Below are 144,179 nucleotides of genomic sequence, written 5' to 3'. Positions count from 1 at the left end.
TCCAAATACCATACCACCCTCTGGTTCGAGCGCTTCGGTGACCTCCTGAATCGTTGGGTATATGCCTTCTTTAAACATGTCGTCCATTTTCTTTCTCTACAATGGTCGGCGGCGCCATGATGATTATGTCTACCGTGTCTTCGTTCGTCTGATCGCATTCACTTCTGACGACATCAGTCTCAATGCCAGCCACAGGTCCACTTACAGCGGAGCTGCTACTGCTCTGTTGTTTGTCACACGCAGCAGCGTCGTTTCTGCATGGCACGGTCAAATCCATAAATGAGTCTGCCTCTCCAATGTTGCATTGTGCAATGTTGCTCCCTGTTTCTCCGGCACTCGTGCAACCAAGGGACTGTGCTGCTTCTACCATGCAATCCGTGCTGGCGCTGTACGCTACTTGCTGCTGTGAACGTTGCGTTTCCTTCGAAATGGATGGAGAACTATGATATTTCTTTCCCTCATCTGTTATCCCCTCCGCCAAATCCTGAACACATGGCAAGAAACAAAATTAGATGTCCAGAGCAGCATATGCATTTTTTTATTTCTAAACAAAAGATTTATATGACTCATCAGGGCTCATCAGGTATACCAAAACCAGACCCGTGCCTCTTCACCGAGTATAAGCGGTACACCAGGCACTGTTCACATTACACCCAGCAGCACGAATGTGACCATGCTACACACACATCTGCACAAAGAGGCACAGATGTGCTTCTGTTTACACCATGCAACCGGAGAGGCACAACAACATCCTATATAAAAGAACAACTGCACATACAGCCATACAAGACGGACAGCCGTCCTCCTGTTTTGCACTTTACCCTGTTCTCCCATAAAACTGTTTGTGTGTTGAATTGAAAAAGCATAGTTCCGACGTCACCTTTGTTTTCCCATGCCTCTCTTGTCCAGCAAATCTTGGCGACAACCTCCGTGCATTGGTGATTTCGCTGACGATTTTAAATGCCATCGGAGATCCTTTGGAAGGACCCCTCATGTTGAACGCCACAGGTGATCCTTTCAAAGGACCTTGCCTTATGTTTCATCAATCCGTGGACTACCGCGATACTTGGTTCCTTCCTTGTACACCTGCGTGTGGAAGATACTGCAATTTAAATATACCAGGCGAAAACAAAGAAAAAATTGCTCACAAAAAAATATACATTTGCTTTAAATGTTGTTGCACGTTCGTATATGTTGTCACCTGTATTGCTTTCTGGTGCTGCTGTATGGTAGAGTTTATTGCTCCTATGTTTGATTTTGTCATTGGGCTCTTCTTGCTTGTGCAAACCGTACCGAATCCTTGAACACCAATGCTTTTGTTGCCAATGATCCTTTTGCTTGCATCAAAGGAAATTATGTTACCCTGTACCTCTTCATTATGACCGCCTACAAACGCTGGGCCATCACAACGACCGCTCTGCGCCTTTCTGGGCATCTGTGTCTTCAAACCAAAAAATAATTAGAGGCACGTGCGACTAAAACTTCCACGTACGTTAAAACCAGCGTTTGAAGTTTTCGTCGTTACCTGCACAATCTGCTTAGTGGTGTCTCTGCTGCTTAGAATGCTCCTCTTGGCAGGTGTCTGTTGCACACCATGCTCCTGGTTGGGACGTTTGCCAAGAACATGTATCTCACTCTTGACTCCAATTATTCCAGCCCGCATGGCATGTGCGTGTTTGACAGCATCTGCATCCTTGATCTTCTTCTCGTTTTGTAGTAATTTTTTTCTTCCACCTCTCGATACTCAACTTCAGAGTAGATGCACAGGATAAACAGATATTACAGCATTCATCCAGGATAAATAAATCATTTTTGTTGTTGTTAATGATCTACTATTTGGTGTTCTCAGTGGTGACACCTTGACAGCAAACGTCCCAAAAATAAAAGACCAAACACTAATGTTCAACTGCCTTACTATTACCTGCCTCCCATAATCCTTGCTGATGTCGTTCAAAGACCGACCGTCCCTGTTGTCCTGACCAGATGACGCACTCCTGAACATCTGCCCGAAAAAGAGACGTAATAAATATAAAGGTTATAAACCTGCAGTATCAGTGTTGAAACTTTTCGAAGTCGATATCAACAGAGATATATTTTTAGTTCTATATAATTGACATATATATACATATATTAATTTTTAATTAAACTACAACCTCAACCAAAGTGAGATCCTCTGATGCTAATTTGCTTGTGCAACACTTAACACAAAGATAACCATGAAACCTAACAAAAGTAACAACCTCGTATTACAAGGACGAGAGGATACAAAACAAAAAACAAACTCAAATCAGAGCTATAGTGTAAAACTAAACAGTTTTATTCTATGAATCCCGACCACAACAAATTCATCAACGAATTGAATCTCGTGTATCAGGAATCGCCACGCAAAAGGTGCGTTGATAAAAATTTTACTAACCTTTGATTGCCGAATCTTATGCGCTGATTGTTCGGAAGTCACACCTTTCTAAATTGTGGGGGGATCTGCTTCCCTGCAGTTTGTCAGCGATCCCCTTCAATGATTTTGAATCTCGGAGAGAGAGAAAAGAGAAAGAGAGAGGGAGAGAGAGAGAAAAGAGAAAGAGAGAGGGAGAGAGAGAGAAAGAAAGAGAGAGGCTACTTCGTTTTTTTGCGTGCAGGAGAAGAATAACCTGATAGGTGGGGTGACTTTTGCGATGCATGAGAGATGGGCATGTTTCTTGGGCGTGACGAGATGTGGTAGGTCGGCTTCACTTGACCGTCAACGACACTGACAAGTGGGCTCTCAGTTACTAATTCCTCTAAGTCTCTCACTAACTTGTGGGGTCGGCCTTATATGAGTCCTACGAGGAGTACCTCCATCTGAGGTGAGAAAATGTGGTAGGTGGACTTCAAACTCATACTGACATGTGGGCTCTCAAATAGTTCCTCCAAGTATTTGACTAACTTGTGGGGTCATCCGCAGATGAGTTCCAGATCTCTCTCCATCTAGCATCGGTGGCGACAGGCGAGCTCTCCAAAGGAAAGCCAATCCTGATCCCTCCGCAGAGTTCGCTCGCACTGAAAAATTATCGGTCTCCTTCATCTCACTCGCCGTGGATCTCCTGTTCAGGTAATCCATTGCATCCTCACCATGATTATGCCACCGATTCAACGTTTGAACAAAAAAATTACCGGTGCTAGCAATTCCGCGGGCTGCGTACACACCGCATGTGCGCAACATAGTAGGTGGGGCGCGATTTGAATATCGGTTCTGGATCCAATTATCTTCAGCTGGTCCGTGCTCAAACTGTTGCGCCGTCTTAACAGCAGAGGGATTATGGATTTAAAATTAGGACTCAACTAACCTCACTTTAATCATGCCAACTGCATGCTTGCGCCGTGGTTTTGCTAACTTGAGTTATATCTCCAGCCATGCAAAACTTAAGCACTCGTCTTAGCTAACCAACTAGAGACAGGTCAAATTATTTGTATAGATCCGCAATCTATAGCAGAGATCCAAAGGACTTACGTCCGTTTTTGCAAAGCAGTTACTAACTCAGAGTTAGAACCCGTCTTAGCTAACCAACCTGTTGATGATGGTCTCACATGGACTGCTAACAACTGTCTTACATAGCTGACCTGGTAACGATGACGTCTCATGACCTCTTATGTAGAGTCGATGAGATGGACTCCACCCCACAGCTGTCGGAGACTCATTCTCAGTCTGTCAATGGCACGGAGATTGTCACCCAAGATTTCATGGTTCATGACCAACTAGAGACAAAGAGACTAAGGATCGAGTTAAAACGTGCAGCGCACAAAAAGCTTGTTGAGGAGTACAGGACAAAGAAGCAGCTTGCTGCCTCGAAGTAGGTGTTTTTTTATCATGCATCTCGCGTGTGTCGTTGAAATTTCTTTGGAAATCAATGCCTCTCATTCTAGCTGCATTTTTAATCATGGCTTAAATATTTGTCTCTGTTTTGCTGACTCGGCGTTTATATGTAAGCTTCTGCCAGAAAAGCATGTGGTTCAACAATACATTTGCTAAAGGTCATTTCTTATCTTTGTCCACAGAGCTGCTGCAATGGGTGAATACGAAGAAGAGTTCAGCACAAAACTTAGCTTCCAGAAATTCATTACTGTCTGTGAAAAGCTAACAGAACCACAAAAGCAGCTTGTCAGAGATATTGGTTTTGGATACCTTCTAGATCTGTGCTGTCGCGAGCTTCCAAGGTGTTTCGTTCGCTGGCTTGTCCGCTATTTTGATTGCCCTTCGAGGTATTTCATACTCCCTAGTGGATACAGATTCCTTATCAACTCGTACACTGTGCACCGGATCTTAGGAATTCCACTGGGCGGGCAGATTATCCCTAGAAAATGCTCAAAAGCTTTTAGATGTCAGGTTAAGTCTGAAACTCGGTGTGCTGGGCACGCTCCAAACATCAGAGAGTTAACTGATCTCATAACCCCAGAGCTGACAGGAGAAGTGTTTCAACGGGTTTTCGTGATGTTTGCAACAGCGGTATTTCTATGCCCAACGACATATGATTGCGTTAGCCTAGACTACTTAGCCGCTCTAGAAGGACCAGCAAGTAACATATCATCATATGATTGGTCCAATGTTGTCACACAGAAACTGGTGGCATCACTCCAGACCTTCAAGGACAAAGGATTCGCAGGCGCCCTGTGTGGCTGCCTCCTGATTCCAGTGGTTCGTTCACTAACTTGTACATTTCTTTATACCCAGAAGCAGCTACAAGAACATGATTAATTTTTACCTCTTCCCCACTTGCAGATAACGTATTTTGAGTACCTGGATACGAAGATTATGGACCTGGAACCTGACACTCCTGCAAGACTTGTCATGTGGGACACAGAGGCCATTAAGAATTATGCTAACATAGACAGCCTGTCAACAGAGGACGGAATTTTTGGGAAACACACGGTGAGTCAACTTTTCATCATTTTCCTTTGGCGAAGTTTTTGACTCAACATAATGACTTAGCTTCCATGTATTAATTTGAATTGACTGTAATTGTTTCCTTCCACATGGTAGCTGAAAGACATTAGGCGCACGCCTTTCCAACCACCACCTGGCTTTCAGGCGCCATTTTTCCAAATGAGTCCCAGACTAGAAGCCTACATAGAAGAATTTGTGCCTCAAGAAAAACTTTGTTCCGTAAGTGATTTCCAGCTTCTGCACCTGATTTTATGTTTGAAATGATGTTCCCTAAGTTTTTACGAAACAGATACATGACCTATTGTGTTCATCCAAACAGTTTCCTATAGTAAGTTAGCTGTGCTTTTGTGCTAAAACTAGAAGTGCTTCATATAGGACGTTAGTTGTCCTTTTGTGGTCATCCAGACAGTTTCCTATAGTACGTTAGTTGTGCTTTTGTGTTAAAACTAGAAGTACTTCCTATAGGAGGTTAGCTGTGTTTTTGTGTTAAAACCAAAAGTGCTTCCTACAGGACGTTAGCCGTGCTTTTGTGTTAAATATAGAAGTGCTTCCTATAGTACGTTAGTTGTGCTTTTGTGTTAAATATAAAAGTGCTTCCTATAGTACCTTAGCCATGCCTTTGTGTTAAATACACAAGTGCTTCCCGTGGGACGTTATCTGTGCTTTTGTGTTAAAACCAGAACTGCTTCCTATAATACGTTAGCCGTGCTTTTGTGTTAAATATAAAAGTGCTTCCTATAGTACGTTAACTGTGCATTTGTGTTAGATATACAAGTGCCTCCTATAGTACGTTAGCTGTGCTTTTGTGTTAAAACTAGAAGTGCTTCCTATAATACGTTAGCCGTGCCTTTGCGTTAAAACTAACAGTGCTTCCTATAGTACGTTAGCTGTGCTTTTGTGTTAAAACTAGAAGTGCTTTCCTATAATACGTTACACGTGCCTTTGCGTTAAAACTAACAGTGCTTCCTATAGTACGTTAGCTGTGCTTTTGTGTTAAAACTAGAAGTGCTTCCTATAATACGTTGGCTGTGCCTTTGCGTTAAATATAGAAGTGCTCCCTATAGTACGTTACTTGTGCTTTTGTGTTAAAACTACAGGTGCTTCCTATAGTACGTTAGATGTGCCTTTGTGTTAAATATAGAAGTGCTCCCTATAGTACGTCATCTGTGCTTTTTGTGTTAAAACTACAAGTGCTTCCTATAGTACGTTAACTGTGCCTTTGTGTTAAATATAGAAGTGCTTCCTATAGTACGTTAGTTGTGCCTTTGTGTTAAATATAGCACTGCTTCCCTGTGACGGTAGATCAACCATGCTTCGTAAGGTACGTCGGGTGTGCTCTTTCAAGGAATGTGTTCACCATGATTCATGGACTTTGTTAGCCGCGCTTCCCGCAGCACACCATGTGTCCTTCTGCGCACATTATTCCATGCCCTTTCTGCAATTATTGACACAACGTACAGTAGTTCACAAGATATTTTTCATTTTCGGTATTAATAACTTCTTTTCATTCTCGGTGTTAATAATATCTTATGGTTTTTCTTTCAATTCCAGGCCAAGATGAAAATTGCCAAAGTTATCAATGAAATGTACACAGAACTTTTCTCGCGGTTTCAACCAGTTCTCGAGCAGAAATTGGAGAAGATCCTTTCACTTGGTAGGGATCTTAGTGCAAAAGAAACCAAGACCAGAGACCAGAGCGTTTATTGTAACTTGCAACAGGACAACTCAAATGAAAAAGAAACTTTTTCATCACTCCCTTCCAACATATTCTACGCTTCCAAGTTCTAGCACGACAAGCAGTCAAAGTTCTTCCAGCAGTGGCTCGACCAGTGTCCTTCACGCCACATCATACTCCCTGGAAAATTTAAAGGTTTGCTGCGATACCCCTGACCTAGAATCCCAGAATCCGTACGACAAAGAGCAGTCCCAAATTTGTCTATCTTCACGCCTAAAATCATCAACCCAGATTAAGTTGCTACTGGAAGTGAACAGGATCGACCACAACAAAGAGGACATTGATGAACAAGCCAAGATTCATCTGGACAAAGTGCATAACCATCTGCACAACTGCCTTGATGGCTTGCCGGTCCATGAGCCCTTCGTGTCAACATTTGAGATGCTGGAGAGCGGGGCAATTATAATGACAGGTGAAAATTCATTTGAGTGTTCTGTACCGATTGAAACCCAAAATTCTGTTGGAGGATCTGCAGACCACAACTCTCTGACAAGCCCACTGGAAAAACTCTTGGAGGAAACAGCAAAACCTACTGCAACAAAAACATCAGCCTCGCACTCTGTGGTTGACAAACAATTACTGACTGATCCAATCTCAACAGATACACTTGGAGCACCTGTTTATCACATTGGGAAAACGTCACCAACTACTGCACGGTCCAGCGGTTCTGACAGCGCTCACAACAACTCTTCAACCAACACAAAGAGCCTCATTGTATCCCAGCCTGCACAAAAATCAAACAATGTCACTGGACAACGTTCTTCTTCGCTGCCGGAAGATAAGGTCCATCTTGTTTCAACTTTGAGTGACGAGAAGAACATTGCTGAAACAGAACGCAAAAGAGCTACTTCCTCCCTTGCTCCTACAGTAGAAGTCCCCAGTGATTCTGCCAACGGTTCTGGCTCAGTACTGGACACGAGAAAAGCAATTCCATCCACTAGTGATGCTCCACTGGTTGCTGCAGCATCTGTCAATGCAGAAGACAATAACATTGCAGAAGAACATGAATAGTGTACAAAGCAACCACCTATTGATCCCACAGACAGCGTCCCTATTACCACAAGCGCACATCCGCCAGAACCGGAACCACAAATGGCAGGTCACAAGAGGTCCTTACAGCAGTCAGAAGATCCAGGTAACAAGAGTACAGTGCCTCCTATGAAAAGAGTTAGGATACTGGAGCCTCCACATAATTCAACAGAAACTGCAAACAACCAGTCTCTACAAGCTGACAACCACAGAGGCCTCCTTATTGTGGATTCATTGATGATGATCAAATATGGTTTGACCCATCTATCTATGAACAACTTGACAGAGTCATTGAACAAAAAAAGAAACAACCCTTCATAACCAAGTAGCATCACAACAATGCCAACCTGATACTATCTCACACTTGGCCAAGAATTCAAGCTCGTCAGCTAGATCTTCCCTTTCTAACTATCCAGAGCCACCTATACCCAGCAGATCAGGATCAATGTCAGGCGGTAGCCACCTCACACAGGCCTTTGATACGTCATACTCTACAGGTTTAACTCAAACTATCTTGTCCCAAAGTTTACCAGCAACTCCCTTGTCCCAACACTACAACCAACCAGCTCCTAGTATCAAAACCCACTTCTACCGACATCCTGGTGCTCAGAATAACGGCGGTTCAAACAACAGCCAGCGCTCACCATATGCGATGAACAACCAAAGTCACAAGCAGTACCAGCAACAAACCACTATCCGTGATGCCCACTACCCCCAACACAATGATGCTCAGAATAACAGCACTACACGGTGCCAACAACGCCAACCTCAAGAGCAGAACAATCAGCAACCACACAGAGGCAGGTCTAATGGGCAAAGTTACAGTGCCTTGCAACAACAGTTCAACAGCATGCAGTATTCCGGCCATCCTCTCCAGCATTTTCCAACAGATATTCCTTCAAGCTCAACCGGTGATCCAACTGTCAGAACATTAGAACTGCGCATGCAGCACCAACCACAACGCCTAATGTTCCAAAGAAACAACAATTATAATGAGGGTTGTCTGCAACTTAGTAGTGGTCAATTGAACTCCGGTGGTCATGTCTTCCAGCCTCATCAACATCATTCTGAGCTAGAACAGACTCGATTCACTGACCAAGGGAATGACCATCAAGATCACTGCCAACTTTTGGAAATAAGAGATTCCACAAACGAGGAGAAAGAAGTGTATGAAACAATCGTCGACAATACGCCAGGTGTCAAGCAAAATGATAGGTAATGAATTCGTTGTTCCTGTTACAGTAAAGTTTTGGTCCCTTCGTTTACTAATGCAATATATTCTGCCTGAAGCTATCATATTCAAGTGTTTCGGCTCGATTCTTCTACTATTGAAATTGAATACTAATCATTTCCTCTTATGTTAAAAAAGAAAATCTTACGATTTAAAATTCATTTGTTTTTTTTACAGCAAGAGGATATTCTTCGTCGATCGACGTTGGGCCGATCATCAAACTTTAGGTTTGTCAATGAAGGTATACGGATATATCAACTCATTCGTGGTCGATGCTTACTCAGCGTTGCTGATGAAAGAACAATTCTACGCAATGCCAGCATTTGTGCACAAGCATATAATGTACATTGACGCTTCTGTAAGTTCTTGCTTCTCATAAATAATAATAACAAACCACATTTACTACTACTACCACACTGAGTGACACAGCTTCAATTTTCTGCAGGATAAATTTAAAGTTCTAGGAGCAAGCACAGAACTACTCAAGGAACACATTGTGGAAAAAACTATTGGGTACAGGCTGCCCAACAAATGTAACATCATGAGTTCACCCTACTCACTCTATCAGCCCAGTGTTCGTCTTTGATTCTACAAGTTTTTCTTGTTACAATGATATTATTCCCTGTTAATTGTTTTAGGTCTTAATACCTGTGAGAAAGGATCCACATTTTATCTACCTCATCATCGTGAATCTTGCAATGTGCCACTTCGAAATTCTGTGTCCTTATATCAATTGCGACGGTATAAAGGAACACTCGGACATTGTCATCGAAAACTTCAAGAGAGCTTACCATTCTGCTTACAACAACTATCCTCACACCATGGCCTCCTTTCATGTCAAACCTGTGCAGAGTGTATGTAACTCAGACAGATAGTAAGTTTCTTTTAACTGTAGCTCTACCTCATTTAGACCATGCATCTTTTTGTTCCACTACACATCCCATATCTATTGTTCACCTTCTAATCACAGACATTAATGCTCTCAATTTTCAGGGATGACAGTGCTATTTACACCATGCATTTGATGTCGCTCATTAATTTGAATAATAATTCATTTTTTATAAATAATGTAAGTTCACTCTCATTGACAACACATCAACATACGTTCATCCAAGCCAGCTGAACATTAAGTTTTACAATATTACTTTGCACGGTTATGTGTTTGCAGATCCATGTGAAACCGATGAGAGAACAACTAACTTACAAAATGATAACATCCAACTACAACACAGGCCATGTATTTGAGGCACTGAGCATCGCCCTCGACAAGCACAATATCCGGCGCGAAAGAAGAAGAGTTGGAAGAAGATGACTACTGCTTAAATGTGCCTTAATTTAGCTGGAGCCATCCGAACATTGTTTCAGCCATATCGACTCATATGTAATCACAACAATGTTTCAGCTATTTTTGTGTCCGTCCAAGATATCTGCTATGGATCCCGTTAAACACAGCTGTGCGTTCAAATGGTCAAGTCTTAAATTCCTGAACAGCAAACATTTACAAATAAGAATCACATTTTTTCCAAAAGTTCTAAACATGATATTCAAGACATCACTTCCTTGCACTAGAACACCACTCACTTCGAGTAGACATAATAAAAGAAACAATTGGAACACAGAGGAAAAACACTATCTATTCGTAAGCATCTGACGAAGGAGCTAAATGACTCACCTCCAGTAATCCGGGTCACAGAGGCACTGTCGTGCCTCTTATCCACGTAGAATGTGCCTCTCTTACCACGGACAACTAAGCTGACACACACAAGTGCGCCACCAGTTAACACAGGACCGTCCCCTCTCGACAGCTTAACACTGGTCCCTCTCCAAGCCAAATGAGTCATGGAAGCACGACCGTGGCTCAAGTTAACGAAAGAAGAACCATCCTCTGTGATAGACGACTAAACTGAAAAAATACCAAAATAGAAGAACGACCGTGACTTCAACTATAAAAGGTCCGTGACCTCACAAGTTTCAACGACGAGTCTCTCTTAGCAAATAAGTGAAAGCAAACGTTTCGAAAGAAAGGCACGACCGTGACTTTGAGTAACATCGTAGACGTGCCTCTCCGAGCGAACCTGTAAGAGAAAGCATTTGCGAACAACAGACAGAACTCTGACTCAACATAACATAGCACATGCCTCCACTAACTAGACAGACATGACTTCACTAGCAGACTAACTAGATGATGAGGACATGACTACCTTGGATACGACCAAAAATATTGCATACATGCATATTTGTCAGGTGATTTCTAGTGCAAATTATTCAATAATCTATTTATGTTATCCAGAACAAAAATACTTCACGTTTAGTTAAAAGTTAGCCAACGCATCTTCGTGTACTTCATTTGTGTCCAACGACCAGACCAGGACCGCTTTCGGATCCCCACCATTATCAATACTTCATCCATATTCGCAATATTCAGATTGCTTTATCATATTCTTGCATGTTCTTCGATTGCTTGCAGGAATAGACCTTCATGGTCAGGTTGATCATGCTTCCAGCATCGTTAGTAACCTCGGGAGATTGGTTTAGCGATTGCTAAGCGCAACGTCGTGCATGTTTGTAGTCGGATCGTCAAAGTTGTCTCCACCAAATCGATAGTTATCATCTCATCGAAAGATTGGGACCCCCGCCTCTATCAAGTGGTATCAGATTTCCAGGTTGCTCGGTGAGATTTTACAGTTTTTCGTAGTTTAGATCGAGTCTGTTCTTCATACCTATAGTCCACGACAAAGCCAAAAAAAATTAGGGTTAGTTCATCCTATCCGAACCAGTCTGAGCCTTTGCATAGTCTTTTCAACATTTTGCTTTGTTGAATTTACGGTTGCATCGTCGTGTCAAGTTGCCGGTCTTAGCATCTAGTCTTTTAGAGTTTTGAGTTCTGGTCATAAGTTGTCACGCCGCCGCTGCACCATCATCATCGCCCCTGCCACCTACCACCACCGCTCCGAATCCGTATGCATATACCACCACCGATCCATATCCATATCCTACCACCACCGCTGCCATATACTACCACCGCTGCCATATACCACCACCATATATCCACCACCAATCCGAGTTCCTTTCATATTAGGTTTGTTTTCGAGATCCATCTAAATTCCGATTCGTGTTTCCTTGCCTAAGTAGGTTTCGGGAAAAAAAGAGCGCAAAAAAAACAGAGCGGAAAAATTCCAGAGTGTGCTTTTCCCTTGTTTACGTGTAGCGCCGTGATTTTGTTAGTGTTCTAGGCTCGCGTCTCTAACACGGTCTAGCCTAGGACCAGCACAGTACCGTCATTGATCATTTATTCAACTTTGCATCTCTGAATTGATTATTGCCACCTTGTCTCTTTTGTTAGCCACATTTCAGATTAAGCAACGCCGAGGACGGCTTTATTTTCAAGAAGGGGAGGATGATGAGGACATGACTACCTTGGATATGACCAAAAATATTGCATACATGCATATTTGTCAAGTGATTTCTAGTGTAAACTATTCAATAATCTATTTATGTTATCCAGAACAATGGGCCATAATCTTCATGATAGAGAGTCTCTTGTTTTGTCACTTTCATATACTAGTGGGAATTTTTCATTATAGAACTTGGCTTGTATATTCCAACAATGGGCCTCCTCAAGTGCCCTAGGTCTTCGTGAGCAAGCAAGTTGGATGCACACTCACTTAGTTTCTTTTGTTGAGCTTTCATATATTTATAGCTCTAGTGCATCCGTTGCATGGCAATCCCTACTCCTTGCATTAACATCAATCGATGGGCATCTCCATAGCTCATTGATTAGCCTTGTTGATGTGAGACTTTCTCCTTTTTGTCTTCTCCACATAACCCCCATCATCATATTCTATTCCACCCATAGTGCTATATCCATGGCTCACACTCATGTATTGCGTGAAGGTTGAAAAAGTTTGAGATTACTAAAGTATGAAACAATTGCTTGGCTTGTCATCGGGGTTGTGCATGATGAGAGCATTCTTGTGTGACGAAAATGGAGCATGACTAAACTATATGATTTTGTAGGGATGAATTTTCTTTGGCCATGTTATTTTGAGAGGACATAATTGCTTAGTTAGTATGCTTGAAGTATTATTATTTCTATGTCAATATTGAACGTTTATCTTGAATCTTTCGGATCTGAATATTCATACCACAATTATGAAGAATTACATTGAAATTATGCCAAGTAGCATTCCACATTAAAAATTCTGTTTTTTATCATTTACATACTCAAGGACGAGCATGAAGTAAGCTTGGGGATGCTTGATACGTCTCCAACGTATCTATAATTTTTTATTGCTCCATGCTATATTATCTTCTGTTTTGGACATTATTGGGCTTTATTATACACTTTTATATTATTTCTTTGGGACTAACCTATTAACCGGAGGCCCAGCCCAGAATTGCTGTTTTTTGCCTATTTCAGAGTTTCGCACAAAAAGAATATCAAACGGAGTCCAAACGGAATGAAACCTTCGGGAACATGATTTTCGGAACGAACATGATCCAGAGGACTTGGACCCTACGTCAAGAAAGCTACCAGGAAGCCACGAGGTAGGGGGCGCGCCTACCCCCCTGAGTGCGGCCTCCACCCTCGTGGGCCCCATGTTGCTCCACCGACGTACTCCTTCCTCCAATATATACCTACGTACCCCAAACTACCAGATACGGAGCCAAAAACCTAATTCCACCGCCGCAACCTTCTGTACCCGTGAGATCCCATCTTGGGGCCTGTTCTGGAGCTCCACCGGAGGGGGCATCGATCACGGAGGGCTTCTACATCAACACCATAGCCTCTCCGATGATGTGTGAGTAGTTTACCTCAGACCTTCGGGTCCATAGTTATTAGCTAGATGGCTTCCTCTCTCTTTTTGGATCTCAATACAATGTTCTCCCCCTCTCTCGTGGAGATCTATTCGATGTAATCTTCTTTTGCAGTGTGTTTGTTGAGACCGATGAATTGTGGGTTTATGATCAAGTTTATCTATGAACAATATTTGAATCTTCTCTGAATTCTTTTATGTATGATTGTTTATCTTTGCAAGTCTCTTCGAATTATCAGTTTGGTTTGGCCTACTAGATTGATCTTTCTTGCAATGGGAGAAGTGCTTAGCTTTGGGTTCAATCTTGCGGTGTCCTTTCCCAGTGACAGTAGGGGCAGCAAGGCATGTATTGTATTGTTGCCATCGAGGATAACAAGATGGGGTTTATATCATATTGCATGAATTTATCCCTCTACATCATGTCAACTTGCTTAAAGCGTTACTCTGTTCTTATGAACTTAATACTCTAGATGCATGCTGGATAGCGGTCGATGTGTGGAGTAATAGTAGTAGATGCAGGCAGGAGTCGGTCTACTTGTCTCGGACGTGATGCCTATATACATGATCATACCTAGATATTATCATAACTATGCTCAATTCTGTCAATAGCTCAACAGTAATTTGTTCACCCACCGTAAATACTTATGCTCTTGAGAGAAGCCACTAGTGAAACCTATGGCCCCCGGGTCTATTTTCCATCATATTAATCTCCCGACAACAAGCTATTTCTGGCGCCGTTTTTATTTTGTTTACTTTACTTTGCATCTTTATCATAAAAATACCAAAAATATTATCTTATCATATCTATCAGATCTCACTCTCGTAAGTGACCGTGTAGGGATTGACAACCCCTTATCGCGTTGGTTGCGAGGATTTATTTGTTTGTGTAGGTGCGAGGGACTCGTGCGTGGCCTCCTACTGGATTGATACCTTGGTTCTCAAAAACTGAGGGAAATACTTACGCTACTTTGCTGCATCACCCTTTCCTCTTGAAGGGAAAACCAACGCAGTGCTCAAGAGGTAGCAACTCCCACAGCAAGTATCACACTGGATTACCGTCCCTAAAACAGACAACATATATTGAAACAGACAACATATATTGAAACAGACAGCACAGTGAGAAAATCTGAAGAATCTTAAATACACTCAAGCTCTGCATAAAAACATTTCAAACACACAACCACAACCGTATATTCAATATAAAAACAACCGTGCCAAACACAGTACAAACACAAAGCAAAAGTAAAGCCCCTACCTGTCAGTGTAACGATATTGAGAGAAGAACTGAAGCAGCTAGCAAACTAATAAGACCAGAGCGTGCCTTGCCTAAAACAAAAACAATGCCTCCCGGAACAGACGACTGTGCACTGCCTAGAATCACGAAAGTGCACATCTGAGTGCTCCCCTTAATACATCTCATCTTATACCAACTCGTAGCAAAAAATCAAAGAGAAAAATATTCTTGAAGGCACCCAATCAAGAAAAACATAATGGAACGAAAATAAACTTAAATTTCCAAACTAGTCAACTCCATCCGGTTCAAAATAAAACAACCACAATTACAAATTCATCAGTCTATGTAATATTACCCCATACAATAACTATCAAATAACCAATTCATCACACAATCCATCGTGCCAGCACTTCCACCTGGACTACTCCTCGGAAACGTCCTCGCCATCTGAGATCAGGAAGACAACGACGATGCAGGATGTCCCTCATTGACAGAAACCGGTGGTATAGCTCATAGCTCACATACCCTTCCTAAAGGAAAAGCAAATGAAAACATGAATATACAAAAAAAACAAGTATTGTTGTAGCAACAAAGGCAGAAACTAACGAAAATGAAATCTTCACTTACAGTAGCTCCATATTTCAGGTGATCAAAAGTAAGTGGCTTCCAATCCCGGTAGTGACGAAGAAGTTCTGGAAAAGATGACTCCAGCTTCGAATAAGATTCGTCAATGATGGCTCCTGCTAAGTCCTCCATGGAGTCCCTTTCTTCGCCGCCTTTGATCATAAATTTCTTTTGGACGTCGATGTGGTACCCTTCTGGAATTCTGATGAAATCTTGAAAAAGAGCATCTCTAATATTCCTGACGCCCACACTAGAGAAAGTTATACCTCTATTCTCAAGGAAATCCTTCAGGGCAGGGCACTCCGTCCTGGCCCTGCAGAAGTGATAGAGCAAAACATGATTCCGCATAGCCAGTTGCATGACGGCGACTTTTCTACGCCCGTAACAATCCTTTCGCGTGAACTTCATGCCGAGACCAACAAACTTGTGCTTCTCCTCGCGCAACCAGTCCTCGTACAAGCCAATGATCTCCTCCACCTTGCCAGGCTCGTTGGTGTACCACACGTCGAGCTTCGTGTTACCATCGGCAACTATAGGATGGTACTCGGTGGTGTTCAAAAATTCATCCATGGCAGCGAGCAGCAAGGTGCCAATGGAGATTCCTGAGACCCTGCGACAAGGTTGGGGAGTGGCGAGGAGGGTGGGAACTGACTGATGTTCTGTGGCTACAATACGACGTGAAGACCTCACAAACACGGCCAGTATTTAACCTTGGCGAGGGACGTTTGAGTTACAATGCGCATTAGCGTGTGAACTAGGAACAGCGAATAGACGTATGTGCTTCCGAAGCTCATAAAACCATGCACTTCGTAAAGTCACGGTTGTGCACAAATATTTGATGCCGTGGAGAAATCGAGGAGCCTCTAACTTTATTTTACGGTAACCGACACACTGAATAGTCACATCGAACAGCCGGCACATTGGTCATCAATTCCTCCTTTGAACAAAGACCACCGACGGAAGAATCCAATGAAGCAAACAAACAAACAGCTGTACACCTTAGATCCGAAGGCCAAAACTCATTTGTGCCTCATCTAGCTAGATTCGCAACATCTGTCCCTCGATAGTCAAGGCTGGTTTCACGTGAGGCCCGGGTATGCAGGCACAAGACACACATACGTGTCTATCAGGCATGGGTATGCAGGCACACGACACACATACGTGTCTATTCCACAGGCACGTAGAGATACAGGCAGCAACTCACCGGAAACACGTGAATGCAGGCAACGAAGGCACGGAAACATAGCCTCTACAGGCACGTGCTTCGGCTTGGCAAGGCACGAATACGGCCTTGAAATTGACGTTCTCGAGCCACGGCTACACACCCTCTGCGTACAGACATGGAATTGCAGCTTCTCCGACGCACAAGCACAGTTTTCGAATTGGCATTCTCAAGGCACAGATACAAATCCTCTGGATACAAATCCTCTGGATGCAAAAAAGAGAGGTGGCAGAGGCATCGGTAAGAAGACTCTGTTCAAGAGGCACGGTTGCAAACTCTCAAGAGGGACAGCCATGTGACACCGCAGACACATAGACTCGTGACGTGTATCACGTGAGGATACATCAAATACAAGCAGCGAATCAACGGGAGAAGTGAAAGAGCCACAGTTTTACAGTGTCCAGAGGCACGGGCGTGTAGAAGCACAGGCACGACGAGTCACAGCCACCGCATCCCCTCACGGACGGGCGTCTGGCACCACAGGCACGTAGAGTCACAGCCAGCGTGTCTCCTAAGACAAGCGAATGCAGGTACAGGACGCACGGAACTAAAGCGTATACAGGCACGGAATTGCGGCTTTTGGCGCACAGGTACGGCTTTGGAATTGGCGTTCTCGAGGCACGGGTACAAACCACCTGGACGCACAAAAGAGTGGTGGCAGAGGCATGGTTGTGTAGTCTGAAGAGAAACTGCCGTGTGACACCACCACATAGAGACATCGCGTGTGTCACGTGAGGTACATGAATAGCGGAAAAGAAGCCACGGAAGTGAAGCCTCCACAGACACGGATGCCGGGCTTCTAGAGGCACAGTCCCGAAGAACACAAAGACAAGAAACTGAAAATGTTGCCTCGTACGTTACCAGACGTGCCTCTCTTGTGCAAATGTGTAAAACGCAACAATACAAACACAAACAAACAGCGGTGAATATAAGCCAAACAAAAAACACGCTTCTCCCAAACAATACATACGCGTCCCCTCACGGACGGGCGTCTGGCACCAGAGGCACGTAGAGTCACAGCCAGCATGACGCCTGAGACACGCAAATGCACGTACAGGAGACACGGAATTACAGCGTATACAGGCACGGAATTGTGGCTTCTCATAGTTGTCGAGGCACGGGTACAAACCACCTGGATGCACAAAAGAGTGGTGGCACAGGCACGGTTGTGTAGTGTCAAGAGGATCTGCCGTGTGAAACTAGCACGTTACAGACATGGCGTGTGTCACGGATGTACATACATAGACGGAAAGAAGCCACGGAAGTGAATCTTGAACAGACACGGATGTCCGGATTCTCGAGGCACGGTCCTAAAGCACACAAAGACACGAAACTAAAATGTTGCCTCATACGTTAGCAGACGTGACTCTCTTGTGCGAACGTGTAAAAGACAACAATACAAACACAAACAAACGACACTGAATATAAGCCAAACACAAAGCACGCTTCTCCCAAACAATACATATGCGCCACTTCAACAAGTTCTCTAAATATACATGAACTCGCGCAAACGTCAACAATGAACTTGTAACATAAAAAAAATAAGAAATTATATTCACATAACATGAGACGGTACTCCATAGGTTTGAACTAAAAGTACTCATTAATTATACAAAAAAAGAAATGAAAGTATTCCATGAGTCCATTCTGCTCAGACCACCGGGACCATTCTACTCAGTTGGAGTTCTGCTCAAAAGCATCAACGGCGTCCGGGGTCGGGAAGACAACGACGATGCATCATGTCCTTCATAGACAGAACTCGGCGGTAGAGGTCGTAGCTGACATACCCATCCTAAAATAAAAAGCGGATGAGAATGAAGATATACGTAAAGGGGAAAAAGTACTATTGTTGCAATAAAACAAAAATATAAAGACAAAAAATCATAAAAAACGAAATTTTCACTTACGATTGCCGCATATTTCAGGTGTTCAAGGGAAAGCGGCTTCCATTCCCAGTAGTCATGCAGACCTTGTGGAAAAGATGACTTCATACTAAAGTAAGATTTGTTTATGACGGCTCCTGCCAAATCTGCCATGGAATCCCTTAGATTGCCTCCTTTGATCATGAGCTCCTCTTGAAGGTCGATGTGACACTCTCTTGGGATTTTGAGGTAACTGTTTGCGATAACATCCCTATCGTTCCTGATGTCGACACTAGCGAAAATTATACCTTTGTTTCGAAGGAAATCCTTCAGAGCAGCGCACTCCGTCCTGGCCTTGCACAAGTGATAGACAAGAACATGCTTGCGCATCGCCAGTTGCATAACGGCGACTTTTCTACTACGATCAAAATAATCCTCTTGTGTGTACTCCAGATCAAGACCAACAAACTTGTACCTGTCCTCACGCAGCCATTCCTCATAGAGAGTAAGAATCTCCTCCACCTTGTAGGGCTCGTTGGTGTACAACACCTCGAGCTTGGTATTACCATCAGCATCTATAAAGAGACGCTCAGTAGTGTTTGTGAAGTCGTCCATGGAACCGAGGCTAAGACGACAATGGAGTTTGACTGCTTTTCGTACGAGGCGAGGATGACGGGAGCTACCTGCACTTCTCTGGAGGGAATAAGACGCGATAACCTCCAGGAATAGACCACTACTTAACCTTGGGGAGAGACGACTCAGTTACCATGCGCCCATTTAATTGCACCGGAAACGGTGAATGGACGATTGTGCTTCTGCAGCTCGTGAAACCATGCACTTCAAAAGTCACGACTGACACGCTGTAATCGAGGAGCCTCTAGGTTAACTCTAGCACGGTATCTCGCACAATAAATACTAACAATAAATAGCCATCCCATCGGTCACCAGCACATCTTTTGACCGAGAGAACAATGCGAAGAGGCAAACGAGATGACCCTGTCGTGCAAATACTACTACCTCCGTTTTGGTAAATACATATTTTTTGTCACATATGTATTATATGTGACAAAAAATATGTATTTAGAAACTACATCATTGTAGAAATCTAGTGATATACTTTTCATGACATATAACACAAATTTAATTCCTCAAATAGATGACCTAGAACTACGTGAATGACTTATTCACCTAGACGGAGGTAGTACACTGGGAGTGAACAAAAATAGAAGCACGGTTTGCCAGAACAAAAGCCACACGCGTGCCTCCACTTTGGTTAAAGACAAACCTCAGTAACATCAACGCACCATGTCTGCGTACCACCAGAAACATTGACAAAACAAAAGCACGTCCATGCTTCTGACATACATATAACCGTGGGCTATCATACATATTCCCGCCTGAAGCCAGCGTACATAAAAACAGTGACTCCCTTGGGTCAACGACTGCCTGAAAAAAAATTGCAATACCAAAGTCACGAACCGTGACGCGATTTCAGATGCAAACGTGCCTCTCATTAGGAACCATCATGCCTCCCGTCAATTTGCATCCCCCGACAAATCGACCATGCCTCTCCTGTTACAACGACCGTGCATCTCATAACATCATCACCGATCATCTCCTCAAGAAACACCCAATCATATCTGATTAAACATGTGATTAAAAAAACACAGAACCACGAGCATGCTTTTCAGCATGTATAACCGTGCCTCACAAAAAGTATGTGAGGCAGGATAGGCACGTAGAAGACTCCGCTGGGAAGCAGCACAGCTGTACAACTACAGTGAGAGGCAGCTGGACGAGTCAAACGTCTCGCGTCCCCATAAAACCTCGGAATACACGCACACCATCCACAAACCAGCATTCGTTCCAATTCGCAGGATAAAAAATAAAACACGAAGCACTCATTACTACTCTTGCTCTCTCAAGACTGCTTTATATTTAAATAAGCTCCGACTCCCTCAGCCACATCACAACTCACTTGCCTTCTCCGTCCCCTGCTTCTAGCCTAGGGTTCGTGCTTCTTCCCCGCACACAATCTGATTTCAAACAAGTTATTGTAGAGTTTTTATTGGATCTCTCGATTAATTTCTAAGTCGTGCTTCTCTCGTAGATTGCTGGCCGTGGGTGCTTGCCATAAGCTTCCCATCACAACCCATCTGGCTTATCCATCCGCCTACTTCTAGGGTTCGTGCTTCTTCCTCGCACACAGTCTCATTTGAAACAAATTATTGTAGAGTTTTTATTGGGTCTCTCGATTAACTTCTAAGCCGTGCTTCTCTCGTAGATTTGCTGGCCGTGGGTACTTGCCCTAAGCTTCCCATACCCCAATCTCCGTTCGTCGACGCCCGTTCTTCTTCTCTCGCAGGTAAAAAGCATATGTGTAAGCAGCATGCTCCGATCCGTATCTACGTTTTGAAAAAGATATTTAAATTATTACTATTTTATGTTTAGGTTTTTCATTTGCTAGTTATTGAAGCATCAGATCCGGTACAACGACTTCATTCTCTAAAGCAATAAAAAACCATTTGAAAATTTAAACAAGTGATCTAAACTCTGTCATACTGCTTTTCTAGAAGGACTAGATTAGAAGTTTTATGGTAAATTTGTAGTTGTTCTCTGCCTTCGTACGGATATTTTTAATACGGCTAACGTAGCTGAAGCTAGTCGTTGTCTACCTTCAACGTTGAAGCTTGTTTTAAATTGTTATGATATTCTTGTTTTCTTAACATAGTTGTTCTGAATTATTTAGGTATGATTTGCCCTACCTGCCGCCAACCAGGCGGCCCCTGCGAACCACACCCTGAAGTTCTCCAGCAGTTTCAGGTTATTCTTGATGAAAATTGCTAGAGCCGCATGGTTAGTAAGCATTACTAACGTATTAGTTGCTTACAACACAGTAGAAATCGTCGCTGTTACTCATACCCCCTTGCACCTACACTAGGTTCCCCTGCTGTCACTTCTTCGCACCTGTCTTGTGTTTTCATTTTCCATTAGTTTGCCTGCCCATACCTTGATTACTATAGTGCATCTTCAGTTCTAATTAAAATTAGTCAACATATGCCAAAAATCTGTAATTCTTATCAAAAATTCATATCCAATTTAAGAAAACTTTTAACATTAATAATACGCGAGTTCAAATTTATACTTACAGGTTGTTATTTGTACTATTTTTTCCAGTATGTACCTTGTAATGTCAGAGCCTTTCTCGCTGAAGACATCGACGAGAGGAAGAAAGAAGCAAGAAAATTGCGTAAAGAGCAGATAGAGCCAGCCCTTCTTACACATGAAGGAAAGTCTTACAATGCTTTGTTTAAGCATAGGGCAAACTACACAAAGTTCTACGGTGGTGAGTGGAACACCTTTGCGGATGATTATGAACTTCGTGCTGGAGACCGCATAGAATTTGAACTACCAGACGAGGGTCTCAATCTCGAAATACAAACATATCGGGATGACAAAAGGCTGCTTCCATTACCCCACGTTGGTAGGTATTTAATATTACAAACTTATCTTCTTTCGCTATATTTTTATATTACAAACTTATCTGCTTTCGCTGTAATTTTATATGCATGAATCGAACTGAATAATATTAACCCCGTGTTGGATATAACTTTATCTAACTTTAAAATCTTTTTCTTTTTCTAGCTATCAACGATCTTTCTTCTGACGATTTCAACCATGTTCACTGCTGTGTCTACTCTAAGGATATTGAGCTTACCTACGACCAGACACGATTCTTTCTACAACGCCTTTTCGGAGATACTTTCATCCGTTGTCGTCCATTTGTCCATGTCTTGACTCCCACTAACACCAAAGACTACGTCATGGTTGGTTACAACTGTCCTTGTTAGAATACCAAACGTATTTTGCTCATATGTAATATAAACAATACTGACGTAATCTTGCTTATATGGAAAATTATAAAGAACCTATTTACTCAAACCTAAAACAACAAAACTTCCATTGTTCTCTTAATATGTTGTTTTATCTGTTTACACACAAACCTGACCATGCCAGGAATTATATTACTTCCAATATGGAATTTCTTAATGTTTGTGCACTCACCATATTCAGACATTCTTTTATTTATTGTCCAAGTGACAAATCAACGGTTCTAATTTCTATTTAATTTCGATTTTCTTCTAGAAAATTCCGAGGAGCGTTGTCTCAACACTGAAGAGATGGGTGGACATGCCAACCAATGGCAGGGTAACCCTTGAAGCTCCTGATGAACCTACACATGTCATCACTCCTTCATCGTACTACATCTCCAAAAATGACGGCAGGATGGTAATAGAAAAGTCTTCTTTCAGAGACTTCATATCAGCTGCATCCTTCATTGAAAAGAACGTTGTTCTAATCACTTTCAAAGAGCGCCATGACCGTTCTGTGTCCACCATCATTCAGCGCATTATGTAGATTCCGTCGGAACCAGCACCTAAAATGGAAGCAAACAGTGTATCTCCTAGAATGTTCAACGCTCGTTTCATGATGATGCCTTCAGGAGCAAAACACTGATTACTATAAGTTTGCTAGTTAGGATGGTAGAGTAATGTAATTATTATGGACCATGTGCTTGCTTGAACTATCGGAATGATCTTTTGCAACTTATGTAGCTCTTACGGACACTCAACTTGCTGTTTCAACCATCGGAATGATCCTTTGAAACAAATGTTGTTTGAACTATCGAAATGATTCATTCAAAAAAATGTAGTTCTTATCCTTCGAAAAGTTCACAATTCAAAAAACCAAAAAACAAAAAGATTCATTTTCAAAAATCAAACGAAACAAGAAACAATTTGTGATTCAAAACCTCTAGCAATGCCATGTTATCAAACTTATTCAAACCATCTAGTGAAACATATCTCAATTAAAAACCAAACAGGACTCCGTTTTCAAGTCCAAACTATATTTACTTCAACTTTTCCTAAACACACACTTGTGCACCGAATAACATAAAAACCGTGCCTCCCTAACCAAGGAATATTATTAATTGAAAAAAATATTTTCACAACAAAGGCACGACCATGCATCTGTTGAGTGTTCTACCGTTTACACGACTACTTTCACAGCCAAAGATGGATCACGTAGGCAGCACGCAACGAATAAAAAAAATTCAATGAACAAGAGAAGTGAAAATCTTTAAAAAAACAGATAAAACAAACCCCTGTTTCCGAAATTCTACGCCTGGAATCGCCGCGTGACTAGCAACTGCTCTTTGGCGGTTTCCTTTTTTGCACGACAAAAGAACCCTTTCACTTTTCCGACTCCATTTCATCCTCTTCCTCGAAAGTTTCTCGCCGGCCGCAGTTCACCACCGCACACCTCCAGCCATGGACGACGGGAAACTAACAACACTCACTGAACACATCACTACCCACGGTACAACCGTGCTCGACACCAACGACCCAAGGACCGTGGAGCGGATCATCAAAAAGTACGAAGAATGGCTAAAGGAGGAGAAGAACAAGTTCGTCAGCCTCGACCTCGAGTACACACGTAAGAGCAGTTACATACGACAAGGGATCGTCGTCGTCCAACTTGCCATGCGTGAGCATGTCCTTGTATACCACTACTGCAGATCCGAGCGCTCCCAGGCGTTAGTTGACTTCCTGCAACGGAAAGCAGTAACTTTCACTAGCGTCGACACCATGAACGACAAGACCATGCTTGCCCGTGCATGGATCAAAATTCCAGACGAGCACCACGTCGACATCCAGAGGCTATTCTGCATCAAGGGTGGTGGAGAAAGGGACTCCATGGGTGACCTTGTAGCGGCCATCATCGACCCCTCATACAAGAACATGAAGAAATCATTCCCAAAGGAGAAGCACCAGTTCTGGGAGTGGAAGCCACTTTCCCCGATACACCTTGAGTACGCGGCAAAGGACGGGTATGTTAATCATAGAATCCTAATCATCAAGAACAGGCTACGTCACCTCCACCAACAACCAATGAAAGAAAGACTCCGCCCACGTAAGAGCAATGACGAGGGATCTTCCAGCGGCTGGAAGCGCCGGAAGGGAAACAGTGGTTGGTAAATTGCAAGAAAATGGATGTCTACATTAAACTAGTAGGAACTACTATTATCATAATTTAGATTGTATGAACCTATGTTGTAAATATGTTTGTTGTTGCTCAAAGATGTTGTGTGGATTGTATTACTATTTTACGTTTGAACTTTGAACACAGTGGTGTGCTCATGTACAAATGCATACTACATTTTGCATGTCTAAATGCAATTAGTAAGTTATGTCCCAGTACTGAGCAAGCATATATTGTATCCATGATTATAGAACGAGAGATATCTCGCACGATATTGTATTATAATTTTCATACTCAACCTTTACAAGATGCATCGTGCATTTACAAGAATATGTGATGATATCGTTGTAAACTTTCAGTACAATGCTTATTAAACATTGGCGTGAACAATTCAGAAATATTGCAGAAGAACATTCGGTACAAAGACACAAGCGACAAGAACTTTGTTACTTTAACCACATTGAAAAAAAATCACACAACACAACCATTTCACATCAAACACCGCTCCGTCCATTCAGAACATCCTTGCTATTGCACACAGGTTCCTCTCCGTACACCAGTTCTGCACGATGCCACAAAACTACACTACCGTGTGCAACTGACCTATGTACAAGTGTGGCTCTCTAAGTGTCTACTCAATCCATGCCTGTGGTGCCACGTAACCGTGACCCTAGAGACTTCACACCTGTGCATCCACAACCGAGCCCCTCTAACCAAATATTCGGACCGATGCCTCTACTGCCGTACATCCGTGCCTCTAGAAACTTGACAGCAGCAAGAGGGTTCAAAACCATGCCTCCACACAACCGTGCTTGTACTGACTTCACTTCCATGCCTCTCTTTGCTTGATCAACGTGCCTCACATGAAACCCATAGTAACTCTACGTGTTACGCACGCGTGATCGCCAGTGCAACTTTGGTGCTGCACAGACGCGTCTCTCAGTATACCCGTGCCTCCACACAACCGTGCCTGTACTGACTATAATTCCATGCCTCCGTTTTGTTCAATTGACATGCCTCACATAAAACCAACAGTAACTCTACGTGCTACACACACGTGCCTCTCGCATGAAACCCATAGTATCTCTACGTGTTTGGCACAACTGATCGCCCGTAGAACTTTGGCGCTGCACACACGTACCTCTCAGTATACCCGTGCCTCCTCACAACCGTGCCTGAACTCACTTCAATTTCGTGCCTTCATTTGCTTAATCCACGTGCCTCACATAAAAGAGATGCACAGCCGTGCCTCAGAGTAAACAACACACGTGCCTCTACTGTATTGATAACTATGACCCCAATTAAATAACATCCGTCCAAAAAAACATCTTTAAAAGAGATGCACAGCCATACCTCTTCTACAAACATACAACAGCAATGAACACTTTGGTTCATATCGTTTCATTTATCTAGATAACACTAAACCGTAGCATAGATTTTTAAACAAAATCCATTTATGTTCAGAGGCTATAACTAACATCAATGCGGCAGAAGATTGAAGATAACAACAAGCCTCCCATCACGCTCTTTGAAAGTTATCAGCACCAAGCTGTTTACTTCAATAGACGATGCCTGGAGAAAATCACTGAAACCTTCCTGTTTGAACACCATTCTACTACCCAAGCCAATGAAGTAGGAGCAAGGAGTGCTCACATATATATCATCATCACCAGATTCCAAAGTAACTTCAAGGGTTAAAACGCCAGTCCTAGGAAAAGTCACAAACTCCTTCAAACTCCTCACAACAATACCAGGAATAACCTGACAAAAAACATCAAGCTATCAGAAATAGAACAAAAATTAAAAACTATAAATAGAAGAGATAATAAAATAAATAAATAAACAGAAACAAAGAAAAAACGGTGGAAAAAATCTGACCATATGATGACCATTAACATTCATGGAATCAATCCTGTGAACAAAAGGACAATAGGGGATGTAGTCATCATCAAAGAGTTGACACCTCATGAAATACATCTGCTGATAATTAAGAAAAACACCACGGGTGTAATAACAACTCCCAACAAATTCCATCTCGGAGTCGCTCAAACCATCAAGAGCTACAAAATATAATTACACAGGCTCAAGGCAACAGAAAAATCATCATGTGCAATAAAACAAGCTTAAAACTTCCTTAAAAATAAACCTTACCAACAGACGGTAAAGGAGACAACGCATCTCCACGACCAACACGATAAAAATCAATACCAATCCACGTTCCATAATGTTCAAGCCTAATGGTCATTATATCACGAGGACGAACACCATAATCACTGACCAATCGTTCCCAGGAAGGACCATGGAATTTGCTCCTCATCCGACCATGACTAAACAGAACACCATGCAAATAACCCTCATTGCACTGAAGAGCAAGATCAGTATCTTCGTCACCCCTCCTTATGGCTAAAGCCCTACACTCCTCGATGTAACGAGCAAGATGAGCTCTAACACTGCACGAAACATACTGCACAACAAATCAAAAAAAGGATCATAATTAAAACCTAAACAGCATGAGCAGCACCAAAAGAAATAAGCGTGTGTGCCAAAAATTGAACAATTATAAAATGATATTCTTACAACATGCCTCCAACAACACCGATCCAGGACCACACTGAACCCATCTACAGAAGAATCAACAGAAGAACACGGGCCACCAGGCATACGGCAAAAAGGACAAGCCATAATTGCAAGGAACACAATGATTATCAAGAACTAATCCCACAAAACCCAGTTGAAACTTGACATCTGATAGTGTTGGTAGTCCCCACCCGTAACTACCTCATAAATCTCCATATCCCGGAAATATAATGGGAACAAAAAGAGAAACGAGAAAGGGAAACAGGGAACCCACAAAGGCAACCGGTAGGGAACGGCGATATCGCGAATGGGGAAGCGCGGTCGACGCAAAAGAAGGACCGCCATAAGAGCAGGCAACAAGCGCGGCGGCCGGGACAGGGGCCGCCCTAACCACGCGACAAGAGCGGCGGCCGCGACGGGCGGAGATGACGGCAAAGAAAGAACAGTGCTCCACAACGGTTCGCCCACACCAGAGAGAAACAGATCTCAAAATAGATCAAAAGATTTTACAAAACATTAAAAGTATAAGGACTAAAGTGAAAAAAGGAAAAACCAGAAAGGGAAACCGGAAACCGGAAAACACGGGAGATGCCGTGCGCGCGACAACTGTCGCGCGTGGAGCACCTCGAAAAAGTCTCACGACCGCTCCGCGCGTGACACTTGGCGCGCGGGAAGCGCTCCCCGACTAATCGTTGCGAGGAGCGCTCCTCAATTAGTGATTTCGAGTAAAACCACTTTAAGCGTTACCAACAGCGGAGGAGCTATGTTGTGGGCTGCAGGGGCCATGCCCCCCCCCCAGCCTGGGTAAATTATGTGAAGGAAAAAAATTGGAGAGGAAGATTGGAAGAAATATAGACTTTTGCCCCCCCCCAAACATCCATATTTTCTGTTTGCCCCCCCCCCCCCAAACGATTTTACCTAGCTCCGCCAGTGGTTACCAAAGAATGAAAAGTACCCGTTTTAATTAGTTGAGTGACCAAATTTTGACGATTTTGAAGTTGAGGGCACGTTTGGTTCCTGGGAAAGCGGTCACCTTGCCTCGCGAAGCAAAAAGCAGACAACCTGTTTGGCAAACGAAGGGAAGGGGAATAGGAGTTTAACTCTAATTCCCTTTCCCCATCTCAATTACCAGCCCTCCCCCAGGTAATAGATAAGTGGGACTTTTAGGCCAACTCCATCGCACGACCCCAAACGGGCGTCCGGTTTTGACCGGATTTTGTCCCTTTGGGATGGCAATGGGTTCGCCCATGTCCACTTCTGTCCGTTGGGTCGTGGGTGCACCCAACGCGTGGCCGCACCCCAAATCATGTCCGTGTTGGACGTGATTAAAAAAACAGAAAAAAGTAAAATAAAATGCCTAAAAAAGTAAATAAACACAAATAAAAACATAATTAACATAAGTTAGGGTTCACGGCCACAAAACGGCCCAGTTTCACGGTTCGCATTGCCATAATTAACATAAAAACAAAATAAAAACGGTCGCTGCCCGCGCGCTCCTGCCATGCCCATCGAAGCCGTCGCTGTCACCGTCTTCAGTGGCCGCCGGTGTCGTCGTCATCGCTGACGAGGTCGACGTAGTCCGGCGGCGTCCAGAGGTGGACCGGCGATGCGTGGTAGACGAGTGCGGGCTGGAAGGCGGCAGGTGCCTGCACCACCTCCTCCCGTGGCGACGCCTCCCGCTCCGGTGACCGCGGCGGCGTGGGGCACCAGTTCACGCCCCCCACGGCGTCCACCATCTCCGGAGCCGTACACAACCAGCTCCACTGCTGGCCCACCAAGACCGGGTGGAACGCAGCCACCAGCACCTCCTCCATCACCTCATCCTTCGCCACCATCTCCAGCTCGGGGATGGAGACGTCGCCGGCCGCAGAGAGGGCCATCATCTCCTCGAGGCCCTCCCATTGGCGCTCATCGTGCGTGCGCATGGAGTCCTCCATGACACGCGCCATGAGATGAGCCTCCTCCCCGCTGTCATGCGAGGAGGTGGTGGTGGCGACGGAGATGGCGAAGGTGACGGCGTGGGCGTGAGGCCGCGCACCCGCGTACGCCCGCGCACCTGGGGAGCACGCTCTGGACGTGGCCGCCGCGGCCCCGTCGACGTCCCGGCGAAGAAGGATGCCCGCCGTGTGTCGTGCTCGTCCCGGAACCACGTGTCCCACAAGGGCGAGTCAAGGGCGTGATACGTCTCCAACGTATCTATAATTTATGAAGTATTCATGCTATTATATTATCTGTTTTGGATGTTTATGGGATTTATTAAACACTTTTATATTATTTTTGGGACTAACCTATTAACCCAGAGCCCAGTGCCAGTTTCTGTTTTTTCCCTTGTTTCAGTGTTTCGCAGAAAAGGAATATCAAACGTAGTCCAAACGGAATGAAACCTTCGGGAGAGTTATTTTTGAAACGGAAGCAATCCAGGAGACTTGGAGTGTACGTAAGGGAAGCAACAAGGAAGGCACGAGGCAGGGGGCGCACCCTCCACCCTCGTGGGCCCCTCGTGGCTTCCCTGACCGACTTCTTTCGCCTATATGTCCATATACCCTAAAAACATCGGGGAACAGAATAGATCAGGAGTTCCATCGCTGCAAGCCTCTGTAGCCACCAAAAACCAATCGGGACCCTGTTCCGGCACCCTGCCGGAGGGGGGAACCCTCACCGGTGGCCATCTTCATCATCCCAGCGCTCTCCATGACGAGGAGGGAGTAGTTCACCCTCGGGGCTGAGGGTATGTACCAGTAGCTATGTGTTTGATCTCTCTCCCTCGTGTTCTTGAGGTGATACGATCTTGATGTATCGCGAGCTTTGCTATCATAGTTGGATCTTATGATGTTTCTCCCCCTCTACTCTCTTGTAATGGATTGAGTTTTCCCTTTGAAGTTATCTTATCGGATTGAGTCTTTAAGGATTTGAGAACACTTGATGTATGTCTTGCATGTGCTTATCTGTGGTGACAATGGGATATCACGTGATCTACTTGATGTATGTTTTGGTGATCAACTTGCGGGTTCCGCCCATGAACCTATGCATAGGGGTTGGCACACGTTTTCGTCTTGACTTTCCGCTAGAAACTTTGGGGCACTCTTTGAAGTTCTTTGTGTTGGTTGAATAGATGAATCTGAGATTGTGTGATGCATATCGTATAATCATACCCACGGATACTTGAGGTGACATTGGAGTATCTAGGTGACATTAGGGTTTTGGTTGATTTGTGTCTTAAGGTGTTATTCTAGTACGAACTCTATGTTAGATCGAACGGAAAGAATAGCTTCATGTTATTTTACTACGGACTCTTGAATAGATCGATCAGAAAGGATAACTTTGAGGTGGTTTCGTACCCTACCATAATCTCTTCGTTTGATTCTCCACTATTAGTGACTTTGGAGTGACTCTTTGTTGCATGTTGAGGGATAGTTATATGATCCAATTATGTTATTATTGTTGAGAGAACTTGCACTAGTGAAAATATGAACCCTAGGCCTTGTTTCCTAGCATTGCAATACCGTTTGTGCTCACTTTTATCATTAGTTACCTTGCTGTTTTTATATTTTCAGATTACAAAAACCTATATCTACCATCCATATTGCACTTGTATCACCATCTCTTCGCCGAACTAGTGCACCTATACAATTTACCATTGTATTGGGTGTGTTGGGGACACAAGAGAATCTTTGTTATTTGGTTGCAGGGTTGCTTGAGAGAGACCATCTTCATCCTATGCCTCCCGCGGATTGATAAACCTTAGGTCATCCACTTGAGGGAAATTTGCTACTGTCCTACAAACCTCTGCACTTGGAGGCCCAACAACGTCTACAAGAAGAAGGTTGAGTAGTAGACATCAAGCTCTTTTCTGGCGCCGTTGCCGGGGAGGTGAGTGCTTGAAGGTATATCTTTAGATCTTGCAATCGAATCTTTTTGTTTCTTGTTTTATCACTAGTTTAGTCTATAAAATAAAACTACAAAAAAATGGAATTGAGTTTGTCTCATACGTTTCATCTTTTTAATATCTTTCGTGAGTATGATGGAAAGGAAAATTGTGCCAAAGTGTTAGAAGAAGAATGCATTATAATGTTTGGCACTAAATCTTTGAATGATGAGCATGATTGCAATGGTGTTAGTATGAACTCCTTGAATATCTATGGTACTAATGATGATTGCACTAGTCATGATGAAAATATCTCTTATAAGCATGTCGATTTTTGTGGAGTGCATAGAGTTTGCAAATACATACCAAAAAGGGAAGATAGATTTTGCAAGAGGCATAAGCATTTAGAAACTAAATTGTTGCGAGAAAGGCTAGAGGTTTCTGCTGAAAATTAAAATTTTCTTAGCCATACTTGTGAACTTTGCAATGAACGGGGTCATTTAACTCTCCGATGCAAATTGTTTCATGATCTAATCATGTCCAAAATTTGTGATGACTTGATTTCCCTTGCACGTTATAATGAACTTAGGTTGCTTATGGGTTACAAAGAAATGAAACGTATAACTAAGCATCTTCCAGAATTTGCCCGTTATAAACTTCTTGATTTTGATCTAGAGAAAATTTATATGTATTGTGCGGTGAATTGCATTGAAAATCCTTATATTGCCAATTACATAAAGACAAGAAAACAAATAGAAGATGAAGAGAATACTAATGAAAGGGAAGAGACTTCCCAATATCCTCCTATTCTTATGATGAATCAGGTAACGAGGAGGAGCCTTCTATTCAACCAATCTCATTAATAAGGAGCTTCAAAAAGAGTATTGAACCCACACATGATGTGGTGAAGAAGAAGAAAAGAAAAAGGAAGAGAGGTAAAAAGATATCTCTCCCAAATAATGTTGCTCCTATTATTGTTTTTTTAACCACTGAAGCAGTAGGAGAGGCTCCTACTGCTAATTAAATAAAAGAATCAGCAACTGTACATGAGTGTTATGTTACAAATCCATCCCACTTTGTGGGTGGAAGGGAGGGGGGTGGAGCTACACTTAGATCTTTATTACAAGGTTTGCAAAAAGGAAAGTAAGAAGGGTTTATTCTTATCTCCCACCCTATAGGTAAGGAGAGCTAGGTCTTCTTTCAATCTGGAGAGCCAGGAGCTTGTGGATGGGGTTATGCCTCGAAAGTGTTTATTGTTCCTTTCTTTCCAAATGCTCCAAGCAGATTGAAGGAGAATCTCCACAAATAAGGGTCTGTTCCAAGAAGTTTTAGCAGATTCCACCCAGTCCAACCTATTGCCCTGAGTGGTCCCTTGCATTCCAATTTTGGCCCAACAATGCAAGCTAAAGGGACATTCAAAGAATAGGTGCTCCACTGTTTCATCAGTGCATGTAGGGCAAAGCAGGCAGCCGAAAGTGTTACCAATGTTATAATGTCTGTGTTTTAACATGTTTCTGGTGTTCAGCCTGTCTGAAAGTAGGAGCCACCCAAAAACTTTGAGTTTCATCGTGGTTTTTGACTTCCATAGCCACGAAAATGCAGGGTGAGCTTGGATGTCTCTGAAGTAGAAATCATAAAATTTGTTGGCCGTGTAGAAGTTGGAACCCCAGGTGTAGATCCATTCATCATGTATTAGTTGATCTTCGAGCTGAACGTCTGAGGTCAAGTGATGTAAGTCTCTGGTTTCGGTGTGTGCCTGCTCAGACAGAGGCAGGTGAAACGTTTCTTGCAAACTGGTGGTTCCCAGAAACGCAGGAACAGAGATGTCTTCATCCTTTGCAAAAGAGAAGGCGCGTGGGTGGGTTTCAGCCAGGATTTACCCATCCACATATCTTTCCAGAAGAGCGTGGTTGCACCATTATTCACATTCACCTGGGTGATTCCTCTATACATAGGCATTAACTTTGAAACGTTCCGCCACCAGAAGGAACCACAAAGATCAGTTGCATGGGGTATCCGGGAGGTGCAATAAGAGTTCCAAATCAGCTCCACCCAGGGTAGATCGCAATGATTGTAAAACTTATGAAGGAACTTGAGTAGAAGGGCCTCATTCTAGATTTTAAGATTTAGAACCCCAAGTCCACCACACTTCTTGGCTTGCAAACCATATCCCATGCAGCTAGGGAAGTGCATTTGTCACCTTGATCCGTTTTCTTTGTCCACAGACATTTTCTTCTTATCTTGTCCAAAAGTTCAGCAATTCCAGCTGGAAGCTTGAGTGTGCACATAGCGAAAATGAGCAGGGAGGTAATAACTGAGTTGAGCAGGGATAGCTTGCCAATGTAGGATATCATATTCAGTGTGGCAGATAACCTCCTTTCCAGCCGACAAACCAGAGGCATGAGATCGTGCAGGGAAGGTTTAGTAGTCCCCATGGGGAGGCCGAGGTACGTAAATGGCATCTTTCCCACCACACATCCAAAAATATGCGCCAGGTTGTTGTAAAGCGTTTCATCACAGTTGATCGGGACAAGTGTGGATTTGTGGAAGTTTATTTTTAAGCCAATAGAAGTGGCATAGTCGGTCAGAATGCCTTTGATGATTGTAGCCTGAGAGGGACAAGCCGGCATTGCAAGGATCGTGTCGTCCGCATATTGAATAATAGGGTATTCAGTTTGGGTAGTGCATGGGAAGGGTAACTTCATGAGGACTCAAGCAAATGCATCATTAATTGCAGCTTGTAGCAGATCCGCGACTAGGACAAAAATGAGGGGGGACAAAGGGTCACCTTGGCGAACACCACATTTGCAATGAAATTGTCTCCCGGGTACGCCATTAAGTAAGACAGCTGACTTTCCCGAGGCAAAGATGCACTTAATCCATCCAAGCCACTTTTCATTAAATCCCATGTGGCACATGATCTCAATCATGGCATCATGATCAATGGTGTCGAAGGCCTTAGCAAAATCCAGTTGAAGTAGTATGATCTCTTTCTTGGAGGCTTGGCACTGATAGATGTATTTGAAGGCCCAGGCTAGACAGTCTTGGATCGTGCGCCCCTTGAGGAAACCATATTGATTGCGGTGCACAATTTTTAGGACGATTCATTGCAGTCGGTTAGCCAGCAGTTTAGTTATTACCTTAAGACAGCAATTAAGTAGTGATCGGTCTGTATTCATTAATTGTTGAAGGCGCATTAACTTTTGGAATGAGGGTGATTAGGCCTTCATTGATGCTCTCTAGGTTCAGATTACCCTCAAAGAACTGGTTGCAAAGCTTGTAAAAGTCCTCCTTGATCACCTCCCAGCAAGTTTTAAGGAATACACTTGTAAATCCATCAGGTCCCGGAGCCCGATCGGCCGACATCGTTTTGATCACATGGTCTATCTCTGCCACTTTGAAAGGTACAGTGAGTTCATCAAGGCCATCAATTTTTTTGATGAGTCTGGGCAAGTCAAACTTCATGTCATGCTTGGTTTTAGTGCCAAGTCGATCCTTGAAGGTCTGAAAGATGATGGCATCTTTGCTTGCGTGGTCCTCCGCACAAAAACCAGAATCAGTGGTGAGGGAGGGTATGTTGTTTCTGCGATATCTCTCTGAAGCCATTGCTTGAATATTTTTTTGAATTTTCATCACCAAACTGGACCCACCGAATTGTGCAACGCTTCTTCCAGTATTGCCGTTGATATGAGAGAAGCCTGTGCCCTGAAATTGGCTTCTGGTGTTGTGAGATGTCTCTTGTTTTCCAAGCCATCAATTTCAAGCAGAGCCTTATTAGTGTTCTCAATAGCGATGGATAACTTAGAGATGTTCTTGCTCCAGCTTTTGAGGTCGTGTCTTAGGTGTTTAAGCTTTTTGCACAGATTTGACGCCATATTTGTAGAGTGCACAGGTTTGGCCCGGGCCCTCTTGACAATATCTAGAAACCCCGGGTGATGGATGCAATAAGATTCAAATCTGAACAACTTGGAGCGTGGGATCTTCGTTTCAATAGCGATGACACAAGGAATATGATCAGAGACCGGCCTACTGAGGGGTTTAACAATAGTGTTGGGATATGAGGTGGTCCAATGATTACTAGTGAAGAACCAATCAATTTGCTCGAGGAGGGGTTCAGTTTGCATGTTGCTCCAAGTGTAGGCTCTGCCTTTGATTGGCAATTCAATTAAAGCCTGTGATCTGATGAAATCATTGAAAGTTATCATGTCGCCAAAATGACCACCTGGTTTGTTACGATTCTCGGGCCCTCTAATGAAATTGAAATCTCCACACAGGAGCCAGTCTTCATGAGCAGGTATATCGAGTGAAAATAGCCATGCAATGAAGTTATTTCTTGGCTCCTATTATTGTTGTGCCTCATGAAAATGAATCAAAAATAATTGTGGAAGATGATGCACTTAATGATGATCTCGTTATGCCTATTGCTTGTTGTGATGATTATGATTGGGAAGATAATGATACTTCTTATGATCTTGAAAATCTTTTTGGCACTTGCTTGGAAGAATATGATAATAATGTTTGCTATATTATTGGTGCTATCCATACTATTAATGATGAGAGTGATTATGCTTATGATATGAAAAGGCCCAAGCTTGGGGATGCTATGTTTGATGAGAATGACATGTTTGAGAATGTATTTGCTGAAATTAATGTTTGTCCCAAGCTTGGGGATGCTACGTTTAATGAAGATGATATTTTTAGCCTCCCAAGTTTTGATGAGCAAATCTATTATGAGGATAGCATGCCTCCTACTTATGATGATTATATTGATGAAAGTAGGTTTGGAAGAGTGTCAACTTTAGGAAGTAATGATCCCACTATTTTGGAGGATGTTTAATCTTATTGTGATGAATATGAAAGTGGATTTGGAGAGGTCATGACTTTATTTAGTGATGATTCCACTATCTTGGAAGAGGTTTCACTCGATTATGATGAGAACAAAGTTGCTACTTATGATGATTATTGTGATGAAACTTATGCTATAAAAAGTAGTGATGACTATATTTATAAAACTTTTCATGATTATGATTCCCCTTTTTCTGAACATTACTCTTTTAATGTGGAAACAATTTATAGTATTCAAGTCTCTTATGATACTCCCACTATCCCGAATGAGAAGAATTTTGCTTATGTGGAGAGTAGTAAATTTTCTATGCTTGTTGATCATGAAAAGAATGCTTTAGGTGCTGGTTATATTGTTGAATTTATTCATGATGCTACTGAAAATTATTATGAGGGAGGAATATATGCTTGTAGGAATTGCAATAATATCAAGTTTCCTCTCTATGTGCTTAAAGTTTTGAAGTTATGCTTGTTTTGCCTTCCTATGCTAGTTGATTATTGTTCCCATTAGTTGTTTGCTCCCAAAATCCCTATGCATAGGAAGTGGGTTAGACTTAAATGTGCTTGCCATGTGTTTCATGATGCTCTCTTTATGTTTCAATTCTTATCTCTTATGTGAGCATCATTCAAATCATCATGCCTAGCTAGGGGCGTTAAACGTTAGCGCTTGTTGGGAGGCAACCCAATTTTATTTTAGTATCTTGCTTTTTGGTTCTGTTTAGTAATAAATAACCCATCTAGCTTCTGTTAAGATGTGGTTTTATGTTTTAATTAGTGTTTGTGACAAGTAAGACCTATAGGATCTTCTTGGATGATAGTTATTTGATCTTGCTGAAAATTCCAGAAACTTTCTGTTCACGAAAACAATTGTTTAAAATCACCAGGAAGTGATAAAATACTGATTCCAATTTCAGAAGATCAATAATCAAATTATCTAGGTCGTCCTATTTTGGTAGAATTTTTTGAGTTCCAGAAGTTTGCGTTAGTTACAGATTACTACAGACTGTTCTGTTTTTGATAGATTCTGTTTTTCGTGTGTTGTTTGCTTATTTTGATGAATCTATGGCTAGTAAAATAGTTTATAAACCATAGAGAAGTTGTAATACAGTAGATTTAACACCAATACAAATAAATAATGAGTTCATTACAGTATCTTTAAGTGGTGTTTTGTTTTCTTTCGCTAACGGAGCTTACGAGTTTTCTGTTGAGTTTTGTGTTGTGAAGTTTTCAAGTTTTGGGTGAAGATTCGATGGACTATGGAATAAGGAGTGGCAAGAGCCTAAGATTGGGGATGCCCAAGGCACCCCAAGGTAATATTCAAGGATAACCAAGAGCCTAAGCTTGGGGATGCCCCGGAAGGCATCCCCTCTTTCGTCTTCGTTCATCGGTAACTTTACTTGGAGCTATATTTTTATTCACCACATGATATGTGTTTTGCTTGGAGCGTCAATTTATTTTATTTTGTTTTGCTTGCTGTTTGAACAAAATATCAAGATCTGAAATTTTTTAAATGTTAGAGAATCTTCACACAGTTACATAACTATTTAACTACTCATTGATCTTCACTTATATCTTTTTGGAGTAGTTTGTCATTTACTCGTGTGCTTCACTTATATCCTATGAGTAAATGGTTGAATGATTTGAATGTCATAAATCTGAAATTATATATGTTTCATATGCTTATCCTATGGGGAGTAATGACTCTACATATAAGAAGTAGAGGTGGTAAATTTCTTGAAGGTTAGCAAACATTGTATTGGTCACTTGAACAATTCATGAAAGAATATTGAAAGAAGAGAGATTTCACATATAAATATACTATCTTGGACATCTTTTGTAATTGTGAGCACTCATTAAAATATGACATGCTAAAAGGTTGATGTTGGACAAGGAAGACAACGTAATGGGTTATGTTTTCTTATATCCGAAATAAAGTATATTGTCATGGATCGCCCAACACGTTGAGCTTGCCTTTCCCCCTCATGCTAGCCAAATTCTTTGCACCAAGTAGAGATACTACTTGTGCTTCCAAACATCCCTTAAACCAGTATTGCCATGAGAGTCCACCATACCTACCTATGGATTGAGTAAGATCCTTCAAGTAAGTTTTCATCGGTGCATGCAATAAAAATTGCTCTCTAAATATGTATTCCGGAACTTCCCTCTAAATGGGAAGGCCCTTACGTTATCGAGGAGGTCTACCCTTGGGGGCACTTGGGCAGGAAAACTTGTCTCTAAATGGGAAGGCCCTTACGTTATCAAGGAGGTCTATCGTTCCGGTGCCATAAAAATCAACAACTTCGAAGGCACAAATCCGAAGGTGGTGAACGGTCAAAGAATTAAACATTATATCTCAGGTAATCCTATAAATGTTGAAACCAATGTTATTGAAACCATAACCAGGGAGGAATACATAAGGGACACTTTCCGGAACGTTTCAGACTCTGAAAAGGAATAGGTATGTGGTACGGTAAGTAAACCGACTCCAAAACAATTTTTATGGCAATATTTCTCCGTTTTGGAATTTTTAGAAAAATAGAAAAATAAGAAGCAGTCTGGGAAGGACACGAGGTCTCCACGAGGGTGGAGGGCGCGCCCTACCCTACTGGGCGCGCCCCCCCTACCTCGTGGGCACCTCGTGTGCTCTCCGGACTCCGTTTTCTTGCACGATACGTATTTTGGTCGGTAAAAATTCATTATATAATCCCCCGAAGGTTTTGACCCCTGTATCACGCAAATATCCTCTGTTCTTGTTTCGAGCTGTTTTTCTGACAGATCTAGATTATCATGAAGTCTCCAAGTGCCCCCAAGGACAAGTTCTTCGAGAAGGTCATCAACCCTTACCTCGCGGAGGTGCTGCGACACCCTCAAACCATTGAGATGCGTGATGGGTTGCTGCACATCCGCGATGTTGAGGGACCGAAGGGGACCGGAAGCATGGAGACGAGGCTCGAAGCAATGGAGCAACAAGTTTTCAAGTGCCAAGGGATGGTGGAACGTGGTCTCAACTCCAACCACATGATGATCGCGGAGTTCACCAACAACCACAAGCTGGATGCCAACAACATCGGGGAGACCATCTTCAAGCTTCACGAGAAGATCGAGCACCTTCAAGCCCAAATCTATGACCTACAAAACCAAAACTGTGAGTATGAATATAGATTCAAAAGGATGAGTTTGGCTGCAGATTTGAGGATCCCGGAGACTCGATCATCCTTCTATGATGGTGAGCCTATGCCTTGGAAGATGGACGACAAGCCCGCATCATCACCTTCCTCGCCAACAAAGGAGACATAATCACATGGGTATGGGCACTCCCCTTGGCAACTGCCAAGCTTGGGGGAGATTCCCCGGTATCGTATCACCATCACACTCCTATCTTTACCGTTTTTATTAGTCAGATCCTATTAGTAGTATCTTGATCTAGTAGAATAAAGTTTATGGCATGATCTAGTTTTGAGTTTTGCTTTATGATCTCTCTATGTAATCGAGTCTGTGAGCTATATAATAAAGATTAGTGTTGAGTCAAGGGCTTGATTATTTTGCCATGGTCTTGAGTGAATAAAAGAAACGAGAAAAAGAATAAAATGAAATAAAGAGATCATATTGATCTTATTGAGAGTAATGACTTCACATAGAAAGAGTATGATGATTAAAAGTTGTTGGGAGTTGGCAAACATTAGCTTTGGTCATTGTTGCAATTAATAGGAAGTAATAAAGAAAGAGAGGTTTCACATATAAATATACTATCTTGGACATCTTTTATGATTGGGAGCACTCATTAAAATATGACATGCTAAAGAGTTGATGTTGGACAAGGAAGACAATGTAATGGGTTATGTTTTCTTATATCTGAGATAAAGTATATTTTCATGGATCATCCAACATGTTGAGCTTGCCATTCCCCCTCATGCTAGCCAAATTCTTTGCACCAAGTAGAGATACTACTTGTGCTTCCAAAAACCCTTAAACCAGTTTTGTCATGAGAGTCCACCATATCTACCTATGGATTGAGTAAGATCCTTCAAGTTGTCATCGGTGCAAGCAATAAAAATTTATCTCTAAATATGTATGATTGATTGGTGTGGAGGTAATAAGCTTTATACGATCTTGTGATGTGGAAGAAATAAAAGCGACGGACTGCATAATAAAGGTTCATATCACAAGTGGCAATATAAAGTGACGTTCTTTCGCATTAAGATTTTGTGCATCCAACCTTGAAAGCGCATGGCAACCTCTGCTTCCCTCTGCGAAGGGACTATCTTTTATTACCTTCTACCTTATGCAAGAGTCATGGTGATCTTCACCTTTCCTTTTTATATTTTATCCTTTGGCAAGCACAGGGTGTTGGAAAGATCCTGATAGATATATCTAATTGGATGTAAGTCAGCATGAATTATTATTGTTGACATTACCCTTGAGGTAAAAGGTTCGGAGGTGAAACTATAAGCCCCTATCTTTCTCTGTGTCTGATTAAAACTCCATAACCACAAGTATTGCGTGAGTGTTAGCAATTATGAAAGACTAAATGATAGTTGAGTATGTGGACTTGCTAGAAAGCTCTGACATAGACTCTTTCTGATGTTATGATAAATTGCAATTGCTTCAATGACTGAGATTATAGTTTGTTAGTTCTCAATAAAGTTTCTGATTCGTACTTTTGCATTGTGAGTAGATTATTACTTGAGCATAAGAAATCATATGACAATATCCATATATGTTGCTGCTATGAGAATAATCATGATGCCCTCATGTCCGTATTTTATTTTATCGACACCTCTACCTCTAAACATGTGGACATATTTATCGTTATCGGCTTCCGCTTGAGGACAAGCGAGGTCTAAGCTTGGTGGAGTTGATACGTCCATTTTGTATCATGCTTTTATATCGATATTTATCGCATTATGGGTTGTTATTACACGTTATGTCACAATAATTATGCCTATTCTCTCTTATTTTACAAGGTTTACATAAGGAGGGAGAATGCCGGCAGCTGGAATTCTGAGCTGGAAAAGGAGCAAATATTAGAGACCTATTCTGCACAACTCCAAAAGTCCTGAAACTCCATGAAAGTTATTTTTGGAAATAATAAAAAATACTGAGCGGAAGAAATACGTCAGGGGGGCCACCACCTGTCCACGAGGGTGGGGGCGCCCCTACCCCCCAGGGCGCGCCCCCCTGCCTCGTGGGCCCCCTGTTGGCTCTCCGGTGGCCATCTTCTGCTATATGAAGTCTTTCGTCCGAAGAAAAATCATAAGCAACCTTTCGGGACGAGACTCCGCCGCCATGAGGCGGAACCTTGGCGGAACCCATCTAGGGCTCCGGCAGAGCTGTTCTGCCGGGGACACTTCCCTCCAGGAGGGGGAAATCATCGCCATCGTCATCACCAACGCTCCTCTCATCGGGAGAGGGCAATCTCCATCAACATCTTCACCAGCACCATCTCCTCTCAAAACCCTAGTTCATCTCTTGTATCCAATTCTTGTCTCCAAGTCCGGGATTGGTACTAGTAGTGTTGATTACTTCTTGTAGTTGATGCTAGTTGGTTTATTTGGTGGAAGATCATATGTTCAGATCCTATATGCATATTAATACCCCTCTGATTATGAACATGAATATGCTTTGTGAGTAGTTACGTTTGTTCCTGAGGACATGGGAGAAGTCTTGCTATTAGTAGTCATGTGAATTTGGTATTCGTTCGATATTTTGATGAGATGTATGTTGTCTATCCTCTAGTGGTGTTATGTGAACGTCGACTACATGACACTTCACCATTATTTGGGCCTAGAGGAAGGCATTGGGAAGTAATAAGTAGATGATGGGTTGCTAGAGTGACAGAAGCTTAACCCCTAGTTTATGCGTTGCTTCGTAAGGGGCTGATTTCGATCCATATGTTTCATGCTATGGTTAGGTTTACCTTAATACTTTTGTTGTAGTTGCGGATGCTTGCAATAGAGGTTAATCATAAGTGGGATGCTTGTTCAAGTAAGAACAGCACCCAAGCACCGGTCCACCCACATATCAAATTATCAAAGTACCGAACGCGAATCATATGAACGTGATGAAAACTAGCTTGACGATAATTCCCATGTGTCCTCGGGAGCGCTTTTCTCTATATAAGAGTTTGTCCAGGCTTGTCCTTTGCTACAAAAAGGATTGGGCCACCTTGCTGCACTTTATTTACTTTTGTTACTTGTTGCTCGTTACAAATTATCCTATCACAAAACTATCTGTTACCACTTATTTCAGTACTTGCAAAGAATACCTTGCTAAAAACCGCTTATCATTTCCTTCTGCTCCTCGTTGGGTTCGACACTCTTACTTATCGAAAGGACTACGATAGATCCCCTATACTTGTGGGTCATCAGGGGGAACCCTCACCGGTGGCCATCTTCATCATCCCGGCGCTCTCCATGATGAGGAGGGAGTAGTTCACCCTCGGGGCTGAGGGTATGTACCAATAGCTATGTGTTTGATCTCTCTCTCTCTCTCGTGTTCTTGAGGTGATACGATCTTGATGTATCGCGAGCTTTGCTATCATAGTTGGATCTTATGATGTTTCTCCCCCTCTACTCTCTTGTAATGGATTGAGTTTTCCCTTTGAAGTTATCTTATCGGATTGAGTCTTTAAGGATTTGAGAACACTTGATGTATGTCTTGTCGTGCTTATCTGTGGTGACAATGGGATATCACGTGTGTTGGGGATCGTTGCAGAATTTTAAAATTTTCTACGCATCACCAAGATCCATCTATGGAGTTTACTAGCAACGAGAGGGAAGGAGTGCATCTACATACCCTTGTAGATCGCGAGCGGAAGCGTTCAAGTGAACGGGGTTGATGGAGTCGTACTCATCGTGATCCAAATCACCGATGACCGAGTGCCGAACGGACGGCACCTCCGCGTTCAACACACGTATGGAGCAGCGACGTCTCCTCCTTCTTGATCCAGCAAGGGGGAAGGAGAGGTTGATGGAGATCCAGCAGCACGACGGCGTGGTGGTGGAAGTAGCGGGGATCCCGGCAGGGCTTCGCCAAGCGCAAGCGGGAGGGAGAGGTATCACGGGAGGGAGAGGGAGGCGCCAGGGGCTAGGGTACAGCAGCCCTCCCTCCCCCCCACTATTTATAGGGGCCCTGGGGGGCGCCGACCCCCTGGAGATCCCATCTGAGGGGGGGCGGCGGCCAAGGGGGGTGGCTTGCCCCCCAAGCCAAGTGGGGCGCCCCCCCACCCCAGGGTTTCCAACCCTAGGCGCAGGGGAGGCCCATGGGGGGCGCACCAGCCCACCAGTGGCTGGTTTCCCTCCCCACTTCAGCCCATGGGGCCCTCCGGGATAGGTGGCCCCACCCGGTGGACCCCCGGGACCCTTCCGGTGGTCCCGGTACAATACCGATAACCCCCGAAACTTTCCCGGTGGCCGAAACTGGACTTCCTATATATAATTCTTCACCTCCGGACCATTCCGGAACTCCTTGTGACGTTCGGGATCTCATCCGGGACTCCGAACAACTTTCGGGATTCCGCATACTAATATCTCTACAACCCTAGCGTCACCGAACCTTAAGTGTGTAGACCCTACGGGTTCGGGAGACATGCAGACATGACCGAGACGCCTCTCCGGTCAATAACCAACAGCGGGATCTGGATACCCATGTTGGCTCCGACATGTTCCACGATGATCTCATCGGATGAACCATGATGTCGAGGATTCAATCAATCCCGTATACAATTCCCTTTGTCAATCGGTACGTTACTTGCCCGAGATTCGATCGTCGGTATCCCAATACCTTGTTCAATCTCGTTACCGGCAAGTCACTTTACTCGTACCGTAATGCATGATCCCGTGGCTAACTCCTTAGTCACATTGAGCTCATTATGATGATGCATTACCGAGCGGGCCCAGAGATACCTCTCCGTCACACGGAGTGACAAATCCCAGTCTCGATCCGTGCCAACCCAACAGACACTTTCGGAGATACCCGTAGTGCACCTTCATAGTCACCCAGTTACGTTGTGACGTTTGGCACACCCAAAGCACTCCTACGGCATCCGGGAGTTGCACGATCTCATGGTCTAAGGAAATGACACTTGACATTAGAAAAGCTCTAGCAAACGAACTACACGATCTTTGTGCTATGCTTAGGATTGGGTCTTGTCCATCACATCATTCTCCTAATGATGTGATCCCGTTATCAATGACATCCAATGTCCATAGTCAGGAAACCATGACTATCTGTTGATCAACGAGCTAGTCAACTAGAGGCTTACTAGGGACACGTTGTGGTCTATGTATTCACACATGTATTACGATTTCCGGATAACACAATTACAGCATGAACAATAGACAATTATCATGAACAAGGAAATATAATAATAACCATTTATTATTGCCTCTAGGGCATATTTCCAACAGTCTCCCACTTGCACTAGAGTCAATAATCTAGTTACATTGTGATGAATCGAACACCCATAGAGTTCTGGTGTTGATCATGTTTTGCTCTAGGGAGAGGTTTAGTCAACGGATCTGCTACATTCAGGTCCGTATGTACTTTACAAATATCTATGTCTCCATTTTGAACACTTTCACGAATGGAGTTGAAGCGACGCTTGATATGCCTGGTCTTCCTGTGAAACCTGGGCTCCTTGGCAAGGGCAATAGCTCTAGTGTTGTCACAGAAGAGAGTCATCGGACCCGACGCATTGGGAATCACCCCTAGGTCGGTAATGAACTCCTTCATCCAGATTGCTTCTTGCGCTGCCTCTGAGGCTGCCATGTACTCCGCTTCACATGTAGATCCCGCCACGACGCTTTGCTTGCAACTGCACCAGCTTACTGCCCCTCCATTCAAAATATACGCGTATCCGGTTTGTGACTTTGAGTCATCCAGATCTGTGTCGAAGCTAGCATTGACGTAACCCTTTACGACGAGCTCTTCGTCACCTCCATATACGAGAAACATATCCTTAGTCCATTTCAGGTACTTCAGGATATTCTTGACCGTTGTCCAGTGTTCCATGCCGGGTTTACTTTGGTACCTTCCTACCAAACTTACGGCAAGGTTTACATCAGGTCTGGTACACAGCATGGCATACATAATAGACCCTATGGCCGAGGCATAGGGGATGACACTCATCTTTTCTCTATCTTCTGCCGTGGTCGGGCATTGAGCCGTGCTCAATTGCACACCTTGCAATACAGGCAAGAACCCCTTCTTGGACTGATCCATATTGAACTTCTTCAATATCTTGTCAAGGTACGTACTCTGTGAAAGACCAATAAGGCGTCTTGATCTATCTCTATAGATCTTGATGCCTAATATATAAGCAGCTTCTCCAAGGTCCTTCATTGAAAAACACTTATTCAAGTAGGCCTTTATACTCTCCAAGAATTCTATATCATTTCCCATCAATAGTATGTCATCCACATATAATATGAGAAATGCTACAGAGCTCCCACTCACTTTCTTGTAAACACAGGCTTCTCCATAAGTCTGTGTAAACCCAAACGCTTTGATCATCTCATCAAATCGAATGTTCCAACTCCGAGATGCTTGCACCAGCCCATAGATGGAGCGCTGGAGCTTGCATACCTTGTTAGCATTCTTAGGATCGACAAAACCTTCCGGCTGCATCATATACAATTCTTCCTTAAGAAAGCCGTTATGGAATGCCGTTTTGACGTCCATTTGCCATATCTCATAATCATAGAATGCGGCAATTGCTAACATGATTTGGACGGACTTCAGCTTCGCTACGGGTGAGAAAGTCTCATCGTAGTCAACCCCTTGAACTTGTCGATAACCCTTAGCGACAAGTCGAGCCTTATAGATGGTCACATTACCATCCGCGTCTATCTTCTTCTTAAAGATCCATTTATTTTCTATGGCTCGCCGATCATCGGGCAAGTCAGTCAAAGTCCATACTTCATTTTCATACATGGATCCTATCTCGGATTTCATGGCTTCTAGCCATTCGTCAGAATCCGGGCCCGCCATCGCTTCTTCATAGTTCGAAGGTTCACCGTCGTCTAACAACATGATTTCCAGGACAGGGGTGCCGTACCACTCTGGTGCGGAACGTGTCCTTGTGGACCTTCGAAGTTCAGCAGTAACTTGATCCGAAGCTTCATGATCATCATCATTAACTTCCTCCCCAGTCGGTGTAGGCACCACAGGAACATCTTCCCGCGCTACGCTACTTTCCGGTTCGGAAGGGGTGACTATCACCTCATCAAGTTCCACTTTCCTCCCACTCAATTCTTTCGAGAGAAACTCTTTCTCCAGAAAGGACCCATTCTTGGCAACAAAGATTTTGCCTTCGGATCTGAGGTAGAAGGTATACCCAATGGTTTCCTTCCTATGAAGACGCATTTTTCCGACTTGGGTTCGAGCTTTTCAGGTTGAAGTTTCTTGACATAAGCATCGCATCCCCAAACTTTTAGAAACGACAGCTTAGGTTTCTTCCCAAACCATAATTCATACGGTGTCGTCTCAACGGATTTCGACGGAGCCCTATTTAAAGCGAATGCGGCTGTCTCTAAAGCATAGCCCCAAAATGAGAGCGGTAGATCGGTAAGAGACATCATAGATTGCACCATATCCAATAGGGTGCGATTACGACGTTCGGACACACAATTTCGCTGAGGTGTTCCAGGCGACGTGAGTTGTGAAACGATTCCACATTTCCTTAAGTGTGTGCCAAATTCGTGACTTAAATATTCCCCTCCACGATCTGATCGCAAGAACTTTATTTTCCTGTCACGTTGATTCTCAACCTCACTCTGAAATTCCTTGAACTTTTCAAAGGTTTCAGACTTGTGTTTCATTAGGTAGACATACCCATATCTACTTAAATCATCAGTGAGAGTGAGAACATAACAATAGCCGCCGCGAGCCTCAACACTCATTGGACCGCACACATCAGTATGTATGATTTCCAATAAGTTGGTTGCTCGCTCCATTGTTCCGGAGAACGGAGTCTTGGTCATCTTACCCATGAGGCATGGTTCGCACGTGTCAAATGATTCGTAATCAAGAGACTCCAAAAGTCCATCTGCATGGAGCTTCTTCATGCGTTTGACACCAATGTGACCAAGGCGGCAGTGCCACAAGTATGTGGGACTTTCGTTATCAACTTTACATCTTTTGGTATTCACACTATGAATATGTGTAACATCACGTTCGAGATTCATCAAGAATAAACCATTGACCAGCGGGGCATGACCATAAAACATATCTCTCATATAAATAGAACAACCATTATTCTCGGATTTAAATGAGTAGCCATCTCGAATTAAACGAGATCAAGATACAATGTTCATGCTCAAAGCTGGCACTAAATAACAATTATTGAGGTTTAAGACTAATCCCGTAGGTAAATGTAGAGGTAGCGTGCCGACGGCGATCACATCGACCTTGGAACCATTCCCGATGCGCATCGTCACCTCGTCCTTCGCCAGTCTCCGCTTATTCCGCAGCTCCTGTTTTGAGTTACAAATATGAGCAACCGCACCGGTATCAAATACCCAGGAGCTGCTACGAGTACTGGTAAGGTACACATCAATTACATTTATATCACATATACCTTTGGTGTTGCCGGCCTTCTTGTCCGCTAAGTATTTGGGGAAGTTCCGCTTTCAGTGACCACTTCCCTTGCAATAAAAGCACTCAGTCTCAGGCTTGGGTCCATTCTTTGACTTCTCCCCGGCAACTGGCTTACCGGGCGCGGCAACTCCCTTGCCGTCCTTCTTGAAGTTCTTCTTACCCTTGCCTTTCTTGAACTTAGTGGTTTTATTCACCATCAACACTTGATGTTCCTTTTTGATCTCCACCTCCGCTGATTTCAGCATTGAATATACCTCAGGAATGGTCTTTTCCATCCCCTGCATATTGAAGTTCATCACAAAGCTCTTGTAGCTTGGTGGAAGCGACTGAAGGATTCTGTCAATGACCGCGTCATCCGGGAGATTCACTCCCAGCTGAGACAAGCGGTTGTGTAACCCAGACATTCTGAGTATGTGTTCACTGACAGAACTATTTTCCTCCATTTTACAACTGAAGAACTTGTCAGAGACTTCATATCTCTCGGCCCGGGCATGAGCTTGGAAAACCATTTTCAGCTCTTCGAACATCTCATATGCTCGATGTTTCTCAAAATGCTTTTGGAGCCCCAGTTCTAAGCTGTAAAGCATGCCGCACTGAACGAGGGAGTAATCATCAGCACGTGATTGCCAAGCGTTCATAACGTCTTGGTTCTCTGGGATGGGTGCTTCACCTAGCGGTGCTTCTAAGACATAATCTTTCTTGGCAGCTGTGAGGATGATCCTCAGGTTCCGGACCCAGTCCGTATAGTTGTTGCCATCATCTTTCAGCTTGGTTTTCTCTAGGAACGCGTTGAAGTTGAGGACAACGTGGGCCATTTGATCTACAAGACATATTGTAAAGATTTTAGACTAAGTTCATGATAATTAAGTTCATCTAATCAAATTATTCAATGAACTCCCACTCAGATAGACATCCCTCTAGTCATCTAAGTGAAACATGATCCGAGTTAACTAGCCCGTGTCCGATCATCATGTGAGACGGACTAGTCAAGATCGGTGAACATCTCCATGTTGATCGTATCTTCTATACGACTCATGCTCGACCTTTCGGTCTTCCGTGTTCCGAGGCCATGTCTGTACATGCCAGGCTCGTCAAGTCAACCTAAGTGTATTGCGTGTGTTCCGAGGCCATGTCTGTACATGCTAGGCTCGTCAACACCCGTTGTATGCGAACATTAGAATCTATCACACCCGATCATCACGTGGTGCTTCGAAACAATGAACCTTCGCAACGGTGCACAGTTAGGGGGAACACTTTCTTGAAATTATTATAAGGGATCATCTTACTTACTACCGTCGTTCTAAGCAAATAAGATGCAAAACATGATAAACATCACATGTAATCAAATAGTGACATGATATGGCCAATATCATTTTGATCCTTTGATCTCCATCTTCGGGGCGCCATGATCATCTTCGTCACCGGCATGACACCATGATCTCCATCATCGTGTCTTCATGAAGTTGTCACGCCAACAATTACTTCTACTTCTATGGCTAACGCGTTTAGCAATAAAGTAAAGTAATTTACATGGAGTTATTCAATGACACGCAGGTCATACAAAAATTAAAGACAACTCCTATGGCTCCTGCCGGTTGTCATACTCATCGACATGCAAGTCGTGATTCCTATTACAAGAATATGATCAATCTCATACATCACGTATATCTCATTCATCACATCCTTTTGGCCATATCTCGTCACAAGGCACATGCTGCAAAAACAAGTTAGACGTCCTCTAATTGTTGTTGCAAGTTTTTACGTGGCTTCTATAGGTTTCTAGCAAGAACGTTTCTTACCTACGTAAAACCACAACGTGATATGCCAATTTCTATTTACCCTTCATAAGGACCCTTTTCATCGAATCCGTTCCGACTAAAGTGGGAGAGACAGACACCCGCTAGCCACCTTATGCAACTAGTGCATGTCAGTCGGTGGAACCTGTCTCACGTAAGCGTACGTGTAAGGTCAGTCCGGGCCGCTTCATCCCACAATACCGCCGAAACAAGATAAGACTAGTAGTGGCAAGAAAAATTGGCAACATCTACGCCCACAACTGCTTTGTGTTCTACTCGTGCATAGTAACTACGCATAGGCCTGGCTCATGATGCCACTGTTGGGGATCGTTGCAGAATTTTAAAATTTTCTACGCATCACCAAGATCCATCTATGGAGTTTACTAGCAACGAGAGGGAAGGAGTGCATCTACATACCCTTGTAGATCGCGAGCGGAAGCATTCAAGTGAACGGGGTTGATGGAGTCGTACTCGTCGTGATCCAAATCACCGATGACCGAGTGCCGAACGGACGGCACCTCCGCGTTCAACACACGTACGGAGCAGCGACGTCTCCTCCTTCTTGATCTAGCAAGGGGGGAGGAGAGGTTGATGGAGATCCAGCAGCACGACGGCGTGGTGGTGGAAGTAGCGGGGATCCCGGCAGGGCTTCGCCAAGCGCAAGCGGGAGGGAGAGGTGTCACGGGAGGGAGAGGGAGGCGCCAGGGGCTAGGGTACAGCAGCCCTCCCTTCCCCCCACTATTTATAGGGTCCCTGGGGGGCGCCGGCCCCCTGGAGATCCCATCTGAGGGGGGGCGGCGGCCAAGGGGGGTGGCTTGCCCCCCAAGCCAAGTGGGGCGCCCCCCCACCCCAGGGTTTCCAACCCTAGGCGCAGGGGAGGCCCATGGGGGGCGCACCAGCCCACCAGTGGCTGGTTTCCCTCCCCACTTCAGCCCATGGGGCCCTCCGGGATAGGTGGCCCCACCCGGTGGACCCCCGGGACCCTTCCGGTGGTCCCGGTACAATACCGATAACCCCCGAAACTTTCCCGGTGGCCGAAACTGGACTTCCTATATATAATTCTTCACCTCCGGACCATTCCGGAACTCCTCGTGACGTCCGGGATCTCATCCGGGACTCCGAACAACTTTAGGGTTTCCGCATACTAATATGTCTACAACCCTAGCGTCACCGAACCTTAAGTGTGTAGACCCTACGGGTTCGGGAGACATGCAGACATGACCGAGACGCCTCTCCGGTCAATAACCAACAGCGGGATCTGGATACCCATGTTGGCTCCCACATGTTCCACGATGATCTCATCGGATGAACCACGATGTCGAGGATTCAATCAATCCCGTATACAATTCCCTTTGTCAATCGGTACGTTACTTGCCCGAGATTCGATCGTCGGTATCCCAGTACCTTGTTCAATCTCGTTACCGGCAAGTCACTTTACTCGTACCGTAATGCATGATCCCGTGGCTAACTCCTTAGTCACATTGAGCTCATTATGATGATGCATTACCGAGCGGGCCCAGAGATACCTCTCCGTCACACGGAGTGACAAATCCCAGTCTCGATCCGTGCCAACCCAACAGACACTTTCTGAGATACCCGTAGTGCACCTTTATAGTCACCCAGTTACGTTGTGACGTTTGGCACACCCAAAGCACTCCTACGGCATCCGGGAGTTGCACGATCTCATGGTCTAAGGAAATGATACTTGACATTAGAAAAGCTCTAGCAAACAAACTACACGATCTTTGTGCTATGCTTAGGATTGGGTCTTGTCCATCACATCATTCTCCTAATGATGTGATCCCGTTATCAATGACATCCAATGTCCATAGTCAGGAAACCATGACTATCTGTTGATCAACGAGCTAGTCAACTAGAGGCTTACTAGGGACACGTTGTGGTCTATGTATTCACACATGTATTACGATTTCCGGATAACACAATTATAGCATGAATAATAGACAATTATCATGAACAAGGAAATATAATAATAACCATTTATTATTGCCTCTAGGGCATATTTCCAACAACGTGATCTGCTTGATGTATGTTTTGGTGATCAACCTGCGGGTTCCGCCCATGAACCTATGCATAGGGGTTGGCACACGTTTTCGTCTTGACTTTCCGGTAGAAACTTTGGGGCACTCTTTGAAATTCTTTGTGTTGGTCGAATAGATGAATCTGAGATTGTGTGATGCATATCGTATAATCATACCCACGGATACTTGAGGTGACATTGGAGTATCTAGGTGACATTAGGGTTTTGGTTGATTTGTGTCTTAAGGTGTTATCCTAGTACGAACTCTATGATAGATCGAACGGAAAGAATAGCTTCATGTTATTTTACTACGGACTCTTGAATAGATCGATCAGAAAGGATAACTTTGAGGTGGTTTCGTACCCTACCATAATCTCTTCGTTTGATTCTCCGCTATTAGTGACTTTGGAGTGACTCTTTGTTGCATGTTGATGGATATTTATATGATCCAATTATGTTATTATTGTTGAGAGAACTTGCACTAGTGAAAGTATGAACCCTAGGCCTTGTTTCCTAGCATTGCAATACCGTTTGTGCTCACTTTTATCATTAGTTACCTCGCTGTTTTTATATTTTCAGATTACAAAAACCTATATCTACCATCCATATTGCACTTGTATCACCATCTCTTCGCCGAACTAGTGCACCTATACAATTTACCATTGTATTGGGTGTGTTGGGGACACAAGAGACTCTTTGTTATTTGGTTGCGGGGTTGCTTGAGAGAGACCATCTTCATCCTACGCCTCCCACGGATTGATAAACCTTAGGTCATCCACTTGAGGGAAATTTGCTACTGTCCTACAAACCTCTGCACTTGGAGGCCCAACAACGTCTACAAGAAGAAGGTTGAGTAGTAGACATCAGGGCGTACCTGGCGTCGTAGTAGAGGTCGTCCGGGAGGAGGCGGCGGCGGAGCTCACAGCCGCTCACCGGGACCGGCGGGATCGGCACGTGGCCGGCGGACAAGTGCCAGTTGTTGGGGAGGTGGACATCGCTCCAGGGGAGCGGCGTCCTCGTCTCCCAATAGCGGCGGCATACGGCGGCCTCGATGTAGTGCCGGTCGCGCTCGCCGGGGCCCGTGGGGGCGATGGAGAACGCGGGCGGCGCGGGGGCCCGACGCGGTGGTGATGCGGGCTCCTCCTTCTTCACGGAGCCGCGGCGGCGTCCCGACGAGGAGCCAGCCTCCCGGTCGTGCTTCCCCTTGCGGCCGTAGTTCCATAGCCCCATGGCTGCGAGGCTGCCGGCCGGCGAGTTCGAGGCTAGGGTTTTGGGGTTTGGGGTTGTCGGGTTTCGAGGAGGCCGCGGGGTGGAGTGGGCGAGTGTGGACGACGACCGGTCCACGGCTTCCCCATTTAAGAAGGACCGTGACCGTTCGCTTGGGGGATGACAGGCGGGCCCGGCCGCGCGTGCGCGTTGATGTTGGCGGGTGGGAGGTAGGTGGCCGCCTGCCACGCGGCCCCGACGCGGACGAGTGACGCGTCCGTTTGGTGTCCGCCGCGACCCAAACCCGGCACATGTTTGCGCTCGAAATGGGTCGGCCCGGACACAAAACGGACCAGATGGGTCCGGGTCGTCACACGCTGGGCCGCCTCGTTTGTTCCTTTTACCCCAAACGGACGGGGCCGGACGGGATGGGGTCGCGCGGTGGAGTTGGCCTTACACGTGAATATTCCCCTTCCACTTCCCTGTTGAATTCCCCTTCCACCTAAACAAACAAAGGAATAAAACTCTCTAAGCCTTAAACTCCCATTCCGTCTCCTCAATTCCACCGAACCAAACACGCTGAGAAGGTTTGGTTCCACGGCCATCTTGTCTCGTTGCCTGCAGTTTCCAGCTTTTTCCTCGTTTACTTGAGCGAGCCGATTAGGTTGGCCTCCGTTGGCAAGGCTAGCCTTGCCTAGCTAGGTGCATGGGCATGGGATCCAAACACGCCCATATTTATTCCTCAGCTAGGCCAGGCTCCATCAGATGACTCGTAGAGAACACAAAAATGCTGCGAGTAACCAAAGAGGGATGAGCGTAGGAACTTTTGCCCGTCACTAGTGAAGTCTGTTTTAAACCTTGTGGATGTAGAGCGTGACGTAAATGAACCCCGACGTTTAAATCCTTGAAGTCCATACCCTAACCTCTCTAATCCTGGTTGTAATCGCCCCTACGCCAGGATTAGGACTGGATGTGCTGACGTGGCATCGGTAAAGGATGGGATTGCAAATTAAAAATGTCACACGAACGCCGCCGCCGCCGCCGCTCCAGCTGCCATCGAGCTCCTTTGCTAGCTCTGCCCCTGCGCCAACCCGCGCAACACCGCTACCGGCATCACCAGTTCGTCTTGGCGTCTGTGGCGTTTTGAGGTGGTGGCTTGCAATTGAAACCAAAACGCTAGTCCATTAGATCAAATTCAGAGATTCTGATTTCTGAAGGCACGTCATCTGAATCTCAGTTCCAGTGGCTGCGTTGGAACGCGTGCCACACCATCCATGATTTTTCTCAGGGTTTTTTTGACCACTCAATCATGACATTTTTCATGCAAATAATTGTAACTCGTATGCCTTTCTTTTGACATCCTGTAACTTGTATGCCTGACTGTTTGCTAACACTCATTCTGGTTTCACCAATCAAATCGCAAACAGTGGTCAATATTTTCCCCTTAAATAAAATAGACTGTACACAAATCATTATGATACAGACAGAAGAACAGAGGTAAGAAGGGGGCTGAGCAGCTGAGCTCCGACCATGATCACACGGCGGCGGCATGTATGAATCCAACGGCGATGTGGGCCATGCGGCCGTACTCACAGTCGTGGGCGGCCACGGGGACAGCGTTTGCCGGGGTTGAGGGCGTCCTCGCTGCTCCGCTTGGACGCCACCAGCGCCACCATGAGCTGCCCACAGGTCCGGCCGTACACGTTGACCTGCAGGTTGTCAAGCGCGTGGCGGAGCAGGTCGGCGGTGCCGCCGTAATGCTCATGCAGTGGTCGAACCGCGCGCTGTGCGACCAGTCGGTGTCGGCGGCGTCATCAGCCTCGAGCTCCACCAGGCACCAGATCGCCGATCTTGGGCTCCGTGCTGGCGGCATGTCGACGGCGATCCTTTGGCGAGCATCGCAGGCCTTGGATCACCGACGCGGCGGAGGCCTCGGCGTTGCGCGGGTCCACGTCAAGGGAGCGCACCCAGAGGTCGTAGTCCACGTCGTGGTCGTAGTCCGTAGAGCAAGCCAGGCAACCATGGGACCCACGCAGGTAGTCAACTCACCTCAATCCCGTCATTTCCCGAGCCATGTAGGAATCCCGTGTTTGGATAGGACCTGAAGGTCAAAAACGACTGTGATAAACAAGGTCAGGGTATGGACTTCAGGGATTTGGACTTCATTTGCGTCGCCCTCTACATTCTGAGGGTTTAAAACAGACTTCACTCCATCACGGACAGGCCAGGTGTGCGATGGCGCGATCGGTCTCGCCTCGCGCACGCATGGCGCACCTGCACGCACGGCTGCACCCCGTCCCCGTGTCAATGCCCGACTGATTCGCCCATGCAGATGCACAGGACTAGGTACCCAGCCGCCAAACGCTCCCCAGCACCCGCGCTCGTCTCTTCAACTCGATCACTCCTCCCTGCCTGACACTAACTGACCACAGATCTCCCTCTGCACTGCCGCACCGACGTACGTCCGATGCACGTGTTGGCGGCGGTCATGGGCGCCGCCGCCGCGGCCATCTGTTGCGTGGCGATGGCGGCATACCTGTACGTCCACGAGAGGAACAAGAAGAAGAGGAAGGGGGAACTCAACAACGGCGAGTGGCTGCCGGAGTACCGCTCTCCCGCCACCGGCGGCGGCGGCGGCAGGTCGTTCTCGTTCGCCGAGATCAAGGCGGCGACCCGGAACTTCAGCGAGGCGCAGGTGGTCGGCGTGGGCCGGCGGGGGAAGGTGTTCCGCGGCGTCGTGGACGGCGGCACCGCGGTGGCCATCAAGCTGGCGGCCGACCCGTCGCCGGGCCGGAGCGCGCGCGAGTTCCGGGCGGAGATCGAGGCGCTGCCCGACCTGCGGCACCGGCACCTCGTCCCCATCCTCGGCTTCTGCTCGGACAGGGACGAGACGATCCTCGTGTACCGGTACATGCCGCGCGGCACGCTGCGGGAGCACCTGCGAGGCAAGAACGGCAAGCCGGCGATGCCCTGGTGGCGCCGCCTCGACGCGTGCATGGGCGCCGCGCGGGGCCTGCACTGCCTGCACGCCGGCGGCGTCGTCCACGGCGACGTCAAGGCCACCACCGTCCTCCTCGACGAGAACTGGGTCGCCAAGCTCTCGGACTTCGGCCTCTCCAACTCGAAGCACGTCACGATGAAGTCCGACGTCTACTCCTTCGGCGTCGTGCTCTTCGAGGCGCTCATGGCGCGGCGACCGGCGCTGCTGACTGGGGACCAGGCCGTCAGCCTCGCCGAGCACGCGCTCGCATGCCACCGGAACGGCACCCTGCCGGACGCCGTCGACGCGGCGATCAAGGACCAGGTCGCGCCGGAATGCCTTGAGAAGTTCGCTGAGACCGCCGTGGAGTGCCTCGCGCACCAAGTCACGGAGCGGCCGGCCATGGGCGACGTGCTATGGAACCTAGAGTTGTCGATGCAGCTGCAGCTGATTAATCCCAAGAGGACGTAACAACGAGCCATCGTGTACAGCAAAATCAAATGTTCGCCGTGGGGTGGTTTTGGTGCTAAATTATTTTCCCAGTTTTGCTGGACGTAAGTCGCTGAATTTAGAATTTGGATCAGTTAATTCGGTAGAGAAGGAGGCAGCAGCTGCAGAGCACACTGGAGGCAGGTTTGATCTCATCACACATTTCTAGGCAAAACTGATGATGTGGCTAGTAATTAATGAGGAAAGAGAGGCATGCGGTAACATAACTAGTTACTGTAACATCACACATAGTAAGACAAGATGAATCAACAACCTAATAAATGAAGTGTTGCATGACACCACACATATGTTACTCCCCACTATAGACTAGTAACATATTTTTTCGAAACGGAGGCAAAAGCTTTGCCTCATCTCATTAATAAAGAAGAAGGTTTAACAGAGTCTTTAAGTGAGGGCCATCACCCCTCCACAGATGGAAAAAAGAAGCCTACTCTCGCGGCATGATATAACTCAAATGCTTTGCCCCAGCCGAGATCCAATCCTTGGCCTCACATTTGATGCGATCAATGATGAGCGATGGCAAGGTGGACTTGTTTCTGAAGACCCTCGCGTTTCTCTCATTCCAGATCTCCCAAATGACCAACATCAGTAGAGTGGTCATCGCACGTCTTCTGTGGCCATCCCTGAGAGTCGTGGCCTCCCACCAGGCGCGGACCGAGGGAAACGCCTACCACGCAACAGTGTCAATCTCCGGCGCCCCTATCCAAGATTTGACCGCGTTCCAAATGCGAGTGGAGAACCTACATTTGAACAACATGTGCGCCACTGACTCCGGCTCATGTTTGCATAGCTGACATAAGCCACAGTTTGGCCAACCTTGCTTCTCTAGACGATCTGCCATCCAGATTTTGTTTTTGAGGACAAGCCAAGCGAAAAATTTGCATTTGGGGGAGCCCAGTTGCCCCACACTGCAGGCACCATGACCGAGTCAACCGTCCCAAGAAACTGAGCTTTGTAGGCGGACGCCGCAAAGTATTTTTCGTTGGCGGTGAACTTCCAAACAATGTCGTCGGTGATGCCATCTTGAAGCTGCACTTGCTCTAGGCTAGACCACAGAGCACAAAATTGCACAATGTGGTTGACCGAGAGCCCGCTAGCCATGTTAATGTTCCTGAGCCAAAGGAGGTCGTGCATCGCGTCCCTCACAGTGAGGTTCTTGCCCTTGGAGATTTCGAAGATCAGAGGAGCGATGTCCCTAGGCTTCGCCCCAAGCAGCCATGGGGAGTGCCAAAATTTGGCGGTTTTGTCGTCGCCCACAGTGATGGTTGTAGCAGCATAAAATAGGTCCATGTCCACCTTATTACATGGTTTCCCCAATCCAACCCAGGCCCTGTCAGGTTCTTTCCATTCGTACCACAGCCACCGCAGCCGGAGCGCGCGGGCGTACTTTCGGAGGTCCAAAATCCCCAATCCGCCGTATTTTTTTGGCCTGCAGACAATCCAGTTAACCTTGCATTTTCCACCAGAGACCTTGTCGGAGCCCGCCCAGAGGAAAGCGCGCTCAATCTTCTCAACTGCATCAAGGGTCCCTTCCGAGAGGATGAGGGGCGTGATATGATAGGTAGCCTGCGCCGTAAGGACCGCCTTGACGAGTGCGGCCCTACCGACGGCCGTGATGTGCCCACCTTGCCAGGGGACAAGCTTCCCAGCCACCTTGTCGACCAGGGGTTGAAGATCAATCCTTCGGAGCCGGTGCACAGAGAGGGGCAGCCCGAGGTACTTCATGGGGAAAGTGGCCCGCTTAACCGGGAAGCTGTCAAGCACCGCGTCGAGATCGATGCCAGCACAACGAATGGGAGCCACAAGAGTCTTCTCCAAATTGGTAACGAGGCCCGTAACCTCCCCAAATCCGTGCAGTATGGCGGTCAAGCGCATGATGTCCTCACGAATAGGAGCCACAAAAATGGCCGCGTCGTCGGCGTAAAGTGAGGTGCGGAGGCAAGCTGCCCGGTCGCCCACGGGGTGCAGCTGGTTCTTGCGTGTGGCTATGTCCAGAAGGTTCTGCAGAGGGTCTATGGCAAGCACAAACAACAGCGGGGAGAGGGGGTCTCCCTGACGGAGGCCAATATGGTGCTGGATGGGATCCCCTGGAACCCCGTTGAGGGAAACTCTAGAGGTCGACGTTCTCAACAAGGCAGCAATCATGTCTCTGAACCTCACCGGAAAACCACGACGGCAAAGGAGGTCAAGCAGATAATCCCAGCGGGCAGAGTCAAAAGCTTTCTTGATGTCTAGCTTGAAGAGAAGGGAGGGCTTTTTCAAACGGTGCAGCCTGCGCGCCAAATTCCGAACGTAAAGGAAGTTGTCATGGATGCTCCGCGTCTTGATGAAGGCGCTCTGGGACCTAGAGACAAGCAGGTGCATAAAGGGCGCGAGCCGCGAGGCCATCATCTTGGCCACAATTTTGGCAATCGCGTGGATGAGGCTAATAGGCCGAAAATCTGAGATCCACTCGGCGCCCTCTTTCTTGGGAAGAAGCACAATGTTGGCTGAATTGACCCAGTGGAAGTGCTCCGCGCGCAGGTTCGAAAAATTATTAATCACAACCATGACATCTCCCCTGATGGTGTCCTAGCAAGCTTTGAAAAAGGCCATAGAGAAGCCATCAGGGCCGGGCGCCTTGTCCTTACTAGTCTAAGTTACTACCCATTGTGACTAGTCTTAGGGGTGCATCAGGGTGCAGGTTCACCGAAGAAATTAGGTCCTTGAGTTATTAAGAAAAATACTTTTGAGAAAGAACGCACCATCACTTACTTTTAAAAAAAGTTGGTCTCGTTTTAAGAGTAAACATCCCCTTGGCCGCCGCCTCGGAAACAAGCATACTAACCTCACATCCATGTCGAGTTTCGACGTTTTGAGAGGGAAGTCTCACCTCTCGACCAGGGGAGGAGATCTACCAATACCTATACTCATTCCGTAGCTCTGGTGCTCAATTTGAAATTGAAATCAACATCCACGCTTTGTGGATTCCCTCGATCTCAATTCACCCTCTCCCTCCTCCCCCCGCTCTCTCTCCCTCTTCCTCCCTCCCTCCCCCCCCCCCCTTCCCTCTCTCTCTCTCTCTCGGGTGTGTCTCAGGGGAGGAACTCACTTACTAGTGCCAACATCTCAGGAAAGTTTGCAGGGAAGTGGGGCATAGGGTGTTTATCTGTGCCAAGAAAAAGCCATTGAGGCAGATACAGACCCCGAGAGAAAAAAAAAGAAAAAGAGTGAAAAGTTCTATTATGATCCCGAGCTCAAATGCACCCTGGTGACAGTAAAATCAAAAAAAATAGTAAAGAAATTCAAAAAAATCTGATTTTTTTGTGGTAAACTTTGACAAATGTTTTATATGCTTAATAATTTTAGTACGAAATAACATTCGTGGAAGTCTATACAAGATATAGTTGGGGTAGCACCAATTGAAGAGAAGCTTGTCCAACATCGTTTGAAGATGGTTTGGGCATATTCAGCGCAGGCCTCCAGAAGCTCCAGTGCATAGCGGGCGGCTAAAGCGTGCGGAGAATGTCAAGAGAGGCCGGGGTAGACCAAATTTGATATGGGAGGAGTCCGTTAAGAAAGACCTGAAGGATTGGAGTATCACCAGAGAACTACCTATGGACAGGGGTGCGTGGAAGCTTGCTATTCATGTGCCAGAACCATGAATTGGTCGCGAGATCTTATGGGTTTCACCTCTAGCCTATCCCAACTTGTTTGAGACTAAAGGCTTAGTTGTTGGAGAGAGGCGTTTTGGAGGCCGAGCTACATGGGTCTCTTTATCTTGTCCAGACGTTGTCTTGTTGCGATCTATGCAGCCTGTCTTTCTTGGGTATAATACGCAGACTAGTTTGTGGAAGTACATCGGTGCCATGCGTTGGTGTAGATGGGCGATGGATATGTCCGGTCATGCTTACGGCTGGCTGCTCTATGTGTCAGAGCAGATGTTTGTGTTGCTGCGACCGCAGAGAGACCATGCATGCAGCTGCTGAACTATGCGTGTCAGAGCAGATTTATGCTATAGACTAAACAAAAAATGGGTTTACTGTGACAAATACCAGAACATACAAAAAAACGTTGCTAACTTGTTGGAAAAATATGATAACAAAATGTGAAGTAAACAAGGGAATCCAACGACAAACTAGTTGTGCTGGGAAAACTAAAAAATGTTTGACACAACTGGTGAATTGTTTTTCTATCTTGGAAATGTGGTACTCCTTCCGATCCAAATTAATTGCGCAGGTTCTGCAACCTCTATAGTACAATCTTGTATAGACGTTACGTCAATTAATTAACATCGAAGGGAGCAGCAAACTTGGTACGAGGTAATCTCTGTGCAAAAACGAGATAGTACATTAAATTCTCTTCTTCTTCTTTTTTGCGGGGAAGTACATTAAATTCTCTGGCTATGGCATGATCGGGAGGAGAAAAACCGACAATCGGTCAGCATTGTCTCCTAGCACAATAGAAGTGTGTGTGTGTGTGCGCGCGCGCGTGCGTGTGTGTGCGCGCGCGCGTGCGTGTGTGTGCGCGCGCGCGTGCGCGTGTGTGTCTCAGAAAATTAAAATACATCAATTAAGAAGAATATTTTATGTGTAAAATATTGGTCCGGTGAAAATTTTGTTCCGGATGAGGTAGAGATAAACTAGTTTTGTAATGGTACTGTGTGTGCATTGCCGCTATACGGTTGCCGTGATTTATGTACAAAAATGTTATCACTTTGTGTTTGACAATTTAGAAAGCGGTGACGGGTGCGCTTTTTGGCAGCGTGCGTTGATATTGTCAGCGACACAGTTTTTTCATTGATTGCAAATTTTTTGAGAGATGCGGGACGTGCTTTATAAGGCTTGATTTTTTTTAATAAAACGATAAACAAAAAATATGAGATACGATATGCCCAGTCACACAAAAAATGAGAAAAATCACTTTCGCATGCATTCGGACCGAAAGATGGTTTTGGAGTTTGAGATTTTCATATTGTATTTATTATTGATTGATCATCAAGTTCATATGGTTGCTTATATCGGCCACAGAAAATTTGTGACTCGGCTCGAATTTGATACATGACGCTTTTCGGACAATTTTTTCATGGTCATTATACCAGCATCAACCCCTCTCTTTTTTTGTTGTTGTGAAAGCACCATCCCCTCTCGTCTAGTATACTCAAACTAGTAGTGGGAAGTGACAAAATGCTCCGGTTTTCACAGATCAGATTCAAATGAATAATTATGGGGGTGTAATAATGGTGCATGTCTGTCGCCTGGCGATAGCTCATTCATGATGGTTGTATGGCACGTGTGGCGCCCGTAAGACCTGACATGGGAAAGCACTGTTGATAAAGGGAGAATACAGTTGCCTGTAAATGCTGAAGGATTAAATACGTGAGACTAATAATGGCCTGTGCCTGATCTCCATAAAGACTAACGCACTAAGATACCGAGCACCATGTAGCTCGGCCACCAAACGGCATTTCCGTAGTTGTTGTTGTTATAACATTCGTGGAAGTCGTGGCAAAGAAAAACAAAAATCAGCACTCCAAAATATTTTCAAAACTATTCCCTCAGTCCCATAATAGTAGCATTTTTGGAGCATTGATTTTTTTTTTTTGCCACAACTTCCACAAATGTCATTCTGTGTTGAAATTTGCAAGCATACAAAACATTTCTCAAAGTTTATCACAAAAAAATTCATAATTTTTTGAATGCTTTTACTTTTTTTTTTACTATTTATGAGGGAGCATTTGAGCTCGGGAGCAGATACTCCCCGTTCAAAAGAGTGCCCTTTTATTCGCCCAAAAAAGGCGATCAACTTGAGAAGGGAGAAACTCACTTACTGTTGAGGGGATTAGTTCTTCCATACTTCTCATGCGAAAGCAGAGGCCCTTTTCGGTTTCTGTATCATCAGCGTGTCATGAGAGGATAGCATGCACTTAAGTTTTATAAGGTTCACAATGTTAATATGCACTGCATCCAAGATTTCTCTTTTATAGCTTTCGTGTGTGTGACTCGCAACCCCATGTTCATATGTGACTGGCAATGCATTTTACATGAAAATAGCACAGGAGCTTGGTGATCAACTCGCTGATAACAGGAACACAGAAAACCAACTAGCAGAGTGGAAAAGTGGGCCGTGGCCGTGAGCTGAATCATCATTGGATTTAGTTCATCTACACCACGTCCCTTGGCCCCTGCACCTCAACAAGCCTGCCTCAAAGGAGCCCCTTTTGCTTTCATCAAATCGTCTAATCTAAGTTTTACATCATATACACCAAGGAAAACAAAACGGTGTCATGGCAAATGAAAGAATCGGTATATGAAGGTTTGTCAGTGCAAATCTCCCAGTCTCTGAACGAGCTGCTCACGCGCTGGTGACACCCGACATCCAGGGCACAACAACAGGGGCTCTCGGATGAGAATCTCTGTAGGACTCGGAATACTTGTCTTTGAAGTTCAGTTTAGGCTGGTCAGCCTGCAAAGCATCACAAGATAATTAGGCTGTGCGAAGAAGAACAATCAACAGCTCATGTCATCTTAAAAGAAAATAGAAGTTAACAATGTGGAGTACATCAGTTTAAATTAAATGAATGATTTGACTATATAACAAAGCCTCGTGCGTAGGTAAACATTGACAAAGAAAAACAGCGGTAGTGCATATCACAAAAGTATTTGCCCGGCAATGTAGCAAGTGCAGCAAGACTGAACCATACTCCAAACAATCATATGGTCACAAACCAGACTTGTGCAAGATAACAGCAAGAAATTACAACCAGTATAACATGAGGAGACAAATGGCTGTTACCAGAACTGAAGTTTCAACAGTTGTACAATGACAGTGGGTAAACACAAAGCAATCAGTATCAGCAACATGTAAAACAGGCAACGGTGCAACCATACACTAGCACCATTTATGGCATGGCATGTTTTGCTGTAGATAGATTTATATTCTTTATATATTTAGCCCATTAACAATGTACCACAAACTTGTCCAATGCATCATCCTAAATCATTACTGAGACTAGTTAAAAAGTTCAACACAACAAAGGGAGCTTGGCTAAAAATAAAATAAAACGCACTTGAAAGTGTACAGGCTTCAGTCAGCTGCAGGAGCACAGTTGACTACAATTTCAAGAATTATAGCGGATAACTAATGTTGCTGTTTAAACTATTAGGACAGGATTGTTGCATCACATGTAGAATAGTAACCCATGTATAAGCATGATCCATATTTTGTTTTTGTTATTCCAAATCACTAACTATAATTCATAAACATTGGTTTCTCTCCCCATTCCCGTACAGTAAGGACACATGTACACACATGACCTATGTTTTGTTTCCCCTATTAAAATGACTGACTACCATTCATAAACACCATTTTCTCCCTAATTCTATAATAAAGTGCTCCTAACTAAACAGCAAACTACCATTTCACATACAACATTCATTAAAATATCAGATGCAGGTCCATGAAGCAGGAAGAATCACATAATTCTAACACCGCTCCAAACAAGATATGGTTAATAATGCAAACATATAGGGTAATCGATTCAATGGTTAGACACAGACTCGCAAAAAGGCAGGCGTACCTGTTTCAACCAGCACTCCTGATGTTTATGCTCATATTTATCTGGTGAATAGCAACCAAACTCTGATGGGCAATATACCCATATATTGCACTTCAATTCACCTGGCTTGGCATTCCTAGCCTGGTCTAGACATGCTTGACAGCAATCAGCAGCAGATTCTTTGTGGTGCGTTAATCCCCATCTCACAGCAGCACCACCATAATCGGCATGTAGCTCAGTGTTGCATTGTGGATGCAAAGGTGGACCAGCTATTATTTCTTCTTCTGCAACAATTTATTTGAGACTCAATCTCTCTGAGAAATACGAAAGCTATTCTGTAACTATAATTCTAACACAATGGGTCAGACTTTGGCACCACAATGTGGAGCTTCATGAAACATAATTAACATAGGCAATGGTAGAGAAGCAACCTTCTGGTTCATTCTCAGGTTTGTCATCATGCTCGGTGTGTGGGACTTCTGGTGAAATCCAAAGACCAATATCCTCCAATAGCGCATGCCAGTTGAACTCCAGGGCTCGCTTTAACAATCCTGTAGATAAGGGTGAAACCAAACTATTACCGTTGAGAATTGTGAAACAAAAGAAAAAGAAAACGCTTAGAAGCACCCAATATGTACCAAATTATTATGAAGGAATTGGAATACATAGAAGTGAGTATATATTGTTTAACACTAAAGTTCACATGTACCAAATTATTATGAAGGAATCTGGACACATAGAAGTGAGTATATATTGTTTAACAGTAAAGCTCACATACGTGCTTCCTCACTGGAGAGGCCCAAATTTGATGAATTCCGAGTAGATGCACTTTTTGCATCTTTTAGCGTCTCAACACGCCATGATTCCAGAGCTTCTGTCAAATGTTTGGAATAGAAACATAAGCACTTCAATTTATCACTAATCAAGACAACAAATAATCCATGAACTCTATTTCTAACAGATGTAAAATAAATCCAGATTTTATATGCAGCAAAAGCAAGTAACAAACAGTAAAAACATGTATTCAGTTTTAGCGTTAATTTATAACGTCACACAGAACATAAATGGAACAAAATAATGGCAACTCCAGACAGCTGATACCATCAAGGAGACACAGACACACACAAATGGAATATACCCTTTTTTCTACTAAACAGGTCAATCAATATGCAGCACTTGCTCATCAAATTATCGCAGCTGGCATCACTGCTAGGTTGATACACCAATTGGCCAGTCACACACACAAAGGCAAAATATATGACAAGTCGACTAAAAAGAGGGAATCATCTCATGTGGTTGTCATATGTTCAGTTGTTTCAGTCAGGAGGGTTGCTTGTCCTGATCACAGATAGAATGTCATAAACTTGTAGTATTCAAATCCCGCAACTCCATGCCTATGTAAGACTATAACAGTGAAAAAAATCAACTACAACAGAAGTTCACACTTGCAAGAAAGCACTTAGCAATGCAAGAGATATCTGACAAACTAGTCGAAATAAATAGTACTAGTAGATATCCTCCAGACAAGCTATTCAGCCCTCACTGAACTCGTCAAACGGCATGCTGACAGAAATAGCCAGCGTGTGTCAAAGCTGTCGACTAACAACCGGACAAGATAAACATACAAGTCCAAGTTATGCACACATATTATGGAATATTACAGTCAGATTCAAATTACTGGAGGAAAATCAGGAGCTCACTTGATTCTACACAAAACAGTACTACACTACTATTGCTAATTCAAAACCAGTATGCAAATATACCTCGTTGCTGGATGGCAGTGCCGTTATCCCCTAGGCCGTTCAGCCGCCCCACGAGCTCATACGATACCCTCAGCTTCAGCTCGAGAGGCAGCTCCTTCCGCCTTTTCTCCTCCCGTGCGAAAACCTTCCGCAGCTTCTTCACCTTCAGCACCCAAAAATCCCCAGGGATTAGATCACAAAGCCATAATAACAAGTTTCACTAATCAACTATAAACACCATCGAATTCTGCAATAGGCTTTCAAGAGCGGTACCGCCTGGACGAGCTCGACGGGCTCGGCCTCGCGGCGAATCCGGATCGACTCCTCCACCCTCCTAATCTGCTCCTCCGTGTACTGCACCACCTCAACACCTGAAAAACAAATCGAAAAAATAACAGAGTCAGATCGCGGATACTGCCAGAGTCGTCGTGGGCACGACGATGGGCCGCGAGAGCGGGCGCCTCACGTTTGGGCGCGGGGGCGAAGGAGGTGAGGGAGCGGAGCACGAGCAGCGCGGCGACGAGGTTGGCGATGCAGACGGCCACGGTGATGCGCCGGTACGAGAACCACCCCGCCGCAGCCGCGCGGCCGCCGAACGACGCCGCCCGCGCTATGCCCCTCGCCATGTCGCCGCCGTCTCCTCCGCCGCCATCCCTACCGCCGACGGCGCGGCATTGCGCTCCGCCGCGGCCGCCCCCGATTCGCGAGCTCCCCGCCTCCTCGATCTCGCCGGCGGCCGCAGGAGCACGCGCCGCGCGGGCCGGCACGCCGCGCTACAGCCCCGCCCCCGGCGCTCGGGGTGCTATGGTGCTGGAAGCTTCTGGAATCCCGGCCGGGCAGGGCAGGAGCCTCTCTCCGCGTTCGCTTGGGCCTTCCCGTTTCCGCAAATGGAAGTTGGGGAGGGACTCGAGGGGGGTGGAGAGATAGCATGGAGGGTGGAGGCGTGAAGGTGGTAGTGCGGGATTTTCCTCCTCTCTGGCGCGTGGGCCCCGGCACGTGGCAGCGCCGTTGGGCCCAGTTGGCAGTGAAGGAACTGCCGACAACGCGTAGGTTAGGGTAAAAAGGTCGAACGGTTGTGGCAGATTTGTTGTGGTCGGTGAGATTACAGCGGATCGATGGAGCTGCGTGGAGGATTTCCATTGGGCGCCGTAATTCTTCCAATTTTTAGCAGAACACGCATAGTGTGGCAAAAATGCCAGAATGGTTTGCTCTGATTGCAAGCAACTCTGATTCTAATCACAGACAGAATAGAGTAATTACAGACAGAACAGAGCAGAACAAATAGTAAAACAGTTCCTATGAATACATATTTGTCTTTCTTTTACGCCATGTGTGTATAATGTTATGAAATTTGTACATACATACTCCCTCCGTCCCATAATATAAGAGTGTTTTTTATACTAGTGTAGTGTCAAAAATGTTCTTATATTATGGGACGGAGGGAATAGTATACATGTGTATGTATGTTTGTGAAAAAATCAAAAAAAAAATCAGTGTGTAGAAAATGATATTTCGAAACCGAGCTCCATGGAGCTCAGCCTCCCGCAAAAAAAAATTGTCTGGACCTTCATAGAAATACATAGCACGCATTGGAGAGCGACAGCAGAAAAGTTTTGATTGATGAAGCAGCATCAGGCTGATAATCAATCGGGGAGAAGTATCAATAAAGCAAAGCAGATCTTCATTTCTTTCTGCCAACAAATGCGGCAAGACATGGCTTTCATCAACCGCAGAACCAACCAACTCAATCAGAATCCAGGCAGTCAGTCAGAATTCAGGCCTACCCGCAACAACCAAGGGGGCTGATCTGATCTGCAAGCTCACCCTATAATCCCAACAACGATGCAAAACTTTGTATATAATCTATGCATCAACCTACTGATGTATCAAGAAAAAAAAGTGTAGTTTTGCACTTGGAGTTTGATTGGACCATGTGTAGTCCCAGAAAAAAAATGCAGGTTCTGCCGTCCCTGCCATCCAGCCTTTCACTCATTGACCTCTTTGTTCTCCGGCCGGGCTTAACACTGCGTCAGTATTTCCACGCCGTCTTCAGTGATCAGTAGCGTGTGCTCAAACTGCGCTGACAGGCTCCCGTCCTCCGTCACCGCAGTCCAGTCGTCGGACCATATGGTCGAGTTTGTGCTCCCTATGGTTAGCATCGGCTCTGAATCGACACACAAACAGGCAGGCGAATCTGTTAGTGTTCATATACTTCTTATGAAGGCTAGTGAGCCTTATAAATTAATATAAGGACACTTGACTGAAGCTATGTCTACAAGGAACACAGTTCCGATTTATGAAGTAATCAAAGCTAATGTGCACAAGCATGCAGATTCTTTAATCCCTAGCTGATTATTGATACAAGGACACACCATGTGCACAGACTGTAGCGACAGTGGAGAAATGTACCTATGGTAAATGTTTGGTTCAAAATCATGCGGCCCTTTTCATTATTGCCTGTAAATTCAAGAGACGTTAGTCCATGGCAGCACATATATATATCTACACTGAAGTAGAGCAAATGCAATGGTTTTCATGTCAAACTCACGGAAATGAAGCACTGCAGGCTCAGCATGAAACACTTTGCCTACCCCATGGCCCACAAATTGTTGAACTACACCATACTTGAATTTGTCTGCATGATCCCTTCAAAGTTTGAAATCTTCAGTAAGATGGTGCGTTTGAAGAAATGACGACGATATCCAGTAAGCACAATATATAATAATTACAGGTCTACAGAAGGAATAAGCTTTCGATTTAATTATGTCCAACAAACTCAACCAGTACTCAGTCTACCTCTATCAGTGTGTCACTGTATCGGATACTGCCACAAAATATCCAAATTCTAACAAGCCAAGTTCAGTGCAACACAAGCTAACATGGCAAGGAAAGTATGTTTAGGCCCAGTTCTTCTGGCTGCAGCTTGTGCAGAAACAGCTTCTCCAGAGCTGCCCAGAGAAACTGCGGTGGGAATATAAGCTCTAGAGAAACCAAAATAGTTTGTTTCAAGGACACAATTAGTTATTGCTTTTCAAAAAAAAAAGAATCCATTCTTATGTCCACTGTAATCAAAGTCCAAGAAAATGGGTACTATCAATATGTGCTAGATGCAAAAGAACCAAACAGCACCGATTTCTGACTTTTGCCGCAGAAAGTTTCTGAAATATAGAATCCCCTGGTCACAGAATCAACATATTGCGAAACAGTGATGAGAAAAATACAAGTGTGCAAGCCTCCCATTTACTTACTGTATGGTTCTACCAATGCGGTTGATCTCCACCCCAGGAGCACAGATTGATATAGCCTTGTCAAGAGATTCTTTTGTTACCTGGTTGGGAAAAAGAACATTCATAAAACTTTGAAACAAAATAATGCATAAAGAACCTTTAGCTTCTCTAAGAAAAACTTATGTGATCTTATTGCTATCTGACTGAAAATAATTACATCTCTAACATGCAAACAAATTATGTCCAGATTGCATTGGTACTTATTCCCCATTGTATAGCTATATACAACTGCTTAAAGATGGAAGAGAGGACAGACATATACCTGTGAAAGTACAAGAGCCAAAAAACAAGAAAAAAAATGGAAGAGAGTACAGGCATATCGCTAATGCCAGCAAACAGCTGGAGTTCCTGCCTTCATAGACTAATGCATATCTAGAGACAGAGTATTAGACCGAATATTCTTATGAGAGAATTGAGATAACCTGAACTAACTTCTTAGCTTCATCATCAACATCACCACAGAGAAATGTAGCAGATGTATCACCATGGTAACCCTGGAATCAAATATGCATAGACCACAAAAAGGGAATGGGTCAATTTAGATACCAACTATAGCTTCAGAGTTTATATTTAAAAAACTACAATACTCCATATATATATAAAAACAGATGGAATTAAAGTAATATATCAACTGAATCTGCGCCCAACGTAGATTTTGCATTCTCTCATATAGAAAAAGGAATGTTGGATGTTTGTTCACAACAAGCAAGAAACCACTAGAACGAAATATCCTCTAGAAAATCATCACAAAGGATATCTACCACAAATAAGCACTTCAGTTTCTTTCTTTACTTGTACTTTGTCTGTGAGGGAAGCACAGCGACTTAACAATAGTCAGTTCAGGAGATGTATAGACTATCTTTGGCTTACATTGAGATAGACAGTAACATCGATGTTGATGATATCGCCATCCTGTCCAAAGAAAGATTAAATGTAAGTTGATTGGTATGTATTCAAAGTAATTATCTCCAGATGCTGGATAGCTTACCTCAAGTGGACGAGAATCCGGTATCCCATGACAGATGCATTCATTCACTGAAGTGCAAACACTCTTCGGGAATCCACAATAACCAAGAGGTGACGGGTATGCACCGTTATCTATTATCATTTGGTGCACCGCTTTATCTATCTCATCAGTTGTGATGCCTGGCTGTAAATAAGAACCGATCAATTTTTGACACTCGAGTCTTAGACCACCCGAGTCTATGGGCTAATTTTCAGAAATGCAGTACTTTATGAGGAGGGACTTCTACTTCACAAACTACTTAAAAGGTGTCTAAAATGTGTATCAGATGTGTCCTGCCTTAACCTTTACCAGAGGATCCATTTGCCCGCTGTGCTCTTTTCTCTTAACAAAGTATTGGATGAATGGAATGAGATTTCCGTTGTGAATGTAACGTTCCACAACTAAAAAGAATATTCAGGTACCGGTGCCAATAACAACATTACATTTACAAGTGTTCCAGCAAACTTCAAAACTTGCGCGGCAAGCTTTCCAGAAGCTCTCATGCATTCGATCCCTTTTTCATCATGTATTTCAGGTCCATCATTCATCTGAGGTCTTTGACGAGAATTGACATAAGGAGGCCGCTGTATATGACTGGGAACAGTTAGACGAGGAGACACTTTCCCAGGTCGTAGGCGCCTAGGGTTACTTTCCAGTGAGTCATCCCGACTTCTGTAGAAGTCCAAAAAAAGCGTAACTGTGAATCTACATGTATGCTCCATACAACAGTAAATGTACCAGAGATCTACAAACAATGGACACAATTTAAAGGCAGAGACCAATTCAACCGTACTCTCCACACACTATAAGTAATATATGTAACAGGCACAGCATAAAGTATGCCTTGATTTTCACCATACAAACATATACGAGCAACACAGAGTATACAGTACAGACAGGCACAATCCATATTTCACAAGATCAGTAAACTCAGGGAACTTTGTACCCGTTTATCTAACGATACTTCGAATATTGTTTATCTAACTCTGACACAAGCATTATCTCACTTCTTAGCACATCTCCTTGAAATTAAAGCACCACAGTAATGTTTTCAGAAAGAAAATATTCAGTCAGATCATATCACCAGAACAAGAATTTATTACTACTGTTGACAACAGAAGTAGTTCCCTGTCGGGCCTTGTGTTCCAAAATGGCAGCATGAACAATTTAGTTCACCCTCTCGAGTTTTTGTTGCAAGGGGACATTATGTGCAACTTTCTAAGATGATCAAAATGCATGATGCATCTTAAAACATCTTCGTGAGTATGAAGATATGACCAATTTCCATGGATTGGCACAAGCCGCACGACATCCCTGATGGGTACTCACACATACAAAACAGTACATGTAAGGAGAGGCACCTATGTGGCTATGCGCCAGGTGCCTGAAAAAGGAGGCACCTATGCACCAGGTGCCTGAAAAAACTTTTGCTTTCGGTCGATTTTTTAGGCCCCTCCAGCCCCAACCCAAACCAGTCAAGGTTCTTCCTCTGCTCTGGCCACGACGCCTCGGCGAGCCCCATCGTCCCCACCTCCAGCGAGGTCCTGGTAAAGCCCTCGCCAGCGACCCCGGCTCAATCTCGGGCGCTTCTAATCTTTCTCGGGGGAGGGGGGGGGGGGGGTCAAACCCCTGCCTCCGGTCGGCTCTAACTCGTTGCTGCACTGCTCTCTTTCATCGAAAACCGACTGATTCGATATTTCTTTTAAGTTGGCCAATGAATAGCAACTGCATATATGTAAATGTTGTATTGAACCACTACCATCCAAACCTTAACGAAGCTACCAATGCAGGGTATAATCCCCTGAAATCAACAAGCAATAAACGTATCTCCCTATGTGGTCAAGGTCAATGCACCAAGTTGTGGATTCGGGCTGCTATGTACTGGATAAAGGCAATCAATAAACTGGCATTTCAGCTTCAGCTTCAGTTTAGAGCGGTTGGTATAAAAGATGGGAAATACATGTGTTCCTCCAAGATAGGCAAAATCAGGCCATTATGAATCACTACAAAGGTGTGTTTATCGTAACCCTACGCATACCAGGTTGCAGATGACCACTCTATCCGCCCAAAAAATAACAGCTCGCAGGTAATCTAGTGTTGTCGTCACTATCCGACAGGCAGGGCAGGGAATGGCGACCGGGGAGCTCACCTCCTGTTGAAGAGGGCGTCCACCAGGCTGGAGAGCGTTCTCGTGGCCTGGCACGTCACCCGCCTGTGCCCTGCAAGAGGAGACCCGAGCCGTCTTCTCAGCGAATGTTTCCCCCGGAGGAGCTGACGCGACAAGCGTTTGAGCCGAAGCGCGAATGGGGGAGGGGCGCATACCTCTGCCTGGGGCGGCGGTGCGGAGGAGCGGCCTGGCGGAGAGGGCGGCGAGGCGGTCGCCGAGGAGGGCGCAGAGCAGGCGCGGCGACGGCGGGCTCGCCATGGGCACTGCGCCGCACGCGCGAGCGGGATATGGGAGCGGACGAAAGCGAGAGCTGTGGTCGAGACGGATCCGGTCCAGACTTGGATCATAGATCCGGTAAACCGCCGTCTCGCAAATTTTGTTTACCGTAACGAACCGGCTGAATAAATCTCGTAAACATTGCCGGAGTTCTTACTTAATTTGAAACTACTAGTTCACGTCATGTTAAACATCATCAGAGTTGCGCAAACATAGTTCATACAAGCAAATTAAATATAGTTCCCTACATACCACGTCACTTGCTAGATATATATAGTACAAACTTAAGAGCATCTTTAATAGATAGTCCATATGTAAAAATAGCTAACTTTTGAAGATTCGAGAGCAGAAAGTGCAGCTCCAACAGACGGTTCATATGTAAAAAAATTGGACCACTGCCTCTCGGTGATGTAGAATTCAACACCCCGCGGTGCAAATTTACATCACGAGATACAATTGAGTAAAACCGCGGCCGCCCGCGAAACGACCAACCGCCAGTTCCTTAGCCTTCCCGCCCGCGACCCGCCCGTCTGCCGCCGCCATGGTCGAAGCCGGCGACCCCGCCGCCTTCACCGCCGCCCCGCAGCCGGTGGGCTGACCCACGTCGCCGCCTCCGCCGCCGCGTCCATGCCACCGCCCTTCGCCCGCCGCCTCGGCCAAGCACCATCGCGCCGGCGGTTCCTACGAAGGCGACGAAGACACGAGGCGGAGGCAAACGGCCGGCGAATCGCGCCCGGAACTCGGCCGAAAGTGCGGCTCGGCCAGCCAAAATCTCGAAGGCAGCCGTGGCGGCTCGGGCCACCGACTCGCAGCCACGGCCGGCGGCGTCCTCCAGCAGCCAAGGAGTCGTTCCTCCACCTTCGTCGCCACCACCGCCGACCGTACAGTGGCTGAACAGCAGCCGCGCGGCCGGTTTACATCTTCGTTTTGGACCATCTGTTGGAGTTGCTCTCTTTTTTACATCTTCGTTTTGGACCATCTGTTGGAGTTGAGCCTTTTTCGGAGATGTAAAAAACACTTTTTGGTGCTCCAAATTTGGACCATCACCGGTTTGGACCGCCAAAGTATACATCATCTATTGGAGATGCTCTAAACTTAAACTAGACTAGATCTAAAACTTAAACATAAACTATACTAGATGGATCACCGGAGTTCTACTCGTCTTCATCCTCGCCATCATCGGAGCCAGAGTCGGACTTGTCGTGCCGAGGTGGTGCTCCACGAGGGAGTTGCAGAGCACGTACGCGAGGTCGTACTCCTCCCGAAGCGTCGGCACCCGCGCCGCTGCGACTTCGTCCCCGGCGGCGGCCACCTCCTTCGCCTCGAACCAGGCGTGCTCGGCCGCTCGGCGGCATTGCTGCGCCGGATCAAAGATGTGGTGAAGACGGTCGAAGTTTGTCCATGCCCGTGCACAGGCGCTGCAGGACCGTGCGCCGTGGCAGCACGCCTGCTCCTTGCGCCATTCCTCCACCGAAGGGCAGAGGGAGGAGTGCTACCTCTTAAGCACTGCGTTGGTTTTCCCTTGAAGAGAAAAGGGTGATGCAGTAAAGTAGCGTAAGTATTTCCCTCAGTTTTTGAGAACCAATGTATCAATCCAGTAGGAGACCACGCTCAAGTCCCACGCACCTACACAAACAAATAAGAACCTTGCAACCAACGCGATAAAGGGTTGTCAATCCCTTCACGGCCACTTGCAAAAGTGAGATCTGATAGAGATGATAAGATAATATTTTTGGTATTTTTATGGTAAAGACTAAAAGTAAAGAAAGCAAAATAAACGGTAATAGAAATAACTTGTTGACAGGAGATTAATATGATGGAAAATAGACCCGGGGGCCATAGGTTTCACTAGTGGCTTCTCTCAAGATAGCATAAGTATTACGGTGGGTAATCAAATTACTGTCAAGCAATTGATAGAATTGAGCATAGTTATGAGAATATCTAGGTATGATCATGTATATAGGCATCACGTCCGTGACAAGTAGACCGACTCCTGCCTGCATCTACTACTATTACTCCACACATCGACCGCTATCCAGCATGCATCTAGAGTATTAAGTTCATAAGAACGGAGTAACGCTTTAAGCAAGATGACATGATGTAGAGGGATAAACTCATGCAATATGATATAAACCCCATCTTTTTATCCTCGATGGCAACAATACAATACGTGTCGTTTCCCCTTCTGTCACTGGGATCCAGCACCGCAAGATTGAACCCAAAGCTAAGCACTTCTCCCATTGCAAGAAAGATCAATCTAGTAGGCCAAACCAAACTGATAATTCGAAGAGACTTGCAAAGATAACCAATCATACATAAAAGAATTCAGAGGAGATTCAAATATTGTTCATAGATAATCTTGATCATAAACCCACAATTCATCGGATCTCGACAAACACACCGCAAAAGAAGATTACATCGAATAGATCTCCAAGAGAATCGAGGAGAACTTTGTATTGAGATCCAAAGAGAGAGAAGAAGCCATCTAGCTAATAACTATGGACCCGAAGGTCTGAGGTAAACTACTCACACATCATCGGAGAGGCTATGGTGTTGATGTAGAAGCCCTCCGTGATCGATGCCCCCTCCGGCGGAGCGCCAGAAAAGGCCCCAAGATGGGATCTCATGGGTACAAAAGGTTGCGGCGGTGGAAATAGGGTTTTTGCTCCGTATCTGATGTTTTCGGGGTACGTAGGTATATATAGGAGGAAGAAGTAGGTCGGTGGAGCTACGAGGGGCCCACGAGGGTGGAGGCGCGCCCCCTGCCTCGTGGCCTCCTTGTTGATTGCTTGATGTCCACTCCAAGTCCTCTGGATCACGTTTGTTCCGAAAATCACGTAAGATTTCATTCCGTTTGGACTCCGTTTGGTATTCATTTCCTTCGAAACACTGAAATAGGTAAAAAAAAACAGCAATTTGGGTTGGGCCTCCGGTTAATAGGCTAGTGCCAAAAATAATATAAAAGTGTATAATAAAGCCCATTAAATGTTCAAAACAGAATATATAATAGCATGGAACAATAAAAAATTATAGATATGTTGGAGACGTATCAAGGAGCTCCAGGCCTCCTTCTCGTGGCCGCGCTTGCGAGGAGGCCCGCCGCCTTGGCCATCAAGTCCCCCTCGGCCACCCCGACCCGCACCCGCCGCCGACATCTCTGCTCGCTTTCTGTGAAAAAACTCGCCGCAAAACGCTGCCGGATCTTGGTCGATTTATCACTGGAGTAGAAAAAAAGCGGCAGAGAGGGATGGAGAAAAAGGCGGACGGATACACTAAAGAGCCCCGGCACAGGCATATATAGCAGATTGGAGGGCGGTTTACGGGTTGGGCCGTTTTAGCGAACCTGTTTGGGCCATCATTTTCGCCCGTCCCGTAAAACCGCCTGAAAAACGACACCCCCCCCCCCCCCCCCCCCCGCCGCTTTTACGAGATCTGGTAGAAATGCTCTTATTGGATGAGGCCCAATGGACCATCATTTTTTCTTCTAGGGGAGCGGGGCGAGGTAACCCATGTAAGGACGGCCCGCGTATTTACGACTGCGACATGGCCGGCATGGGGTGCCTCTGGTGACAGTCAGGGCCTGTTTTGTTCATGTCCTCAGCTTCGTGCCTGGTAAAATCTGATGCCTGGTGTTGGACCGAGAAAAAGAAGATTTTTTGCCTAGCCAGACATGTGTGCACACATGATATTTGGTTGAGGACCTGGCCTGAGACAAATAATTAAACAACAAAAAAATAGATTTGAAGGCTGATTTGACAGAAAGTGAAGCACGCAAGTAATACTAATGAGCCTAAAATTGCATTTGTCTGGAACCCAGGCGTCCGCTACCGTCGGCCCGGACCAGGCTAAGCAATCTGCCTGGGAGCTAGCCAGGCTAATCTAGCTGCAACGAGCTTCAGGCCAGGCACGTGTCCGTGAATCCAGGTAGCCAACCAAACAATGTCAACGCACATCTTAGGGATGTCTCAGGCCAGGCAAATTTGTCCCTGGATTGCGAGCGTGTTTGGTTTGTGTCCACAGTGCAACATGCCTAGCCTGGACCTTCCCTGAAATGTGCCTGGTACTTGTTTGGACTGATAACCTGAGAGACAAAGCGGGTGCCTGGCCTGGCCATGCCAGAGGGGTGGTTAGCCTGGCTGAGTTGAAGAAAAAGTAATATTTTAATCCAGGCATCATAGTTAGCCGGACCCAGACGTCCCTTTCCTTGCGCCTGGGCATGCCACAGTGGTTGCCTGGCAGTAATCAGAGGCTCTAGTTGTACTGTCTAATGTTAAAATATTCTTTAAATACATGTGTGACATCAGCATGCCATGGACATGAACCAAACAACATGCGCCAGGCAAGCCTGGCCAGGCATAAAACTTCCGTCGTCTCAGGCTCCCCCTAGGCTCCTCGTTTTCCCAGGCACAACATCCAGGCCTTTAAGAGCATCTCCAGCCGCGCCCCCAACAGGCCCTTCCCAAGCGGTTTTTGCCGCGTCGGCGTCGAAAAAACGGCCCAGTCGCCCCTTCAGAAGCCCGTTTTCGCCGGCTCGGGACGAATCTGGTGCCGGCGGACCCAGGCAGAACCCGGCGCCCTGGGGGGCGCCTGGGGCGCCGGCACAAGCGAAAAGGCGCGCGTGGGTCCGCCCTGTCGGCGAGTCGAGCGCCTCTTCCCGCCGTTTCTCCCCGCTTTTCCCCCAGTTCCCTTCCATTTTCTCCTTTTCTCCCGCCATTCTCTCTCCCGCTCGCCTCCCAGCCGGCCGCCATGGCACCGAAGAAGTACGTCATCCCCCGCGCCGCGGCAACCGCGACCGCCTCCGTCGCCCAGCCGAAGCAGAGGAAGCCGAGGGCGCCGCCGTCCAAGCCGCTGGGCATGACAAACGCCGATTGGAGGGTAGAAGTACAGCGACGGGAGGCCGTCACCGCCGACCGGCGGAACAGGGCCCTCGCCAAGAAGGCCCGTGACAACGCGGCACGCGCGGCTGTGGGTGCCGCTGCCGCTTCCGCGGACCAGGCCGAGGCGGCACGCGCGGTGATGATGAATCCCCCCGGCAACCACACGCCGTACGCGCCCTGGGGCCAGCAAGGTGTCGGGTCTCCGACGCCGCAGCCATGGGGATCGCCGGGCTACACCGACGGGGACGTGCACGGTGGGTTCAACCCAAATGTCACGTTCCCCCATGGACACCCGGCCCAGCGCATGCCCTCGCCCGCCTTCACCGGCGTGTAGTACCCTCCATACAACTACTCGCCGCCCGCGTACGCGTCCTCCCCGACGCCCCTTCTCCGCCGTTGCGCACTGCCCTTCTCGCACCTCGGCGACGCCGACGAGACCGAGACCGACATGGACGACATCATCAAGTGGGCGTCCAAGGAGGAGGAATGCCTCGCCGAGGCATGGAAAGTCGTCTGCCTCGACCCGACCACCGGCGCGAACCAGAGCATCGACACGTACTGGGCGCGCATCAAGGCCGAGTTCGATGAGCGCAAGCTCGTCGACCCCTACTTCAAAGGCGTCTACATGCAGCGCGGGTCGAAGGCGATGGCGAACCATTGGGGGTGCATACAGGGGGCGTGCAACAAATGACATGGTGTCGTCGAGGAGGTGGCCGCTCGCCCGGAGAGCGGCGCCAGCATTGAGGATCAGGTATGCCACGCCGGTCTCTTGTCTCTCTTCGCCGTGTGCGCCCGCCAACTGTTTGTTCGTCCCCGCGCAGTTGCTGCGCATGTTCGGCCTGTATAGGCAGAGCAACAACGACGCCGAGTTCAAGTACCTCCACGTTTACAAGCGCATTGACAAGTGCGACAGGTGGGCGGAAGTCCGGCGCACCCTCAAGAAGGCCAAGGAGACATACAAGCCGGACGCGCCGGCTCCGGGCGCGTCAGAAGGGCGGCCGGACGACAACAAAGGTGCCAAGAAGGGGAAACACGCCGACGCGGCCATCGCTCGCGTGCAGGAATCCATCCAGCACTACCTCGCCGACGCACAGGCCCGGGCCGTCCTTCGTGAAGAGAAGACCGAGGCGCGGTGGTCGGCGTTGATGTCGACAAGCGCCGTCAAGCTCGACCTACTCCGGACCAACGTCGCCGCGAAGAAGAGGAACACCGACCTGGCTTTCCTGCTGGGCGGGGCGGATATGCTCTAGAGCACCGACGAGGCGGTCAAGGCGTGGTACAGGGCGCATGTCGGCCTCATCCTGGACCAGCTTCCCTCGACGATGCCGCCCACGCCCACGCCCACGACGACGCCGCCCACGCCCACGCGCACGCCGACGCCGCCAACAAGCCCGACCGATGATGCCGCCGAGACTGCCCGCAACGCAGAAGCCACGCCGCCAAGCACAGAGACCCCGTCAAGCCCGCGCACGCCGACTCCGCCGACGCCGGAGGCCGACCTCGCCGTCTGATGCGCGTTTCTGTTCTGATTTTTGTACGCCGAACTTTTCATCGATCGCCGATCACCGCTTGATCGCCGGATTGTGGCGTTTATTTTTGGGCGCGGGAATGAACTATGTTTGAATTTGCCAAGGCTGGGGCGCCTGGGGCCGTGGCTGGGAGCTAGGCCGCCCCCAGGGGCCGAACTAGCGCCGGCTCGCCCCCAGGGCGCAGTTTTTCGGCGCCCTGGGGGGCCGAACGGCTGGAGATGCTCTAACCAAACAGGCCATGCAACCAAACTGACCCCAATGTCGGAGGTGACTTGACCCGCGCGAGGACGGCATACTTGTTCATGGTCGTGCTGTGCACAACAGTGTTGCCAGCAGAGCGGCACTGTCGGCCCTCGCGTCGGTGTCGCTGCATGCCGGGGGTGAGTCGGAGCTGTCCCGGACGACGGCGCGAGGACGTCGTGGCATGCATTGGTGCATAGCGGCATGTCCGGTACAACAAGCGCCACCACGGTCCTGCGTCGATGCCGATGGATGCCGGGAGTGAGTCGGAGCTGACCCGGACGACGGCGCGAGGACGTCGTGGCATGCATTGGTGCATAGCGGCATGTCCGGTACAACAAGCGCCACCACCGTCCTGCGTCGATGCCGCTGGATGCCGGGAGTGAGTCAGAGCTGACCCGGACGACGGCGCGAGGACGTCGTGGCATGCATTGGTGCATAGCGGCATGTCCGGTACAACAAGCGCCACCACGGTCTTGCGTCGATGCTAGAGGTGAGAGCCTCTATAGCCACATATGATAAATATGGTCCCTCAAACGCCCGTACAAAGACATGCGGGCACGCCTCAAATTTCACTTGTTGCATTCGGACATCTCATACTCGACTCTTATCTCCATACAAAGACATGCAAAAGGGAGTAGAACATACGTACTACGTCGATCCTAGCTACTCCTCGTCGGAGATCACGACGATCTCCGTGCCCGGCTCCGGCAGCATGGGCGACAACTGCAGCTCCGGCTCCTCCGGCTGCTCCGCTCCGGCCTCCTCCGCTTCTATCTCCGCGTCGAATTCGGCGAAGAGCGCGTTGGACTCCGCCTGCTCCTGCCGGAGAAACGCCCAGTTGGTCTCCACATAGGCCTCATCCTGGATGGACTCCAGGACCGCCTGATGGTCGGCCATCTCGTCGGACTGGGCGACGGCAAACTTCGCCTCCGCCTGCTCCATGTTGAAGGCCGACACCTGCTGGTCTGACTCCTCCACCTCCATCGGAGCCATCTCCTCCTCCTCCTCTTCCCCCGACTGCGCCTCCTCCTTCTCCGGCTCCGGCGAGTCCGAAGGCAGCCCGACAGCGATGCGGGCGGCGCGCGCGGCTTGCCTCGCGCCGGATCTCCTTCTGGATCTCGTAGGGGCGCTCCGGCGTCAGCATGGCGTAGTAGGTGATCTTGCTCCGGACCATGGCGGAGTGCCGGAGCGTGGGCGGAGCGTCCGACCGTGGGCAGAGCGCCGTAGCGGGATAGGGAGGACTTGGATGGGCTCGGATTGGCGGCGCAGAGAGGGGGGGAGGTGGATGGGTTATGGTTGTGGGACACCGGCCGGCTTAAATAGGCGGATTTGGTCTTGGGCGGCGAGCCAGAGCGGCGCCACGCGGCGTTCACACCATGGCGACGGACGCGGCGTCTGTCGACCGTCGGGTTTCCGGGCGTTTTCGCGTGGGACCCCGTCGTCAGACCGACGTGGCGGGCGTGCCCATATCCGTCCCATATTTAGGCTGGATACGAGGGTGCCGGTCAGTCCGGACGTTTGAGGCTCGTTTAAGGAGCTCGTTTGAGTAAAAAAATGACCGGACAATGAACAAACGACCTGTTTAAGCGTATGAGACGGGTTTAAGAGGTCTGATTGTAGATGCTCTGAGTTCGGCCGACCAGAAAGGAGGACGCTGCTGCATGCATGGCGGCCGTGGTTCGGCGGCGAAAGGAGATGCCCGGAGCTGAGAGCCGACGGTGCGCAGCTCACTGGCCAGCAGTAGCACTGCCTGCCTCGAGCGGCCACTGAAGTGGACAGAAGAAAATACACACAAACCCATCCAATACAAAGATTGAAAAAAGTACGGGCACTTGGTATTTTCTTTGCTGGAAAAAAGACGCGGGGGAGAAGATTTAATCTGATCGTTGGATGGAGAATGGACGCAGGGGAGCACGGGGGGAGCATTAGGCAAGCCCCGTCCAGACTTGCCTGCCAAGTCGAACCACGCCAGTATAAAACCGAACCGAAGCCAGCGAGCCGGAGAGCGCGATGGAGAGGCGGATCCAGGCGAGCTGCTGCAAAGTGGTGGAGGTTGGTGGTGCGCGGGCGCTGATGGTGGCGGCGGCTCGAGCTCAGCCATGGAGGCGGCGGCGCCGAGGAGGCCCAACCAGGAAGGAGATCCTGCGGGCAGCGGGCGGCCGGCTGCCTCCTCGTGAGGGGCTTGCGGTGGTGCTCTCGGAGGCGCGAGCGCTGGATTGTGGATGGAGGTGCGGGCCGGATCTGAATCGTCTCAGATTCGATCTGGGTCTTTGGTGCTGTCTCCATCGCCTGGCAGTCCCTGGTGCGGGTGAAGGCCGACGTGGTGGAGTAGGCCCTTGCACGGCGTGGTAGAATGCGGCGGCTCCTCGTCGGGATTGTTGGTGGCGTGTTCTCTCGGCAGTGCTGGTGTTGGAGGATCACGACTGTGCAGCTTCGTCGGCAATTTGCTGCAGTGACGGCGGTGCGAGGATTCATGGACAGTGCCTCCCCAAACCTTAAGGCGTGGAGATGAGTGACATTACGGATGAAAATCCTGTCCGGTTCTGGTCGGGCCGGCGGCGATGGCACCTGCGGGTGTTGTTCCCCTCCCTGGAGGCGTCGCTGAGTGTGTCGCCATTTTCCTTGTCTTCTTGGTGTTGGCCGTTGTCTCCGGGCGAAAGCCTTGATTTGGTGTGGAATCGGCACGATGGCGACGTCTTCGATGTCGTCTCTCTGTTGGGAGCATTGTGCCAGGAGACATGGTTTGGAGGTCCTATGTTGCGCTCCACCGGTGTTCGCCGCTGCCCTAGTTCGTTCTTCTCCGGCGCAATGTACGGTCGTTGGTGGTGAATCCAAGACGGTGCCTTTCTCATATCGGATCGAGTCCTGCCATCCTCTTGCCACCTCCTTTAGGCATCAAGGGGGGATGGCGCGTTGACGAGGGAAGCTTGGCGAGAGTTGCTGTTCTTCGGAGGTGATTGACGTCGGTCGAGACGCGGCGAGGTTTTCAAATTAGGGTAGGGCCTTCTGCGTTGTAGTTGTGTTGTCGTTGCTAGCTGTCCTTAGACTAGCCGGTTGTGGAGTGGGTGCTACGCTCGTTGTTCGCAGCGAGTGGTAGTCGTTTTGTACTTGCAATTCTCTTCTTTTATAAAGCTATGGTACGCAATTTGCGTATTAAAAAAACCGAATCGAAGCTGGCGAGACCAGAGCAGACCCGACCCGACCAAACCCAAACCCCAAACCCCCGTGTTCGCCACCTCTATTCCCGGAACCCCATCGCCGTCGGCCATGGCGGCGACGCAGCCGTCGGCGGACGTGGAGGGCGCGCTCCTCGCCCACCTCAACGCCAACGGCGAGATCCCCGACTCGCGCGCCCTCGCCTCCTATCAAGAGACTCCGCGCCTTCCACATCATCGAGAGCACGGTACGGCATGGCGTCGTCCCTGCCTTCCCCGAGTTGTTCCGCCGAGACCTGACGAGCCGTGCTTGCTTTCCTGCCCGCAGGACATCACCAGGGAGGCGTGGGTGCTCACCGACGAGGCCAAGGGCTACGCCGCCGGGGGCTCCCGCGAGGTGCATCTCGTCGCGGCCATCCCGCCCGAGGGTGCCTCCAGGGCCGCGCTCAAGGTGAATTCCCTCTCTGTGCCCTTTAGGAGGTGCTCGATTCGAGCCGATAGTTTCGGTTCCGGGGTTCTCTGACGCTCAGAGTGCTGCATTGTAGGAGGAATTCGGGGACGTCGTCTTCGATATTGCACGGAAGGCTGCAGCCAAGAACAAGTGGATTAGATTTGAGAGAGGGATCGTGCTGAGAACGGTATAGAGCTGAGCTCGTTTCGTCTCTTCTCTTTGTTGTCGTCGGAGAGATATAGAGCTCAGTTCAGTGTGTATTTGTATTGAAAACTTGCCTGGCATGTTCTCAACTCGCCAATGTCTGGGTTGTAGATGCAGAAAACAATTGCCTCATCATCATAGTTCAACTATTTCAATGTGCAATAGTTACATCCATGTTCACTGAAGGTCTCTGGGCGTGCGTGCGTGCCTTTATCTGTCTTGAGCTTTGGCATGACATTGTGTAATTTCTTCTCGTTTTATTCAGGTCGAGGATACCACGGATGAGATGCAAGAGCTGCTTAAAAGAGTGGAGAATGGGGAGGTTTGTGTTGCTTATTGCTTGTTGTTCCTCCTATATTTTGCATTACCATTTGGAGCCATTTACTGGATTGTGTGATGGCATGGCACAATTACAGGATGAGGTGCAAGAGCAGCTTAAAAGACTGGAGAAAGGGAAGGTTGGTGTTGCTTATTGCTTGTTGTTCCTCCTATATTTTGCATTTCCACTTGGAACCATTTACTGGATTGTGTGGCATGGCACAATTATTTATTAGGTACAATATCAAATAGTTCTTTACCCCTTCTTAAGAAAAAAGGTCTTTCATGTAGGTTGTTCCTGATCTAATAAAGGAGTTGAAGAGAAGAAAGCTTGTAACAAAAGAGTAAGTATCTGTTTTGAAGATATCTCTTTTACAGTTTCAATAAATGCTAGCCAAGTACAGTATCAAATAGTCGATTATCCCCAACTTTTACACCTGCTTCGCTGTTTTTCAGAAAAGTTATTTGGTATTCACTGAAGAAGGGACCTGAATTTGTTGTAAAGAGAAAAACGTTGGCTACCGATGTGACACGAGAACATCTCAAGAGGTAATTTGATGTCACTTCTCAAGCTAATTTCCAAAATTGAGCAGTAAACTATAATGTACCATGAGCAATTGAAAACTACATAGAAGACTCCTCATTGCTTTTTCTCTTGTACATAGTCCAGCTGTACTTATCCTATCTGTCAAAGGCTACATTAAACTTATTGTCATGTTAAAATCGGCTTTTAAGATCAATTTTGTATGTACCTATTAATGGATAACAGTAACAGACTTCTGATATATTTTCCTTTTAAATGGTTTTTCTTTCCTAAAGTGGCGACTGGAAGGATCTGGAATTTAAAGATTATAACTATGAAGCTCAAGGGCAACCTATTGCGATAGGATACAGTCAACCCTTGTTGGAGGTACTTCAAATCTTTATGGTGTTCCGTTTTTTCATACAGCTTTATCTGATAAACCAGATAAATCATAACTGTTATTTCGTGGATTTTCTTCAGGTCCGTGAAGCAATCCAGAACATTTTTCTTGAGATGGGGTAAATAAAAATATTTTGTTCATGATATTTGCAGTTCAAGGCAATATTCAGAAAATGGATTAATTCATTTTATCACTTGATGTAACAGGTTCAGTGAGATGCCTACAAACATGTTTGTAGAGAGCAGGTAAAATACAATATAAGACAAGATATTGTTTTTTTTCTGTTCTCATACCTGTTTGTTGTCAATTTCTTGTACTGGTAGATCTTCTCTACAAACTTGGAAGTTATTTTAGGTTTTAGGATTGATAGATTGGTGACAACACCGTGTTATGAGTATATGACAAGGCAATGTAGTGTATAGCATATCATAGTTTCCTAGATAAAGATCCATATATTGTAAAAAAGAAGAAGATAAAGATCCATATGTATGGCTGTCTTTCCTTTGGTAGCTTCTGGAATTTCGATGCACTGTTCCAGCCACAACAGCATCCTGCTCGTGATTCGCACGATACATTTTTCCTCAAAGGTAAAGGTTTGTAACTTATGTTCAGCCAACAGTTGGATTTAAACATATTTAATCAATCAACTTTTTTGCAGCCCCTGCTACAACAACACAATTACCTGATGACTATCTTGAGAAAGTGAAGCAAGTCCATCAATCTGGTGGTTATGGCTCCAAAGGGTATGTTGTGGTGTCTTTGCTGCAGTTTAGCCAAAGAGTTCTTAATTTGAGGTTGCTGTCTGCAGATATGGTTATGATTGGAAGCGAGACGAGGCGGAGAAAAACCTGCTTCGTACTCACACAACTGCAGTTTCCGCAAGGATGCTATACAAGCTAGCACAGGAGGTATAGCAATTAAGTGATGCTTATTTTATGTCTGTAATTCCATTGTAGTTATATTGTCTTAGTTTGACTAAATTAGTGTAGGCGATATCAGTTGTTTTTTCTGTTCTGTTGAATGGTTCGCGAGGTCTGTTTTTCTTGACAAACCACCATGGTTGTTCAGGAACATTTTGCTCCTAACTCCTAAGAGATACTATTCTATTGATCGTGTTTTCTGGAATGAAGCTGTGGACCGAACTCATCTTGCAGAATTCCACCAGATAGAAGGTAACCATTCTCTTGTTTCTTTCCTATGGGGTGTTCAATTGATTGATATTTAGTTCATCTTGGGTGTCACACACACATAACCCTTTTAACAAGGAAGCTACTTCCAATGCTTCTGATTTCAGGTCTTATTTGTGACTATGGTTTGACGCTTGGTGTTCTGATAGGTGTACTGGAGGATTTCTTCTCCAGGCTAGGTGCTAAACCAAAGCCATCAACTTTATTATACTCCCCCCGTTCCTAGATATTTGTCTTTTTAGAGATTTTTAGAGATTTCAAATGAACTACCACATACGGATGTATATAGACATATTTTAGAGTGTAGATTCACTCATTTTCCTCCGTATATAGTAACTTGTTGAAATCTCTAGAAAGACAAATATTTATGAACGGAGGGAGTAATATTTATGGATGCATGGTGATTTAATAATGCCACCTCTCCTTTTCTGGCTCTTAGGCATGTCAAAGCTGCGCTTCAAACCTGCCTACAATCCATACACTGAACCAAGCATGGAGATTTTCGGGTCAGAACAACTTTGATCGCTATTGTTTTCAAGGTTATTGTGATCCCATGAATCATCGTTATGTTTTTTTTTCCAGCTACCATGAAGATCTGAAGAAATGGGTGGAAATAGGCAACTCGGGCATGTTCAGACCTGAAATGTTACTTCCCATGGGACTGCCAGAGGGTGTTAATGTTATCGCATGGGGTCTTTCACTTGAAAGGTAAAACTGGCACAGTTTCTATACGAATGATTCCTTTATGTGCATCTCTATGTTAAATTGGGGTCTTTTTCACTTGAAAGGTAAAACCGGCACAGTTTCCATCAGTCGTGGAGACGAGCCTAGTAATAACAACCCTTGCAATTCATTCTTATGAAGTATAGAAAATCATCATAGGGCATCACAACTCAAGATAGCTTAGCCCTAGGCTTTACCCAATGCTAGCTCCGGCCCTGGTTTCCATATGAATGATCCCTTTATGTGCATCTATACATGTTAAACTGAAGTTTTTTTTCTAAAATAATTAAATAAATCACCTTCGCAATCCTTGTTTTGCAACTAATGTATCGGATAGAAGTGCAAGAGAAATCTTTGCTTTATCTGTCGAATTGCAGGAGATGTGTGCTGACCACATTTTGGTGCTGAATGCAGGCCAACAATGATTCTGCGTAACATTGACAACATACGGAAGCTCTTTGGGCCAAAGGTATTGTGCTTATTAACTTTGTCTTATACCACGAGCCTATGCAATATTAATTATGATCTTTACAGGTCGACTTCAAAGTGATTAAGGACTGGCCGATTTGCCGCGTGGGGATCAGCTGTAGTGAGCCGGATGGGACTTTAGCTGGAGGTAACATGACTGACATGCCATGTTTGAGTTGATGAGCTGCTGGATGCGAATGGTGTTTCCTTGTGGTTGTTATACCTTTGAAGATCAGTACTTGTGCATTTAACAGAGGGAGTGCAGAAACGCAACATATGTTGTACTCCTAGCTCTGAATTGCAACTTTGAGGTGTTCATGTCCGATACTACTGATGCTTGTGTTCCCTTTAACAAAGGGCAGCGCACACAACCCTCTACGGAAACGCATACACACGGTTGGAAAAGAAAGCAATCAAGGGCTTCAGGCATAAATTTCCTAATATTATCTCCCATGTCATTTTGAAGCCTGTCCTGTCTATTTCCAACCACGCCCAACTGTGCAGACTACTATAGAACATCATTGCAAGTTGGAGCGGGCTCTCCGGCATTTTATTCATTCAGCGGTAACCTGTCTGAGCTCAAGCTGACCAGGGATTACTATAGAACATCAGAGTAGTTTACAACACTCTTGTAAAAGAGCTTCTTTTGCACAACAATGTGCTTACATAATTAATAAGTAGACCGGCTGACATGATGAAGCTCAAATCCCATTAGATTTCCCCTCGGATTGCCTACCCCAGAGCTGTTTTGCGATTAGACTCAATCAGTACTGACGTGAGCCCTGTTTCTCGTGCCAGCGACATTACCATCACGGCAAGCCGCCGGCCCCAGGGTCGCCCCCAGACGCGGTTTTTTTTAAACAAAAACGAATTCGGCAAAGTTCGGCAAATTGGACAAAACGTTTAGCTGAAGTTCGGCAAACTTGACATATATTCGACATGTTCGACGTTACATAATAAGTTATAAAAAAAAAACCAACTAAGGGGCGAAGAAGTCGCTGAGCGCGCCGACGTCGCCGCCATCCTCGTCGTCGTCGGCCTTCTCCTTCTTGATGCGGCCACCCCTGCTGGATCCCTGCCCGTCGTCGTCGCTGTCGCCGAGGACAACGACGCCTCCCTCGTCCCGGCCACGACGCCGAGCTTCGAACCGCTCGTAGGCGAGGCGCTGGCGCTCTAGCTCCGTGCGCGCCCAGTCTTCACGCGCCCACTTGAGGGCCGCCGCGTCGTCGAGCTCCTCCTTGACGCCGCCAGCGAGCCCGAGCTCCATCTTCACGATGGGGAGTCCCGGCTCCGTCTTGACGGCGGCGAGCCCCGGCTCCGTCTTTGGTTTGACGTAGCGCGGAGGAGCCGAGGAGGAGGCGCGCCTGCCACCCTCGTTGATAATGATGCCGGCGTTGCGGGTGCGCCGGCCGAGCGGCGTCTCCGCGGCGGGCTCGGCCTTGACGTCGAAAAGCGCCGGCGAGCCCGAGGAATGGGAGGAGGAGCGGGAGGAGGACTGAGAGGAGGAAGACGAGGAGGAGCCGAACCTCCTGGGCATCCATTGCCCGGTGCTCCGGCGCGGGGGCGGGGCGGCCGCTGCGGCAGGGTATGCCAGCGGCGGGTCATTGCCGCCCTCGAGGTATGCCAGCACCTCGTGGAGCGTGCGGCCGGGCGCGCCCCTCGCTGTTCTTGACGCCGCCCATCACCGGCGCCCCATTGGTGGACGCCAGCCGCTGCGCCTGCCGGCGCTGCGGGTGCGCTAGCCGAGCGGCGTCTCCGCGGCGGGCTCGGCCTTGACGTCGAACAGCGCCGGCGAGCCCGAGGAATGGGAGGAGGAGCGGGAGGAGGACTGAGAGGAGGAAGACGAGGAGGAGCCGAACCTCCTGGGCATCCATTGCCCGGTGCTCCGGCGCGGGGGCGGGGCGGCCGCTGCAGCAAGGTATGCCAGCGGCGGGTCATTGCCGCCCTCGAGGTATGCCAGCACCTCGTGGAGCGTGCGGCCGGGGGCGCCCCTCGCTGTTCTTGACGCCGCCCACCACCGGCGCCCCGTTGGTGGACGCCAGCCACTGCGCCTGCCGGCGCTGCGAGTGCGCCGGCCGAGCGGCGTCTCCGCGGGGGGCTCGGCCTTGACGTCGAACAGCGCCGGCGAGCCCGAGGAATGGGAGGAGGAGCGGGAGGAGGACTGAGAGGAGGAAGACGAGGAGGAGCCGAACCTCCTGGGCATCCATTGCCCGGTGCTCCGGCGCGGGGGCGGGGCGGCCGCTGCGGCAGGGTATGCTAGCGGCGGGTCATTGCCGCCCTCGAGGTATGCCAGCACCTCGTGGAGCGTGCGACCGGGGGCGCCCCTCGCTGTTCTTGACGCCGCCGACCACCGGCGCCCCGTTGGTGGACGCCAGCCGCTGTGCCTGCCGGCGCTGGAAGTACGCCGTCCACGACGTGTGGTTGTCGGCGGCGTACTGGGGGAGGGCGCGCCGCTCCTCCGTCAAGGACGCCCGCACGCGGTCGACCTCGGCGGCGAAGATGGCGGGGCGTGCGTCGACGTCGGGCACCGGGGGGATGAGTCCGCCCGCATTGCTGAGCCTCCACCCCGTCGGCCCGGCGCGCATGTCCGGCGGCACCGGGATGTTGGCCTCGAAGAAGAGGTACGCCTCCCACTCGTGGAGCGAGCGGCGGCCGAAGCCGTTGGCTGCCGCCGCGTCACCGGGGAAGCGTCCGGCCATCGCTGAGAGGGAAGGGGAGGAACGCCGGCGGACGGGGAGAAAGGCAGCTCGACGGCGGACGGGAGAGAGGCGGAGCTCGGCGGCTGGTTTGGGCTCGGGCTGGTGTGGCCAGCGGCGAGGGGGAGCCGCTGGTTTTATAGCCCCGCGCTGTGTGTACGCGTGGCGGGAGGGGAGGCGTCGCCGTGCCGCCCGTGAGGAATCAATGGCAAGGCTGACCGGCGGCAGCCTTGCCATTGATTCCCCGCGGGAAACCGAGGCGTTCTGAGGGAAGACGAGGCGCGTGTCGCTGACTCGGCGGGTCCGCGGCTCTTTCGCGCCAAAACCGCTCGCCCCGGCGCCCTGGGCGCCCCCCAGCGCGCCGAGTTCAGCCTGGGTCCGCCGACGCGAGTTTCGGCCCAAACCGGCGAAAAGCGGGCTCCTGGGGACGCGACTGGGCCGATTTTGGGCGCCGGCGCTGAAAAATCGTCTGGGAAAGGCCTATTGAGGGCGCGGCCGGAGATGCTCTTAGGGCATCAGCAGTGTGTATAGGCAGCATTGCCTCTAACATGGGTCCCACACAAGTGCCTCTAGCACTAAAATCCCTATAGTGTGCACAACACTCAGCCTCTAAGGTGCCCCCACAACAGGATTTAAATAAAGTTTCTGCATAACTGCTTCTGGCGGCCACATATAAGAGCAACTCCAATGGGGCGACCCATTTCGTCCGCGGCCGTCCGTTTGGGTCGGCGCGGACAGAAAAGGCGGCCCAACGCGCCGACCCAAACGGACGCGCGTCCGTTTTTCGTCCGCGGGCGACCCATTCCCGGCCTATTTTTGAGCCTGATTTGCGTCGGCGCGAACACGCGACGGACGCGCGCGCGTTCGCCTACTCCTGTCCTCGGGCCCGCTGGTCTGTGGCACATTGGCCTCCCCTCTCACACCCTCGCCCCCGCGTCCTCCGTCACCGACGCCGCCGCCCATTTTTGCCGGCGACTCTTCCAGCTGCCGCCGCCTCCACATCCGCCCAACAACGCCGCCCCTGCCCATAGTCGCCCGCCGCCGCCGTTTTGCCGCCGGGGAGCAAACTGGTTCCCGCCGCTTCCCCCACCGCACAGCCGCCCGCGACCAAGAAGACGCCTCGCCGCCCCCGCCACATCCGACTGGCACGCTCGTCGAACGCCGGAAGGGCAGCTAGCTGGTCTGTGGGCGCCGTGTCTCCCCTCGCCGGCCGTCTCCTTCTTCGACGCCCGCAAGCTGTTCGACAGTTTGCCAAGGTACGAAAATGGACTCCGCCGACGAGTTCTTTTTCCACTATTTTTTTTGCGACTCCGACGATTCATCGTCCGACGACGAGGAGGAGATATTGGCTGCCGTGTTGGTCCATCACCACCTCAACAACCAGCGGCCGTCGTTCCGTGGCTCCATTCCGGGCCACCTTCCGGCGTTGAATCGTAACCGAGAGAGCGAGCATTTCCTTCTCTGGAAAGACTACTTTGATACAACAAACCCGTTGTTCAAACATCACAAATTCCGCTGCCGGTTCCGTATGAGTAGGCATGTTTTCAACCGTATTAGAGAGGGAGTGGTCGGTTATGATGACTACTTCGAGTGCAAAGAGGATGCCGTCGGCAAGATTGGTTTCTCCTCTTACCAGAAATGCACTGCCGCCATCCGAATGCTTGCATACGGAGTGCCCGGTGATCTCATTGACGAGTACGTCCATATGAGCGAGTCTACATGCCTGAGTACTTGAGAGAGCCGACAGCTGAAGATACAGCCCGTTTGTTGGCGATGAATGCCAGCAGGGGCTTCCCGGGGATGCTTGGCAGCATAGACTGCATGCACTGGGAGTGGAAGAACTGCCCTTCTGCTTGGCAAGGGCAGTATAAGGGACATGTCAGGGCTTGCACTGTCATACTAGAGGCCGTGGCGTCTCAAGATCTCTGGATCTGGCACTCTTTCTTTGGCATGGCTGGATCACACAATGATATCAACGTGCTTCAGCGCTCGTCGGTGTTTGCTAGGCTTGCCGAAGGCAACAGCCCACCGGTGAACTTTACTGTCAACGGCCACAACTACGACAAAAGGGTACTATTTGGGTGACGGTATCTATCCTCAGTGGACCACTATTGTCAAGACAATACCCAACCCTGTCGGAGAGAAAAGGAAAAGATTTGCCCAAGAGCAAGAGAGTGCTAGAAAGGATGTCGAGCGTGCCTTTGGTGTTTTGCAATCTCGATGGGGCATCGCTCGGTATCCTGCTAATACTTGGAGCACGCAGAAACTATGGGAGGTGATGACTGCTTGTGTGATCATGCACAATATGATCATAGAAGACGAGCGCCCGGAACGTCTGTACGATCAAGGCTTTCAGTTTCAGGGTGAGAATGTTGTGCCTGAGCATGGAGTAGCGGCAACATTTGAGCAGTTCACTCAGTTTCATGAAGACATGCGTGATTGAGAAACTCACGTGCAACTGCAAAATGATTTGGTTGAGCATATGTGGACTCATGTTGGCAACCAATAAATGCATCTTCTTTTATTCGTTTGCAAAACTATGTGAAACATTTTTATTTGTATCTGGCTTGTAAAACTATACTATTTATTTGGTCGGCTAAACTATTTTGCTTGTTATTTCATTTCATAATATGTTTGAATGCAAATCAATATAAAATTGGGCGGCCAGCCGGCCACGCCTGCACATATGGGTTGGCGCGTTGCCGACCCATATGAAAAACAGGGCGGACGCCGGACGGGCGGCCGACCCAAACGGACAACAAGCGGACGAAATCGCCGTCCGTTTGGGTCGGCCCGTCGGAGTTGCTCTAACTACACTGACAAGGGAACCATTCGGATTGTTTAATCAATGGAGGCGACTCTAACATATTTTTGGCTAGAGGCGATGGATACAATGTAGGCTGCCTCTATGTGGAGAGAGAGTCCTTAGAAGCAGCATATTAGGAGATACTATACCTTCATATCTCATACCATTGATCGATCGAATTTTTATCATGATACAACACCAGCGGCAACTACAAAAGTTGAGATGCATAGCCCGCACAGCGCACGCGGGATGATGCATACATATATATTTGCATTTGCCGTTTGCACCCAAGTGGCCATTTTACAGCCAAAGTTGCCGTGTTTTCCTTGCAGACTCGATATGTTCCAGCACCAACTTTAGCGGTTCTCCCTATGCCTAGTTTCGGCAAGCCTCGGTTCAGTCCGTCCAGCAAGACGCACGCTTTGCATAATTTCTACAAAGCCAGGATTTTCAACCCATATTGAGCCAGTAAAACAATTGAAAAAGTTTAGAGGTAACTAGACCAGGGCAAATACTTTGATAAAAAAAATGGCCAACATGTGAGCTCACTGTGTTTAGTGGTGTATAATTTCGAGAATATACTTGTCATTGTATAAGCAATTTGTCAGCTTATTTTTAACTGTCATAGCAAAAGAATCATTTATGTGGTTATCTCGAGTCAAGAGAGATTCTGGAGATGGTAAACTTTCACACTAGATGAGATCAAACCTGACTAGAAATGTAGCCGCAACGCTCACATGTTCCTTGCTCTGGCATTCTTGTCGTTGTGGATATCCAGAAATTTTCGCCAGAGGTTATGATGTCCAGTATAGCTCTAGGCCTGCACCATTCATAAGGTACTGATTCGAGTGACTGAAACAAGAGAAAGATACATAATGTGTTGAACAAGGAAAAGAAACAGAGGTAGCATACACTAACAGATGAAGAAATGAAAATTAAAGAAACAATACTGCTTTTCGACAGCATAGGTCTTTACCTCGTCCTTTCTAGATCTTTAATAAATTCACGAGCAAACCCACGATATGCATTTGGTGAATAGACAGCTGAATTGTGATAGAGAACCAATAAGCACATTTGATTTCAATTGAAGACGGGAACAGTGGTCAACATAATTCTATAGATACCCCACGAAGTTTGGAGGAAGAAATGCTTAGCAGAACTATAACAATGTGTATGTCATTGACTACCAAATGTTAGGCACTCATTGTTGGAAATTTATGTTTTGTCTCCCTGGTATCTTGAGATAATGGAATGAGGAGCTACTATTCAACTATAGAGAGAACAAAACTTCATAAGAAATGAAACAGGAATTACATCCAGTGGAGAAGTAGTCCAGCTTTTTGAAATACGCATATGGTCATACAGTCAAGGCTCAAATATCATCAGCACATGTTTGATGGGCATAATAAGTTAATAACAAATTAAAACTGATTAAAATGTTTCGTGTAAAGGATATATGACAATCTCTTTTTCGTAGGTGTATTTGAAAGGGTTGCACCTTGGGATTGGTCCATCTTCACCAGTAGTTATGAAGGTGCATCTACTTAGCCTAGAAGATAAAAGCATATATAATACCAGCTCGAAAATTGTAAAAGAGAACAAAGATAAAAATAGCATTTTATTTACAAACCAACATTTACCTTGCAATATCACCACGTAAAATATTCAGCAAGACAGTCTCTGCAATGTCATCTGCATTATGCCCAGTTACAATCGTATCAACCTTCAAGAGAACAGCACCCCGGTCTAGTGCCTAATAGAATTGAATGTTCATTTGATTAATGAGCATGCATTTGCCTTACTGATAAGAGTAGTAGTTAAGAGCTACCTGACGTCAAAAAACACCACAGAAAGTACAATTGTTTTTAGGCCAATTGCTTTCACAATATCATCCATTGTCCAATCATAGAGTTCCTTATAAGACACTATTTTCAGTGGTAGGCCATACTGCGAATTGTATGGTTGAATCAGCAAGAGATGAATATGCATTGAAGTGGTAACATTAGGAAATAGAACAAGAGAGTCAGAAAACAATAGGAAAAGAGAGCCAGATAATCAATGAACTTAACGTATGTCAGGAAGCAAAATTTTGCAGCAGAACTATGTGTATCAGGTAAGGAGGGTGTCGTGGAATTGTCACGGCAGATGTCCTAGCAGAAGGACTTAGTCGTGGAGCCATCACAACTAGGTTAGATTAAAAGGGTTAAACGGGACAAAGGACACATGAGTTTATACTGGTTCGGCCCCTTGCGGTGAAGGTAAAGGCCTAGTCCAGTTTGAGGTGGTATTGCTTGGGTTTCGATTACCGGGGAGCGAATACGCTTGACCTAGTTCTCGATCTCTTGTTTCTTGTCCTAATCCGCCGCCGGGTCGTCCCTTATATACACAAGTTGATGCCCGGCGACTCACGGAGTCCCGGCCGGCTCATAATCAACGTGTCCGGCTCGGTGACTAATTATACTTGCCTCACAATCCAAGTCATACATGTATGGCGGTTTACACCTATGGGCCTTAAGTCGCCTTTGGGCTTCGGGCCCTTAGCAAGTCTGCTTCATGAACCGACATCTTCATGGGCTTTGTCTTGATGAACAGACGATGGTATAACCCGGCCCCTCCTGGGCGGGTTATACCCAATAGCTATATCCCCAACATTAGGCCCCAGGTTGATTTGAACTTGTTCATGTCAATCTTCAACACTTAGGAAACTCCTTCATTTATTCTTGTGAGACCTGTAACCCGCCGTGACGTCATCTCCTAGGATTGTGGTAACCCGCCATGATGTCACCTGTCATTAATATTACACAAAGCCCAAATTTTAATATATACTCTCTTTTAATGAACCTCCAAAAATCGAGGCGTCTGCGCTGTCGCATATCCATTTTTTGGCATCCTCGATTCCCACGCATGCCACTTATCCTTTCAATGTTATAAATAGGGCCAGGGGTCTCTTTCACTTCCCCCCCTTGCCTCTTCGTCTCTGTCTTCCATCTCGCGTCGCCTCAGCACCCGAGCTCCGCCGCCGCCGTCGACCTTCGCCACTGCCTCAACCACGGCCGCTGCATCAACCTGATTTGACCAGAATTCATCCGCGCGCCTCCGCTATTCAACAGCTCTGGTGAGTTCTCCTCCTTCCTTTTCCCATAGATCCCATTAGGGTTTCCTATGAGTTTGTCGGAGTTCATCTTCGTTCTTTGCTGTAGCTTGCTCTTTTTGATCCGAACTTGGTACCTCTCCTGTGCGGTGGTAGCTGCAGTACTCATTTTCGCTACTAGGGCATCTCCTTTTGCATAAAAAATCCGATCTGGACATATGAACTGCTCAAGCACCGTAATTTTAGGTCTAGATATTTTTCCATTATCTGAAGTGTCGTAGATCCAAAATCATAGCATCAATCTGCGAAACCTGTTTTTCAACACTTAGAAATTTTTCCTTTTCTGAGATCTGTACCTCAATAATTGTATGGGCGGATTAACTCTAAAAACCGTAACCCGCCAGGTACCATTAGTCCCCTCTTAAGCCGCCAATAACTCATCTTTATAACTTCAATGCCAATCTCTGGTTTAACACCCATGCATGCTTCATGTAATCTCCGGTTTGCCTTTTAAACCAGAAGCTGGCTTAACCATATAATCTTGAACCGGCATAATCTTTCTTTCAGATCATCAAGAAAAAATGGCTAAGACGTACACTTCCTGCAACTGGGTCCAATCCCGGGTTACTGAAGAAGATCTGAACAATCATGTTGCAACTGGTGCCTTAGCCAAGAAAGAGGTCATCCATTGGAGGGCCCCTGGTGAAGAAAATCCTCCTACCCCCAAGGACGGAGAAGTGATTGTCTTTACTGACCACCTGAGTCGGGGGTTCAGCCCACCCGGCTCAAAGTTTTTCCGTGATGTGCTTCATTTCTTCCAACTTCACCCTCAAGATATCGGACCCAACTCCATGTCCAACATTTGCAATTTTCAAGTGTTCCGTGAAGCTTATCTTCAAGAAGATCCCACAGCTGATTTATTCAGAGAATTCTACTATTTAAACCGTCAGACAGAGTTTGTTGACGGGCCCAACACCGAACTCGGTGGGGTTTCAATTCAAAAGAGGAAAGAAGTCAGCTTTCCCCATGCCAAGCCGCATAGTCACCCCAAAGACTGGAACCAAACTTGGTTCTATTGTCAAGATACATCTCCAGCTGGTGAGAATCTTCTGCCGGGTTACTGTGATCACCGACTTAGCGGCACACATCCACTCCCCTCATGGCTCACTGCGAAGGAACGGGCCAAATATGCACCAGCATTTTCAAAGCTCAGAGCCTTTATGGCCAACGGCTTAACCGACGTCGACTTTGTCCGGTGCTGGGTGTCTTGGAGTACCTTGCCATTAAGTCGTCGCCCCGGCTTAATGTGCGAATACACTGGTGACGTAAAAGATCCCCAACGCCACTATGACATTCAACTGTCTGATGTAGAAATTACCGAAGCCACCAGAAATTGTTGAACGAACCTTTAAAGGAATGCAGCAAAACAGGACTTAGTCCTTTCAGCACCTTCAACAAGCCGCCAGCCGTAAGTGTTGCACACCTCCATTCAATCAATATTTTCAATAGTTATACTTACTCATAATCTTTTTGACCTCAACAGGCTGATTCTCCATTTTGGAAGAAGAAACCGCAAGATAAGCCGGCCAAACCGGCTCGTACCAAAACCAAGGCCACCAAGAGGCCTGCCAAGAAGAAGACCACCGAGTCCGCCGGGTTAAACGTTGATCATGACGATGATGATAATGAGTCAGAGGTAGAACTTGACTCTCTTGGCTCCTTTTTTATACATCTCATTGACAATGATTGTTATCAAGACGACGCAGAGGCCAGCCATGCAGGTGACGCAGAGGTAATTATTCTTTTCTCCGACTCAGAACCTCTTCCAACATAGAAAACCCAACAAGCAAGCCGGAAAGTAAGCTTTTCTCACCCTCTAGCTCGCTTGGATCCCAACTTTCTTTTGAAGAAACAGCAACACGAAGCTCGCCGCACCACCCGGCATAGTGGCGGCGTGATTACTTCCTCCGGCTTACCAAACACACCGGTTCGCAAACGCCGCCCAGAGGTCTTACATATTTCTGACATACTTTATCCCAAGGCGGGTCATTTCCGACAGCCTCTTAACCCGTCTGATTCAAACTATCAGGGGACTTCTCATTCCTCTTCTGGCGAGTCAACGGGAACGCAAATCCCAGCTTTCAAAACTGTACCTGGGTAAGGATATATTTTAATCATTCACACCTTATGCTTGATCATTATATTGACCTCTTTACACTTCTTATTTTTAGGGGCCAAGCCAAACCCAGCAAGAAGGCAAAGCTGAACAAGCCGGTCGATGACTCCAACCCGTCTGAACCAGAAAGGCAACACCCAGAATCTTCTAACCCAATTGCTGAGGCTACCCTTGATGATACACCACCACAAGATCATGAAGCTTCCATAGATCATATGGACATTGAGCCGGCTATTTCTAAGCCGCCAAGCCCGATTAAGCCCGCTGAGGAAAAGACCAATGATGTTATTGTCACTGGGTTTGGATTCACAGCTCCGGGTCAACCTACTGTCTTATCTGAGCACAACGCCAAGGAAGAAATTTCTGCTGACGGTAAAGGCAAGTGGAAGGTAGATTTGGACAGCTACGCCCATTTCAGCGCCCAAGACATCCACTCTGGTTACTTGAACCGCCTTTACACCAGCCGTGACTTTGAAGCCGGCTTAGTAAACCTGATGAAGGAGCGCTATGAGGTAAACGCTGCAACTCCTTTTATATAATATACTTCCCTTAGCCGCCAATTTTATTGGACATGATAGCATAGAATGTACTGTAAACTTCAATAGTTGCATAGATCAAATCCAGTAGCCCCCAAGGGCCGGTTTATGCTTTCAACATGGACCGGGACTTATAATACCAGCATTTCAACTTTGTACGTGTAGCCCCCAAGGGCTGGCTTAATAAATATGTTAAGCCGGGACTTTAAGTAACAAGAATCAATAATGCATCCGTAGCCCCCAAGGGTCGGCAACTAGCACATTAAGCCGGGACTTTAAATAGCAAAAATCAATTTTGCCTCCATAGCCCCCAAGGGCCGGCTTAATCAGTGATGAATAAGGCGAGACTAATCATCTTGTTTAAAATCAATCAACCCAATCTGTAGTCTTTATAAACTGGATGATATCATGTGTCCAGGTCATCAATATGTCTTGAAATAGAGCAATATGCATTAGCCCCCAAGTGCCAAGGATAATACTTGTATTGTGTTTGGGACCTTCAAAAATTTGTCTTAAAAAAGAGCAATACGCATTAGCCCCCAAGTGCCAAGAGTAATACTTGTATTGTGCTTGGGACTTCAAAGAGTAATCATGATCGTAATCTTGTCTGTGTATGCTTATGTCACAAGCTGAATTGGCTGAAAAAGACTCACATCTTAATGATCTTAAAGCCAACATCAAAACTTAGCAATCGGAGACATCTAAGGCCAAGTGAGAACTGAAATCTGCTTTGGAGACTATTGAGCAGCTAAAACAGAACTTCAACTCTGAGAAAGATGGCTAGGAAACTGAAAAGGCAGCTCTATTGAAAAGTGCAGAAGAAGCTGAAACCGCGCTTAAACCGGTGACTGAGGAGTTATCCGGCTTAAAGCAGCATATTAATATTATGTCATCAGCCATCTTCGGTAAGAACATATCTCCCTTGCATCTTAATATTCATATTATAAACGGCTGCCGGCTTACCCATAACTTTTAATGATATAGGTTCACGGAGCACGAAGTTGGGCTCCGACATGCGCGTCCGTCTTAAGGCTGTCTACACTCTTGTAGAACAGTTATATACTTGTGCCCAATGAACCATTGCCTCTACGCTGCACAAGAAAACTCCCTCCACACGTATCAAGGATACACTGAAGCAGTTATCTGTGTTGCCAAAAAGAATTGATGACTTAAAACGGGGAGCTGCCAGAGCCGGCGCCTTGACTGCCTTAAGCCGGGCAAAGGCATGGCAAGCTGATCTTGACCCGGAGGATTTGGCCAACGGCTGCCCTAGTGTCAAAGAAGACGGATCTGCCTTCAGTGCTGACGATTTTGCAGAGATAGCAAGAGCCATGCGCCCCTTAGCAAGCAAGCTGGCTGAGAAACCAGTCTATCCACATACCAGGCGGCTTATGATGCTGACAAAAAGAGAGTTAGCGCGCTGGTTCACGAGCCAACAGATCTTATCAAGCCGATTCGTAAGCACACCTTCGCTCAATGATCCATCAAACCTTATTGATGATGAAGCTGTGTTTAGAGAGTTGACTGGTATCAACTGGGCTGCGCCTGACTTCCAACTGATGGATAAGCAAGGAGCTGAAGATGAAGAAGAGGTGCAAGAAGACCCGGAGGCTTCAACCCGGCAACCGTCATAAGCCGGTTTATTAAGCAGAATACTTTGCTGTGTTGACAACTCCAAAACACTTATTCTCGTTGGGCCATCAGATGCCTTCTAATAGGCTAGTGTAAACTCTTGGTCTGGCATGCCATCGTGCATGTTTTGTTTTGCATGACACTGCTGATCCACCAGTTGAAGATATGCAACTTATGTTTATGATATCATCATTAGATTCGTGGTTTATCATCATGCCATCGTGCGTAGTTTATCCTTTTGTCCCGCACACAAACAAATCACAAGTGCCCTGGCGGTTTACCGCAGGGCGGGTCATGATGCCCAGTGTAAGTCCACTGGTGACCATAGAAGTCCATAACCAGGGCAGGGGGTAATATCCCAAATATGAGACATAGTCAAGGCTGCTTGGCCCGACTTGTGAAAACTATATGGTAAGAAAAAAGGGGTGATATAAATCCAAGACGAATATAAAATCCAAAAAACACGAGGCTTTCATAGGCCGCCGAGCCAAAATCTCTACTTCAATGAAACTAGCATGATAGCCACTGGAGTACCCGCACTTTCTGTGAGCCGGCTCTCACATGACCCTATCGACATTTTAACCCGGATAAGTTCAGGGTCTTGTTAAAAGATTGACTTATCTAGAGTATGCAAAGTTGGAGTAGCGTCGTGCAAACAGGCCGGTTTAACCAAGTTTCAGGGAATGCGGCTTAATAGCCTGGGTTTATCCTTGCTTTCCGTAAGCCAGCTCTCTCATGACCCAATCAATGTTATAACTTTAACAAGTTCAGGATCTTATTTAAAAGATTGACTATTAAGAACATGGTAGGTCATTCAGGATTACCTGATGGAGAAGCATCTGGCATACAGGTAGGATAACCCGGATTTTTGGTGAATACACCTGGTGTCTAGGCCAATCAAAAGGGTGAATATAGCTGTGTTCATTGAACAGGAAGCCCCCAAGTGATATATTTCTGAGCTGTGCTCAGCGGGTACCTATGTTTGAGCTGTGCTGTGCATCCAACTCTCTTTGGTCCCTGTAACTCAGGCATCAAGCCTCTTAAGTGATCATGTGAGATAACAATAAAGACTCAGTTTCGAAGAAGTGAAACGACAGAGGCCCTGAAATATCAGGGATGCCGGCTTTATTATACTCATTGTAATATATACATTGTCGAAATATGTACATCACAAGTGTTGGAAATATACCCTAGAGGCAATAATAAAATGGTTATTATTATATTTCCTTGTTCATGATAATTGTCTATTGTTCATGCTATAATTGTGTTATCCGGAAATCGTAATACATGTGTGAATACATAGACCACAACATGTCCCTAGTGAGCCTCTAGTTGACTAGCTCGTTGATCAACAGATAGTCATGGTTTCCTGACTATGGACATTGGATGTCATTGATAACGGGATCACATCATTAGGAGAATGATGTGATGGACAAGACCCAATCCTAAGCATAGCACAAAGATCGTGTAGTTCGTTTGCTAGAGCTTTTCCAATGTCAAGTATCATTTCCTTAGACCATGAGATCGTGTAACTCCCGGATGCCGTAGGAGTGCATTGGGTGTACCAAACGTCACAACGTAACTGGGTGACTATAAAGGTACACTACAGGTATCTCTGAAAGTGTCTGTTGGGTTGACACGGATCGAGACTGGGATTTGTCACTCCGTATGACGGAGAGGTATCTCTGGGCCCACTCGGTAATGCATCATCATAATGAGCTCAAAGTGACCAAGTGGTTGGTCACGGAATCATGCATTACGGTACGAGTAAAGTGACTTGCTGGTAACGAGATTGAACAAGGTATTGGGATATCGACGATCGAATCTCGGGCAAGTAACGTACCGATTGACAAAGGGAATTGTATACGGGATTGATTGAATCCTCGACATCGTGGTTCATCCGATGAGATCATCGTGGAACATGTGGGAGCCAACATTGGTATCCAGATCCCGCTGTTGGTTATTAACCGGAGAGTCGTCTCGGTCATGTCTGCGTGTCTCCCGAACCCGTAGGGTCTACACACTTAAGGTTCGGTGACGCTAGGGTTGTAGAGATATTAGTATGCGGTAACCCGAAAGTTGTTCGGAGTCCCGGATGAGATCCCGGACGTCACGAGGAGTTCCGGAATGGTCCGGAGGTGAAGAATTATATATAGGAAGTCCAGTTTCGGCCACCGGGAAAGTTTCGGGGGTTACCGGTATTGTACCGGGACCACCGGAAGGGTCCCGGGGGTCCACCGGGTGGGGCCACCTATCCCGGAGGGCCCCATGGGCTGAAGTGGGAGGGGAACCAGCCCCTGGTGGGCTGGTGCGCCCCCCTTGGGCCTCCCCCTGCGCCTAGGGTTGGAAACCCTAGGGGTGGGGGCGCCCCCCACTTGGCTTGGGGGGGGGGGGGAAGCCACCCCTTGGCCGCCGCCCCCCCTGGAGATCAGATCTCCCAGGGCCGCCGCCCCCCAGGAGGCCTATATATAGGAGGGGGGAGGGAGAGCAGCCGCACCACAGCCCCTGGCGCCTCCCTCTCCCTCCCGTAACACCTCTCCCTCTCGCTGAGCTTGGCGAAGCCCTGCCGAGATCCCCGCTACTTCCACCACCACGCCGTCATGCTGCTGGATCTTCATCAATCTCTCCTTTCCCCTTGTTGGATCAAGAAGGAGGAGACGTCGCTGCTCCGTACGTGTGTTGAACGCGGAGGTGCCGTCCGTTCGGCGCTCGGTCATCGGTGATTTGGATCACGACGAGTACGACTCCATCAACCCCGTTCACTTGAACGCTTCCGCTCGCGATCTACAAGGGTATCTAGATGCACTCATCTCTCTCGTTGCTAGATGACTCCATAGATTGATCTTGGTGATGCGTAGAAAATTTTAAATTTCTGCTACGATCCCCAACAGTGGTATCAGAGCCAGGCCTATGTGTAGTTTCTATGCACGAGTAGAACACAAACTTGTTGTGGGCGTAGATGTTGTCAATTTTCTTGCCACTACTAGTCTTATCTTGTTTCGGCGGCATTGTGGGATGAAGCGGCCCGGACCGACCTTACACGTACGCTTACGTGAGACAGGTTCCACCGACTGACATGCACTAGTTGCATAAGGTGGCTAGCGGGTGTCTGTCTCTCCCACTTTAGTCGGAACGAATTCGATGAAAAGGGTCCTTATGAAGGGTAAATAGAAATTGGCATATCACGTTGTGGTTTTACGTAGGTAAGAAACGTTCTTGCTAGAAACCTATAGAAGCCACATAAAAACTTGCAACAACAATTAGAGGACGTCTAACTTGTTTTTGCAGCATATGCCTTGTGATGTGATATGGCCAAAAGGATGTGATGAATGAGATATATGTGATGTATGAGATTGATCATGTTCTTGTAATAGGAATCACGACTTGCATGTCGATGAGTATGACAACTGGCAGGAGCCATAGGAGTTGTCTTTATTTTTTGTATGACCTGCGTGTCATTTAATAACGCCATGTAAATTACTTTACTTTATTGCTAAACACGTTAGCCATAGAAGTAGAAGTAATCATTGGCGTGACAACTTCATGAAGACACGATGATGGAGATCATGATGATGGAGATCATGGTGTCATGCCGGTGACGAAGATGATCATGGCGCCCCGAAGATGGAGATCAAAGGAGCAAAATGATATTGGCCATATCATGTCACTATTTGATTGCATGTGATGTTTATCATGTTTTACATCTTATTTGCTTAGAACGACGGTAGCTTAAATAAGATGATCCCTCGCAATAATTTCAAGAAAGTGTTCCCCCTAACTGTGCACCGTTGCGAAGGTTCGTTGTTTCGAAGCACCACATGATGATCGGGTGTGATAGATTCTAACATTCGAATACAACGGGTGTAAGCCAGATTTACACACACAATACACTTAGGTTGACTTGACGAGCCTAGTATGTACAGACATGGCCTCGGAACACGGAAGACCGAAAGGTCGAGCATGAGTCGTATAGAAGATACGATCAACATGAAGATGTTCACCGATGTTGACTAGTCCGTCTCACGTGATGATCGGACACGGCCTAGTTGACTCGGATCATGTTTCACTTAGATGACTAGAGGGATGTCTATCTGAGTGGGAGTTCATTGAATAATTTGATTAGATGAACTTAATTATCATGAACTTAGTCTAAAATCTTTACAATATGTCTTGTAGATCAAATGGCCCACGTTGCCCTCAACTTCAACGCGTTCCTAGAGAAAACCAAGCTGAAAGATGATGGCAGCAACTATACGGACTGGGTCCGGAACCTGAGGATCATCCTCATAGCTGCCAAGAAAGATTATGTCCTAGAAGCACCGCTAGGTGAAGCACCCATCCCAGAGAACCAAGACGTTATGAACGCTTGGCAGTCACGTGCTGATGATTACTCCCTCGTTCAGTGCGGCATGCTTTACAGCTTAGAACTGGGGCTCCAAAAGCGTTTTGAGCAACACGGAGCATATGAGATGTTCGAAGAGCTGAAAATGGTTTTCCAAGCTCATGCCCGGGTCGAGAGATATGAAGTCTCCGACAAGTTCTTCAGTTGTAAGATGGAGGAAAATAGTTCTGTCAGTGAGCACATACTCAAAATGTCTGGGTTGCACAACCGCTTGACTCAGCTGGGAGTTAATCTCCCGGATGACGCGGTCATTGACAGAATCCTTCAGTCGCTTCCACCGAGCTACAAGAGCTTTGTGATGAACTTCAATATGCAGGGGATGGAAAAGACCATTCCTGTGGTATATTCAATGCTGAAATCAGCGGAGGTGGAGATCAAAAAGGAACATCAAGTGTTGATGGTGAATAAAACCACTAAGTTCAAGAAGGGCAAGGGTAAGAAGAACTTCAAGAAGGACGGCAAGGGAGTTGCGCGCCCGGTAAGCCAGTTGCCGGGAAGAAGCCAAAGAATGGACCCAAGCCTGAGACTGAGTGCTTTTATTGCAAGGGAAGTGGTCACTGGAAGCGGAACTGCCCCAAATACTTAGCGGACAAGAAGGCTGGCAACACCAAAGGTATATGTGATATACATGTAATTGATGTGTACCTTACCAGTACTCGTAGTAGCTCCTGGGTATTTGATACCGGTGTGGTTGCTCATATTTGTAACTCAAAACAGGAGCTACGGAATAAGCGGAGACTGGCGAAGGACGAGGCGACGATGCGCGTCGGGAATGGTTCCAAGGTCGATGTGATCGCCGTCGGCACGCTACCTCTACATTTACCTACGGGATTAGTTTTAAACCTCAATAATTGTTATTTAGTGCCAGCTTTGAGCATGAACATTGTATCAGGATCTCGTTTAATTTGAGATGGCTACTCATTTAAATCCGAGAATAATGGTTGTTCTATTTATATGAGAGATATGTTTTATGGTCATGCCCCGCTGGTCAATGGTTTATTCTTAATGAATCTCGAACGTGATGTTACACATATTCATAGTGTGAATACCAAAAGATGTAAAGTTGATAACGATAGTCCCACATACTTGTGGCACTGCCGCCTTGGTCACATTGGTGTCAAACGCATGAAGAAGCTCCATGCAGGTGGACTTTTGGAGTCTCTTGATTACGAATCATTTGACACGTGCGAACCATGACTCATGGGTAAGATGACCAAGACTCCGTTCTCCGGAACAATGGAGCGAGCAACCAACTTATTGGAAATCATACATACTGATGTGTGTGGTCCAATGAGTGTTAAGGCTCGCGGTGGCTATCGTTATGTTCTCACTCTCACTGATGACTTGAGTAGATATGGGTATGTCTACCTAATGAAACACAAGTCTGAAACCTTTGAAAAGTTCAAGGAATTTCAGAGTGAGGTTGAGAATCAACGTGACAGGAAAATAAAGTTCTTACGATCAGATCGTGGAGGAGAATATTTGAGTCACGAATTTGCCACACACTTAAGGACATGTGGAATAGTTTCACAACTCACGCCGCCTGGAACACCTCAGCGAAATGGTGTGTCCGAACATCGTAATCGCACTCTATTGGATATGGTGCGATCTATGATGTCTCTTACCGATCTACCGCTCTCATTTTGGGGCTATGCTTTAGAGACTGCCGCATTCACTTTAAATAGGGCTCCGTCGAAATCCGTTGAGATGACACCGTATGAATTATGGTTTGGGAAGAAACCTAAGCTGTCGTTTCTAAAAGTTTGGGGATGCGATGCTTATGTCAAGAAACTTCAACCTGAAAAGCTCGAACCCAAGTCGGAAAAATTCGTCTTCATAGGATACCCTAAGGAAACCATTGGGTATACCTTCTACCTCAGATCCGAAGGCAAAATCTTTGTTGCCAAGAACGGGTCCTTTCTGGAGAAAGAGTTTCTCTCGAAAGAAGTGAGTGGGAGGAAAGTGGAACTTGATGAGGTGATAGTCACCCCTTCCGAACCGGAAAGTAGCGCAGCGCGGGAAGATGTTCCTGTGGTGCCTGCACCAACTGGGGAGGAAGTTAATGATGATGATCATGAAGCTTCAGATCAAGTTACTGTTGAACTTCGTAGGTCCACAAGGACACGTTCCGCACCAGAGTGGTATGGCAACCCTGTCATGGAAATCATGTTGTTAGACAACGGTGAACCTTCGAACTATGAAGAAGCGATGGCGGGCCCGAATTCCAACAAATGGCTTGAAGCCATGCAATCCGAGATAGGATCCATGTATGAAAACGAAGTATGGACTTTGACTGACTTGCCCGATGATCGGCGAGCCATAGAAAATAAATGGATCTTTAAGAAGAAGACAGACGCGGATGGTAACGTGACCATCTATAAGGCTCGACTTGTCGCTAAGGGTTATCAACAAGTTCAAGGGGTTGACTACGATGAGACTTTCTCACCCGTAGCGAAGCTGAAGTCCGTCCGTATCATGTTAGCAATTGCCGCATTCTATGATCATGAGATATGGCAAATGGACGTCAAAACGGCATTCCTTAACGGCTTTCTGAAGGAAGAATTGTATATGATGTAGCCGGAAGGTTTTGTCGATCCTAAGAATGCTAACAAGGTATGCAAGCTCCAGCGCTCCATCTATGGGCTGGTGCAAGCATCTCGGAGTTGGAACATTCGATTTGATGAGATGATCAAAGCGTTTGGGTTTACACAGACTTATGGAGAAGCCTGTGTTTACAAGAAAGTGAGTGGGAGCTCTGTAGCATTTCTCTTATTATATGTGGATGACATACTATTGATGGGAAATGATATAGAATTCTTGGAAAGTATAAAGGCCTATTTGAATAAGTGTTTTTCAATGAAGGACCTTGGAGAAGCTGCTTATATATTAGGCATCAAGGTCTATAGAGATAGATCAAGACGCCTCATTGGTCTGTCACAAAGTACGTACCTTGACAAGATATTGAAGAAGTTCAATATGGATCAGTCCAAGAAGGGGTTCTTGCCTGTATTGAAGGTGTGCAATTGAGCACGGCTCAATGCCCGACCACGGCAGAAGATAGAGAAAAGATGAGTCTCATCCCCTATGCCTCGGCCATAGGGTCTATTATGTATGCCATGCTGTGTACCAGACCTGATGTAAACCTTGCCGTAAGTTTGGTAGGAAGGTACCAAAGTAATCCCGACATGGAACACTGGACAGCGGTCAAGAATATCCTGAAGTACCTGAAAAGGACTAAGGATATGTTTCTCGTATATGGAGGTGACGAAGAGCTCGTCGTAAAGGGTTACGTCGACGCTAGCTTCGACACAGATCTGGATGACTCGAAGTCACAAACCGGATACGTGTATATTTTGAATGGAGGGGCAGTAAGCTGGTGCAGTTGCAAGCAAAGCGTCATGGCGGGATCTACTTGTGAAGCGGAGTACATGGCGGCCTCAGAGGCAGCGCAAGAAGCAATCTGGATGAAGGAGTTCATTACTGACCTAGGGGTGATTCCCAATGCGTCGGGCCCGATGACTCTCTTCTGTGACAACACTAGAGCTATTGCCCTTGCCAAGGAGCCCAGGTTTCACAGGAAGACCAGGCATATCAAGCGTCGCTTCAACTCCATTCGTGAAAGTGTTCAAAATGGAGACATAGATATTTGTAAAGTACATACGGACCTGAATGTAGCAGATCCGTTGACTAAACCTCTCCCTAGAGCAAAACATGATCAACACCAGAACTCTATGGGTGTTCGATTCATCACAATGTAACTAGATTATTGACTCTAGTGCAAGTGGGAGACTGTTGGAAATATGCCCTAGAGGCAATAATAAATGGTTATTATTATATTTCCTTGTTCATGATAATTGTCTATTGTTCATGCTATAATTGTGTTATCCGGAAATCGTAATACATGTGTGAATACATAGACCACAACATGTCCCTAGTGAGCCTCTAGTTGACTAGCTCGTTGATCAACAGATAGTCATGGTTTCCTGACTATGGACATTGGATGTCATTGATAACGGGATCACATCATTAGGAGAATGATGTGATGGACAAGACCCAATCCTAAGCATAGCACAAAGATCGTGTAGTTCGTTTGCTAGAGCTTTTCCAATGTCAAGTATCATTTCCTTAGACCATGAGATCGTGTAACTCCCGGATGCCGTAGGAGTGCTTTGGGTGTACCAAACGTCACAACGTAACTGGGTGACTATAAAGGTACACTACAGGTATCTCTGAAAGTGTCTGTTGGGTTGACACGGATCGAGACTGGGATTTGTCACTCCGTATGACGGAGAGGTATCTCTGGGCCCACTCGGTAATGCATCATCATAATGAGATCAAAGTGACCAAGTGGTTGGTCACGGAATCATGCATTACGGTACGAGTAAAGTGACTTGCCGGTAACGAGATTGAACAAGGTATTGGGATACCGACGATCGAATCTCGGGCAAGTAACGTACCGATTGACAAAGGGAATTGTATACGGGATTGATTGAATCCTCAACATCGTGGTTCATCCGATGAGATCATCGTGGAACACGTGGGAGCCAACATGGGTATCCAGATCCCGCTGTTGGTTATTAACCGGAGAGTCGTCTCGGTCATGTCTGCGTGTCTCCCGAACCCGTAGGGTCTACACACTTAAGGTTCGGTGACGCTAGGGTTGTAGAGATATTAGTATGCGGTAACCCGAAAGTTGTTCGGAGTCCCGGATGAGATCCCGGACGTCACGAGGAGTTCCGGAATGGTCCGGAGGTGAAGAATTATATATAGGAAGTCTAGTTTCGGCCACCGGGAAAGTTTCGGGGGTTACCGGTATTGTACCGGGACCACCGGAAGGGTCCCGGGGGTCCACCGGGTGGGGCCACCTATCCCGGAAGGCCCCATGGGCTGAAGTGGGAGGGGAACCAGCCCCTGGTGGGCTGGTGCGCCCCCCTTGGGCCTCCCTGTTGGAAATATGCCCTAGAGGCAATAATAAATAGTTATTATTATATTTCCTTGTTCATGATAAATGTCTATTGTTCATGCTATAATTGTGTTATCTGGAAATCGTAATACATGTGTGAATACATAGACCACATCGTGTCCCTAGTAAGCCTCTAGTTGAGTAGCTCGTTGATCAACAGATAGTCATGGTTTCCTGACTATGGACATTGGATGTCATTGATAACGGTATCACATCATTAGGAGAATGATGTGATGGACAAGACCCAATCCTAAGCATAGCACAAAAGATCGTGTAGTTCGTTTGCTAGAGCTTTTCCAATGTCAAGTATCATTTCCTTAGACCATGAGATCGTGCAACTCCCGGATGCCATAGGAGTGCTTTGGGTGTACCAAACGTCACAACGTAACTGGGTGACTATAAAGGTACACTACGGGTATCTCCGAAAGTGTCTGTTGAGTTGGCACGGATCGAGACTGGGATTTGTCACTCCGTATGACGGAGAGGTATCTTTGGGCCCACTCAGTAATGCATCATCATAATGAGCTCAATGTGACTAAGGAGTTAGCCACGGGATCATGCATTACGGTACGAGTAAAGTGACTTGCCGGTAACGAGATTGAACAAGGTATTGGGATACCGACGATCGAATCTCGGGCAAGTAACGTACCGATTGACAAAGGGAATTGTATACGGGATTGATTGAATCCTCGACATCGTGGTTCATCCGATGAGATCATCGTGGAACATGTGGGAGCCAACATGGGTATCCAGATCCCGCTGTTGGTTATTGACCGGAGAGGCGTCTCGGTCATGTCTGCCTGTCTCCCGAACCCGTAGGGTCTACACACTTAAGGTTCAGTGACGCTAGGGTTGTAGAGATATTAGTATGCGGAAACCCGAAAGTTGTTCAGAGTCCCGGATGAGATCCCGGACGTCACGAGGAGTTCCGGAATGGTCCGGAGGTGAAGAATTATATATAGGAAGTCCAGTTTCGGCCACTGGGAAAGTTTCGGGGGTTATCGGTATTGTACCGGGACCACCGGAAGGGTCCCGGGGGTGCACCGGGTGGGGCCACCTATCCCGGAGGGCCCCATGGGCTGAAGTGGGAAGGGAACCAGCCCTTAGTGGGCTGGGGCGCCCCCCCTTGGGCCTCCCCCTGCGCCTAGGGTTGGAAACCCTAGGGGTGGGGGGCGCCCCACTTGCCTTGGGGGGCAAGCCACCCCCTTGGCCGCCGCCCCCCCTCAGATTGGATCTCCAGGGTGGCCGGCGCCCCCCAGGACCCCTATAAATAGTGGGGGGGAGGGAGGGCAGCAGTACCACAGCCCCTGGCGCCTCCCTCTCCACCTGCAACACCTCTCCTCCCCGCTTGTGCTTGGCGAAGCCCTGCCGGGATCCCGCTACTTCCACCACCACGCCGTCATGCTGCTGAATCTCCACCAACCTCTCCTTCCCCCTTGCTGGATCAAGAAGGAGGAGACGTTGCTGCTCCGTACGTGTGTTGAACGCGGAGGTGCCGTCCGTTCGGCACTCGGTCATCGGTGATTTGGATCACGGCGAGTACGACTCCATCATCCCCGTTCACTTCAACGCTTCCGGTCGCGATCTACTAGGGTATGTAGATGCACTCCTTTACCCTCGTTGCTAGTATACTCCATAGATGGATCTTGGTGATGCGTAGAAAATTTTAAAATTCTTCTACGATCCCCAACAGTGGCATCATGAGCCAGGCCTATGCGTAGTTACTATGCACGAGTAGAACACAAAGCAGTTGTGGGCGTAGATGTTGTCGATTTTTCTTGCCACTACTAGTCTTATCTTGTTCGGCGGCATTGTGGGATGAAGCGGCCCGGACCGACCTTACACGTACGCTTACGTGAGACAGGTTCCACCGACTGACATGCACTAGTTGCATAAGGTGGCTAGCGGGTGTCTGTCTCTCCCACTTTAGTCGGAACGGATTTGATGAAAAGGGTCCTTATGAAGGGTAAATAGAAATTGGCATATCACGTTGTGGTTTTACGTAGGTAAGAAACGTTCTTGCTAGAAACCTATAGAAGCCACGTAAAAACTTGCAACAACAATTAGAGGACGTCTAACTTGTTTTTGCAGCATGTGCCTTGTGATGTGATATGGCCAGAAGATGTGATGAATGATATATGTGATGTATGAGATTGATCATATTCTTGTAATAGGAATCACGACTTGCATGTCGATGAGTATGACAACCGGCAAGAGCCATAGGAGTTGTCTTTATTTTTTGTATGACCTGCGTGTCATTGAATAACGCAATGTAAATTACTTTACTTTATTGCTAAACGCGTTAGCCATAGAAGTAGAAGTAATCGTTGGCGTGACAACTTCATGAAGACACAATGATGGAGATCATGATGATGGAGATCATGGTGTCATGCCGGTGACGAAGATGATCATGGCGCCCCGAAGATGGAGATCAAAGGAGCAAAATGATATTGGCCATATCATGTCACTATTTGATTGCATGTGATGTTTATCATGTTTTGCATCTTATTTGCTTAGAACGACGGTAGTAAGTAAGATGATCCCTTATAATAATTTCAAGAAAGTGTTCCCCCTAACTGTGCACCGTTGCGAAGGTTCGTTGTTTCGAAGCACCACGTGATGATCGGGTGTGATAGATTCTAACGTTCGCATACAACGGGTGTTGACGAGCCTAGCATGTACAGACATGGCCTCAGAACACACGCAATACACTTAGGTTGACTTGACGAGCCTAGCATGTACAGACATGGCCTCGGAACACAGAGGACCGAAAGGTCGAGCATGAGTCGTATAGAAGATACGATCAACATGGAGATGTTCACCGATCTTGACTAGTCCGTCTCACGTGATGATCGGACACGACCTAGTTAACTCGGATCATGTTTCACTTAGATGACTAGAGGGATGTCTATCTGAGTGGGAGTTCATTGAATAATTTGATTAGATGAACTTAATTATCATGAACTTAGTCTAAAAATCTTTACAATATGTCTTGTAGATCAAATGGCCCATGTTGTCCTCAACTTCAACGCGTTCCTAGAGAAAACCAAGCTGAAAGATGATGGCAGCAACTATACGGACTGGGTCCGGAACCTGAGGATCATCCTCATAGCTGCCAAGAAAGATTATGTCTTAGAAGCACCGCTAGGTGAAGCACCCATCCCAGAGAACCAAGACGTTATGAACGCTTGGCAATCACGTGCTGATGATTACTCCCTCGTTCAGTGCGGCATGCTTTACAGCTTAGAACCGGGGCTTCAAAAGCGTTTTGAGAAACATGGAGCATATGAGATGTTCGAAGAGCTGAAAATGGTTTTCCAAGCTCATGCCCGGGTCGAGAGATATGAAGTCTCCGACAAGTTCTTCAGCTGTAAAATGGAGGAAAATAGTTCTGTTAGTGAGCACATACTCAGAATGTCTGGGTTACACAACCGCTTGTCTCAGCTGGGAGTTAATCTCCTGGATGACGCGGTCATTGACAGGATCCTTCAGTCGCTTCCGCCGAGCTACAAGAGCTTTGTGATGAACTTCAATATGCAGGGGATGGAAAAGACCATTCCTGAGGTATATTCAATGCTGAAATCAGCGGAGGTGGAGATCAAAAAGGAACATCAAGTGTTGATGGTGAATAAAACCACTAAGTTCAAGAAAGGGAAGGGTAAGAAGAACTTCAAGAAGGACGGCAAGGGAGTTGCCGCGCCCGGTAAGCCAGTTGCCGGGAAGAAGTCAAAGAATGGACCCAAGCCTGAGACTGAGTGCTTTTATTGCAAGGGAAGTGGTCACTGGAAGCGGAACTGCCCCAAATACTTAGCGGACAAGAAGGCCGGCAACACCAAAGGTATATGTGATATACATGTAATTGATGTGTACCTTACCAATACTCGTAGTAGCTCCTGGGTATTTGATACCGGTGCGGTTGCTCATATTTGTAATTCAAAACAGGAGCTGTGGAATAAGCGGAGACTGGCGAAGGACGAGGTGACGATGCGCGTCGGGAATGGTTCCAAGGTTGATGTGATCGCCGTCGGCACGCTACCTCTGCATTTACCTACGGGATTAGTTTTAAACCTCAATAATTGTTATTTAGTGCCAGCTTTGAGCATGAACATTGTATCTGGATCTCGTTTAATTCGAGATGGCTACTCATTTAAATCCGAGAATAATGGTTGTTCTATTTATATGAGAGATATGTTTTATGGTCATGCCCCGCTAGTCAATGGTTTATTCTTGATGAATCTCGAACGTGATGTTACACATATTCATAGTGTGAATACCAAAAGACGTAAAGTTGATAACGATAGTCCCACATACTTGTGGCACTGCCGCCTTGGTCACATTGGTGTCAAACGCATGAAGAAGCTCCATGCAGATGGACTTTTGGAGTCTCTTGATTACGAATCATTTGACACGTGCGAACCATTCCTCATGGGTAAGATGACCAAGACTCTGTTCTCCGGAACAATGGAGCGAGCAACCAACTTATTGGAAATCATACATACCGATGTGTGCGGTCCAATGAGTGTTGAGGCACGCGGAGGATATCGTTATGTTCTCACTCTCACTGATGACTTAAGTAGATATGGGTATGTCTACCTAATGAAACACAAGTCTGAAACCTTTGAAAAGTTCAAGGAATTTCAGAGTGAGGTTGAGAATCAACGTGACGGGAAAATAAAGTTCTTACGATCAGATCGTGGTGGAGAATATTTAAGTCACGAATTTGGTACACACTTAAGGAAATGTGGAATCGTTTCACAACTCACGCCGCCTGGAACACCTCAGCGAAACGGTGTGTCCGAACGTCGTAATCGCACTCTATTGGATATGGTGCGATCTATGATGTCTCTTACCGATCTACCGCTCTCATTTTGGGGCTATGCTTTAGAGACTGCCGCATTCACTTTAAATAGGGCTCCGTCGAAATCCGTTGAGACGACACCGTATGAATTATGGTTTGGGAAGAAACCTAAGCTGTCGTTTCTAAAAGTTTGGGGATGCGATGCTTATGTCAAGAAACTTCAACCTGAAAAGCTCGAACCCAAGTCGGAAAAATGCGTCTTCATAGGATACCCTAAGGAAACCATTGGGTATACCTTCTACCTCAGATCCGAAGGCAAGATCTTTGTTGCCAAGAACGGGTCCTTTCTGGAGAAAGAGTTTCTCCCAAAAGAATTAAGTGGGAGGATAGTGGAACTTGATGAGGTGATAGTCACCCCTTCCGAACCGGAGAGTAGCGCAGCGCGGGAAGATGTTCATGTGGTGCCTAGACCGACTGGGGAGGAAGTTAATGATGATGATCATGAAGCTTCGGATCAAGTTACTGCTGAACTTCGTAGGTCCACAAGGACACGTTCCGCACCAGTGTGGTACGGCAACCCTGTCCTGGAAATCATATTGTTAGACAACGGTGAACCTTCGAACTATGAAGAAGCGATGGCGGGCCCGGATTCCGACAAATGGCTAGAAGCCATGAAATCCGAGATAGGATCCATGTATGAAAACGAAGTATGGACTTTGACTGACTTGCCCGATGATCGGCGAGCCATAGAAAATAAATGGATCTTTAAGAAGAAGACAGACGCGGATGGTAATGTGACCATCTATAAGGCTCGACTTGTCTCTAAGGGTTATCGACAAGTTCAAGGGGTTGACTACGATGAGACTTTCTCACCCGTAGCGAAGCTGAAGTCCGTCCGAATCATGTTAGCAATTGCCGCATACTATGATTATGAGATATGGCAGATGGACGTCAAAACGGCATTCCTTAACGGCTTTCTTAAGGAAGAATTGTATATGATGCAGCCGGAAGGTTTTGTTGATCCTAAGAATGCTAACAAGGTATGCAAGCTCCAGTGCTCCATCTATGGGCTGGTGCAAGCATCTCGGAGTTGGAACATTCGTTTTGATGAGATGATCAAAGCGTTTGGGTTTACACAGACTTATGGAGAACACAAGAAAGTGAGTGGGAGCTCTGTAGCATTTCTCTTATTATATGTGGATGACATACTATTGATGGGAAATGATATAGAATTCTTGGAAAGTATAAAGGCCTATTTGAATAAGTGTTTTTCAATGAAGGACCTTGGACAAGCTGCTTATATATTAGGCACCAAGATCTATAGAGATAGATCAAGACGCCTCATTGGTCTTTCACAGAGTACGTACCTTGACAAGATATTGAAGAAGTTCAATATGGATTAGTCCAAGAAGGGGTTCTTGCCTGTATTGCAAGGTGTGCAATTGAGCACGGCTCAATGCCCGACCACGTCAGAAGATAGAGAAAAGATGAGTGTCATCCCCTATGCCTCGGCCATAGGGTCTATTATGTATGCCATGCTGTGTACAGACCTGATGTAAACCTTGCCGTAAGTTTGGTAGGAAGGTACCAAAGTAATCCCGGCATGGAACACTGGACATCGGTCAAGAATATCCTGAAGTACCTGAAGAGGACTAAGGATATGTTTCTTGTTTATGGAGGTGACGAAGAGCTCGTCGTAAAGGGTTACGTCGACGCTAGCTTCGACACAGATCTGGATGACTCGAAGTCACAAACCGGATACGTGTATATTTTGAATGGAGGGGCAGTAAGCTGGTGCAGTTGCAAGCAAAGCGTCGTGGCGGGATCTACATGTGAAGCGGAGTACATGGCGGCCTCAGAGGCAGCACAGGTAGCAGTCTGGATAAAGGAGTTCATTACCGACCTAGGGGTGATTCCCAATGCGTCGGGCCCGATGACTCTCTTCTGTGACAACACTGGAGCTATTGCCCTTGCCAAGGAGCCCAGGTTTCACATGAAGACCAGGCATATCAAGCGTCGCTTCAACTCCATTCGTGAAAGTGTTCAAAATGGAGACATAGATATTTGTAAAGTACATACGGACCTGAATGTAGCAGATCCGTTGACTAAACCTCTCCCTAGAGCAAAACATGATCAACACCAGAACTCTATGGGTGTTCGATTCATCACAATGTAACTAGATTATTGACTCTAGTGCAAGTGGGAGACTGTTGGAAATATGCCCTAGAGGCAATAATAAATGGTTATTATTATATTTCCTTGTTCATGATAATTGTCTATTGTTCATGCTATAATTGTGTTATCCGGAAATCGTAATACATGTGTGAATACATAGACCACAACGTGTCCCTAGTGAGCCTCTAGTTGACTAGCTCGTTGATCAACAGATAGTCATGGTTTCCTGACTATGGACATTGGATGTCATTGATAATGGGATCACATCATTAGGAGAATGATGTGATGGACAAGACCCAATCCTAAGCATAGCACAAAAGATCGTGTAGTTCGTTTGCTAGAGCTTTTCCAATGTCAAGTATCATTTCCTTAGACCATGAGATCGTGCAACTCCCTGATGCCGTAGGAGTGCTTTGGGTGTACCAAACGTCACAACGTAACTGGGTGACTATAAAGGTACACTACGGGTATCTCCGAAAGTGTCTGTTGAGTTGGCACGGATCGAGACTGGGATTTGTCACTCCGTATGACGGAGAGGTATCTCTGGGCCCACTCGGTAATGCATCATCATAATGAGCTCAATGTGACTAAGGAGTTAGCCACGTGATCATGCATTATGGTACGAGTAAAGTGACTTGCCGGTAACGAGATTGAAGGTATTGGGATACCGACGATCGAATCTCGGGCAAGTAACGTAACGATTGACAAAGGGAATTGTATACGGGATTGATTGAATCCTCGACATCGTGGTCCATCCGATGAGATCATCGTGGAACATGTGGGAGCCAACATGGGTATCCAGATCCCGCTGTTGGTTATTGATCGGAGAGGCGTCTCGGTCATGTCTGCATGTCTCCCGAACCCGTAGGGTCTACACACTTAAGGTTCGGTGACGCTAGGGTTGTAGAGATATTAGTATGCGGAAACCCGAAAGTTGTTCGGAGTCCCGAATGAGATCCCGGACATCACGAGGAGTTCCGGAATGGTCCGGAGGTGAAGAATTATATATAGGAAGTCCAGTTTCGGCCACCGGGAAAGTTTCGGGGGTTATCGGTATTGTATCGGGACCACCGGAAGGGTCCCGGGGGTCCACCGGGTGCGGCCACCTATCCCGGAGGGCCCCATGGGCTGAAGTGGGAAGGGAACCAGCCCTTAGTGGGCTGGGGCGCCCCCCCTTGGGCCTCCCCCTGTGCCTAGGGTTGGAAACCCTAGGGGTGGGGGGCGCCCCACTTGCCTTGGGGGGCAAGCCACCCCCTTGGCCGCCGCCCCCCCTCAGATTGGATCTCCAGGGTGGCCGCCGCCCCCCCAGGACCCCTATAAATAGTGGGGGGGGGAGGGAGGGCAGCAGTACCACAGCCCCTGGTGCCTCCCTCTCCACCTACAACACCTCTCCTCCCCGCTTGTACTTGGCGAAGCCCTGCCTGGATCCCGCTACTTCCACCACCACGCCGTCGTGCTGCTGGATCTCCACCAACCTCTCCTTCCCCCTTGCTGGATCAAGAAGGAGGAGACGTTGCTGCTCCGTACGTGTGTTGAACGCGGAGGTGCCGTCCGTTCGGCACTCGGTCATCGGTGATTTGGATCACGACGAGTACGACTCCATCATCCCCGTTCACTTGAACGCTTCCGCTCGCGATCTACAAGGGTATGTAGATGCACTCCTTTCCCCTCATTGCTAGTATACTCCATAGATGGATCTTGGTGATGCGTAGAAAATTTTAAAATTCTACTATGATCCCCAACACTCCCCCTGCGCCTAGGGTTGGAAACCCTAGGGGTGGGGGCGCCCCCCACTTGGCTTGGGGGGGAAGCCACCCCTTGGCCGCCGCCCCCCTGGAGATCAGATCTCCCAGGGCCGGCGCCCCCCAGGAGGCCTATATATAGGAGGGGGGAGGGAGGGCAGCCGCACCACAGCCCCTGGCGCCTCCCTCTCCCTCCCGTAACACCTCTCCCTCTCGCTGAGCTTGGCGAAGCCCTGCCGAGATCCCCGCTACTTCCACCACCACGCCGTCGTGCTACTGGATCTCCATCAACCTCTCCTTTCCCCTTGCTGGATCAAGAAGGAGGAGACGTCGCTGCTCCGTACGTGTGTTGAACGTGGAGGTGCCGTCCGTTCGGCGCTCGGTCATCGGTGATTTGGATCACGACGAGTACGACTCCATCAACCCGTTCACTTGAACGCTTCCGCTCGCGATCTACAAGGGTATCTAGATGCACTCATCTCTCTCGTTGCTAGATGACTCCATAGATTGATCTTGGTGATGCGTAGAAAATTTTAAATTTCTGCTACGATCCCCAACAACAAGAGCCGGTGTCTCAAGTATAGTAAGGCCAAAGATGAGCAATATTCCACGGCCGACAGGTCTCCTCCTCCGATATGCGTGAGTCCTTGTGGTCTCGAACATTGATAAGATAGTATGACCCATTATTCAGATTCTTGTTGACCACAAAAGGCCCTTCCCAAGGTGGGGATAGTTTATGCATATCAGTCTAATCCTAGATAAGCCGGAGCACCAAGTCGCCTTCTTGAAAGGTTCTAGTTTTAACCCGGCGGCTGTGATGACGGCGCAGATCTTGGTGGTAAATCACCGAACAAGCCGCCGCAAGGTCACGCTCCTCATCCAACAGGTCAAGTGCATCCTGATGTGCTTTTTCATTATCAGCTTCAACATAGGCTGCCACATGAGGCGAATCGTGTCGGATGTCACTAGGGAGAACTGCCTCTGCTCCGTAAACCATGAAGAAAGGTGTGTAACCCGTAGATCTATTGGGGGTAGTATTGATACTCCATAATACTGAGGGTAACTCCTCCACCCAATAGCCCGGCGTCCTTTGCAAAGGGACCATAAGCCGGGGCTTGACGCCTCGCAAAATCTCTTGATTGGCTCTCTCAGCTTGACCATTGGACTGGGGGTGAGCCACTGATGATACATCAAGTCGAATATGCTCTCATTGACAAAACTCTTTCATAGCACCCTTGGACAGATTAGTGCCATTATCGGTTATAATGCTATGGGGAAAGCCAAAATGGAAAATCACCTTTTTGATGAATTGAACCGCCGTCGCTGCGTCACACTTACTAACCGGCTCTGCTTCAACCCACTTTGTAAATTTGTCAACTGCCACCAAAAGGTGGGTCTTTTTATCCTTGGACCTTTCGAAAGGCCCAACCATATCAAGCCCCCAGGTTGCAAATGGCCAAGCAATTGGAATCATCCTCAATTCTTGAGCCGGCACATGAGCTCGTCATGAGAACTTTTGACAACCATCACATTTACTAAGTAAATCCTCAGCATCAGCGTGAGTCGTCAGCCAATACAACCCATGACGGAAAGCCTTGGCTACGAGAGACTTAGAACCGGCATGATGACCACAATCTCTTCATGAATCTCTCGCAGAATCTCACAACCTTCTTCAGGAGAAACACAACGTTGAAACGCCCCTGTGACACTGCGATGATGCAACTCTCCATTGACAATAGCCATTGACTTAGACCGCCGGGTTATCTGCATGGCCAAAGTTTCATCCTCAGGTAACTCGCCCTGGGTCATATAAGCCAAATATGGAACTGTCCAATTAGGAATAACATGAAGAGCCGCCACCAGTTGTGCTTCCGGGTCAGGAATTGCAAGATCTTCCTCTATAGGCAATTTGACTGAAGGGTCATGAAGAATATCCAGAAAAGTGTTAGGTGGCACCGGTTTATGCTGGGACCCTAACCGGCTTAAAGCATCAGCCGCCCATTTTTCCTACGATCAACATGTTCGACTTGATAACCTTTGAAGTAACCCGCGATAGCATCAACCTCTCGATGATAAGCCGCCATGAATGGATCCTTGGAATCCCAAGTACCAGAAACTTGCTGAGCTACCAGATCTGAGTCGCCGAAACACCTCACCGACTTAAGTTCATCTCCTTAGCCATCCGAAGACCATGAAGTAAGGCCTCATACTCAACTACATTGTTAGTACAAGGGAACATCAACTAGAGAACATAGGAAAACTTATCACCTCGTGGGGAAGTCAAGACAACTCCAGCCCCCGAGCCCTCCAATTGCTTGGATCCATCAAAGTGAATAGTCCAATATGTGCTATCCAGCTTCTCCTCAAGCGTCTGCAACTCTGTCCAATCATTGATAAAATCCACAAGTGCTTGAGACTTGATGGCTGTGCGAGGTACATACTTCAAACCATGAGGTCCAAGCTCAATGGCCCATTTGGCTATCCGACTTGTGGCTTCTCTGTTTTGAATGATATCCCCTAAAGGAGCAGAACTAACCACAGTGATAGGATGACCCAGAAAATATTGCTTGAGCTTTTGGCTAGCCATGAACACTCCATATACAAGCTTCTGCCAATGTGGATACCTCTGCTTGGACTCAATAAGAACCTCACTGATGTAGTAAACTGGCCGCTGAACCAGATGCTCCTTGCCTGACTCCTTCCTTTCCACCACAATGGCTACACTGACAACTCGGCTATTGGCAACCACATATAACAACAAAGGCTCTTTGTCAATGGGAGCAGCAAGAACCGGTGGCTCAGCCAACTGTTTCTTCAAGGCCTCAAACGCCTGATTAGCAGCATCACTCCAAACAAAGTGATCTGTCTTCATCATCTGATAAAGAGGGATGGCCTTCTCACCCAACCGCCTTATTAACCGGCTTGAAGCCACAATACGACCCGCCAAACGCTGAACATCATTGATACACGCCGGTTTAGCCAGAGAGGTGATAGCCTTTATCTTCTCCGGGTTAGCTTCAATACCTCGTTCTGAAACCAGAAAACCCAAGAGCTTGCCAGCTGGTACACCAAAGACACACTTGGCCGGGTTAAGCATCATACTGTAGACCCGGAGATTATCAAAGGTTTCTTTCAAATCAACAATCAAGGTTTCCTTCTTCCTGGACTTCACCACAATATCATCCACGTAGGCATGAACATTGCGCCCAATCTGATCATGAAGACAATTCTGCACACACCGTTGGTAAGTCGCCTGGGCACTCTTGAGCCCAAAAGGCATAGACACATAACAGAAGGCTCCAAAGGGAGTGATGAAGGCTGTCTTCTCCTGGTCCTTAACTGCCATTTTGATCTGATGATAACCAGAATAGGCATCCAAAAAACTCAAACGCTCACAACCCGCCGTAGCATCAATAATCTGATCAATACGGGGGAGAGCAAAGGGATCAGCCGAACAAGCCTTGTTTAAGTCCGTATAATCCACATACATGCGCCAAGTGCCATTTTTCTTAAGCACCAGCACCGGGTTAGCCAACCACTCAGGATGAAAAACTTCAACAATGAACCCAGTCGCCAAGAGCTGGGCTACCTCCTCACCAATAGCCTTACGCCTCTCTTCATTGAAACGGCGAATGAATTGCTTGACCGGTTTAAACTTAGGATCAATATTGAGAGTGTGCTCAGCGAGTTCCCTCGGCACACCTGGCATGTCTGAAGGCTTCCATGCAAAGATGTCCTGGTTCTCACGGATGAACTCGATGAGCGCGCTTTCCTATTTCGGATCCAGATTAGCACTGATGCTGAACTGCTTGGATGAGTCACCAGGAACGAAGTCAACTAACTTAGTGTCATCTGCTGACTTAAACTTCAATAAGGGGTCATGCTCTGTGGTTGGCTTCTTCAAAGATGCCATATCCGCCGGGTCAACATTATCCTTGTAAAATTTCAACTCCTCTGTTGCACAGACAGATTCAGCGTAAGCAGCATCACCTTCTTCACAATCCAAAGCTACCTTACGACTTCCATGCACTGTGATGGTGCCCTTGTGACCCAGCATCTTAAGCTGTAAGTAAACATAACAAGGCCTTGCCATGAATTTAGCGTAAGCCGGTCGCCCAAACAGAGCATGATACAGGCTCTTGATTTTAACCACTTCAAAGGTCAACGTCTCAGATCTGGAATCATACTCATCTCCAAAGGCAACCTCCAAGGATATTTTACCCACCGGATATGTCGACTTACCAGGCACCACACCGTGAAAAACAGTGTTTGACGATTTAAGATTTTTGTCGGTCAATCCCATGCGACGGAAGGTTTCATAGTAAAGGATATTGATGCTGCTGCCTCCGTCCATGAGTACCTTGGTAAATTTGTACCCCCCAACCTGAGGCGCTACCACCACTGCTAAGTGACCCGGATTATCAACCCGGGGCGGGTGATCCTCACGGCTCTAGAGAATAGGGTGTTCAGACCATCACAAGTAACGGGGCACCGCCGGTTCAACGGCGTTTACTGTCCTTTTATGGAGCTTCTGATACCGCTTACATAAACTCGTGGTGAAGACATGGTACTACCCACTATTCAATTGCTTCGGGTTACTCTGATAACTAGACTGCTGCTGCTGACTCCCCTGGTTATTTTGTTGGTTGTAACCACCCTGATTACCTTGGCCTTGAAAGCCGGAATATGAACCGCCACCTCCATGACCTGGACCATGAGGGCCGGACCCTGAACTGCCATTCGGGCCATGGTTGTGCTGGAAAAGATGAGAATCCCTGGACTGTTTCATGATAAAACAATCTTTCCACAAATGGGCAGATGGCTTTTCATGTGTTCCGTGCTTCGGACATGGCTGATTCATTATTGCCTCGAGGTTGAATTTTGTTCCTCCAGATTGAGCCGGCCTCCCCTTATGACGCTGGTTATTATTCTGTACACCAGTGTTGGCCACGAAGTCATCAGCTCTGCGCTTACCATTGCCACCCTGGCTGGTCGGGTTGTGCCACTGCCCCTTCATACCGCTACTCTTCTTTCCCTTTCCCAACCTTTCATCATCATACTCAGGGTCCTTGGTACTATCAGAGTCGGCATATTTGACAAGGGCCACCATGAGCTCCCCCATGTCACTGCAATGGCGCTTAAGCTGCCCAAGCTTCTGTTTGAGAGGGCGGAAACGACAATTTTTCTCCAACATTAAAACTGCTGAGACGACGTTGATATTATCTAATGAGTGTATGATAGTCGAGACCCGACGCACCCAGTTGGTTGTTGACTCGCCCTCATCTTGAACACAAGAAACCAAATCCATGATTGACATTGGCTGCTTGCACGTATCTTTGAAATTTTGAATAAAGCGGGCCTTCAACTCCGCCCACGACCCAATGGAGTTGGCAGGCATCCCTTTCAACCAAGTGCGAGCCGGCCCTTCCAGCATCATGGTGAAATACTTAGCACACACAGCATCACTAACATCCAGCATCTCCATAGCCATCTCATAACTCTCAACCCAAGCTTCAGGGGGCTGATCTGCTGTGTAATTAGGCACCTTACAAGGACCCTTGAAATCCTTGGGTAAACGCTCGTTACGCAAAGCCGACACTAAACATGGTACACCCAAGGTTCTAGAGGTCATGCCTGCCTCCACCGAAGTCGTCGGGTAAGCCGAAGCGTGCTGATGAGCCGCTAGCTCGGCCTCCCGACGCGCTTTGCCCTGATCTATCAGAGTCTGGGCATTGGCACCACCACGCGCCTGGTCATGTCCACAGGGCTGGTTACGGTGCTGTTCAGTACTTGAAACCGCTGGTGAGTCAATGTGCCTGCTGTAACTCCGGCTTCGATGAGGGGTTGAGTGAATCCGCTCACGACTATAAGAATAAGCCGCTTGCTGCGCTAATGCCATCTGAAGAAGTTCTCTGGCCCTCCGTGTTTCAACCGCCGTCGGAGACTCGCCTTCAACTGGCAGAGCCGCCAACCGTGTCGCCGCAGCAATCATATTGTCCAAAGGGTTGGAATAATGAGCCGGCGGCGTCAAAACTGTTGGGGAACGTAGCAATAATTCAAAATTTTCTACGCATCACCAAGATCAATCTATGGAGTCATCTAGCAACGAGAGAGAGGAGTGCAACTACATACCCTTGTAGATCGCGAGCGGAAGCGTTCAAGAGAACGGGGTTGATGGAGTCGTACTCGTCGTGATCCAAATCACCGATGATCCTAGCGCCGAACGGACGGCACCTCCGCATTCAACACACGTACGGAGCGGGGACATCTCCTCCTTCTTGATCCAGCAAGGGGGGAGGAGAAGTTGATGGAGATCCAGCAGCACGACAGCGTGGTGGTGGAAGTAGCGGGATCTCGGCAGGGCTTCGCCAAGCGCAAGCGGGGAGGAAGAGGTGTCACGGGAGGGAGGGAGGCGCCAGGGCTTGGGGTATGGCTGCCCTCCCCCCCACATATATATAGGGGCAAGGGAGAGAGGGGGGGCGCAGCCTTGGCCCTTCCTCCAAGGAAGGGTGCGGCCAGGGAGGAGTCCATCCTCCCCAAGGCACCTAGGAGGTGCCTTCCCCTTTTAGGACTCTCCCTTTCCCTTATCTCTTGGCGCATGGGCCTCTTGGGGCTGGTGCCCTTGGCCCATATAGGCCAAGGCGCACACCCCTACAGCCCATGTGGCCCCCCGGGGCAGGTGGACCCCCGGACCCCTTTCGGCACTCCTGGTACAATACCGATAATGCGCGAAACTTTTCCGGCGACCAAAACAAGACTTCCCATATATAAATCTTTACCTCCGGACCATTCCGGAACTCCTCGTGACGTCCGGGATCTCATCCGGGACTCCGAACAACTTTCGGGTTACCGCATAGTAATATCTCTACAACCCTAGCGTCACCGAACCTTAAGTGTGTAGACCCTACGGGTTCGGGAGACACGTAGACATGACCGAGACGACTCTCCGGCCAATAACCAACAGCGGGATCTGGATACCCATGTTGGCTCCCACATGCTCCTCGATGATCTCATCGGATGAACCACGATGTCGAGGATTCAATCAATCCCGTATACAATTCCCTTTGTCTATCGGTATGTTACTTGCCCGAGATTCGATCGTCGGTATCCCAATACCTCGTTCAATCTCGTTACCGACAAGTCACTTTACTCGTACCGTAATGCATGATCCCGTGACTAACTCCTTAGTCACATTGAGCTCATTATGATGATGCATTACCGAGTGGGCCCAGAGATACCTCTCCGTCATACGGAGTGACAAATCCCAGTCTCGATTCGTGCCAACCCAACAGACACTTTCGGAGATACCTGTAGTGCACCTTTATAGCCACCCAGTTACGTTGTGACGTTTGGTACACCCAAAGCATTCCTACGGTATCCGGGAGCAATCTCATGGTCTAAGGAAATGATACTTGACATTAGAAAAGCTCTAGCAAACGAACTATACGATCTTGTGCTATGCTTAGGATTGGGTCTTGTCCATCACATCATTCTCCTAATGATGTGATCCCGTTATCAATGACATCCAATGTCCATGGTCAGGAAACCATAACCATCTATTGATCAACGAGCTAGTCAACTAGAGGCTTGCTAGGGACATGTTGTGGTCTATGTATTCACACATGTATTACGGTTTCCAGTTAATACAATTATAGCATGAACAATAGACAATCATCATGAACAAGGAAATATAATAATAACCATTTTATTATTGCCTCTAGGGCATATTTCCAACAGTCTCCCACTTGCACTAGAGTCAATAATCTAGTTCACATCACCATGTGATTAACACTCAAAGTTCACATCGCCATGTGACTAATACCCAAGAGTTTACTAGAGTCAATAATCTAGTTCACATCACCATGTGATTAACACTCAATGAGTTCTAGGGTTTTGATCATGTCATGCTTACGAGAGAGGTTTTAGTCAACGAGTCTGCAACATTCAGATCCGTGTGTGCTTTACAAATCTCTATGTCATCTTGTAGATGCAGCTACCACGCGCTACTAGGAGCTGTTCCAAATAACTGCTCTACTATACGAATCCGGTTTACTACTCAGAGTCATCCGGATTAGTGTCAAAGTTTGCATCGACGTAACCCTTTACGACAAACTCTTTTACCACCTCCATGATCGAGAAAATTCCTTAGTCCACTAGATACTAAGGACAAGTTCGACAGCTGTCATGTGATCCATTCCCGGATCACTATTGTACCCCTTGAATAACTCATGGCAAGGCACACTTCAGGTGCGGTACACAGCATAGCATACTGTAGAGCCTACGTCTAAAGCATAGGGGACGACCTTCGTCCTTTCTCTCTCTTTTGCCGTGGTTAGGTCTTGAGTCTTACTCAATACTCACACCTTGTAACACAGCCAAGAACTCCTTCTTTGCTGATCTATTTTGAACTCCTTCAAAATCTTGTCATGGTATGTATTCATTTGAAAGTACTATTAAGCGTTTTTGATCTATCCTTATAGAGCTTGATGCTCAATGTTCAAGTAGCTTAATCCAGGTTTTCCATTGAAAAACACTTTTCAAATAACCCTGGATGCTTTCCAGAAATTCTACATCATTTCTGATCAACAATATGTTAACAACATATACTCATCAAAAATTCTATAGTGCTCCCACTCACTTCTTTGGAAACACAAGTTTCTCATAAACTTTGTATAAACCCAAAATCTTTGATCATCTCATCACAGCGTACATTCCAACTCTGAGATGCTTACTCCAATCCTTAGAAGGATTGCTGGAGCTTTGCATACTTGTTAGCATCTTTCAGGATTGACAAAACCTTCTGGTTGTATCACATACAACCTTTCCTCAAGAAAATCGTTGAGGAAACAATGTTTTGACATCCTATCTGCAAGATTTCATAAATAATGCAGTAACTGCTAATATAATTCCAACAGACTCTTAGCATCGCTACGAGTGAGAAAGTCTCATCGCAGTCAACTCCTTGAACTTGCCGGAAAACATCTTAACGACAAGTCGAGCTTTCTTAATGGTGACACTTACCATCATTGTCTGTCTTCCCTTTAAAATCCATCTATACCCAACAACCTTATGACTATCAAGTAGTTCTTTCAAAGTCTATACTTTGTTTTCATACATGGATCCTCTCGGATTTTATGGCCTCGATCCATTCGCCGGAATCCGGGCCCACCATCGCTTCTCCATAGCTCGTAGGTTCATTGTTGTCTAGCAACATGACTTCCAAGACAGGATTACGTACCACTCTGAACTAGTACGCATCCTTGTCGTCCTATGAGGTTTGGCAGTGACTTGATCTGAAGTTTCATGATCACTATCATAAGCTTCCACTTCAATTGGTGTAGGTGCCACAGGAACAACTTCCTGTGCCCTGCTACACATTAGTTGAAGTGACGGTTTCAATGACCTCATCAAGTCTCCACCATCCTCCCACTCAATTCTTTCGAGAGAAACTTTTCCTCGAGAAAGGACCCGTTTCTAGAAACAATCACTTTTGCTTCCAGATCTGAAATAGGAGGTATACCCAACTGTTTTGGGTATTCTATGAAGATGCATTTATCCGCTTTGGGTTCGAGCTTATCAGCCTGAATTTTTTTCACATAAGCGTCGCAGCCCCAAACTTTTAAGAAACAATAGCTTAGGTTTCTCTAAACCATAGTTCATACGGTGTCGTCTCAACGGAATTGCGTGGTGCCCTATTTAAAGTGAATGCGGTTGTCTCTAATGCCTAACCCATAAACGATAGTGGTAATTCGATAAGAGACATCATGGTATGCACCATATCCCATAGGGTGCAGTTATGATGTTCGGACACACCATCACACTATGGTGTTCCAGGCGGTATTAATTGTGAAACACTTTCCACAATGTCTTAATTGTGTGCCAAACTCGTAACTCAGATATTCATCTCTATGATCATATCATAGACATTTTATCCTCTTGTCACGACGATCTTCAACTTCACTCTGAAATCACTTGAACCTTTCAATAATTCAGACTTGTGTTTCATCAAGTAAATACACTCAGCATCTACTCAAATCATCTGTGAAGTAAGAACATAACGATATCCACTGCATGCCTCAGCACTCATTGGACTGCACACATCAAAATGTATTACTTCCAACAAGTTGCTTTCTTGTTCCATCTTACTGAAAACGAGGCCTTTCAGTCATCTTGCCCATGATTTGCATGTCTCAAGTGATTCAAAATCAAGTGAGTCCAAACGATCCATCTGCATGGAGTTTCTTCATGCATATATACCAATAGACATGGTTCGCATGTCTCAATCTTTTCAAAAAACGAGTGAGTCCAAAGATCCATCTACATGGAGCTTCTTCATGCGTTCTATACCAATATGACTCAAATGGCAGTGCCACAAGTATGTGGTACTATCATTACTATCTTATATCTTTTGGCATGAACATGTGTATCACTACGATCGAGATTCAATAAACCATTCATTTTAGGTGCAAGACCATTGAAGGTATTATTCAAATAGACAGAGTAACCATTATTCTCCTTAAATGAATAACCGTATTGCAATAAACATAATCCAATCATGTCTATGCTCAACGCAAACACCAAATAATAATTATTCATGTTTAACCCCAATCTCGATGGTAGAGGGAGCATGCGATGCTTGATCACATCAACCTTGGAAACACTTCCAACACATATCGTCATCTCACCTTTAGCTAGTCTCCGTTTATTCCGCAGCTTTTATTTCGAGTTACTAACACTTAGCAACCGAACCGGTATCTAATACCCTGGTGCTACTAGGAGTACTAGTAAAGTACACATTAATATAATGTATATCCAATATACTTCTGTCGACCTTGCCAGCCTTCTCATCTACGAAGTATCTAGGGTAGTTCTGCTTCAGTGACCGTTCCCCTCATTTCAGAAGCACTTAGTCTCGGGTTTGGGTTCAACCTTGGGTTTCTTCACTAGAGCAGCAACTGATTTGCCGTTTCATGAAGTATCCCTTCTTTCCCTTGCCCTTCTTGAAACTAGTGGTGTTACCAACCGTCAACAATTGATGCTCCTACTTGATTTCTACTTTCGTGGTGTCAAACATCGCGAGTTGCTCAAGGATCATCATGTCTATCCCTGATATGTTATAGTTCATCACGAAGCTCTAATAGCTTGGTGGCAGTGACTATGGAGAACCATCACTATCTCATCTGGAAGATTAACTCCCACTCGATTCAAGCGATTGTAGTAGTCAGACAATCTGAGCACATGCTCAACGATTGAGCTTTTCTCCCTTAGTTTGCAGGCTTAAGAATCTTGTCAGAGGTCTCATACCTCTTGACATGGGCACTAGTCTGAAATCCCAATTTCAGTCTTTGGAACATCTCACATGTTCTGCGACGTTTCAAAAACGTCTTCGGTGCCTCAATTCTATACCGTTTTAACATTACGCACTGAACTATCACGTAGTCATCAAAACGTGTATGTCAGATGTTCGCAACATCCACAAACGACGCTCGAGGTTCAGCACACCGAGCGGTGCATTAAGGACATAAGCCTTCTGTGCAGCAATGAGGACAATCCTCAGTTTACGGACCCAGTCCGCATAATTGCTACTATCAACTTTCAACTAAATTTTCTCTAGGAACATACCTTAAACAGTAGAACTAAAGCGTAGGCTACGACATAATTTGCAAAGACCTTTTGACTATGTTCATGATAATTAAGTTCATCTGATTATTTAATGAACTCCCACTTAGATAGACATCCCTCTAGTCATCTAAGTGATACATGATCCGAATCGACTAGGCCGTGTCCGATCATCACGTGAGACGGACTAGTCATCATCGGTGAACATCTCCATGTTGATCGTATCTACTATACGACTCATGTTCGACCCTTCGGTCTCTTGTGTTCCGAGGCCATGTCTGTACATGCTAGGCTCGTCAAGTCAACCTAAGTGTTTTGCTTGTGTTCCAAGGCTATGTCTGTACATGCTAGGCTCGTCAACACCCGTTGTATGCGAACGTTAAAATCTATCACACCCGATCATCACGTGGTGCTTCAAAACAACGAACCTTCGCAACGGTGCACAGTTAGGGGGAACACATCTCTTGAAATTTTAGTGAGGGATCATCTTATTTATGCTACCGTCGTTCTAAGCAAATAAGATGTAAAGATGACAAACATCACATGCAAATCATAAAGTGACATGATATGGCCAATATCATCTTGCGCCTTTGATCTCCATCTTCGAGGCGCGGCATGATCACCTTCGTCACCGGCATGACACCATGATCTCCATCATCGTGTCTTCATGAAGTTGTCTCGCCAACTATTACTTCTACTACTATGGCTAACGGTTAGCAATAAAGTAAAGTAATTACATGGCGTTTTCATTGACACGCAGGTCATACAATAAATTAAGACAACTCCTATGGCTCCTGCCGGTTGTCATACTCATCGACATGCAAGTCGTGATTCCTATTACAAGAACATGATCAATCTCATACATCACATATATAATTCATCACATCCTTTTAGCCATATCACATCACATAGCATACCCTGCAAAAACAAGTTAGACGTCTTCTAATTGTTGTTGCATGTTTTACGTGGCTGCTATGGGTTTCTAGCAAGAACGTTTCTTACCTACGCAAAAGCCACAACGGTGATATGCCAATTGCTATTTACCCTTCATAAGGACCCTTTTCATCGAATCCGATCCGACTAAAGTGGGAGAGACAGACACCCGCTAGCCACCTTATGCATCAAGTGCATGTCAGTCGGTGGAACCTGTTTCACGTAAGAGTACGTGTAAGGTCGGTCCGGGCCGCTTCATCCCACAATGCCGCCGAATCAAGATAAGACTAGTAACGGCAAGCAAATTGAACAAATCATCGCCCACAACTACTTTGTGTTCTACTCGTGCATAGAATCTACGCATAGACCTGGCTCATGATGCCACTGTTGGGGAACGTAGCAATAATTCAAAATTTTCTACGCATCACCAAGATCAATCTATGGAGTCATCTAGCAACGAGAGAGAGGAGTGCATCTACATACCCTTGTAGATCGCGAGCAGAAGCATTCAAGAGAACGGGGTTGATGGAGTCGTACTCGTCGTGATCCAAATCACCGATGATCCTAGCGCCGAACGGACGACACCTCCGCGTTCAACATACGTACGGAGCGGGGACGTCTCCTCCTTCTTGATCTAGCAAGGGGGAGGAGAAGTTGATGGAGATCCAGCAGCACGACGGCGTGGTGGTGGAAGTAGCGGGATCCCGGCAGGGCTTCGCCAAGCGCAAGCGGGGAGGAAGATGTGTCACGGGAGGGAGGGAGGCGCCAGGGCTTGGGGTATGGCTGCCCTCCCCCCCACATATATATAGGGGCAAGGGAGAGAGGGGGGCGCAGCCTTGGCCCTTCCTCCAAGGAAGGGTGCGGCCAGGGAGGAGTCCATCCTCCCCAAGGCACCTAGGAGGTGCCTTCCCCTTTTAGGACTCTCCCTTTCCCTTATCTCTTGGCGCATGGGCCTCTTGGGGCTGGTGCCCTTGGCCCATATAGGCCAAGGCGCACACCCCTACAGCCCATGTGGCCCCCCGGGGCAGGTGGACCCCGGACCCCTTTCGGCACTCCCGGTACAATACCGATAATGCGCGAAACTTTTCCGGCGACCAAAACAAGACTTTCCATATATAAATCTTTACCTCCGGACCATTCCGGAACTCCTCGTGACGTCCGGGATCTCATCCGGGACTCCGAACAACTTTTGGGTTACCGCATACTAATATCTCTACAACCCTAGCGTCACCGAACCTTAAGTGTGTAGACCCTACGGGTTCGGGAGACACGTAGACATGACCGAGACGACTCTCCGGCCAATAACCAACAGCGGGATCTGGATACCCATGTTGGCTCCCACATGCTCCTCGATGATCTCATCGGATGAACCACGATGTCGAGGATTCAATCAATCCCGTATACAATTCCCTTTGTCTATCGGTATGTTACTTGCCCGAGATTCGATCGTCGGTATCCCAATACCTCGTTCAATCTCGTTACCGACAAGTCACTTTACTCGTACCGTAATGCATGATCCCGTGACTAACTCCTTAGTCACATTGAGCTCATTATGATGATGCATTACCGAGTGGGCCCAGAGATACCTCTCCGTCATACGGAGTGACAAATCCCGGTCTCGATTCGTGCCAACCCAACAGACACTTTCGGAGATACCTGTAGTGCACCTTTATAGCTACCCAGTTACGTTGTGACGTTTGGTACACCCAAAGCATTCCTACGGTATCTGGGAGTTGCACAATCTCATGGTCTAAGGAAATGATACTTGACATTAGAAAAGCTCTAGCAAACGAACTACACGATCTTGTGCTATGCTTAGGATTGGGTCTTGTCCATCACATCATTCTCCTAATGATGTGATCCCGTTATCAATGACATCCAATGTCCATGGTCAGGAAACCATAACCATCTATTGATCAACGAGCTAGTCAACTAGAGGCTTGCTAGGGACATGTTGTGGTCTATGTATTCACACATGTATTACGGTTTCCAGTTAATACAATTATAGCATGAACAATAGACAATCATCATGAACAAGGAAATATAATAATAACCATTTTATTATTGCCTCTAGGGCATATTTCCAACAAAAACATGCTGAGGCGGGGTATTATTCACACGTGGAGAACCCATCACTCGTGGCTGAACCGACACTCCACCCCCAGGTGCTTCAGTCGTCCGGTTTACCACCGGCGGGTCACTGGTCCCTGCTCCAGGTGTGTTGAAGAGGTTCCTCGGCTCATAAACCGGGGGTAGATGACTCCGGTGTCTCCTCCTCATAACCTCATTTGAAGCTTTCTGATCCAATGTGAGCCAGAAGGACTCTACCTAAATTCGTTGCGCTGAGCATCCAGAGCAGCCCGCTCCGTTGCCATCCTGACGTTTTCTGTATTCAGCTCCTCCTTGGCCTGTGCTATCTCGTCACACAATTTTCCAACCTCCGCATTATGCTGAGCTTGATTTGCCGGGTTAACCTCCGCTGTTAACAATGTTGTCAGAGTGTCCAACAAGTCGGACAAGACCTGAGCCGGCGGGCGCACAGGGCCTCCTGTCCCGGCCGCCGTTGTCGTTGCTGACCCGGATATCATTGCTGCTGCAGTCGTAGAATTCTGCCCTGGCTGTGTACCAACCATGAAAATCGCGACCCTATTCGGCGGCTCATAGGGGTGCGGAATACTATCACCATCGGAATAGCCCCCAAGCCGGCCGTCTTGCAGTTGATACAACGACTCAGTCTCGCCGGTGGATGACTCACCATCAGAGTAGATGACCGTCTCACCGCCAGGCACATATCTATCCTCAAATTCCATCCCATGGATGAACCCAACGAAGGCGCGTTTCACGGCGGGCTGAACTCGGGCGAGTCATGCACGCTGAGCCGTCTCGATGATGTCGGTGCAGATGTCCAGCTCAGGGCCAGGTTCGCCGATCTTGCCGATGAAGACGTGGATTCTGACGAAGGGGACCCGGTACCCGTACTCGATTGAGCCGGTCTCGGGGCCCCAGCCTGCATCGTCGTTGTAGAGCTTGCCACGATGACTCTTGGTCATCCGGCCCACAGCGTATCCCTTGGTCCCTTCAAAGCTGCCCTATAAGAACTTGAAACCACCGTGCGCTGGCCCCACGGTGGGCGCCAACTGTCGTGGAATTGTCACGGCAGATGTCCTAGCAGAAGGACTTAGTCGTGGAGCCATCGCAACTAGATTAGCTTAAAGGGGTTAAACGGGGAAAAGGACACATGAGTTTATACTGGTTCGGCCCCTTGCGATGAAGGTAAAGGCCTAGTCCAGTTTGAGGTGGTATTGCTTGGGTTTCGATTACCAGGGAGCGAATACGCTTGACCTAGTTCTCGATCTCTTGTTTCTTGTCCTAAGCCACTGTCGGGTCGTCCCTTTATATACACAGGTTGACCCCCGGCGACTCACAGAGTCCCGGCCGGCTCATAATCAACGTGTCCGGCTCGGTAACTAATTATACTTGCCTCACAATCCAAGTCATACATATATGGCGGTTTACACCTATGGGCCTTAAGTCGCCTTTGGGCTTCGGGCCCTTAGCAAGTCTGCTTCATGAACCGCCATCTTCAACATCTTCATGGGCTTTGTCTTGATGAACCGCCGTTGGTATAACCCGGCCCCTCCTGGGCGGGTCATACCCAATAGCTATATCCCCAACAGAGGGGAACCTGGATCTCATTCCTTTTAACAGTCTCTAGAGAGTCGTCTTTGTAGCCTGTGATTCCCTCATCAATAGATAAAAGGAACAAATCGAGGCCATAGTTGTGACGTTTGTTTAACCGTGATAACACATACGCTAGCACAGTTGAATCTGCATAACAGTACAAAAAGTGTTTTATTAATCTGATACAAGATCGAGCTGGATAAGCAAGGAATAAGTGGGCATTTCCAGAATAAGCTCATGCAACATTTGCACCGTACAGATAAGATAAATGTTTGATGATACAAGTTGGTTTATCATATTTTTGAAGTACCCATGATAAGTTGCCTTGCCATCACCCATCAGTAACTTATTTAAAAAATTATTGCCTTCAAATATTTATCTCCTTTGCAGTGGTGAGAATGTTGCAAACACACACCTTTTAGAAAATGCAAGGCTCTAAAGCAGAGAATAACGCCTTGCATACTGACAATGCAAGAGATCCACAGCTCAGTATTACAGTGTTTATCATTCGATGAGCATATCAATTGCAAAAAAGCATCTATTACGATAATATTTATACAAGCTTGCACATACCTTTTCCACCAGAAGCTCCAATCGCCACTCGTTCGCCCACTTTAAACAAATTATTGTCAACAATAGTTCGATGAATCTCGTCCTCGAAGACGATATAGAAGCATTCCTTAGAGCATCTACAGCCACGGTGGACTGCATGGGCGCCTGGATGCATCTTATCCCCACGCGGGTCCGGTGGAGGGTAGGGACTAAGGAGACGACGAGCAGGTCTGTGGGGTAGACTAGCCGTGCTTCGGCAGGAGGACGAGGAGCAGAGGCTGCTTCCCGGGACGCCGGCGTGCGGCTAGCCACTTAGCTAGGCTCGGGTTCGTGATGTACTAGTAGGGCGGACTTACTTAAGTCGAAACGGGCCGGGTTTTCCACTGTTTCTTCTCCGTGTTTTTCTGAATTTTTTCATTTTTTGTTTTGCTTTTTCACCAGTTTTTATCTATTTCCATTTTATTTTATTTTATCGTTGTTTTTCTTTCTTTCTTATTTCGTTTTTTCTCTGATTTTTTCATTCTTTTCTTTTTTCTTCTTCGAGTTGTTTCATTTTTTCGTTTTTCCTTTGTTTATTTTTGTTTTTTGTTCTACATTCTTATATACTTGATCAAGATTTTTTCAAATACTTGTTGAACGTTTTTCAAATACTTGCTCAACATTTTTCAAAACCTTGTTCGTCATTTTTATATACATGATCAATATTCTTTTCAAATATTTGTTCCACTTTTTTTTCAAATACTTGTTCAAGATTTTTTATATACATGATCAACATTTCTTAAAATACTTTTTCAACAATTTTTATATACATAGGTGTCAAAAAAACAATTTTTATATACATGATCAACATTTCTTGAAATAATTGTTCAACATTTTTTTATATACATGATCAACATTTTTTTAAATACTTGTTCAACATTTCTTCAAATACTTGTTCAAAATTTTTTTATATACATGATCAACATTTTTCCAAATGCCCGTCCAACATTTTAAAAATACTTGTTCAACATTTTTTAAATACTCATTCAACATTTTTCAAATACTTGTTCAACATTTTTCAAATATTTTTTATAGATTTTTTTTCAATATATATTACAATATTTTAAAGAATAAACAAAAAATAAAAAATAAAGCAAAAAACTAAAACAGGAAAAAAACAAAAAAACAGGCTATGGCTTCCCTGGCACGTGGGCCGGTCCACCTTGCTTGCCCTCTTCAGCGAGTCTGCAAGTGAGAAATAGGGGCGCCCACGGCTGGGTGGACGGCCACGAGGACAAGGTTGGCCCAGTTCTGCAAAAAAGGTTAGCCCAGATTACGCGGGCCCAATCGCGATAAGAAAATAGGTACTAGTAGGTTATTACTGGGCCGGCCTGGGAAGAGGCGCGGCTCTACGGGCTGCTAAGCTTTGTTTGTCGTAATTCTAAAAAAAAATTGAAACTTCGTTTGTCGTGGTAAACTGTTAAAAAAAATTCACCCAAGAGCTACTTTTAATCAGTGTTGCAAATAAGGATGAACGTTGGGATCAGCACATGGGAAGATGCTAATGGTGCTAAAGCGCAAGGTCATGTAATTATTAACGGCTTGCACTGCTCTGGATAAGAAAGGATGCAACTTTTTTCACTCTTCGTACTACACATGCAAACTTTTTCCTGTCATGAGGTGAAAGAGGACAGGGAATATTTTGTTGCTCATCGTCCCTCCTATCATGCAAGAGATCATGAGATGGCGCTTTTGCCATCGTTTCCTAACTAATCATCCACTTTGAAGAATCTTTTTCTGCTTTTCCTCCTTTTCCCTCATCATTACAAGCAAGTTCTCTAGCTACCGACCTAGCAGACACCACTGGACGTCGGTCATGCGCCCCCCCCCCCCCCCCCCCCCCCCCCCTTTTTTCTCAAACTGTGTGCCGGCGCGTGTACAGTGGTGCTCCCCATTCCATACAGAACTTTGATCATAATTTTTTAATCTATATATTTTTTGCAGGGTTTCTAATCCATATATGATACAAAAAAATGTCAGGAATCTTAGAAGATTTTTCTGTTCATATGATGTTTTTCATCGGTAGGATTTTCGCATTTGATGGGAAATAAAAAAAGTGTATAACAAATTGTTAGTGTGTACCATAGCAATTTGTCCCGTACCACACCCTTGCAACGCATAGTCCATACATTTTATCAAAATGTGAATGCTAAAAAAAGCATGCGTGCTCTGCATAGTACTCCTTCCGTCTTATAATATAAGACGGTACTACATCCAATATATGACTATATTACATGTAGTAATGTCTTATATTATGGAACATAGAGAGTACATTTTTTCATTAGGCTAACGTATGGAGTACATTAGCTTGTAAGTAGCACGTCGGGTAAGCCAAATACTGATCTTGAGTGAGCAAACTCGGTTCGTAACCTATGGAGTGCATTAACTTGTTTCATCTGCAGGGTTCCGCATTTCATGGAAAAATACATACTACGTAGATTGTTCGCATGTATAGCAATTTGTCGCGTAGCACAAACTTAAGACGTACTCTCTCTGTCCGCGAATAAGTGTACTTCTAGCCTTTGTTCTAAGTCAAAATCTTAAAATTTTGATCAATTTTATAAGGAAAAGTAACAACATTTGTGACACTAAATTCGTATCACTAGATCCATTTTGAAATGTATTATCAAAATATACATATTTACTGTTATATATGTTACTACTCTTTTTTATAAAGTTGGTCAAACTTTTAAAACTTTGACTTAGGACAAAAGGTAGAAATACACTTATTCGCGGACGAAGGAAATATATCTGTACATTTATTTATCAAGATGTGAGTGCTAGAAAGCATGCACGCTTCGCATATAGCAACCTATGGAGTACATTTTTTTAGGATAACCAATGGAATACTCTTTTGTGGAGTACATTAGCTTCTATGTAGAACGTCCAAGAAACCGGGATCTTGAGTAAGCGAACCTGGTTGGATACCTCATGACAAAACCAACAAATACGTCTGAACAAGGAGCTAGCAACTTAATCGACCTCGAGTTTTATAGAAACAAGTGATGATATAACTTCGTGCCTAGAGTAAATTACATAAAACCACTATAATCAGGGTTAGAGTTTCATATTGGCACATGTTTTGACTTTTTTTCTTCCAAAGACCATGTCTAAGGTAGGACATTGCAAATTACACTAGTGACCCTATAAAGAGTGTGTTTTGACAACATTTTCTGACTAGTGTAAGGGTCAATATGACAACACATTTGAACAAAAGCGTTGAGGTGGATGAAGAAATCCACGTAGGATGGAAGGTATAGGTGTTGAGAAATGTTGCATGGAAAACAAAAAAATTCTATGCACACGCAAGATCTATCTATGGAGATGCATAGCAACGAGAGGAGGAGAGTGTGTCTACATACCCTCGTAGACCGTAAGCGGAAGCGTTTTACAACGCGGTTGATGTAGTCGAATTTTCTTCGCGATCCAACCGATCGAGTACCGAACGTACGGCACCTCCGCGTTCAACACACGTTCAGCTCGGTGACGTCCGCGCCTTCTTGATCCAGCAAGACGGCGAGGTAGTGGATGGGTTCCGACAGCACGACGGCATGGTGATGGTGATGGTGATGCGATCTCCGCAGGGGTTCGCCTAAGCTCTACGAAAATATGACCAAGGAAGTAAACAGTGGACGGGGGCGCCGCACACGGCTAAGACAATGTTGTGTGTTCTTGTGTGGCGCCCCCTCCCCATGTATATATAGGTGGGAGTGAAGGGGAGGCAGCCAGGCGCGCCCTAGGGCTGGCCGCCAGCCCCTAGGGCCCCTGCCTTGCCCTGCGCCCCCTGCCATATTTCCCCAAAGTGGAAAGGAAGGAGGAGGAGAGGGAAGGAAAGGGGAGACCTAGTCTCCACTTTCCTTCTCCCCTAGGGTCGGCCAGCTAGGGGGGGGGGGCGCACCAGCCCCTTGTGGGCTGGTGTGTTCCCTCACTTGGCCCATATGGCCCATAACTTTGCCGGGGCTGCCCGGAACACCTTCCGGTGACCCGATAAGTACCCGGTACTACCCGAAACACTTCCGGTGTCCAAATACACTCGTCCTATATATCAATCTTTACCTCTCGACCATTTCGAGACTCCTCGTCATGTCCGTGATCTCATCCGGGACTCCAAACAACATTCGGTCACCAAAACATATAACTCATATAGCACTATATCGTCAACGAACGTTAAGCGTGCGGACCCTACGGGTTTGAGAACTATGTAGACATGACTGAGACACCTCTCCGGTAAATAACCAATAGCGGAACCTGGATGCCCATATTGGCTCCTACATATTCTACAAAGATCTTCTATCGGTCGAACCGTTATGACAACATACGTAATTCCCTTTGTCCATCGGTATGTTACTTGCCCGAGATTCGATCGTCGGTATCTCTATACCTAGTTCAATCTTCTTACCAGCAAGTCTCTTTACTCGTTCCGTAATACATCACCTCGTGACTAACTCCTTAGTCATTTGCTTGCAAGCTTATGATGTGTATTACCGAGATGGCCCAGAGATACCTCTCTGATACTCGGAGTGACAAATCCTAATCTCGATCTATGCCAATTGAACAAACACCTTTGGAGATACCTGTAGAGCATCTTTATGATCACCCAATTACGTTGTGATGTTTGATAGCACACAAGGTATTCCTCCTGTATCCAGGAGTTGCATAATCTCATAATCGAAGAAATATGTATTTGACATTAAGAAAGAAATAGCAATAAACTGAACGATCAATATGCTAAGCTAACGGATGGGTCTTGTCCATCACATCATTCTCCTAATGATGTGATCCTGTTATCAAATGACAACTCATGTCTATGGTTAGGAAACCTTAACCATCTTTGATCAACGAGCTAGTCTAGTAGAGGCTCACTAGGGACACGGTGTTTTTTTATGTATCCACACATGTATTTAAGTTTCTGGTCAATACAATTCTAGCATGAATAATAAACCTTTATCATGATTTAGGAAATATAATAATAACCATTTTATTATTGCCTCTAGGCATATTTCCATTAGAAGGAGCTCATGTCGAAAGCGGAGGTGGTCAGGATTTTTGGTATGGGGATGAGAAGAGGAACATTTTGTGGGGAGAAGATAGGGTTGGAAGGTGGGACTCATGTCCACCTCAATGCATTATCCAATATGTTACAAAGTGAACAAGCCAGTATCGAGAGGTGGCTCCCACCAGCCATAAACTATGCCAGAATGCTCTCAGAGGGTCATCAAGACGGTTTTTCAATGTATGACATGTGGCTTTTTGAAAATAAGACGGAAAACAAAACCAATGGAAATGCAAAAGATTGTTTTTGTTATGGAAGCTGGCTGTCGGTGGGATGATTTGAGGCTTTGGGCCTTAGTGAATAACTTAAAACTTGTACTATCAGTTTTTAGACATGAAAAGTTGGGGGAGGAGGGGAAGCACCTTATAATTCAAAAAAATGTCAATGTACAACTCACGCAACAATTATGTAATTTACCGAGTTTCATGTAATTATGGTGGTTAGAATTATATACAACCAATCGCGAGCCCAAGCTTCCAAGTACCCCGCCTCAGAGAGAGAGAGAGAGAGAGAGAGAGAGAGAGATGGGACGTGGGGGGGAGTTCCCCGTTAATAATTCTAGCGGTGCATACGTTTGTGCACATAGATGTTGATCAAACGGCTTAGAGACATCCAGAAGACAGATCGGGCGCTCTTGAAGGCTTTAGAGGGCTTCAAACATGCAAAATTATATTATCTAAAAAAGGAAACCCCAAAATACCGCCCATCGAACTCACTTGTTGATATGATGTAATGACGCCCAGTCAATGCTATGTTGCAATGGCGAGCGCTCACGTCCATTTCCCCCCGACTCCTCGTAATCCACATTGCTAAGATGAGAACGTACATGCTCTGGTTGTGGCTCTCGTCTCTCCACCTCTCCTCAAGGGACGTCCTCACTATAATATAGTTTTATACTAAACTCTTATACCTCTTTGAACTTATTATTATCTTATTATATATTTTACGAGTATAGTTTGTATTACTTAACTCTAGAATTATGTACATAGTTATGCTGCTAAGTATTAGTCATAACATTATATGTTATAAAATTCTATGCATCACTATTTTTTTTGCTTTTGCCAAATGGTAATTGTATAATAAAAAAGTGCATTTTTGATCGACTTAATTCTTTTTATAATTATAGAAATTATTTTGTGTATGCATACATGTTTGTGTGTGTGTGTGTGTGAGAGAGAGAGAGTGTATAACTAATATAATGGCATGGAGGTCTAATTATATATAAAAATAGTAGTTTCCAGAGTATTACTTCTTCTGTTCCACAATGTAGTGTGTATATATATTTTAAAAAGTCAAAATTTCTAAACTTTGGTCAAGTTTATAGAGAATAGTATTTATATGTACAATACCAAATATACATAAATATGAAGCTATATATTATGAGAATCTAATGATATATGTTTGGCATTCCAGGTGTAAATGTTTTTCTTCAAAAATTTGGTCAAAGTTTGTGAGATTTGACTTTTCAAAAAAAATCTATATGCACTACATTATGGAACGGAGGGAGTATTAGGTAAGTATATATGGAGAAACTTCAAGAGTATAAATTGAACCGAGGATGAATATGTCTTGCAAGTTGGGTTTTGTAATAAGTTGAAAAATGTGCATGCTCTCTACTTGGTATAATAGAGTAATCACAAACGAACATAAACTATTGTGATTTCACTTCTGCATACATATGATTTGATTATTTGGTGTGCTCATCTAGAATGCACTTGCTTTTATCTTGTAGTACATGAGTTTCTTCTATTTTCTAAAATAAAAAGTTGTGCATAAAATTAAACATAGAAATATTAGCTAGCTTTGATTATTATACAACTAGCAGTCTAACTAAACTTATTTCCACCGATATGTTTAGTTTGTTTGTGTGTGGTATACATTATTGGACCAAGGCATACGAGGCAGAGTGGATGCCATCGCAGAGTAACATAAATTTTGTCTCACCAATATGTCTACTTATCTTGTCTGAACAAGGAGCTAGCAACTTAGTCAGACTCAAGTTTTACATGAACAAGCGATCATATATCTTCGTGCCTAGAGTAAATTACATAACACCAGTATAATCGAGTTTAGAGTTTCAATTCACACATGTCTTAACTTTTTTCCATGTGTAAGGCAGGGCATAGAAAATTACACTAATGACCCTATCAAGCTTTGGCTAGCTACGTTTATGCTTGGAGGGGCCACAGCCCCAACTTTGGTTAGTTTTGTGAAGAGCATTTTGGTGAGATCTGAGATTAAAAAAGGCATTTGCCCCCCCCCCCCTAGGAAATTGGTCTTATGTACTCCACCCGCACCCCCCAATCATCACCAGCTAGCTAGGTCTATGTTTTCCACTTATATATCCATCTCTCATGTTTGCATATTAATTGCCATGTTGTAATATTTGCAGAAACTATGGAGCACAGAGACTTGGAAACAGAACAATTGTTGGGGGACATAATCCTTGACGGAGGTGATATCTTGTCGTATCTCAACGACACCGATGGTTTGGAAGGAGAGGGTGAAGCAGGCTCCTGTGATCGAACAATGGAGGAAGGGCATGATCATGATGTCTCCGGTGACCGAATGCCGATGGAAGAAGGAGACCGTGATGACGGCTCCGGTGACCGAACGGAGGAGGGAGATGTTGCAAAGTCTGGCAAGGTATATATATTAATTAAGCCTGTGATGACTAACTAATTGATGCACTAATTGTTTTGGTATGTACATATATTAACTCTTCTTTCTTCTTTTGTAGCCCTCCCGATCGAGCCAAACTTCGGTAACGAGACGAGGCACGAAGAAAAGGTTGCGCCCGAATGAAAGGTTGATGATCACAGCAATTGCGGAGGATGGCCAACCGATTGAACCCAGGCGGACCAAGGAAGCATTTTCTGCTCAGTGCGGGGCTATTGTTAGGGACATGATCCCGATCAGCATCCAGCTATGGAATCAGCCTAAGAACGTAGACCCTCAAGTTCCTATGTCAACGATAGACAGAAAGATGATCTTTGGACTACGCTGAAGGCAAATTTCACCCTACCACCAGAGGAGGATCCGGGTAAGCCAGTTATAGAGCCATTGGTCAAGGCTCGTGCTCTTAAGAAGATGGCAGATCTATTCAGGAGGTGGAAGAATGAGTTGAAATCAATGTATGTCGACAAAGGGAAGACTCTAGAATTCACTGGCCGATTTGAGAAGATAAGAGATCACTGGCCCACATTTGTGGCCTACAAGACATCGGACAGGAGTAAGAAGATGTCAGAGACAAACAAGAACAATGCTGCAAAGAAGAAGTTTCACCATCGCACGGGGTCAGGTGGCTACCTCAAAGCCCGGCCGTTGTGGGACAAGGCTGAGAATGACCTGCTTGCTAAAGGGGTCGAACCAGAGACATTGAACTGGCCAGACCGTTCAAGGACTTGGTTCTTCGGGGTTGGGGGAACCTTGGACCCTGAAACAGGGAAGTGCGTTTGGACGGAGGAGCAACTTGAAATACCCGTCAAGAAGCTTCAGAAGTGTATCGCCGCAGTGCAGCAAGGGACGTTTATTCCCGACAGAGAGAATGATGAGCTTACCGAGGCCCTCGGGAATCCTGAGCACCCTGGATGAGCACGAGGCACGACAGGCTCCGTTGCGTGGAAGGTTGGGTTTCCCAGCGCAGGCGGTTACAGAACCCGGGAGAGGAAGAGGAAACTGGAGCAGAGCGAACTGCAGAAGCTGAATGCAAGGGTATAAAAGCTAGAGGAACAAGTTCAGAGCCAGCAAGGTGCCGGAGCTACCCCAGAAGCTACCCCGCCATCTCAGCAGAGAAGCAGCGTGGCTTCCACCGAGCTCGTTCAGCAGCTTGACTTCACGGCTCCTAGCTACCCCGTGGATGCTATCACGGAGGCTCAACACTGCCAGCTTATGACGCAATGGCAGAACCTCAAAGTCAAGGCGGCTGTCGGCTCTGTTGCACCTCCTCAACCCGACGCAACTTTTCACTGCCGTCCGATTCCACAAGGCTATGCTGTTGTAATGGTGGATGAAGTAATGGAGGGATTTGAGGAGCTCGAGCTTGACCACCCTACAGGTGAAGGGGATACTCAGCTGGGTCTTGCTCTGAAGACTCCATGTCTATGGCGGAAGGAGCACATCAAGCTTCCGAACTGGACGCCTGATACATCTCCAATGTATCTACTTTTTCTCATGCTTTTCCTCTTGTTTTGGACTCTAATTTGCATGATTTGAATGAAACTAACCCCGGACTGACGATGATTTCAGCAGAACTACCATGGTGTTGTTTTTGTGCAGAAATAAAAGTTCTCGGAATGGAATGAAACTTTACAAGGATGTTTATATCAATAATAAGAATTTCTGGAGCCAAGACCTGCCGAAGAGGGGCACCTGGGTGGGCACAACCAACCAGAGCACGCCCCCCTCTCCTGGCGCGCCCAGGTGGGTTGTACCCACCTGGTGGCCCCGCTGACGACCCCCCTGATACTATAAAATCACATATTTCCAGAAAAAAATCAGGGAGAAAGAGTTATCACGTTTCACGAGACGGAGCCGCCGCTAAGCCCTATTCTTCCGCGCGGGGGGGGGGGGGGGGGGGCAGATCTGGAGTCCATTTGGGGCTCCGGAGAGGGGGATCTTCGTTCTTCATCATCACCAACCAATCTCCATCACCAATTCCATGATGCTCCCCACCGGGGGTGAGTAATTCCTTCGTAGGCTCGCTGGTCGGTGATGAGTTGGCTGAGATTCATCATGTAATCGAGTTAGTTTTGTTAGGGCCTGATCCCTAGTATCCACTATGTTCTTAGATTGATGTTTCTATGACTTTGCTATGCTTAATGCTTGTATCTTTGGGCCCGGGTGCCATGAACTCAGATCTGAACCGTTTATGAATTCATCATTATATCCATGTTTTAGATCTGATGTTCCAAGTTATAGTCACCTACTACGTGTTATGATCCGACAACCCCGGAGTGACAACAATCGGGCCCACTCTCGGTGATGACCGTAGTTTGAGGAGTTCATGTATTCACTATGTGTTAATGCTTTGTTCCGGTTCTCTATTAAAAGGAGGCCTTAAT

The 144,179-nt window shown here is 46.4% G+C and overlaps 5 protein-coding genes and 2 pseudogenes across 5 annotated transcripts; 3 read left to right on the top strand and 4 right to left on the bottom strand.

The window, feature by feature from the left end:
- Positions 1 to 24,005: 24,005 nt before the first annotated feature.
- LOC141026146 (uncharacterized) lies at positions 24,006 to 24,713 on the top strand. Its single transcript, XM_073502124.1, has one exon. It carries the CDS (start codon positions 24,006 to 24,008, stop codon positions 24,711 to 24,713), a length of 708 nt encoding a protein of 235 aa, XP_073358225.1.
- Positions 24,714 to 37,490: 12,777 nt separating this feature from the next.
- LOC141026145 (uncharacterized) lies at positions 37,491 to 52,663 on the bottom strand. Its single transcript, XM_073502123.1, has 2 exons — positions 52,308 to 52,663; positions 37,491 to 37,497 (listed from the first exon to the last, which is right to left on the bottom strand). Exons 1-2 carry the CDS (start codon positions 52,661 to 52,663, stop codon positions 37,491 to 37,493), a joined length of 363 nt encoding a protein of 120 aa, XP_073358224.1.
- A 2,543-nt stretch (positions 52,664 to 55,206) lies between these two features.
- LOC109747426 (receptor-like protein kinase FERONIA) lies at positions 55,207 to 56,090 on the top strand. The gene has a single exon (XM_020306487.2). The coding sequence runs from the start codon at positions 55,551 to 55,553 to the stop codon at positions 56,088 to 56,090; it is 540 nt and encodes a 179-aa protein (XP_020162076.2). The 5' UTR covers positions 55,207 to 55,550.
- Positions 56,091 to 62,145: 6,055 nt separating this feature from the next.
- Positions 62,146 to 66,320, bottom strand: LOC109747422 (uncharacterized). Its single transcript, XM_020306482.4, has 7 exons — positions 65,875 to 66,320; positions 65,682 to 65,779; positions 65,430 to 65,571; positions 64,445 to 64,540; positions 64,098 to 64,217; positions 63,688 to 63,950; positions 62,146 to 62,573 (listed from the first exon to the last, which is right to left on the bottom strand). Exons 1-7 carry the CDS (start codon positions 66,032 to 66,034, stop codon positions 62,463 to 62,465), a joined length of 990 nt encoding a protein of 329 aa, XP_020162071.1. The 5' UTR covers positions 66,035 to 66,320; the 3' UTR covers positions 62,146 to 62,462.
- Positions 66,321 to 67,072: 752 nt separating this feature from the next.
- Positions 67,073 to 72,246, bottom strand: LOC109747420 (methionine aminopeptidase 1D, chloroplastic/mitochondrial). Its single transcript, XM_020306481.2, has 10 exons — positions 72,024 to 72,246; positions 71,851 to 71,920; positions 70,145 to 70,373; positions 69,684 to 69,845; positions 69,566 to 69,607; positions 69,118 to 69,189; positions 68,657 to 68,736; positions 67,957 to 68,054; positions 67,818 to 67,865; positions 67,073 to 67,572 (listed from the first exon to the last, which is right to left on the bottom strand). The coding sequence occupies exons 1-10, from the start codon at positions 72,124 to 72,126 to the stop codon at positions 67,427 to 67,429; spliced, it is 1,050 nt and encodes a 349-aa protein (XP_020162070.1). The 5' UTR covers positions 72,127 to 72,246; the 3' UTR covers positions 67,073 to 67,426.
- Positions 72,247 to 81,967: 9,721 nt separating this feature from the next.
- On the top strand, positions 81,968 to 86,663 carry LOC109747424 (phenylalanine--tRNA ligase alpha subunit, cytoplasmic-like; annotated as a pseudogene).
- A 5,062-nt stretch (positions 86,664 to 91,725) lies between these two features.
- On the bottom strand, positions 91,726 to 134,199 carry LOC109747427 (cytoplasmic tRNA 2-thiolation protein 1-like; annotated as a pseudogene).
- Positions 134,200 to 144,179: the final 9,980 nt, after the last annotated feature.

The sequence above is a fragment of the Aegilops tauschii genome, chromosome 6 (genome assembly GCF_002575655.3).
Source record: "Aegilops tauschii subsp. strangulata cultivar AL8/78 chromosome 6, Aet v6.0, whole genome shotgun sequence".
Classification (NCBI taxonomy): Eukaryota; Viridiplantae; Streptophyta; class Magnoliopsida; order Poales; family Poaceae; genus Aegilops; species Aegilops tauschii.
This window is presented reverse-complemented; position numbering and strand designations above follow the sequence as displayed.

Bases quoted from the DNA above. Each gene is read 5' to 3' on its own strand.
- LOC141026146 (XM_073502124.1), top strand. From the start codon at position 24,006: ATGGACGACGGGAAACTAACAACACTCACTGAACACATCACTACCCAC.
- LOC141026145 (XM_073502123.1), bottom strand. From the start codon at position 52,663: ATGGGGCTATGGAACTACGGCCGCAAGGGGAAGCACGACCGGGAGGCT.
- LOC109747426 (XM_020306487.2), top strand. From the start codon at position 55,551: ATGCCGCGCGGCACGCTGCGGGAGCACCTGCGAGGCAAGAACGGCAAG.
- LOC109747422 (XM_020306482.4), bottom strand. From the start codon at position 66,034: ATGGCGAGGGGCATAGCGCGGGCGGCGTCGTTCGGCGGCCGCGCGGCT. The intron at 64,541-65,429 runs GTATATTTGCAT...AACATTTGACAG, and splicing joins CACTGCCATCCAGCAACGAG to AAGCTCTGGAATCATGGCGT. The intron at 63,951-64,097 runs GTTGCTTCTCTA...AAATTGTTGCAG, and splicing joins ACCTGAGAATGAACCAGAAG to AAGAAGAAATAATAGCTGGT.
- LOC109747420 (XM_020306481.2), bottom strand. From the start codon at position 72,126: ATGGCGAGCCCGCCGTCGCCGCGCCTGCTCTGCGCCCTCCTCGGCGAC. The intron at 67,866-67,956 runs GTGAGTTTGACA...TTGAATTTACAG, and splicing joins GCCTGCAGTGCTTCATTTCC to GCAATAATGAAAAGGGCCGC. The intron at 67,573-67,817 runs GTACATTTCTCC...GTGTCGATTCAG, and splicing joins GAACCAAACATTTACCATAG to AGCCGATGCTAACCATAGGG.